We start from the raw sequence: 137,529 nt of genomic DNA on the forward strand, positions 1-137,529 counted from the left end.
TATATATATAAAAAAAATCTCCTATGAAGTGGAGGGGAATAATTTCATGGCTTCTATGTTTGAATAGTGAGAAAAAAAAAAGGAAGTCCGACCGACTCGATTTGATCCGAATCGACCGACTTACACCCGTAATTCCAAGTAAATAATGCCTTAATGTAAAGACAGATGCTCGCGAGTAAAACAATTTCTTTTAGAATGAGATTCCATCATTTGTTATTGGGATGCTTTGGAATCTTCAAAATAAATGTTGGAATCTAACATTATCACATGATATATATATTTATTTGAGTATGATTATTTACGTTATTTACCTGCAATTTTGTTAAAATAGTGAAAATATTATATATATAATCTATAAAAATTTAATTTATTTGAATTTACATCAATCTAATTTAAAACCGAATAAATTTATGATCAATTAGAGTTTTCTTGAACGCCCCGGATAAAATCTTAAATAAATGAATTATATTGAAATTCAAAAAGAAGATATGGCAAAACACAATAGATTAAATTTTATTTTATTTTTTTTGAGTTAGGAAAAAGAGATAAATAATTCATAGATATTTTTTTTTTTGTTTCGGATAATTAATAGATATTTCTTATTGAAAAAGAAAGAAGAGATTATTATTAGCTATAAAGTGGATAAGAGAAAAATACCGACGGAGAAAAAAAAAGAAAACAAAGAAATAGGGAGCGAAAATGTCGTGTTGTCGGAGGTGCACGCCATATCAGGAGAGTCGAAAAAAAGAAAATAAAAAATAAAAAATAAAAAAGGGAAAAAAAGAGAGAAAAAAATAGCAAAAAAGAAATTAAGGGAGAAGAAACGCACATCAAAAGCCTCGCCAAAGGAGAATGAAAGCGAAAGGGAAGAGGAGGTCGTAAGGTAACTCGAATGGCGGATGTGAAGGCCGGCGATTCCACCACCCTCAACGGTTCTCTAAACCATTCGAATTCCGATCAGCCGACGGACCGTCCAATTCGAGTCTATGCCGATGGGATCTACGATCTCTTCCATTTTGGTCACGCTCGCTCTCTTGAGCAAGCCAAGAAATCGTCCGTTTCATCTCCCATTTTCTTCTGCTTCTGCTTCTGCTTAATTTTCTTCCCTTTTGTTTGTTATTCATGCGCTGGTACGTTTGTGGCTGACTGTTCGCGGGATAATCTGTATCTCTGCTTCTGGTTTCTAACTCTCTGCGATTTAAGTAATTTAGTTCCTATGTTTCGCCTGTTCGTTGATTTTTGAGTTTTCTTCTCATGGGTTAGACTACTTGGTTGTTCGTAATTTCTATGTTTGTTAACTTGCTTTTACTTGTCCGTGATCTTCTATTGTGTCACTTTTTAGTGTTCGGGCTGTCTGTGTATGTTCCATCATCTTTGGGAGAATTCATTTGTTTAATTGACGAGCTGTGCTTATTCTTTTTCCCTGTTATTTCAGGTTCCCAAATACCTATCTGCTAGTTGGGTGTTGCAACGATGAGATTACCCACAAGTTTAAAGGGAAAACTGTCATGACTGAAGCTGAACGATATGAATCTCTTCGCCATTGCAAGTATGAGTTTTCGTCATTACTTGAATTACTTTACTGGGGCTTTTGGATCTGGAAACTTTGCTACAAGTAGATGTGCTTTTGATACATACAATCACTTCTAGTAGGCGTGTTTTTGACTCCTTTAAATTCAACTGTAGTTATGATGCATGAAATTTGAACTCGTGATTTATCAACATCTGCATGAACTTTATATACTTTCTCTAAATGTGGAATTAATTTTATCCGCATGGATTCTTGAACATGGTTTTATTATTTTTTTTCTTTTCCGCAGGTGGGTGGATGAAGTGATTCCTGATGCACCGTGGGTGATCTCTCAAGAATTTATTGACAAGCACAATATTGAATTTGTAGCCCATGATTCTCTCCCGTAAGGACTAAGGATATCATATACTTTATCTAATAAGTGAATGAAGAGGGTTAAGCCATGACTGAAAAATCTAATGTTTGTTACTTTGTACATAAGTAAAACATTCAAAATTGTACTGGTGTACCGTGAATTTATCTGTCATATTGGATTTATTTTATTTTTATTCTGATTTAAATGATTTATGTCAGCATGTCACTATATCTTCATTATTTTTCCTTTTTCCGTCTTTATACAGTTATGCTGATGCTTCGGGAGCAGGGAAGGATGTTTATGAATTTGTAAGTTCAGAAGATGGGTATATCCATTCGATCAGCTTTGTGCTTAGACATCAGCCGTTGTATATAGTCTCATCGGTGGTAACTTTTCCTTTGTAGGTTAAGAAAATTGGAAAGTTCAAGGAAACAAAAAGGACAGAAGGAATATCAACGTCGGACATTATCATGAGGATTGTCAAAGATTATAACCAGTATGTGCTGCGTAATTTGGATCGTGGTTATTCAAGGAAAGAGCTTGGAGTCAGCTATGTGAAGGCATGATGTTACATCTAGATTGACCCGTTTTACTAGATTAATACTTATTTTGCTAGTCAGCAAGGCTAGATTATATTGGTTTTGTTTCTTAAAAAACAACTCAATCTTGTTGTGTATGATTGCCAGGAAAAGCGGCTAAGAGTAAATATGAGATTGAAGAAATTACAGGAGAAAGTGAAGGAACATCAAGAAAAGGTGGGAGAAAAGGTACGCATATATCATATCTTAACAATAGGCCTGTGGATGCAGTAGTAGGGGAGTCAAGATTATATTGCCCACCACGTGATTCCTCATTCCAAATGATTGGGATAATTGTACCTTAGGTGTTGCATTAAACTATTTCTTAATGGGAACACAGGTCACTTGCATTATTGAGTATTTGTCACTAGGTCTCGTCTAAAGGTGTCTTACATTTTGTGCATTTCTGCTATGACTTGTTAGTTAAGCATAAGTGTCAGGAAAAATGCTAGTGATCTTAACATTGGAGAAACTGAATCTATTGTGTTTTAGTTTGTGCGTCTCTGCTGATTATTGAGTAAACTCCATATCTCGGGGATTTTGTTTTATATATACTTAGGTGCATACTTGTGCTCCTGGGCATAACTTTGGCTCCATGCCTAGCACTACTCACTCTCATGTACATATTAGTGAGGTTATGATTATCATTATTATTCTGAACGTCCAGATACTTTTCTGTCCTTGCACATCAGATCCTGTCTCTAAGCTTTTTCTTTCTAATTAAATTTTTGTCTCCTTCAATGACCACGTATTAACCTTTTAGTTTTGTTTGATTGAGTATAAACTTTACTTTTATTTTTTGATGAGACTCGGAAAAAGAAAAAACCATGTCCTCTCTTCAGAGCCTCACGGTTCTCTGTGTCCGTTACGCCATTTCATTATTTTATCTGTTTCACTGGAGCTATCTATCATTGAGGAAGAACATAGTAACATTACAATATGTTTGTTGACCAATAGAAAATTTTAAATAAGCTTAAGGTGTGCGTCATTTTATCTTAGCCTAAAATTACCTGAATTAAGACACCAAAAGAGCAAAACAGAGAAGAACAAGTTGCAGGTAAATGTACCTTTGGGTTTCTTTCTTCTTCTGGATTTATTTTATTTTGGAACTTATTCCAAAATTAATGTAATTTTGAAACTTATTCTTAAAACATGGGGGGTTCAAGATATTTTTGGTCTATATTCATTTATTGAAGAGATGATTCTCATATACATTAATTTAAAATGAAGTTTTCGAAAGTGAAAACATAACAGAAAAAAGCTTTGTGAAGACCATCTTTGTTTTTGGCAGAGGAGGGAAGCAAGCTGTTGATAGATCTTGAACAACTAGAAACATATTGGAGTATAAAATATAGAACAACTACAATGATTTACATGTAATTCGAGGTGTTGGACCCTCCCTTCTCTTGAATATTCTTACTCAAGTCTAAGTCACTCTAACAATTGCCTATCTCAATCCTTCTCACTCACTCTATTTATAAAAAAAACCCCAAGACCCTAACAACTTCCCTATCTATTTACTAATATACCTTTAATACCCTAATAGTATCCTCAATTCTATCCTAATAGCATTCATAACTGCTTGTGTGGCTTTCATTTCTTTCTATTTTATTTTATAATATCATTTTTTTAGAAAAGGATTTTAATTGTACATTTATGAAGTCGTCTTTTGAAGTGTCAATTTTTGTAGGAAAAGTTGAATTTCGTGTCAGTTTACTGCCATGCAAATATTATTACCCTATTTTTTAAATTTAATGTAGTATTAAACATTATATTCTTAAATTAACTTGAAGAACTTTAATGTTACTTTCAATGACTGTCCTACCTTTCGTGGTTTGTTTTTGATATGAGGACATTGGAAACTGGGTAATTAATACTTAACCCACCTAACATACCAAGTTGATTACCTCTTGATTTAAATTTTTTTTTCTGTATTTTACATTTTATGCAGCATGTTTTTCTTTCGTTTAAAGAGTTTTCCAAGCCTTTTACTGGGTAAAGTTTTTCTTGCATATTTTCCAATTTGTTTTCCTAGCGGTTCTTCTTGCTCTGTCTGGGGAGCTTTTGTTGTGTTCAGTATTGAGCACTGCATTTAGTTTGTACTCGATGGTTCTGATTAAATGACGTTGCAATAGAAAAAGCTGAGTCATGCAATTTGTTTTTTTCCGTTGCACTGCGTCATATTTTTTTAATCATGGTTATGCCCTTTTGAATCTTGTTTTCATTAGTGTTCCTGGATGATCCTCCTAATTATCCTCATTGAAGTGAAAAAAGTTCTTTCTGTACTTCTGTGAAAGTGAGGACTTTATGTGGTTTTGTTGGACCTACAATTATATTCTAGGCATTATTTACTTTGACATGATTATAGCAGGATATTTTATTATCTTTTTATAGTTGAAAATTTTTGTCCTGGATATTGCAGATACAAACAGTTGCAAAGACTGCCGGCATGCACCGGAATGAGTGGGTGGAAAATGCTGATCGCTGGGTAGCTGGATTTCTAGAGATGTTTGAAGAAGGCTGTCATAAGATGGTAAGTCTTTTCGCGAATTATCCCTTTTGCATTAATGCAGTAAGCTTTGAAGTAGATAAGAAGAAGAACGTACACAGACATACATGGTTTTGGTGAATCTTGAACTAAAATTAATGGGGTTGCATCTGAAAAATCATGGATCTGTTTAGGGCACGGCCATCAGAGATCGAATTCAAGAGCGGTTGATGGGGGCGCAACAGCAGTATCTACGAAATGGTGAAGGCAGTGACTCAGACCTTGAAGAAGAATATTATGATGACGACGACGATGGCGAAGAATATTACGACGATGATGAGGACTTCTATGAGGAATTCGAGAAAGATGAGAAGAAAAGGTAGACATGGCTTTACGTCGTGTTTGAATATATATGTTACGTGCATAATTTGGTGGATTCTACCGTATATTGCTGCTATATGTTTAGGTGCAGATGGTAAAACATGACTGCTAGTTGCCAAAGCCAAAAAAGAAAAGGGCACTTGGTGGTGGTGAGTTGGGTTTTCTAAGATATGTTGTGCATATGGTGGATGAAAATTTTCCTTGAAGCTTGTAAAACAGATAGACATGAAGGGCTTTTTCTTTTGTTTTTGTTTTCTTGAATCATTGTAATTGAAGTTTGCTTTTGGGTTTCCTGTTTGTAGGTAATGAATGTATGAGTGATAAATATGGTTTTGATATTATATATTTCTCTTTCCCTCTTTTTGAGTCTAAAATCTAAACAATTGCCAAATACCTTTTTTCTTTGAAAAGGAGGCTTACTTGGCTTCACCTGCCCCATTTTGTAGTCATATGTTGTTGGTTTGCAAAGGAATTTGGAATGTTATAAACAGGACAATTTGATACTTCCATCCCAACAATGCCACCTCAACACTTTTTATCTATGTTATGATGCCAAAGCCACAAGTCACACGACTTTAAAATTTCAAGTTTAAAATGCTACTACTTACCGCTTTTGTTCATTTTAGTCATTTTTCTTTCAAAATGTCTTTTTCGATTTCTGTATTTTTAAAAAATGACAATTTTGGTCTTTTAATTTTATTTTAGTCTTATTTTTTTCTATCACAATTTTAACACGACACTGAAATTAATATATTTTTTAAAATGTAAACATTATTTTATACTAAAGAGTTTTCATCAGGTGTAAAGTTTATGATAAAAATTTGTAAATATGAACTAAGATGATCACTTTTCAAAAAGTATAGGGACCAAAATGAACATTTTGAAAGTCTAGGGATTAAAATAAACAAAAGTTTAAAATACGGATGACTAGAATGAACATTTTCAAAATATGACGATTAAAATAAACTAAGACTAAAAGTACAAGGACCAAAATGAATATTTTAAAGTCTAGGGACTGAAATGAACGAAAGTTTAGAATACGAGAGACAAAAATGAACATTTTTAAAATATGAAGACTAAAATAAACCAAGGTTAAAAGTATAATGATCAAAATGAACATTTTGAAAATCGATATGAAAATGAACCAAAATTTAAAATATGAGAGACAAAAATGAACATCATCAAAATATGAAAACTAAAATAAACCAAAACTAAAAATATAGGTATCAAAATAATAATACATGATAAGATTTGACTAGAATTTAGATGAAAAATAGAAAAAAAATAAAAAGAAGGTATAGAATAAATGATGTGTAGGCCAGTTGGGATGGGCATGAGAGTGAATGAAGTTGAAGTGACAAACGATGTTTGTTGTGGAAAAAGGATGAAAGACTTTTCAAAGTCTTTGCAAAGTTCCAAACTCAAAAGTGCAAAAAGCTTTATGCCTTATTCCAATTCCTTCTCACTCACTCCCCTCTCCCAAGTAAAAAATAACATAACATCGACAAGGCGATACTTCATTTTTTTTTTTAATTTAGAATAAGGACACAATAAGTTTTATTAAAATATAAGAAAAAATACATTTTGGTTCCTGAGATTTGTAATAAGTGTCTATTTGGTCCCTAAAATTTTAAAATGAAAATTTTTAGTCCTCAAGGTTTGGAATAAGTATCTATTTGGTCAATAAGTTTCAAAATATACATTTTTGATTCTTAAGATTTGATAAATAATTCTAAATGATTCCTAAACTCTTTTGATCGTTAGTGGGTTTTCTCTCTTTCCTCTTCCCTTCCTCCCTCGTTCTCTCTCTCATCTCCGGCCAACCTTCCCCAGCACCGTCAGCCGTTTCCATCCTTGTCACTGCTCGCCTTTGCCTCATTGTCTCCCACACATTCATAGTCTCTCCAAACCTCGAATTGAAAAACTGAAACCAAAACTCTGAAAGATAGGCCACAAACCGAAAGAACAGATCCAAATAATCAACTACGGAGAAACCCAAAAGAGTTTATATATAGGGCTATATTAACTGTGACTAGTTATTTGAATTCATGATTTTTTGGTCGATAATATATCTCAACCATCAATATTTTTTCATCAATAAACCATTAAGGGAATATTTTTTGCTTGTAGTTATAAATTATAATGAAAACTAATTTTTTAGCCTAAATTTCACTTCAAATAACTTTTAATAATTTAATAAACCCCCGAAACCTCTAATTTGCTTACTCCACCAAATACCTAAACTTATAAAAAAAAAAGTGTGTTAGGAGTGATAGTATACTGAGTGATTTTGAAAAAAGATATTTAAATATAATTAATTTTTCAAAATCACCATCCAAGTAATACCTTAAAAATCAATTTAAAGTGATTTTAAACTTTTCTAAAATCAATTTTTTTAATTTGTCAAATATGATCAACATAAAGGGGAGTGATTTTGAAAATTTCAAAAATGATTTTAAAATAAAACACACCTTTAGTTAGCCACATAACTGAAATACCGTGAGTAAGTACTTAACCAATAAAATTAACAGCAAAAACTTTATTAGATACAAATTTAACAAATTCGAAGACCTATTAAAATTTTCTAAATTATTGGAACAAAAGAAACATAATCCTTACAATTTTGAAGCCAAAACTATAATTTAACCTTTAAAAAAAAGGGAAAAAAAGTGTAGAGTGGAAGTATGGAAGATGTGTAGTGTTTCCATGGAGTTATGACGGGGGGCCCACTTTGACTGTCGGGTTTTGTTGACTTTATCCGACCCGAATGTGAACTCCATCCGCTTGCAAACCTTATCTGTTGGCTTATATTTACGACTTTGACTTTGACCCGATGGGTGGGTGAGACTTCAAAATCTCGAGAAAATTATTCGGTAGGATTAACGACGTGTTTGGGAGTAATTTTGACATGATAAAATCACTTCAATTTCTGTTAATCATAATTGATAAATTAAAAACTTGATTGTAGATAAACATAAAATCACTTAAGTGTGTTTGAGAGTGACAGATTTTTAGAAATAGAAATTTAATTATAATTGATTTTTCAAACCCAAGGATACCTTAAAAGTCAATTTATTTTAAACTTTCAAAAAATCAATTTTTTACTTTATCAGATTTATAGAAAATAAGTGATTTTGATGGTGGTAAAAGTGATTTTGGTATGCCAAAATCACTCTCAAATACACCCTAATACCATATAAAGTTTTTAATTTTTTACATGTGTAGATAGAAGATCAAATTCACAACTTCAATATGATTTAATTATTTTCACTTTTGAAAATACAATGATTATATTGGAAATTTAAGTTCCAAGAACTTGACCACTACAAAGTAAAGCGATTTTTGGAATAAATGGTCCAAAAAAAAAATTCAATGATAAGATATTAAAATTTTATAAATTTACAAACAACAAAATATTAATTGAATGATTAGTTAATTGTTATGTAAAATTAGTCAAAAAATATATCTTAATCGCCAATATTCACGTGCATAAAAAAAAGCTCAATAGAAAAAGAAAATTGATTGATTCAAAATTTTCTCGAATCTTTCACCCAATGACAAAAATGGTTGTTTGCATGTCACAATTACACCTCATAATGGTTACGTAATAAGGTAACTTTTCATAACTTTTCAAAAAAAAAAAAAAAAAAAAGGTAACTTTTCATAAAATGTTCACCCCTTCATACTCTTTCCAAGCTGAAATTATTAGATTCGAATCTTGATTTAATAATATGAATCGTTATACTAATCTACTAAATTAATAGGAATTGGAAGAATTAACTCACTTTTTTTGTATGGGAATCACACTGCAAAAGAACTATCACAATCATTTCAAAGATATTTTCAAGATTTCCACGAACAGTGAGATTTGGGCATTTCTTATGGATTAAACAATAATAAGTTTCAACTTTTTTATTTAAAGGATTTTTTAGTTCAATATATGAAGGAAGAGATTTGTCTGATTTAGTTGCATAAGTAGCCTCGTTTTGTAACGGTTTTGTTTTTTTATTTTTAATAAAGAAAAATGAATTTCTCGGTCACAATATTAATGAATTCAAGTAAGATAAAACAATTTTGGAATAATTTGAAAATGAGAATATAAAAAATCTTTTTTTTGTTGTTTCCAAAATTTCTATACAATTTTGATAATGTTCTAAAAAAGGAGAAACAACGAACACAATTAGTTGTAAAATACTTAGATTTCTTAAGAAAATTAGAAACGAGAAACAATAATTCGAAACGTTAGCCTTAGGGCCCGTTTGGTAACATTCCCCTTTCTTATTCTCGTTTCCAAATTTTATTAAGAAATTTAAAAATTTTACAACTAAATATGAAAACATTCTCAAAATTATATAGAAATTTTGGAAACAATGAAAACAAGTTTATTGTTTCTGTTTCTAATTTGTTACAATGTATAAATATAAATATTATTGGATCATTCTTGAATTCACGAGTGTTGGGCTATACAATTCTATTTTTCTTTGTTAAAAATTAAGAAACATAAACAAGAAACGGGAACGTTAAGGCTCGTTTGGTAACGTTATCGTTTCTTGTGGCTGTTTTTTAATTTTTAACAAAGAAAAATAGAATTGTATAGTCCAACACTCGTGAATTCAAAGATGATTAAATAATATTTATATTTATATATTGTAACACATTGGAAACGGAAACAAGAAACAAGAAACTTGTTTTGAAACAACACTTCAATATTAAATAGTTGTTTCTTAAAAAGTCAAAATTAGCATAGTTCAACGTCAATTGACATCTACTCATTTTTTTGAAATTGCAAGTTCAAACTTCCATACCGTCCTGCTTTTGTTAGGAACACAAAGAAGAATTATATATACACACATAATTAATATGTTGGAGCTAAATAAACAAATAAAGTTGTGAGCTAGCATCTTACGACTTTACAATATTTTAATAGATTAATATATAGAACATCAAAATGATTAGTTGAAATCGATAATATAATAGAGAGATTAATAATTTTTTTTAGATCCCCTTATAATAACAATTAAATACATCACATTGTAAAACAATAAAAATGGTTGAAAATAATGTCTACATTATCTTATTCATTTTCAGATATCTCTCATCCAATTAGAATATACATTCATCTAATGATTTGCACAACTTTATTGTGTTAGAATATTAATCAATAATCATATTCAGTTAGGTTACTAATTTGGTCTATCAGAAATATTTATTGTCATAAGATTATGTTCCAAATAGATTTATTTTAGAATTAATTGGGTAAGAAATGGGTTAACACTATAAAAAACGATTATCAAATGTCATTTTAAATTATTAGTCTAATTTTCTTTTTGTTTTAATTTAAATGTATCATGCGTTATTAATTCATATTTTAGTATGTTTTTCTTTTATTTTATTTTAAGAATTTACTTGTTATTTATTCATTAAAACAATGATAGAAAAATGAAATTTTGTTTTCTTTTATTTCTTTATTTAAATTTCATTTCTTTTCTTTTTAACTTTTATTGTATGATTATTAGGGTGAATTATTTTTTGAGATTTTGATGCACTTGGACGGGAGCCATAGTAGAAGCTTGGCTTCATGCACGAGTGAGCATTTTACCCGGCCCTCTTTTATTATTATTATTATTTTTTTTTGAAAATATAATATCACAGCATAAACTATTTAAAATCCAATGATTATTTTTATGAATTATAATCAATGAATTTCAAAACCTTGAATATCCATAAAATACAGACTTGAATAGTCACAACATTTAATAATTCCAAACTTCAAAACTAAAATAAATTTCTAAGTAAAAAAATTATTTTCCAATTCTCTACCTTTTTTCTTCGTCAAGTAGTGCCTTCCATGCGTGTGAACCCCTCGAAGCTAAAGGAATCCTTCGAAATTTAGAAAATCGAATTCAAATTCAATTTTTTTAATCTTCAATTCAAATTTGGCTTTTTTGTCAAAAAAAAAAAAAATCAAATTTCGCTTTAATTGAATGTCAAAAATAATTGATCTTTAAAGTTTTAAATTTATCATATTTTAAATTTGAAATTCTTAGAGCCTTGACAGAAAATTGTTATAAAATTTAAAATCCATTTTTTATTTTTTCTATTTCTTTTAAGAAACTAAAGGTCCGCACAATATATTGAATTAAAATAAAACCTAAACCATGGAATTAAAAAACTAACACTTGTCAAAAAAAGATAAACTAACCCAAAAAAGAAAAATGACGATCCAATTTGTAATTTGATTGACCCAACAAAAAAAAAAAAAAAGAAGTTAAAAGAAAAAGTCTTTAATCCAAAGAAAATTCGAAATAACTCGGAGGGTAAAATTGGGAAAATATTGAAAAATTACAGAATGTGTCGACATTTGAAGTTGACTTCAACGACTTCCCTTACGACACTCTCTCCGAATTTCGCTTCTGCAGTGTTTTCATGTCGACATGGTTTCGCCAATCCATACAGATATTTTTTTTTTAATTTTTTTTTTCCAAATCAATCAAGATTTTATTTATTTATTCGATTCCAATGAATAATTACAATAATATATATTTTGTATTTTCGGCCGCTGTTAATCTGTAGCTGTACGTGAAATTCACACGTCAATTCTGTTTTCCCTGACAAACTCCTTAAAATCCCTATCCATAGACTGCCATTTTTGCCCCATCTTCTTCTTCTTCTTTGAAAGTTCCCAAATCGAAAACTGGCCTCGCCATGGCAATGGCAATGGCGGACGCGAAGCTTCATCGCCTTCTTCTTGCTTTCTTCTGTCTATTTCTTCTACTTCTTCCTGCCGTGATGGCGGCAGATTGCCCTTGCGCCGAAGACGAAGGAGAACCAGTAGGCCACCGCGATAAAACCCTAGCTCTGAGATACAAATTAATTGCCATAGCTACGATTCTCCTCGCCGGAATCATTGGAGTGTTCATCCCTATGCTCGGGAAGGCCTTTCCCGCTTTAAGTCCGGAGAAGGAGATTTTCTTCGTGATTAAAGCCTTCGCCGCCGGTGTTATTCTGTCGACCGGATTCATCCATGTTCTTCCCGATGCTTACGAGAGACTGACCTCGTCGAAACTGAAAGAGAATCCGTGGGGGAAGTTTCCGTTCACTGGCTTGGTGGCTATGGTGGCGGCGATCGGAACTCTGATGGTGGACGCTGGTGCCAGTTCTTATTACACTCGGCTCCATCTGAGGAAGGCTCAGCCTGCAGTGACCGGCGACGAAGAGATGCGCGATGTGGCTCAGGACGGCCATGTTCATGTTCGCACTCACGGCACTCATGGTCACGCTCATGGCTCCGTCGAAGTCGCCGGAACATCAACGGAGATTCTCCGGCACCGGGTGATCTCTCAGGTAACGTTGGAACAGTTCATCTTTCTTTTTGAATTTTTTTTTGGGTGAAACTGAATCTGGTTTCTGTTCATCATAATTGTCCTGAATCCGAAAAGGGGAACAGAGGACCTACACACTTTGGTTTTGTTGTTGTTCTGGTTCAGCGACATGTGTTAATTAATTGCTGAATATTTTAATCAAATCAAACCCAATATGATGAAAAATTAGAAAGAAAATAAACAGATGATGAATAATTGAAATGGGTGATGGAGATTTTTGATGCAGAATTTCAATTTTGATGGTAGGTATTGGAACTGGGAATAGTGGTACATTCTGTAATTATTGGGATTGGTTTGGGCGTTTCTGATAATCCAAAAACGATAAGACCTCTTGTGGCGGCCATCACTTTTCATCAGTTATTTGAAGGAATGGGCCTTGGAGGTTGCATTGCTCAGGTAATTTTTTTTTTAACCTTAATTAGTATAATTAATTACATATTTCTTTCTTTTGTTTGTAAAATTTATGCCTTTGTAAATAATAATACGATTATGTTAAACTTTTATGGTTATTTTTGGTGTATTTGACCTTCTTTTTTTTGATAGAGGTAAATTCAAATTGTCTTTTTGATGCATTCATCTGTTTGTATTTTGTAGGAACTTATAAATATTCAAAACTGTTTTTATAAAATTGGCAAAATGTTTATAACTATTTTGATAAAGTAAATTGTATGTTATTTTTAAATAATTGAGGCATTACTACTTCTAAGTATTATCTATATTTTCTTTTTCTTTTCTATATTTAAAATCTTGGGAAAATTTTAAAAACAAAATATACTTTTTGAAAACTACTACTTATTTTCATTAGTGTTCGGAAAAAAAAATCAAATTATCTCACAAAAACAATGAAAATTATTGATGTATGAGTATGATTTATTGAAAGTCTAAAGGAAAAGAAAAAAAAAACAATGGTTAAAAAAATATTATGATTCTTTTGGGTATCAATTAATTTTTGTGAAACCCGTGTGGATGGTCATGGTGGTGGGTCAGAGTGGTGTAATATCTAACTCAATTTATGGGACCTATTTGTCAGCATGCTTGTGTGCATTGGTTGACTTTGATTCCCACAAAAATTGACCTATGAATTTTCAAAGCATATCTTTTCAAACAAATTATTAAGCAATAAAACATGCTATGTTCTATGTTTGGATCCAAAATTAAAGCTTATTAAATTCAGTTCATTTAGTGCTTCATCCTCTTTTTGCACCTCGTATCTCTTATATTATTGTTATTTTATATACTTCAAATGAAGCTATTAAATAAATAAACATATTTTTTTAACCATTTTACTGATCTGTCCTTCAAAACCTTCTTCGAGTTATTTTAAGAAAAAAATTAGGTTAAAAAACACATTTAGACCTTGAACATTAGTTTGTAACGATTTAGTCAATGTACTTTCACTAAAATAACAATTTAGTCTTTGAATTTTAGCTTGTAATGATTTAGTGCCTGTAGTTTAAAATTTGTGACAATTTAGTCCCTATCGTAACAAAATTTATTAAAATTAAGTGTTAAATTTTATCATATAATAATTTAATCTTTCTAATTTATAAACATATTTTGTCCCTCTTTAATTTATCAATCTATATATATAAAGAAACTTAACAAAAAAGGTTTACGATTTGTAACCCACTTTAAATTACAATATATTAAAGTTCAAAGGATTAAATTGTTATAAATTTAAAAATACAGGGACTAAATCGTTACAAGCTAAAGTTCAGAGACTAAATTGTTATTTTAACAAAAGTAAGGGACCAAAAGTATTTTTGACCATTTGGGATGTTTGAATTTTGTTAAGTTTACTCATTACGATCTAAAGAGAAAAAACCTTGATTATAGACAGGAGGGTTAGAGTTAGACTAATGATGTGAAACGTGCAGGCGAAGTTCAAGAACAAGGCAGTAATAATAATGGCGCTTTTCTTCTGCCTCACAACGCCCGTCGGGATAGCAATAGGCATTGGAGTAACGAATACTTACGACGAAGAAAGCCCGAAAGCGTTGATAGTTGAGGGAATTTTGAATGCAGCCTCAGCTGGAATCTTGATCTATATGGCTCTAGTAGATCTTTTGGCTGCAGATTTTATGAACCCTAGAATGCAGAGCAATGGAAAGCTTCAAATTTTGGCTAATCTTTCCCTTTTTCTTGGAGCAGCCTTCATGTCTTTACTCGCCATATGGGCTTGAAATTCAAGCCACACCCCTAAACAACCCTTTGTGTGTATATTTTTTTATATACTATAGTTACTTTAATTAAGTCAATTTTAGTATTAGTTTTATTGTTAAATAGCAATCCAATAATAATTACATAGCACTTTTTTTTACTGGTTATTCCTGTAACTCTGGAATATTTGACCAATTTTGTAGGAGAAAGTGAAAATAGACATGATTATTCCTCTCATGACCAATTGGTTTTGAGATGGACCAATATTAATAAATAAAAGTGTCAAATTTCTTTCTTGAACAAATGAACTAATTTGTTCATCAATAGATAATTTTATACCTTTTTTAGATTTTACTGAAAAAAAAGTTTACATAATTAAAAAAAGATTAATACGTAATAATTTTTAGAATTGGTTAAAAAATATATTTGGTTCTTATATTTTTACGTTTTTACTAAAATAATTATTTAGTTCGTAAATTTTCAAAAATTACGATTTAGTCCTTCAACTTTCCAAAGTAAGGATTTAGTTCTAACAATTTAGTTGGTACAATTACATATTTAGTTAAATTTAATAGAATTATGACATTGCTGCCAACAAAATTTACCTGATCAATGCATCCTTCGAGGCCCGTGATGAAATGTCATAGCCATTAGCGAGTGTCCCCAGTTCCATTACCTACCATCAAAATTAAGCATAAAAGATCTCCTTCACTCACTCGTTTCAATTCTTCATCATCATTATTTTCATTTCTAATTTTCGTTCTCATTAGGTTTTGATTGGATACATATGGCTGAACAAAACAAAAACAATACAAAATGTGTAAAAATCTCTCTTCACCTTCCGATTCAAGAAATTACGATGAACAGAAACCAGATTCAGCTTTGTGAATAGATAAAAAGTACTGATTCAACGTTACCTGAAAGATTACTCGGCGTCGGAGAGTTTTCGTAGATTTTATGCACGTCCTGCCCTTACTATAAAATAGGTAAAATCAATTAATAATCATAACAATAATGTAGAAGCCTAACTTTAAGGTCATGTATTTGTGGCGCATTTTCGATGGTTGATCTCCAAAAACTGAATCGGTCTATCCAAGTATTCTCCGGCACCGAGTAATCTCTCAGGTAATCTTTTTTCTTCTTTTTTATAGAACTGAATCTGGCTTCTGTTCATGGATCCAAAAGGAAACAGAGATTTACACAATGTTGTTGATCTCTAATTTTGCGATTTCAGACCTCTTTCGCTTTCGGATTCAACTTCGCTTTTTGGGAGAATGATCGAAAAATTAAAATAAATTATGATGAACAGAAACCAAAATCAGATTCAGTTTTATAAAAACAAAGGTTTACCTGAGAGATCACTGGTGCCAGAGAATGTCCGTGGAACTCAGTCGTCGGAGATCGGTTTTAATGTAGAGATATGGATGAAGAAGATGAGAGTCAGAGAGGAGAGATTAAATAAACATGTAAAAGAAAAAAAAAAGGAAAAAAAAATTAAGTGGGGAATCAGGCCGTTCACGTGAATCACCTAAATGGCTTTCACGTGAAACTTTTTTTTTTTAAATGTTTTATTTAATTTTGCCAATTTCATTCTTTTTCAAATTTCAAATTACTTTAGCTTTCTACATAAGTTTTGGTATTGACTTAAGTTCTACTTAAGTTATATTATAGATTGAAAGTAATTGGTTGAGACACTACTGTTTTCTGTCGAGTTCACAAATCGTTCACATGCTAACGAGGACGAGTTGTCGAAGTGTTCACAAGTGAACCTGCATAAAGAACAAACACTTCTACGCTCAAGTTAGTTGAGAGCTTGAGCTATTTTTCTCAGAGGAAATAACGTACCTGATCAATGAGACAGAGTGCCCCTTTTATAGGCAGGTGGGGGAGACAAAGTCGTTGAACTGTTACGACTGGTGATTACGACTGTTGGGCTCCAGGTCGATGGTTGGTGGATGTATTTTCCTTCATATCAGTTCGGTATGAATAAGATTGACAGGTACTAATCCGTTTTGTAATATGGTTACTTTGCACTGAATTGATGCTTACACGTGTCGAGTCTGATTTTGACCACCAACAACACTAATCTCAAAATCCTTACTTTTACAATTTATCTTTTGTTTTTTTTCGTTTGCTTTAGTTTGGTCTATATAAATTAAAATAAAACTTTATTTATTATTTCAAAACGTAGATACTATAGAGTTTGAAAAGAAGATTCAAAATTCTAAAGGAGAAAGTTAAAACAAAAACGATGGCAAAGAAAAAAAAAGGTACACATGACTTGATGACATGGACAAGCGGACCTGCGGGATGTAGAAGACACGTGGCAACCCAATATTGCATCCTACATTTGTTAAAAAAGGAAAAAAAGAAGCCATATCAACTAAAAATTATCTACAGTAAAATAGTTTCTACTGCCCAATCAAAAGAAAATATTTTTACTATAAAAATTTCAAATAGTGATATTTTTAGGATAGTCTACAGTTGGTCTGTACCTGTGTTAGAGCAACATAAATATTTTTCTTTTTAATTTAAAAACAGATCTAAAATTATCTATGGATCGAACAAAAGTCAGATAAACAAATTTGACACTACACTATTCATAAAACCATGATCATTATTTTACAATCTCAAATTAAATTACAACATCAGACTCACATAAAACCCTAATTGGTGGATGTGGGGAAACTCAAAAAAAAAAAAAAAAAAAAAAAGAAAAAAGGTATATAATCAATCTAGCATCTCTGGTACCCTTCTTCACTATACCAAAAACCCAATATACACAATTAAAACTTCGAAGTGCAGAAAAGAAGAAGAAGAAGAAAAAAAAAGCAAAACTGGTTGTTCAGGGTTGTGGCTTTATGGTGTGAATTTCAAGCCCATATGGCAAGTAAAGACATCAATGCAGCTCCAAGAATAAGGGAAATATTAGCCAAAATTTGAAGCTTTGCATTGCTCTGCATTCTGGGATTCATGAAATCAGCCGCCAGAAGATCCACCAAAGACATATAGATTAAGATTCCAGATGATGCTGCATTCAAAATTCCCTCAACTACTAGAGCTTTTGGGCTGTCTTCGTTATAACTGTTCGTTACTCCTATGCCTATTGCTATCCCGACTGGTGTCGTGAGGCAGAAGAAAAGCGCCATTATTATTACTGCCTTGTGCTTGAACTTCGCCTGCACGAAAAGGTATGAGGAATGGTTTTTTTATCAGTAATTTCAAAAGTCTAGAAATGAGAACGATTTAAAAAGAAGGTAATTCAGGACTCTGTTGGGTAATGTTCTTGTTTCTTGTTCATGTTTTCTCATTGCTAACCACAACATGGAAATAGAAATAAGACGTAGTTAGTTGCAAAATGCTTAAATTTCTTAAAAAAATTAAAAACAAAAGAGCCTCAAAAGTCTTTTTAAGTATCCATCCTAATAAGTAAACTTTCTAAATTTCAGAGTTCAGACAATTTTGTGTGAAACTTTTTAATGATTTTCCATTAAATTTGAAAATAACTCAAAATTTAACCAACAAAAACAGAGTAATATGTCAAAAAGATATATTTATTTATTTAAAAGCTTCATCTGAAGCATATAAAATAACAAAATTTGAGAGATACGAGGGGCAAAAAGAGGATGAAGCACTAAAGTGAACTGAATTTAATAAGGTTCAATTTAGGATCCAAATATAGTATGTTTTATTGCTTAATGATTTGTTTAAAAGATATATATGCTTATTGGGTGAGATTTGGGCAGAAATACTTGAAAATTCATAGGTCAATTTTTGTGGGAATCAAAGTCAACCAATGTACACAAGCCTACTGACAATAGGTCCATAAATTGAGTTAGATATTACACCACTTTGACCCACCACCATGACAATCCACATGGGTTTCTAAAAAATTAATTGATTTAATTGATACCAATAATAATAATAATAATTTTGTTACTACAAATTCTAATATATTAATTACATAATACTACCGATTATAGGGGCATAAAAAGAGAATAAAGACTTTTTATTTTTAAGTTAAAAAAAAGCTATAAAAAATTTAGTGACGCCCAAGAAAAGAAGGAAGGAGAGAATAAAGATTTTTCCTTATTAAACAAAAAGAATACCCCTAAAAAGTTTATTGACTACCAGAGAAGTATGGTTCAATATTCGTATTAGGACGTGTTTTGGAATGATTTTCTATGGACGTGTTTCGGAATGATTTTCTATGGTGAAAGTCAAAATCACTTCAACGGTGATTTTCAAAATCAATTATACTTAATTTTGAACTATTTTTGGTTTTTCCTTTCATTCATATTTTCAGCCAATCATATTCATACACTAATAATTTTATTTGCTTTGAATTTACCTCAATAAAAAGTAACGATAAAGCTTTCTAACATAAACACGTTATTTACAAATTCACAAACTTTAGCAAGTGTACACAAAAAAAAAAGAATGTTAATATGTAATTGATTTTAGTAATTAAAGGTTAAAAAAAATTACCTGAGCAATGCATCCTCCAAGGCCCATTCCTTCAAATAACTGATGAAAGGTGATGGCCGCCACAAGAGGTCTAATCGTTTTCGGGCTTTGAGTAACGCCCAAACCAATCCCTATAATTACAGAATGTACCACTATCCCGAGTTCCAATACCTACCATCAAAATCAAAATTCCGCATAAAAAATCCCCATCACTCGTTTCAGTTCATCATCATCGTTAATTTTATTTCTAATTTTTCATCTGATTGGGTTTTGATTTGATTAAAATCTTCAGCCATTAAGAAACAACTGTGTAAATCTCTGTTCCGCTTTCGGAATCAACTACACTTTCCAGGAAAATTATGATGAACAGAAACAGAAACATAATTGAACAGATTCAAACGTTACCTGAGAGATTACTCGGTGCCTGAGAATCTCCGTTGTCGTTCCGGCGACTTCGACGGAGCCATGAGCGTGACCGTGAGTGCCGTGAGTGTGAACATGAACGTGGCCCTCGTGAGCATCGCCGTGCATTTCTTCATCGCCGCTCACCGTAGGCTGAGCCTTCCTCAGATGGAGCCGCGTGTAATAAGAACTGGCGCCAGCGTCCACCATTAGAGTCCCGATCGCCGCCACCATAGCCACCAAGCCAGTGAACGGAAAATTCCCCCACGGACCGTCTTTCAGTTTCGGCGACGTCAGGCTCTCGTAAGCATCGGGAAGAACATGGATGAATCCGGTCGACAGAATAACGCCGGCGGCAAAGGCTTTAATCACAAAGAAAATCTCCTTCTCCGGACTTAAAGCCGGAAACGCCTTCCCGAGCATAGGTATAAATACTCCGATGACTCCGGCGAGAAGAATCGTAGCTATGGCAACGATTTTGTATTTCAGAGCTGCGGATTTATCGTGGTGCCCTATTTCTTCTTCTCCTTCTTCTTCAGGGCACTGACACTCTGCCGAAATCGCCACAGGGAGGAGCAGAAGAAAGAGGCAGAGGAAAGCGAGAAGCAGAGGATGAAGCTTAGCGTTCGCCATTGCCATGGCGAATCCGATCAATTTCAGATTTGAGAATTTTCAGAGATCGGGAAAGAAGAAGATGATGGGGAGAAAGGACATTCTATCAGTAGGGATTTTAAAGAGTTTTTTCGGCGAAACAGTATCGAATTCGACGTGCAGATTTCCCGTACTGAGCAGCAGCCGCTGATAATTAAAAAAATATTTATATAATTAATTAGAATTAGAATTGAAATGAATAAATAAATAAAATCTTTATTTGGAAAAAGTTCTCTAATGGCGAAACCATGTCGACATGAAAACACTGCAGAAGCGAAATTCGGAGTAAGTGTCGTAACGGAATTCGTTGAAGTCAACTTCAAATGTCGACACATTCTGTAATCTTTCTAATTTTTCCAATTTTACCCTCCATGTTACTTGGAATTCCCGCCTTTCTCCCCTTTTCTTTTTCCAAGTTTGGATTAGAGACTTTTTCTTTTTTTTTTTTTCATTTTTTTATTTCTTAATTTGTTTAAAGCATCCATACTTATTCAAATGGATTATATTTGGAATTCTGATGCAGTATTCTTTAGAAAGATATTTAAAATATTAAAGTTGAGTAAAAATTAGAAAAAGAATGTGAATTTTTGAAGAATGGGTGAAAATTAATTTTAAGATTAGCTGTGGGTTTAACGCGAAATTAAAATTATATTGACCAATTTGAAATTAAACTATTAATGATTTAATCACCTAGAATATTTATTAAAATTCTAAAATAATAAAGTTCTAAATGACAGATAGTGAGATGAATGTATATTAGTTTTATTGGATGAGACATATTTGAAAATGAATAAAATAATGTTGACATTATTTTCAAGGATTTTTATTGTTTTGTAATGTGATATATTTAATTGTTATTATAAAGTAAAAGGATCTAAAAAAATTAATGATATAAATCTGTATTATATTATCCATCTCAACTAATCATTTTGATGCTCTATATATTAATTCATTAAGATCTTGTAAAGTCATAAGTTGCTAGGTCTCAATTTTTTATTTTTCTATTTAGCGCCAACATATTAATTATTATCTCTCTCAAGATTTATATTTGGCCAATTTCATTCTAGTTCAAATTTCAAATTACTTTCAATTGGATTAATAAAAGAAATTGTATGTCAATTATTATCTTTTGTAAAAAAAAGACGTTTCATTTTCCAATATGGCTTCCTTAAAACCGGTGGTAACTTATCTTTAAGAGAGATTTAAATATTAGATAGTTTAACGACTAAAACATTAATAATCTATCTTATAAATCGAATGTTCAAATCTTTATTATAATGTTTATAATTTTTACTCTTTTTTGTTATTCTTTATTATAATGTTTATAATTTTTACTCTTTTTTGTTTGTTTAAGTTTGGTTGATATACTTTTAATTTTTAAAATTAGTTTTAATTTTATTTTTATGGTTTTAAAAGTTTTAGGGTAAAATACATTTATCTTTGATGTTTGGGCTTGATTTTTATTTCGTCTTTTAAGTTTAAAAGACCATTACTTTTGCTATCTAAGATTTAAATTTTACTTCTATTTGGTCCTTAAGTTTCAAAAGTGACATGCCAAAGCGAGCATAGCTCAACGGTAATTGACATGTAGAATAAGGTATATTATTGGGTAAACTAACTATTAACTTAACTTAGGATCCATTAAAATAATAAGCAAGAAACATTGGGTCTAGCTAAGTTTCAATTATCATCGTTGCTTGACCCCGATGCATATATTCTCGACCAAAAATTCAAGCTGAAATCTCCTCCAACGTTGGAGTAAAAACATAAATAAATATCAATGATGTATAGGATATATACCAAGGTTTTAAATATCGATGTAGATGGAAATGCCGAGGTCTCAATTTTATGGAAATACCGATAAAATATTGATGTCGATGGATATTCTTAAAAATTAGAAAAATTAAACAATCGTAAAAAATATTTAAATTAACAAATAAACATTTTCTTATTTCTAAATTAGTTAAAAATAATTAGTATTAATATTATATATATATATATATATATATATATATATATTTTAGTGACATTTTGTTTATATTTTTTTATATTTTATCGATTTTTTTACTATAAGGAGAAATGTCGATTCACCTTTCATATCAATGTCAAATTTATGGAAACATGAATATGTCGATGGAAATATCGATGAATATTTAGAACCATGGTATATAAATAGGGGTGAAATTACGACATGGATATGTGTGTGGCTATATATATATAGTTGAATTTGACAATATAATGTTACGATGAACAGAAGGCAGATTTAAGGTTACCAGAGAGATTAGTGGGTGCCATCTGCATGGATATATTTGGGAGGCATGATGGTCGCCGTTCACTATGCAGTATCACCCTCCTTTCCAAATTTCAATTTTAATTTAATTAACACACCCCACATTTCTTTTAGAAATTAAAGGATAATTAGATGAAAAATGATCGTTGCGTCTTCGATACGATTATGGTGCTATATCATATGCTCGTCTGTTGCTTCCTAAAGTTAACACAACTTCGAACTCATGTACTTGCTGGAATCGAATAACACATTCAAAAATTTTGTCAAAGTTTAGGATCTTTCTATATCAAAAGGAAAAATCGATTTTGATTCGTTACAAAAATAAAATTAATTAATTAATTAAAACATTAAATAATTAAAACTGAAATAAAATATTTTTTTTTGTTAAAATTTATAAAAATAAGCGATAATAAAAATATTACTCTTGTAAACACACAGTTAATTTTTTCTTTTTCAATTAACACATTATTATATAAATACATCAAAAAATTTTAGAAGATTTATTGTTGTTTTTAGTTAACATGGCTTTCACTCTTTTAATCCAACACATTCAAATATAATTATGCTTTTTCAAAATAAGTATTTTCCTCTCTTTATTTTTATTTTGATCCTAATTCTTTCTATCATAATTTTGATATTACATAATTTTCTTTTATTATCACATTTGGTATTACATACTTAATTCACTCATTGCGTAATTAATATGTCATCACTTATGATCGATCTAAGACACCTATCTACGACAGTCAGTTCGGATTTCTACCCCACATATTGTTATGGTAAAAGAAAGTTAAATATGTTATGCTAAAATTATGATAAAAAAATTAAGATAAAAACAAAAAGAAAAAACATATATAGAATAATATTAAACTAGTACGTTTGATTGGTGATCTGAAAATAAATATTTGAAAACAAGAAATTCAATGAAAATCATAGTTATATTTCATGTTTTTGAATATGTGATTGGTGGCAGATTTTTGGAAATTAAATCTCAATTTAAAATTGTTAGTAATATGTTTGTAAAATAACTACCAACTAAATATCTACTCCAACCTAAAAAATTATTAATTTATTTATTAACGTATATACTATAAATTTTGTATAATTATAATTTCACAATATTATATAATTTATAATATATTATATTTTACATTATTTTGATTTTAACAAAAATAAAATAAATTTATAATATGAAATAATATATTTATCACCTTATTTATTTTTAAAAATAAATTATACATTTTAAAAAAACACTACAAACCTAAAAAATTGGTTAATTTTCGGATTCCAATAATAATTTTTCGAAACAAATATGTCAATTAAATTTATTTGACTCAATGAATTTGCAGACAAGAAACCGAATTTGAAATTTCTGCCTTACAAAAATGGAAAACGGGAGTGTGGATTTAGGAGGAGACCGGCGAGATTGAGGGCGGAGGAGAGGTGGCCGACGAGCGGCGCGGCTCTACCTTCTCCTTCTTCTTCATCGGGTATGAGCTCTGTGAGTTTCCATTTCTGAAACAATGGATTCTACTTCAGAAGAACTGCAATCGTCCGTGAGTGGTTCCTCCATCACCTTTTTTTCCACTGGTGTGCAACTTCGTAACATTTTCCCTGCTCTAGCTCTGGTGATTTCTCCTCTAGCATTTCGAATGATCCATCCTAACTCCTCTATCTTCATTCCAGGCAGCATCAGAGTTCAATCTCCAGCGCGAAGACGGTTGATCTGCGTGATTTCGCATCTGGTACGAATTTTCTCTTCCAGTATTCTCCATGGTTCTTTAGGATGTTTCTGATTGATCTGGCAATGCCGAAAAATGCCTCTCGATATCTGCATTGAATCTTGTAATGTCTGGATTGTCTCCTTTGAATATTGTTTTGTTCTCATCTCCCAAATTTTCCACGCTAAAATCGTACTCTTCTCAATCTCCTTCTCTGAAGATTTGTCTAAAACCCAATCCCAATGATCCTGAGTTGTCCATTGTTCCCTATCAAAGCCACAAGCATGATATTATGATTATTTCTGCTATAAGCTCATTCTATAAAGGCAAGGCATATAACTCATTCCCTCATATTTATTGTTCAAAAAGAAGTTTAATTAGATACTAAGACCACGAAAACTATATATCTAATGGGCTTGTTATCTGCCCTCATTCTATAAAGGCATATAGCATTTTTACTTGTCTTTCTTTTCCTCTTCATTTGGATCTCTCAATATTTAGTTTGCTTTACTATTTTTCCTCTGCATTACTTGGTAATTGCCCTGCAAGATCAATTTTATGCTACTTTTTAGATTCGATGTGCTGTATGTGTATGGTATGGTTTGTTCATCACCAACTTGTAATTTGGTTTGTTCAACACCAACTTGTAATTTGATTTAATGTTTTTGGTGCAAGTTTTCACATATTTCTTCTCTAGGCAATTATGTCATTTTCCTTGAATTTTATTATTCTAAAATAAGTCTGTTCATTATTGCACCCACATGGACACCTCACTCTGTTTCGTTTTTGAACAACTGCAAACTCTGCACCTGTTAAAATGTTCCACAATCAGACTGATTCATCTCTTTTACACAAATTAAGTAAGCTGTTATGCTTAATTTCCAAGGAAAACTTTGAATTAGACTGCACAAAGTCTATCATTGACTTTCTATGAATACATTAGAAGAATCCACTTCAATCTCAATAATCCATGACACAATGAGATGAAATGGCTTTTGTTGTAGAAGTGGATCAGCTAGAACGCATGAAGCTATGCTGTTTAGTCTTTTCCTTATGATGTGTTGGCTATAACATCATCAATGAATTGGCTCAATGAGATGAAGGAAGATCCACCCTCCATCACACTTTTCCGACTTTCTTCGCTTTTTGTTTTGACCCTCTTCCTAATCTCGTCGCTGTGGTCCATCAACTTTTCTATCCCACTTTCTATCTCTTCTGCACTCAACACTCTTGACCTTTCCGCATGGAAATCCTTTCGATAATCTAACGTGATCTCCACTGCCAAGCCCAATTCCACGACCATTTCAAAGGCGTTGAATTGTTGCTCTGCGTACATCGGCCATGTTGCCATTGGCACGCCATGCCACACGCTTTCCAGTGTCGAGTTCCAACCACAATGCGATATGAATCCTCCAGTCGCTGGATGTGCCAAGATCTCCACTTGCGGTGCCCACCCAATGACCTTTCCGATACCCATTGTTCGCTCAAGAAATCCCTCTGGAAAGACATCTTTGATGTTGTCGCCATAGTCGCTCGGAGCTTCCAACTTACCCTTTGGTGGAGGCCGCCGAAGGGACCACAAGAAGCGAACCCCACTTCGCTCCAGCGCTTGTGCGATCTCCTTCACCTGATCCTCGTCGAAGCTTCCCTTGCTCCCAAAGCACAGGAACACCACTGATGCTGGAGGCTGATCATCAAGCCATTTTAGTAAGCCAAGAGTCCCATTGGATCCAGTTGCCCCAGTATCTTTTGAGTGCAAAACTGGTCCGACGAAATACAACTGCGGGATTTGCGAGGAGGAGCCACTTGACATCCACTTCATCACATGTGATTCCATGTCCACAAATGTATTGATCAAAATACCTTTGACTTCCGATCTGAATCTCTTTGCATTATCATGAAACCAAACGGCAGCATCTTTATCAAAGAAGATACCAGGGATGACTTTACTTGGAATTGGGTTGACAAAACTTGGCAGAACTAACTCAACATCTGAGTTCTTTAACTGTTCCGCTATGTTATTATTTTGTTGGTGAAGCTCTTGGAGATGAAACCTGATAGCAAGAGAGCTAGCACTGGACGTGTAAAACAAATAACAAGGAACCCCAAATTCTTTAGCCACATCTATCATGGTGGTGCAGAACATGTCTATGACAAATCCGGTAAGTCGGGGCGAGGCAGCACCTGCTTGAGAGATCTTGGTCACAGCTTCTTTCACATGGGGCTTGTAGTTTTCAAGAATTGCTTTCAGCAAAAGCCGCTTTCTAATTTCTTCTGGAAGTGGCAGTTCGGGGAGAACAATAAAGCGTATAGATTTACCATCAAAAGACATTGAAAGTGAGTGGATATATTCAGCCGTTTTTGCATCGTATGGAATCTTGATGGCGAGCACCGTTACGGAGAGTCGATCATCTCGACTAACAAGAATGTTGGCCATCTCAACTGTGGATGCGAGATGGCCCATCCCAGGCCCTGGTATGAAAACAAGCTCAAATTTCTTCATTTAATACAGATCGGAGCTGGGAAGCGTGAAGGTCCCATGGAGCTGGTTAATTATATAACAATTGTTTTGTTGTTGATTTGGAGGATAAGAGGAAGTGGCGTCATGGCTTAGCTGTGTGAATGGCCTGCACCATATACAATATAGTTTTGTTCTCTTGGACATGAAGAAGAAGAAAATGAGGTGAAGTCATGCCTTTGCTGTCGGCTGGTTCTTTGGGTATTTGTATAAAGAAAGATCAGTGACTCAACTCATTCCCATTTGATTTCTCAAGTTGCCACACATGTTTGGTATGGTTCTACTGGAACTCAAAGGAAATAGTACATTAGAAGAAAGGCAACATGATGAAGTGGTTTCCGAGTCTTGAGGACATGGAACTAAGTTGTTCGGCGAGTTTGGTAATCTTTCCATTTTTTGTTTCTAGTTTCCAATTTTTATTAAAGAATCTAAGTATCTGAAAATTGCTTGCATTTCTTGTTTCTCATTTTTCTTTGAGATGTTCTCGTTTCGAAATCTTGGAAACAACATGTTTCTTGTTTCTTGTTTCATTTTGTTTCAACATAAATAAAAATCTTGTTTTATTATTTTCGAATCTATAGGTGTTGGGATCATTCAATTATTTTATTTTATTATTATTATTATTAAAAATGAGCAAATAGAAACATTACCAAACAAACTCTTAATCTCTTCCTCCTAGCGAATTGGCTATAACGTCGTCTATGAAATGACCCAACGAAACGAAGGAGGATCCACCCTCCAGCACACTTTTTCTACTCTCTTCACTCTTTGCTTTGACTTTTTCTTTGATCTCATTGTTGTCTTCCATCAATCTTCTAATCCCACTCTCTATCTCTTCGGCACTGACAATTCTTGACCTCTCCCCACGAAATTCTTTTCGAAAATCTACCGTTATCTCCACCGCCAATCCCAATTCCACCACCAGTTCATAGGCGTTAAATTGCTGCTCAGCATACATTGGCCATGTTGCCATTGGCACGCCATGCCACACACTCTCCAGCGTTGAGTTCCAACCACAATGCGATACAAATCCTCCAGTAGCTGGGTGCGCCAAGATCTCCACCTGCGGCGCCCACCCGATCACCCTTCCAACATCTGCCGTTCTATCCAGAAATCCCTCTGGTAGAACATCTTTGATGTCAGCATAATCGCTCGGCGCTTCCAACTTCCCCTTTGGCGGCGGCCGCCTGAGCGACCACAAGAACCGAACTCCACTCTGCTCGAGAGCTCGAGCAATCTCCTCCACCTGATCCTGGTCAAAGCTTCCCATGCTTCCAAAGCACAGGAACACAACTGACGATGGGGGCTGATCATCAAGCCACTTTAGTGTATCTGCAGCATCATGAACTTTATTGGATCCATCAGCGCTAGTATCTCTCAAGTGCAAAACAGGTCCAACAGAATACAGAGGTGGAATTTGCGAGGAGCCATTCATGACATGTGGTTCCATCTCCGCAAATGTATTGATCAAAATCCCTTTGACTTCCGATCTAAATCTTCTAGCATTATCATGAAACCAAGCAGCAATTTCGCTCTCAAAAAAGACACTGGGGATTACTTTCCCAGGAATCGAATTCACAAATCCTGGCACAGCTAATTCATCATTCGAATCCTTCAAGTGTTCCACCGCGTGGTTGCTGCTGTCATTTTGATGGTAAAGTTGTTGAAGATGAAAACTAAGAGCAAGAAAGCTAGCACTGGACGTGTAAAACACATAACAAGGAACCTCAAATTCCTTAGCCACATCAATCATGGCAGTGCAGAACATGTCTATGACGAATCCCACAAGTGGGGGTGATTCAGGGGTGTTGGTGAGGTTGGTCACAGCTTCCCTCACATGAGGCTTGTAACTTTGGAGGACTTGTTTAAGCCTGAAGCCATTTTTAGTCTCTTCTGGAAGGGGCGGTTCAGGAAGGGCAATGAAGCGGATGGATTTGGCAGCAAAAGATGCAGAAAAGGACTGAATTTGTTGAGCTATTTTGGGATCGGAGGAGGGGTTGATGGTGAGGACTGTGACGGAGAGACGGTGGTCTCGGGCGACAATAACATTTGCCATCTCCACCGTGGATGCCAGGTGGCCCATCCCTGGGCCGGGTATGAAAACCAACTCAAATTTCTTCATTTTTGCTGTTGCTTGGAGTGGAGCTGAGGTAGCAGTCTTATGGAGCTTGGTTATATAACCATTTTTATTGCTTGGGGAGGAAGAAGGAGAAGAAGAAGAAGTAGTAGTAGTGACGTCATGCCTTTGCTGTACAAAATAATATTAGTCTCCCAACTTGCCAAACTTTGCAGTTACCCAAGCGGACAAAAGAAAAACTTTTCTTTTCTCCTTTTTGGAATTGATGAAAAGCTAGACTTTGCTACCTACGATGAAATATTTGGTATATATAACTTTTTGATATCATTGACATTAAAGTATCGAGCAGATTTCATTTTAAAATGTGGGATTTAGCAATTGATGTCTCCTGTCATTATTATTTATTACCCTAGGTGGGAACTTTTATCTATATTTTAAAATTTAAATATATTTTAGTATATCTACTTCTAGTTTTATTTGCACTATTTATTTTCGTCCTTTTATTTTTAACTTTTATTTATTTTAGTATTTATAGCTTTGAAGTATTATTTTATTTATATTTTAAAAAAGTGATTATTTTGATCTCATTTATTTTAATTATTAAAATTTTTATTAAAAGGTTTCCTGTGTATATTAAATTTGTATCAAAATTTTGTAAATAAAAATAAAAATAATTATTTTTTAAAATTACAGGGATTAAAATATATAAATTAAATATAAAATTAAAATAGACATTTTAATAGGACAGAAACTAAGAGTTAAAAGTAAACCAAAAAGTATATTTAAAAAGTATATAAATCGTATATGTTTTTGAAGATACGAGAAGACAAAACAAAAGGCAACAAAGGCCATTAAGCTTTTTGATTTGTCCCACTATACAGCTAATTCTTTTGATTTCTTCTTCAAAAAGGTTGCAAATTATACAATAATTATATTATATTTAATTTTGAAATTGAGGCAGTGGGGTTAGTTTGATCATTGATTATACTCAAAAGGTATGAACCATTTAGAAAATCTTTTACTATATAGACCTTTATTTGTATATGTATAACAGATGGATTTTTTTTAGTGAAACGATAATGCATTAGGAAGAACCAACTTACATTTCAATAATTTGTAAGCCAATATGAAACAAAATGGCTTCTTGGAATATCTAGTTTTACTTTAAATATATGAAACTAGGACCGACTCAATGAGATGAAGGAAGATCCACCCTCTGATATAACTTTTCGACTTTCTTTTGATCTTGTTCGTTAATTCAAATGGGATAACTTGGGAGCTGTTCACTTGTCTATCAATTTGCTATTTTTCATCTTCCTCTGCTAAACAAGTTTTGAACCTTTGTCTGCTAAGTCCTTTCTTCCAATCTGTTCCAAGCTTAATGTCTTTCATTCTACTGCCATGGGTTTGAGGGGGAATGTTAAGGTAGCTCACTGAGTGGGATGTTTTCAGTTTTATTCTTTTATATTAGCTGGGCTAATTGTAACAACTAAATGTGATTAGTTGGAAATAATTTGCTTTATCATTTACGTTACTGATGTATTACTCTTTTCTTTGTACATAAACTCTTCTATATAAAGAGAGTTAGTAGCCTTTGATACCTCCAATTGCTATTTCTTTCTCACTCTCTCTCGATCAGCTGGTGAGCTCAGCCCATGATTGACACATAAAGCAATCAAATACATTCACAGCTGGTATATATTTCTTTTATTCCAATCATGTTCATATAACAATTAAAAACTTTGCTAAATCTCCGAATCCTCCTTTTTGTAGTCTTTCTCTTTACCAATATGGACACACTAATGGTCACATGAGCTTAGTTCAACGGTAATTAATACATGTCTATGACCAATAGATCATGAAATTGAATCCCTCACCCGATGATGTATTAGACACACTAGCTATATGTAAAGTCTACTACTTTTAGTAGAGACTAAACTAGACGAGGGATCTTTACAACAAAATTAATGAAACGACTTACCTAGTTTTAAGCACATGAAACTCTACATTTTTTAGTCTTCTCCTCCCGTCAAGTTGGCCAAAACGTTATCCATAAAATGACCCAACGAAACGAAGGAGGATCCACCTTCCGCTATGCATCTCCTACTTTCTTCACTTTTTGCTCTCACTTTCTTCCTCATCTCATCGCTCTCTTCTCCCATCAATTTTCTGATTCCACTCTCTATCTCCTCTGCACTCACTATTCTTGCTTTCTCTTCGCTAAAACTCATTCGATAATCTAACGTGATCTCCACTGCCAATCCCAATTCCACCACCATCTCAAAGGCGTTCAATTGTTGCTCGGCGTGCATTGGCCATGTCGCCATTGGCACACCGTGCCACAAACTCTCTAGCACCGAGTTCCAACCACAATGTGATACGAATCCTCCAATGGCTGGATGACCCAATATCTCCACTTGTGTCGTCCAACCGATAATCCTCCCAATACCTGTCAAGGATCTCACACACATCAATAGAGGACCAATAAAGTTTATAAGATACCTGGACTACTTCTCTCCTAATCAATTAGTTGTATTAGAGTTTTGATAGAAAGTGAGACATTGGTTATTGATTGCTTCCTCCACCACCCCTCTGTGGGATCCTTAACATGTTATTCTTAAGATTGTAGTTCTCTTCAGCTCACTAATCTTAGTCATATAATATTTTTATACCAGATGCTCGTTTGAACGTTCTTTTTTAGCTTCGATACCAAATGAAAAATCGCAACATTTCAGACAGAGTTGTCAATATATCTCAGCAATATACCTGCCGTTCGGTCGAGAAACCCCTCTGACAACACATCTTTGACGTCGGCATAGTTGCACGGTGCTTCAAACTTACCCTTGGGCGGGGGCTGTCGAATGGACCACACGAAGCGAACCCCGCTTTGCTCAAGCCCATGCGCGATGGCCTCCATCTGATTCTCATCAAAGCTCACCATGGTCCCAAAGCACACAAACACCACAGACGACAGAGGCTGATCATCGAGCCACTTCAACACATCCGATCCAACACCATCAGTGTCTTCTTTGAAGTGCAAAATGGGTCCAACGCAATACAACGGCGGGACTTGGGAGAATGAGCCACTCAACATGGACTCCATCACACGCGATTCCATCTCCACAAATGTATTAACCAAAATCCCTTTGACTTCGGATCTAAATCTTCGAACATGATTATGAAACCAAACAGCCTTATTTTCATCGAAAAAGATACTGGGAATGACTCTACTAGGAACAACCGGGTTGACAAAACAAGGCAAACCCAACTCAGCATCAGAATTCAACAACTTTTCCACAGCCTCATTGCTGCCATTCCCACTACTACTGTACAGCTCCTGAAGATAAAAACTGAAAGCAAGAAACCCAGCGCTGCATGTGAAGAACACATAACAAGGGATCCCAAATTCTTTAGCCACATCAATCATGGTGGTGCAGAACATGTCTACGACGAGTCCGGCGAGGCGGGGCGAGGCGTCGGCGAGTTTTGCGACGGCGTCGGCGACGAAAGGCTTGTAGCTTTCGACGAGTAGAATGAAGTCGTTTTTAGAATGTTGTGGGAGGGGCGGTTCGGGGAGGACGAGGAATTGGATGGGTTTGTCGGCGAAAGAAGTGGAAAGTGAGTGAATGGATTCGGCGACTTTTTGGTCGTAGGGGAGCTTCATGGCGAGGATTGTGGCCGAGAAACGGCGGTCTCGTGTGACGAGAGTGTTGGCCATTTCGACGGTGGAGGCGATGTGGCCCATCCCCGGCGCCGGTATGAAAATTAGCTCGAATTTGTCCATTTTCTGCCGGAGTTGCAGAGAATAAGGGATCAGAGAGGTGAAGAAGAAGATGATGAAGCTGATGAAGATGCAGAAGATTAATAACTCCAACTTGTGGCCATTGGTACAAAATGAAACCCAAGGATTAGTGGCTTGAATGGACCTACAAAGAAGATAAGATGAGACTCCCGTGAGTTCATAATGGTTCTAAATATTTAACGTATCGACATTTCCCTTGACATATTCATGTTTCTATGGGTTAGACGTCGATACGAATGATAAATCGACATTTATATCATAGTACAAGAAAATAGACAAAATATGAAAAATATCAACAAAGTATCACTACTATATACACCATATTAATTTTAATTATTTTTAACTAGGAAAAATGTTTATTTGTTAATTTAATTTTTTTAAATAAAAATATTCATCGATATTGACATTTTATCGATATTTCATGAAATTGAGACCTTGATATTACTATCGACATTGACATTTAAAACCTTGGAGATGATACCTCATTTTTTGTTATTAAAAAATTCATAATTCATTAATTATTATAAAAGAATTCATGTCAAATATTTAATGGTGATAATATCTAGATTTCTCTCTGATAAGGAGATAAATATTATCTATTTCTAAAAGAATAAAAATATTACCGTTTTTCTTATATATAGAAAGATGTTTGATGATAATTTCTTATTTCTTGTTCTCTGAAACATATTAAAGGAAAAGTAAATTTTGTATATGAGAATTAATTTTTAAATTAAGTATCCAAAATTTGTTGTAACATTTATGTTTTAATATTTTTATGCACTTTAAAAATAATAAGAATGGCAAAAAAATATTTGTATTTATGTTCTGGGAAAAACTAGAAACGAGAATAAAAAAAATCAGAAACTTCATTTTGTTGCTTCCAAAATTTCTATACAATTTTTGAAAATATTTTTAAAAAACAAAAAATAAAAAATAATAATAGAGGTCAAACATTTACATTTTTCAAAAAACGAAAAACAAAGAAATGAAAATGTTAACTAATAGAATAACAAAACTTTGTTAATAGCGAAATGAGTTTCTCTCATTTTAAGTACACGAAGCTACATAATTTACTCTCCTCTCGTGGAATTAGCTAAAACGTTGTCTATAAAATGGCCCAACGAGATGAAGGAAGATCCACCTTCCATTACACTTTTCCTACTTTCTTCACTTTTTGCTTTCACTTTCTTCGTTAGCTCCTTGCTGCCTTCCATCAATTTTCTAATCCCATTCTCTATTTCCTTCGCACTTACTATTCTCTGGTCCTCTATTTGATAATCCATTGCGATCTCTACTGCCAACCCCAATTCCACCACCATTTCAAAGGCGTTGAGTTGTTGCTCGGCTGATATTGGCCACGTCGCTATTGGCACGCCGTGCCACAGACTCTCCAATGTCGAGTTCCAACCACAATGCGATAGAAATCCCCCCATGGCTGGGTGGGCTAATATCTCCACTTGCGGTGCCCAACCAATGACCTTCCCAATACTTGCCGTTCGGTCTATAAATCCCTCTGGTAGGACATCTTCGATGTCGTCGTAGTTGCTCTGCAATTCAAACTTACCCTTCGATGGGGGCCGTCGAAGGGACCACACGAAGCGAACTCCACCCCGCTCCAAAGCATGTGCAATCTCCCCCACTTGAATCTTATCAAAGCTTCCCATGCTCCCAAAGCACAACAACACCACAGATGATACATGCTGGTTGTCTAGCTACTTCAATACGCCATCTACACGATCGAGAGTACCAATGTTTTTCAACTGCAAAATGGGCCCAACGTCAGTTCTTGACGACCAGTTCATCACATGTGGTTCCATCTCAACAAACATATTGACCAGAATCCCTTTAATGTTTGATCTAAGCCTTTCAAAATTCTTAAAAAACCAAACTGCAATTTCATAATCCGAAAAAGAACGAGGAACAACCTTACTAGGAATTGGATTGACAAAGCTGGGCACAACCAACTCAACATTCGAGTACTTGTGCAACCGTTCCACCAATTGTTCTGCCGCCTTGTCGCTATTGCTATCCCGATTGTAAAGCTCTTGAACATCAAAACTCATAGCAAGAGAGGCAGCACTGGATGTGCAAAACGCATAACAAGGAACCCCAAATTCTTCAGCCACGTCCATCATGATAGAGCAGAACATGTCTACCACGAATCCAACCAGTTGAGCTGTGCTAGAGTTGCCGAGTTTGGCCACAGCTTCTCTGACAATGGACTTGTAGCTTTCGATGAAGTGGAGTATGTTTAACAAAAAGCTTCTTTTAGTGTCTTGGAGGAGGCCATGGGGGGTTCGGGGAGGACGATGAAGCGTATAGATTTACCAGCAAACGAAGCAGAAAATGACTGGATATAGTGTGCCATTTCGGTATCCCAAGGTAGCTTGTAGATGAGTATGGTGATGGAGAGACGGTGGTCTCGAGCGAGGAGACTGTTGGCCATCTTAACCATGGGGTCGAGGTGACCGAGCGCCGATGCGGGCACGAAAACAAGCTCAAACTTGTTCATTTCTTGTAGAAAGAAGGTCCGATGGATGGAGTTTTATTTGCTTTGCTCTGTCGGTAGAGAGAAAGTTGCATTATAGAGAGCTTGTGGTGGTGGTAAGAGGGCAAATGGAGACCGTAAGATATGAATATGGGACTTAATTTGGACCATATATAAGACACATCATTTGAAATGTGGAAATTATCTTTTCTTCCAAAAAGAAAAAAAATACAATTTTATTTTTCAGGCCATATTTACTGAATGAGAAGCAAATGGAAATCAATGATTTCATTCTCTTTCGTACTTTTTACCAAAGTGTAAGAAAGAATAACTTTATAATTCTCCTACTCCCCTCAATCTCATTTTTATTCCTTATGCCGTGAATCTCATATATTTATTGTAATTACTTTATTATTTTTATCCTTTTGATTAGACCCATAATTTTTTTAATTAGTTGTTTTATATTTTTATTATTTATTTTTCATTTATACTACTAATTATTTTTTTAATAAAAATTTATACAACTTTTATTATTTGATGTGATTTTATTATAAAATAATTTTAATTTTTTTTAATTTTACTTTGTTCTTATTAATTAATATCAATAATTTTTTTAAATATAATTCATTATTATTAAATATTAGAATAAATAAAACTTAATGATATTTTATATTAAATGATGATTGTTGTAATAAAAAATATTTTAGTTGATGAAATTTTATTTAGATTATTCATTATTTGTTAATATTAAATAAGTTGTTGTAGTAAAAAAATATTTAGTATAAATAATATTGTAATAAAAATTTTAAAGTTTATTATTATTTTAATTAAGGAAAGATAAGCACAATTGTGTATTTGTAATTAGTTAGAAATAAGGTGTATACTACTAATTTTCATTCTGATTCTTGGTAAGTAAATAATGCCTAAATTTAAGGTATTTGAGTAAACCTAATAATAGTGTTTATATACATATACATATATATATAAATGAATTTCTTTTTTCGATTCATTTTCATTCTGATTCTTGGTAAGTAAACAATGTCTAAATTCAAGGTGTTTGAGTAAACCTGATAGTAGCTTATATATAGAAAACAAAATGTTTAAAGATTGAAGCATAATAGTTAAAAATCTAAAGATCGATACGCTACATATCATCATTGAGATAAAGTAACCCAAATCTCCAAATTCTCCTTTTCTATTTGTATTGTAATCTAATTTCTTCCCTCATTTACTCTCCTCTTGGAGAGTTGGCCAAAACATCATCTATAAAATGTCCCAACGAGACGAAGGAGGATCCACCTTCCAATATGGCTTTCCTACATTCTTCACTTTTTGCTTTTACTTTCTTCCTAATCTCATTATCTTCATCCATCAATCTCTTTATTCCACTCTCAATCTCCTCTGCGCTCACAATTCTGGCCTTCTCTTTGCAAAAATCATTATGATAATCAATTGTGATCTCCACTGCCAATCCCAATTCCACCACCAGTTCAAAGGCATTGAACATTTGCTCTGCATACATTGGCCATGTCGCCATTGGCACGCCGTACCACATACTCTCCAGCGTCGAGTTCCAACCACAATGCGACACGAATCCTCCTGTGGCCGGGTGGGCCAATATCTCCACCTGCGGTGCCCAACCGATGACCCTCCCAACCTCTGACGTTCGGTCGAGAAACCCCTTCGGCAGCACATCTTCAAAGGTAGCGTAGTCGCTTGGCGCCTCGATCGTACCCTCCGGTGGGGGTCGTCGAAGGGACCACACAAAGCGAAGCCCGCTCCGCTCCAGCGCGAGTGCAATCTCCTCCACCTGATCCTTCCCAAAACTTCCCCTGCTCCCAAAGCAGAGGAAGACGACCGAGGACCGAGGTTGATCATCGAGCCACTTCAATACATCCGCACTTGATCCATCAGAATCAACTTTTTTCAACTGTAGAATAGGTCCAACAGGATACAACAGCGGGATCGGTTGCGACGCGGAGCGACTCGACATGGAGTTGAGCACATGTGGTTCCATCTCCACAAATGTATTGACAAGAACGCCTTTGATCTCTGATCTAAGTCTCTTGGCCTGTTCATGAAGCCAAACGGCAGCCTTCTCAAATGAAAAGATACCAGGAATGAGTTTACTAGGAACTGGATTCACAAAGCTCAACAAACCCAACTCAACATCAGAATTCTGCAACTGTTGCACCACCTCATTGCTGTTGTTCTGACTGTAAAGCTCTTGAAGATGCAAGCTGAAATCAAGATAGCCCGCCCCAGAAGTGTAAAAAGCATAACAAGGAACCTCAAATTCCTTAGCCACATCAATCATGGCCATACAGAACATGTCCAAGACGAATCCAACAAGCTGGGTCTGAGAAGATTCAGTGAGCTTGGCGACAGCTTCTCTGACCTGCAGCTTGTAGCTTACAAGTGCTTCCTTCAGCACAAAATCTTCACTCTGTTCTTGTCGAGGGGGTGGTTCAGGAAGGACAATAAAACGTAGAGAATTGGTGGAAACGGAAGCAGAGAGTGATTGGATGTAGTGAGAAGCTTTGGAATCGAAGGGGCTTTTAATGGCGAGTAGTGTGATGGCGAGACGAGGATTACGAGTGAGGAGAATGTTGGCCATCTCAACAGTGGATACCAGGTGGCCCATCCCCGGCATGGGTATGAAGACCAGCTCGAACTTCTTCATTTTGGTGCACAGAAAAAGCAAAGAAGAAGAAGAAGAAGAGAGGCTACACTATGAAGATGAAGCACAGAAATGAAGAGGCAGGCCAAAAAATGAATGGCTTTGAAGGGATAAGCCTAAGAGAAGTCAATGGACATTATCTTTTCAATTATCAAAAGAAAAGAAAGAGGAAAATGAGAAAATAGGAATGTAGATTTAGTCAAACGTAAGAGTTTTTGTTTGTTTATTTCTAGGAAATAGGGATGTTTGTTTGTTTCTAGGAAATTGTTTTAGGTCGAGCCAAGAATTGTTGTAGATTGAGTCGAGAAAGGTTTTTCGAAAGTTTGTGACAATTATCCTCATTTTAAATTATACTGAGATTGAGACAGAAGATTTTTGTCAGGTGAGACTAGGCTCTGTTGATTAGGTACCGACTATTATCAGTTAGGATAGAGTCTTTCAGGAAACTCACTTATACACCAAAAATAGAGTTGGCAAAAAATGTAAAGGAAAAGAATTTGACTAATAAAAAGTGAGGTCCCATGTGTATGCATGTCGGACTCTGTTAGCAAGGCTACAAATTGAGTATTTTTACGGGGTAAGTGACGAGAACGTTTCTTGCTGGTTGTGCCATGAATTTTGCTGCCACATTTATTTTCATTATTCAGTTATTTGTTAAAAGTTATTTATTTTATCATTATATTTTATGAAAATTTCTACGGATTTCGAATAAAGTTTTTAAACATCCCTAAGCAGGTTAAGTCCCGAAAAAGATTGGATCGTTACTATACCACTCTTGACAACTAAATGAGTCTGGGTCCTCCCCTACGTAACAACTTTCTTTTCTTTTCTTTCCTTGTTTTAAGTACATGAGTCTCCTACTACTTGCAAATTTGAGTTTTCCAAAACGTCATCTATAAAATGGCCCAGCGAGACAAAGGAAGATCCACCTTCCATTACACTTCTCTTACTTTCTTCACTTTTCTCGTTCACTTTCTTCCTTATCTCACCACCCTCTTCCATCAACTTTCAACACCATTTCAAAGGTCAACATTGGCACGCCTCGCCACACGCTCTCCAGCGTCAAGTTCCAACCACAATGCGATAGAAATCTTCCCATGGCTGGGTGGGCTAATATCTCCACGGCTCCACCTGTGGCACCCATCCAATGACCTTCCTAATACTCGCCATTCGTTTAAGACCTTCTAGTAGGACATCCGCATACTCGCTCGGCACTTCAAACTTACTCTCTGATGGGGGCTGCCAAAGCGACCACACGAAGCAAGCCTGTTGATGTACTTATTGAGAGAGAAATAAGAAAGTGGGGGAAGTGATAATTTCATTCATTAGTGCTCCATATAAATACATACTATGATGCTAAAAATAAACATAACTATCTCCACATAATTAGCTACTCAACTAACCCATAAGAATAGCAACTTAGACTTGACTACAACCAAAAGAGGAATATCAACAACTTCCTAAAAACTAGGTCTTTGACCAAACGAATTCAAAACTAACATTCAAACTTTGTATTTGTAGCTTTGAGTTAACTAACATTCTCCTTCTGACTCAAATGCTACAAACATCTTCAAATTGGCCAGCTTTGGTTTAGTATCAAACCAAACTTCATAGGGTGTCTTCTTCTCCAAGACCCTTGTAGGTTGTCTACTCAATAGAGAGACGATTGTGTTTGCTGTTTCAGCCCAAAACTCCTTTGGCAAATTCTTCTCATGCAACAAGCATCTTGTCATCTCCATAATACTCCTATTCTTCCTCTCACTAACTCCATTTTGCTGTGGAGAATATGGAGCGGTGAGTTGATGCTTTATCCCATCTTCGTCACAGAAAGAATTGAATCTTTGCGACGTATATTCTGTCCCATTATCAATCCTCACCACCTGGACATTACAACCATTTTGATTTTCAATCTATCGGCTACTATTCAGTGAGAGAGTTGGTTGAGGTCTACATAATTCAGTGTGGCTGAGCTGCAGTTTCTCAGCTTCTTTCCAGATTGACTTCTGCAAACAAACTCCGCAGTTTGTTTTAAGCTCCTCCAGAATTGGTACTCCTATTGTCATCTCATTTTCCTGCCGATACTGCAACCCTTTTTGATGAAAATGCCTCAATCTTTTGTGCCTTAACTCAGTGTCATTCACTTGACACTTGAAAGCTATCTGCTCCTTCTCTAGTGGATCTAATGAGAAGCTCTTGTGTCGCATCTTTATTTTGAACCACTCATTCCCATTAGAATCAGAAATGAGACACTTCTCCTATTCAAACAACACTTTAAATCCCTTCTCTACTAGTTGACCAACACTTAACAAGTTTTGAGCAATCCCAGGGACAAACAATACTTCAGTAATCAACTTGGTTCCAACACAGCTTTCTATTGACACTGTGCCCTTCCTCTTTACTTCAAGATACTCACCATTCCTTATCTTCACCCTTGACTTAAATGACCTGTCAAGGTCCTTAAACAACTCTTTGTCACTTGTCATGTGATTGGTACACCCACTATCAACCAACCAACTGTCACATTGAGTGACTGATGAGAAACAAGTAGCCACAAAGAGTTGATCTTCCTCTTGTTGTACTGCAGCATGCGCTCCTCCTTGCTGTTGAGTTTTTGCTTCTTTACAGAACCTCTCAATGTGCCCCAATAAATGACACCTTCTACACTTCACATCTGGCCTTCTCCAGCATCTAAAGTGTGGATGATTATGCTTTCCACAGTGCTTGCATGCACTAATAGCATCCTTTACAACAGACTCTGAGCTATTGCTGCCACTTCCCTTCTTCCACTTCTTCTCTCTTTCATATTCTCCCTGCTGCATTCTAGCTTTCAGTGCCCCTTCAATGCTTCCTTCTTGTCGCATCAACCTCCTCTGCTCCTGTGCTTGTAAAGCACTCACTACTTCTATCACTTTAAGCTTAGTGAGGTCTTTAGAATTTTCTAAGGAAGCAATGGTTGTTCCATATCTCTCAGGTACTGAAACCAAAATCTTCTGAACCAATCTATTGTCAGATAGATCAGTTCCTAATGCTCTTGCCTTGTTAGCAATCCCGATCAACTTGTCTGAGTACTCTTTGATGGACTCAGAATCCTTCATCTGCATTCTTTCGAATTCCCTTACCAAGTTCAACACCTTCATGCCTTTAATCCTCTCATCACCTTCATACTCACTTTTGAGGAACTCCCAGATCTCCTTTGCTGACTTCAATGCCATAATTCTGTTGAATATGGCGGGAGACACAGCTGCATATAGGCAAGCTCGAGCCTTTGCCTTCCTGGTGACCCTCTCCTTGTGAGTCTTGATCTGATGCATTGTTGGATTATCAGGAAGTGGAGCAATTTCATAATCTTGCTCAATTGCTTCCCAATAATCACAACCCTCCATGTAGGCTTGTATTTTGATTGCCCATGCTTGATAGTTTTCACCATCAAACACAGGTGGAGCCAGTGAAGAAAGATTGTTTGATCCTAACTTCATTGGACAAAACTCTCACAGGTGTATCACTTAGTTTCTCTCGAAAAAATCTCACTAGTCCTTACTCACAGATCCCTTAAGAATTTAAGGCTCTGATACCACTGTTGATGTACTTATTGAGAGAGAAATAAGAAAGTGGGGGAAGTAATAATTTCATTCATTAGTGCTCCATATAAATACATACTATGATGCTAAAAATAAACGTAACTATCTCCACATAATTAGCAACTCAACTAATCCATAAGAATAACAACTTAGACTTGACTACAACCAAAAGAGGAATATCAACAACTTCCTAAAAACTAGGTCTTTGACCAAACGAATTCAAAACTAACATTCAAACTTTGTATTTGTAGCTTTGAGTTAACTAACAAAGCCCCATTTCGCTCTAACCCACGTGCAATCTCCTCCACCTGACTCCTACCAAAGCTTCCCATGCTCACAAAACACAACACCACCACTGATGACAGAGGCTGATTGTCTAGCCACTTTAATATATCCGCACAATCAAATGCAAAATTGATTCATGAGGAGCCACTCCACATTGACTTCATTACATGCGATTCCATCTCCACAAATGTATTGATAAGAATTCCTTTGATTTCCGATCTATACCGTCCAGCATTATCATGAAACCAAATGGCAGTTTCATAATCCAAAAAAGAACGGGGTATCACCTTCCTGGGAATCGGATTGACAAAACTTGGCATCATCCGAGTTCTGTAACCGTTCCACTTCCACTGCCTTGCTGCTGTTATTCTGATCATAAAGCTCTTGAAGATCAAAAGTAATGGCTAGAGAGGGAGCACTGGATGTGTAGAACACATAACTGGGAACCTCAAATTCTTCAGCCACATCAACCATGGTACATGTCTAGCACAAATCCAACAAGATTTTGAGGGCCGGTGAGTTTGCTCACGGCCTCTCTAACGTGGGGTTTGTAGCTTTTGATGATGCGGAGTGTGTTCAACAAAAAATTGTTTGTAGTTTCCTTGGGAAAGGGCGTTTCAGGGAGGACGATGAAGCGGATAGATTTATTGGCAAAAGCCACAGGGAGTGATTGGATATGTTGGAGTAATTTGGTGTCAAAGGGCAGTTTTTGGATGAGCAGTGTGATGGAGAGACGATGATCTCGAGTGACGAGAATATTAGCCATTTCAATGGTGGATGGGAGGTCGCCCCGCCCCGGGCCGGGTATGAAAACCAGCTCAAACTTGTTCATTTCAAACAGCAGAGGATTGGGAGATGTGGAAGTGTGAAATGTGAAGAAACAGGGGATGTAGTTTTATTTGCTTTGAGGAAGAAGAAGAAGAAGAAGAAGAAAAGGTGACGTCATGCGCTGTGGGTAGAATGGACAAGGTAGGTTGGGTAGAAACTTAAATGTATATTTAATTAGGGTAAAAAGTTTCAACCAAAACAAATTTTTTTAATTTTGCATAAACAAATAATTAGTCATTGCCATAAAGTACATAATAGATAGAGGTCACAATTCACATATTTCTCCCAAAGCACAAGAAAACCAATGATGATGATGGAGGTTGTTTTTACCATCATGGGTTAGCTTGGATCAAGGTAAATCAAAATAATTTAGAGAAAATGGGTTCAAATCTCATGATGACACCGACCTAGGAATTAATTTCCTATGTATTTCCTTGATAACTAAATGTAATAGAGTAAAAAAATGATGGAGCTCGATCATACTACATTTAGTTGCAAAGAAAGGTGACTCATGCCTTTGTCGTCGATAAGAAGAAAGATCGGTAAAAATGAATGGCTCGAATGAATCTTACGATATGGATATGATATGGTTAAGAAGACACATGGGAATTATCAATAATGCACATCTTTTCTTCTGAATACAATGAAACAAGAGTAGACGCCTTTAAGGTACTTATTTGTTCCATTTCCTCTTTGGAGATTCAACGAGGTGGAATCTTGAAGTTTTATATATATTTATTCAGAAGTTTGAAAAATCGTGACAAACTATGAAATAACTTCATAAGATTATCAATAATAGAGATTTGTGCAAAAACTGACTCTTTTTATCTTTGTTTTGGGTTAGATCAGATAAAATTCATTTCTATATTTTAAAATAATTTCACAGTTGTACACGTAAACTCAAAAATGATAATGAAGATCTTACTCATGCAAACAGTTGAAGCACCTGAGGAGACCAATTTCACTGAAAGGACAGTAATATTAACTTGCAGGAAGAACGAAACATCAAACGACATCTGTACCAAACATGTTCCTCAACGTCTTGGTCCTGTCAATGAAAAGAACACAGTGAAAAACCAAGGAGCTTGGTCCTCAAAAGTCCCTTGTTATGGAATTTTAACTTACGAATCATAATCACATCCAGTGCAACTTCCCATGAGCTATTGCTGGAGCTTTCCTTGGACCCTCTCGACGCCAGCAAGGGAAAGCTAGTCCTTGTTTGTGTCCGCTAGCCATCAGGGATCGAGGGGCAGAGGATCATGGTTAAATGCAACATTCATCCAAACCACACATCTCTGCATAGCTTTTCAATAGACATTGAGATGTTTTGATTAATAAAATGATGATATAGCTTCAAAACGGCATACTAGAAATCAGGACAGATCTTAGCCAGCAAAGTAGAGGCTGAAAGACATGATAACTTTATGGAAGAGGGCCATCCGACATCGAGCACTACAGTTCACTTTAACCGACTAGTGGCAGCTGCTTCAAAAGCGTTATCCTGTTACAACGAATCCAATCGAATATAGCAGCATATTGCAAATTAAGCTTTGGATTGCACATAATGGAACTAGCAATGGCAATACAACAATGAAAATTTGAAGCCAAGTAGTGCTTGCCTCTCACAAACCTTTTTCATCATAGCCGTGTTTGTGAGGCTAAAGCATCGAGAGCTTGGTTGCTGCTTCTTCTTCTTCTCATGAGTATGGCAAGTGCATCATTCATCAGGTTCCAAAGGAAGTGGAGTCTGGTCTATAACCAGCATGTTTCATCTCCATCAGTAATTCCTCCAACATGCCATATATTCGGTCGGATTGTGGATGCTTCCTATCCTTGGATACAAAATGGTTCATATAACCAGCAATCTCAATCCAACTGCTTCCAGTTTCCTTCTTCAAACCTTTTTCCCTCATCTGTTTTCTAACGATGTCGACATTTTCCCAGTTTCTTTCCTCTGCGTATATATTTGAAAGCAAAACATGGTAACCCGTTTTTCCATTTCTTTTCTCCATTTCTAGCAACTTCTCAGCAACAACCTTTCCCAATTCGAATTGTTTATGAATCCTGCATGCAGCCAGAAGTGACCCCCAAATTTCCATCGAATTACCTTGTTCCCCTAAACCTGTGACAAACTCATAGGTTTCGTCCACTCTCCCGACCCTCCCCAACATATCAGCTACACAACATAAGTGTTCAGTGGACGGCTGAATGTTATATTCAGTTCTCATTGACTTGAAGATTTGAAGACCTTCGTCGACCAAACCAGAATAACTACAGGCAGATAAAACTGCTACAAAGGTAACTGCATCAGGCCTAATGCCAGATTTTTGCATTCTGTGAAACATCGAGAGAGCACTCTCACCCATCCCATGTTGACCATACCCCAATATCATGGTGGAATAAGTCACTACACTTTTCTCATTGGCTTTACTAAAAACATACTCAGCATGGGTGATTGACCCAGATTTGGAGTACATGTCAACAAGAGCAGTTGCAACAAAAACATTTTGGTCTAAGTCGTTACGGATAGAGAATCCATGGAGTTGTTTGCCCCAATCTATGTACCCTGATGGATTACAAGCAGGAAGAATTGAAGCTAAGGTCACAACATTAGGCATTACCTTTTGGTCAAGCATCTGTCTAAGGACGAGGAAAGCCTGATCGACTAGTCCATTTTGTGTGTAGCCGGACATCATAGCATTCCAAGTGGCCTGGTCTCTTTCGTGATTATAGCTTTTATCAAATATATTTTGAGCAGCCTCAATAAAACCAGATTTGGCATACATGTCTATAAGATAGCTATTCATTCCCTCAAATTGAATCCCATTCCTAAGTAGATAGGCATGAGTTTGCCTTCCAATATCGGGATTTCTAAGATCCGAAGCTGCTGAAAGCAGAGCAGTAACAGTCACAGAATCAACCATCATGCCCTGCTTCTGCATCTCATAAAAAAGCATTAATGCTTCATCATCCAGTCCATTTTGTACAAAGGCAGAGATCATTGTATTCCATGAAACAACATCCTTCTCAGGCATGTTATCAAAAATTTTAAACGATATATCAATCGAATTGCACCTAGAATACAAGGCAACGAGGGCATTCAGTACACAAACTTGCAACACGGCTACGTTCTTGATGACAAATGCATGCAACTGTTCAGCTAATTCAAACATCTGCAAGTGTGAAGCTGCAGCTAAAGCTGAAAGCAGAGTTACTTCATCAAGAGCAGCATCTTCAGATTCGACAGCTTGAAGGAATAGTTTAATTCCTTCAAGGGGACAACTATTTTGAACAAAAGCACTGATCATTGTATTCCAAACCTCCGTGTTTCTCCCCAAACAATTGTCAAACACCTTCTTAGCAAATTCAAGCGAACCAAGCTCAGCATACATGAAAATTGCAGAGCTCACAACATACAAGTCGTTAACATATTCACTACCTAACTTAACAAGCATTCCATATACAACATTCGCCTTCTTAAAGTACCCCAAACTAGAAAAGGCAGGAAACACATTGACGAAACTAACAGGACTCGGTTTTATCCCAATTTTCATCATCATCCTAAATTGTCTCACTGCTTCATCATATCTCTCCGTTCTAACATACCAAGCAATAAGAGTATTCCAAGCAATGACAGTTCTCTTACGCATAGAATCAAACACCTTGCGTACCAAATCCCGCCCTGAATAACCAGACCCCCTGCCATCTGGGGTGGTGCTCAAACACATAGAGTACATATTCAAAAGCGAATTGTACACAATTCGACTAGGATTCACAAGGCAGCGAAGAAAGTGGCCATGAACGGCCTTGCCAACCTCTAAATTTCGGGTATCGGCGCAGGCCTTGAGAACTGAAGAGTAAGTATAGGAATCGCACCTGACGTGTGGAGAGGACGATTTCATTTTGCCGTAGAAGAAGAGGGCTTCATCGGGGAAGTTGTTGCAGACCAATCCGATGATGATGGTGTTCCAGAGGACGGTGGTTGGGCGAGGAAGAGCGTCGAAGAGTTGGCGGGCGAGATGGGGCTGCCCTTCTTGGCATAGTTTGCTGAGGCGGAAGCGAATGGTGGGGATTTGGGGCTTCGTCGTGTGGGCATGAAGGGGAAGATGAGACGGTAGTGGGAGAGGGGTCGCAGAGGAAGCCATTGATGAGCTTCTGAGCTTCTATGGCGATGGCCTTTCACTCACACTGGACAGTGAGTGGATAGACCGCTCTGCAAACTGCCTAATTGAACTCTACCGTTTATGTTTATCCAACAGTTTTCTTTTTCCCCCAATTTTTATATTTCTGCCCAATTTATGTTTTGTAAGCCTATATATAATAATGATAATCCATCTCCCTAATTCGAAGTACAAAATTATTGTTAGTTAATTTTAAAAAAAAAAAAGTTTAAAATATAGTTTAACGACAAAATAAATATCACTTGCTCCGCTCTGCTCATGTGGTCGAATTTTTTTTAATTCAATTGTCAACTCATTGTAAGCATAATATTTATTTTAATTTTTTTTATTACCAAAATGAATATACTTCAACTAATTAAGATACTAAGATATTATCTCTTAAGAAGGTTTGAATTTCTCATCTTTTATTAAACTCAAAAAATAAAAAATAATAAAATAAAAATTACTTGAGACTTTTTTTTTTTTGATATCTTAACAACTTTGTGTGATAGTTTAATTAAACTTGCCTCTTAATTTTCAAGTAATTTATTGGTTTAAATACCATTTTGATTCTCGTACTTTTAGTTTTTGTTCATTTTGATCCTTAAAGTTTTAAAATATTCACTTTGAACTTTGACTTTTATACTTTCGATTTATAATCTTTTGAACCCATCTACCTTCAAAACGGCTACTTTAATTTTTGTATTTCTAAAAAATTACCATTTTAACCCTGATAGAAATCTTAACACAATAAAAACCCAGGGTAAAGTTATGCTACATTTCAATACATTTATTCTAGATGATGATATAGCATTAAAATTGCGATAAAATGTTAGATAAAAACAAAAATTGAAGGACAGACCAAATAAACATACAAAAAAATTTATTTAATTAATAGCACAAATGAATAATTACTGCCCCTTTTTCTATTACACAATAATTCACTGAAACATCAAATGCAATGAAACGCAAGACGTATAAACAAAGAAGATTTCTCATACTCGGTCCCAACTCACAGGATCAAAATCTTAAGCATTGATATATTCACAAAAATACAGACCTATTTCCGAAAGAAAGAGAATTGTTCTTCTTCTAAGTTGCTAATTTGGTATTATTACGTAAAAGAATATTGGGATTACATATTGGCATTACAACAATGAATTGAATCAAATAACACAATCAATCTTCTCTTCCCCTCACATTAAGAGCATCAAACAGCTGAAAGACTTGCCCATTTTCCAAGTTCATAAGGATCTGCATAGTAATACGGTTTAATTCTATTGGCCAAAGACAACCCTGCTGCTAAAATCCTAAATCCAGAATCATCTTGTTCCGCTGGGTCGTCGGAGTACCCTGCAACGTCTCCAAGAAGTTTAAATATAATCCTCCTCGTTTGTACAAGTCTTGGAAAATCGAAGTAAAATCCTGTTCCAGCCTTCGCTTCGGGTAGTCGGTACTCAGCAATAGTTACTACACTATTGTTGGACTCCTGTACAAAGTCATGCTAACCATTTTCAATGAAATGAAACCTCCATGATTGCAATCAAACTGAAATGACTTTATAATCACCATGATTAGAACTACCAGCAATTGCCCAGGTTTAATCATTTGAGAGATTCTAGAAGAGCTAAATATACTCAACATCAGAATGAAAACTATCATTCGTGATAACTTAGAAGACACAAACCAAGCTTTGAAATGAGAAAATAGAATCCTCCTATGCATAATTGCTGTCCATGAAAAAACGGCTGATTGTATTTTGGCTACATTTGTTTCCAAGTTAAAGCTGTATGATAAAAAAAGACCATTAATTACCTGAACAGTGCAAACTTGTAGATACAATACAGCAGGATAGATGTGTCTATCTTCTAAAAATGTGACTGAAGCATCCCAGATTTGTACATCTGAAGATGGTGAATGTGTAACTCGAGGTTTTATTGCACCGAAAGCCTCCAGACGAAAGCCAGCAATCATTGGGGAACCGAGAGAGAGATACTGTTCCAAGACAAGATCAGTGTCCATAACCCTTTCGGCTTCAATTGGAATCTAAAGACAACAAAAGACAGTTAACAGGAAGTTAGCATTATAGAAATTTTGACAGATGCCCCAGAAAATTAGACATTATAGACCACAGCAGGATTTCTACCTTGAATCTCTTTACTTGAGGGGCTCTCTCCAACAAGGCTCTGTAAGTCATTTGATCAGAGCCTGATGATGATTCAAGGCCCGTCTCTTTTCTCACTGGGATTCCAACTACAATAATTCTTTTAGCATGAAGACAAGGAATACCTTCACTTGATCCTCCAAAGGAGGCACGTCGATTAATTTGTGGATGAACTGGTGCAAAAGGATTGTCATCTAGAGACAGGAGGTTGAAATCTTTCTCACAACTAACAGAACTCGAACCAGGGCGTTGAAGGCGTAGCGTCATCCAAATGATGCGGCATCTAACAGGATTTTTAAAGGTAAATCGGACATGCCTAGGTGTTGTATCCTTGCTATATTCTTTTTCTGGCCCATAAAAATCAAATGAAGATGGCATCAATGATTGGACATCCCACTTCCCCACATACGACCTTTCTTCCTTGTGAATTAAATTACTTGCCCAAATTTGCACCTGCAATGAGAGAAGAGTACATGTCATTTCTGACGAGTTCAATCCCTGCCAAGATTTCAAAGTATAATATATTCCAAATTCATGGTTCAAATCCGTCCCCATAAAAAAAAAAAATAAATGAATTGTCACCTTAATATGATAAAAGATAGAAACCAAAATTTTCATCTCATTTTTTCAAATTAGCAAACTTGTAATGATGTGTGTGAGAAAAATCTAACCGACGAAACTATTTGTATACTTGGATTTTGCATTTCTCAAACATTTCATCAAACGCTGAGGATATACTGCCATGTTGGTAACAGAAATATAAACAATTACATTTTAGGCACTATCAGTGGCATAGTACCTATAATCACACAAGCGAGTGCATAAATTCACACTTTCATAATAGAGACGCATCCTGGTTCTAAACAGTTGTAACAGAAACATAACACCAGATGCCAAATTACATTAAAGCGCAGAGCGATTTCTAGTAAAACAAGTAGACCCGTCAAAAAAAAAAAATTAACGCATTGCAAAGGTTATATTTGTCATGAAATAATAATTAATATTATCAGTTGAATTATTCTTTGTCCTGGATCACCATCCATGATGATCCTGCAGTGACATCCCTGTTAGATCCTTGGAAGATGCACCTCTGGAATACTTTCACTCTCATGTAAATGGCTAAATAGGCTCCAATAGTAAACCCATTGACCACTAACACAATAACAAAGAAGAAGGATAATAACCAAGCAAATGTCAGTACTTACAATGGGAGTGTCTCCTGCAGAATACCCACAAGGGCTCACAAGCAAGATGACTCCACTAACATCAGAGATGGAACCAAGAATAATAACAAATTCAGCAGAGGTAGCATTTGGAGGAGCTTTCCAATATGAACAAAATGAACCAGAATCTAAGGGAGCAAGCAATGACAAGGCTGGTGCTGAATCTGCTGCTGTTTCAACCTACAATTACATAAGACATTGCAACTTATCAACCAAATTGGAGATTTTTGCAATCAGATGATGACATAATTCTTTTAATAATATCAGACAATTTCGAAGAAATTAAAACTAAGAGTATCTTGAAGTATCTTTTCTAGAAAAAAAAAATCACATTCCCCTTCATGTCTTCCAGAATGTAAGGTAGTGGCAAAATGAAACCAAGAACAATAACGAATTCAGCAGCAAGTGTACAAACTTTGTTATGAACGCAAGGCTAAGCTACCAAGCTTTCTGGAACAATATCAATGGCAATGAAATCCAAAAATTGTAAGCAATTTATGCTTGAAATCCAATACGTTCGATGGAAGTCATTTCATTCCAAATATTTTCAGCAATCTTCATTTTGAGATTTGGGAGGCTAAGAAGTCTAGCAGAAAGATCTTTGGGTAACTTTTCTCAAAAAAAGAAAAAAAAAAAGATCTTTGGGTGAGTTGTCACCAACCAAGACATCCTCCCAAAGTTTGATTCTCTTTCCATTGCCAAGTTTAAAAGCAAAAATCATGTCCACCAAGCTTTTGTAAGAGGCCATCGCTTTGCAATGGGTTCTAGCATTATACCTTTTGGATCAGTGAATTCTTTCTTGGCATTTTTCTTTTCTAATTATGAGCACTTTTCCAAGTTTAAGCTTGGTTCTGGTATTCGAATTCTTTTTTAGCATCATATTTGGTTAGGTGAAAGTACTCTCAAAATCAGTTTTCCTAAAGTATTTCACGTGTCTTCCCATTCTGATGGAACAATAGATGATTTTTGGGATTCTTCTACTTTGTCATGGAAAATTCAAACAAGGAAGCTGCTTAAAGATGATAAGCTGCAGACTATTGTGAGTGTTAGAGTTTTTTTAATTTATCTTAGAAAATAAAAATATAAAACATAACCTCATAATTATATTCTTAGATTAGAAATATTGGAGATAAAAAAATGTGCAACGCACATGATAAAAATTAATGTGTGTGTGTGTGTAAGAATTAAAACATTACCGAGTGCAAAAGGCTGGCATATGGAAATTCAGCAACTGACTCTTCTCCATTAATCAATTTTCTTAGAACCTTATTTACTCGTTGGCCAGCAAAATGCAGATTCTTTCCAGAGAGCCAATCCCCTACTGATGATCCAATCACCTGGTTCAAAGCTCTATATGCAGCATCGTCCGCACGGGCATTCCTTCGTGAGCTAATCAATCCCCTTACATAGTCCAAGATCAATGCGTCAAGCACAACATTGTTGCAGCATTTCTTACAGACAACACCATGTGAACCGTTCGAGGAGGCATCAATGTGGCTCCCACCGTGTGAACCACTGTAGCTTGAGGCTTCCCTTGAGCTATAGCTTGTCAAAAGTTGAGCCCCTCTCCCCGCACAGCATACTTTACAAACCTTTCTTCGGCATTGTAAACATAACAAGACAGGCTTGGGAGCTCCAGCTGAGGACACTTTAGAGGGAATTTGAACTAGTGTTTTAGTTTCTGCACGCACCTCACAGGTTCCACCAGAACAGATCTCTCCAATTTCTCTGATGTTCCAGAAGTCCACAAGATCATCAACTTTATCAAGACCTATAGCAGCAGTAATTTTGTCTTCCAGATAAGTATGCCCAACTAATGCAAGATGATTTGCCAGTCTGCATAACCTTCCAACATAAATCTCATCAAGCAACAGATTCGGATTTATAGTAGCAGGATCAGTTCCAGTTGATAATAATGCTCTATCCCTCTCGGCAGCTGAAAGATTTAGCCGGAGGCGCTCAATTTCAAGTTTCATGGCTTCTTGAAAGCTGAGCTTCTTTTCCTGCATGGTTGCATAATATTATGTGTCTAAATATGTTACATCAAGATCCGATTCAGAATACTTAATGATTAAATCATCTTCATTTTTCTATTAGAAAAGAACTCCAGATCTTAAATCCATCTTTTACACACATACCACTCAAATAATGTCATGCCCAACCATTCCATTTTTGGTAGATTGTGTTCATAAGATGACCTTGAAACTACGTGGAACTATGAAACTTGTACGAGAACAGAAACTTCAAAGCAAGCTACATTTTTTTTCTTACTTAAAAGCTATTGCCACTAATTTGCTAATTCTTCCCGACTTCAAAAACCACCAATTCAATAATCAGCGTGCAAAAAGAGTTTTAATTTGACAGTTTGGAAAGCTAATAAAAATAATGTCAGGTTATCTGATAGGATCAGGACCTAACTAAAGGAAAGTGATCATTGCGGATGTGCTGACTCCTTGTACAAGATTAATAAAAAGCTTCCAAGAAAGCTCCTGTCTGCTGATTCCTTGCTCAAAATTTCATCCTAATTTCTTCCCCACTATCCATTCCCTCTTGTAGTCAACTCAAAATCCTCTCCAAACAAATTGACTGTCTTAGCAAGATTGCCTGGATTTTCCTTTTTAGCCCTCCTATAGTATGTATGCATTATGGGAGGCCGGTTATCCTGCTCCATATCTGCTTCCTATTATCTACTTTAAGGTTACTCAGTTCCAAAGTTAAGCTATTGTTACTTAATCTGTAGGTTAGCCCATGATCGGTAAGTGAGACAAGGCTGCTATCTCTGATGCAACTTAAAAATATTATATACATACATACATATATATTGCATCATTCTCATTCAGAATGATAACATGATAACCAAACAAAACATAAAAGTAGAAATTAACATACCATGTGAGGTCCTGCAAGGGATTTGAGACAATTTATGTACAGTTGGGAACAACTATCGGTAACCTTTGGATCTTCTGGTGAAGAAACTTTGTGGTCAGCTTCAGCACTATGATGTTCAACATGCTGGTCCAAAAAATCAAGTACGTCACCCCCCTGATGTACAACAGTTCCACTGTCTGCTTGAGAAATTGTATCTGAAAATGCAACTTCTCCAGTCAAAAGGTCAACCAATGGGTCCACGGAAGCACTTGTTTTCACTGGCTTTGGAAGGTCTTCATTTAATGAAGGGGCAAAAAATGGATTGGTTCCTGAACCAGATGAAAAATGGTTGATTTCCTTATGGAACTTCTTAGTGAGATGGGCTAATCTTGCACCAGGTCCTTCGTCATAAAACACTCCCCTCCAAGGAAGAGAAACTCCAAGGATCTCTATCTATAATATATGTCAACAAAGTAAAAGTAAGAATGAATCTCAACCTAATAGTAATATATGACAAGGAAATAACAAAACTAAAAAAAATGATGCTAGAGAGAGAGAGAATCATTAAAGATGTAAATTAGCATACCTAACCAATTACAAACACAAATAAAGAAAATCAACTTCCTCAAAATATGTCAACATAACATTATGCTGGTGAAAAAAAAAACTTTGATCTTAAAAAGAGACAATGTGTTGTTTCAAAAAAGAGAGAGAGAGAGAGAGAGAGAGAGACAAGGTGTAGAGAAAACGTGACAAGGAAAAAAAATATATAGATATATAACAAACCAAATGAAATGATGAATTTAAATTTTGACATCTATGCTTCTATCCAAAAGAAAAGGAGAGGGGGGTATTAACATCTACTGCCAGAATGTAGAAAACTACATGTCAAATATTACAGGTCAAAATGATTTTTTAACTCAGTCAAATATCACTTCTCACCTCGCCAAGAGTCATTAAACTTTTCCCAGAAACAGCAGGATAAAATGTAACAGCAACAACCCGGGTAAGGAAGTCCAGTTCACCCTCTAGTTCTTCAAAATCATATAACAATGGAAGTGTTGATGCCTCATGGGAGTGGAGGCGAGCACCAGCCCCTGTGATAGCCATATCCTCAGCACTAATTGGCCCTGGTAAGGTTATAAGAAGGTTTGTCCCATTTTCACACTGAGGTATGCAAGCACCCTGCCAAGAGCCAACAAAGTTACTTATGAACAGAACAACAATAACCACACCTTCATATTAACCATTTGCATGCATACAAACTATCCGTGCATGCAGGAACACGTAGATGGCAGAACATGCAGTCACTTCCTGTATCTTTATTTTGTGTGAAATTGGGTAACTCCGGATACAAGTATAAATAAGTGGTGTAGATAACTTGTTGTGTATTTAAATTAATTAATTTTAAAAAAATAAAAAAGCTAGAAGCAATATGCAGAGAATATATTGCGACATGGTTCCATTTATCAGTGTAATAATGAGTAGCTGATCATGTGAAAGCTCTATTTAGTGTTTCATGTAACTGCATCAACAAGTAATATGTGGTCAAAGAGGAAAACACCCGGATGATCCAATGTGAAAAACAACTGTTGAGGATATGTAACAGCTTGGAATCAATGTATTTTTTCCGAAGAACATGTCACGTGAATAAGCAGCCGCACTAACAAAAGAGCTCTGCCTTCTACATTTCTAGACATTGAGCAAAAGAAGCCCTATGAATGAAGCAAGAAGGGGAAATTTTAGGAAAGAATGCAAACCTCAAGAATTAGTTTTAGCCCATCTAGATTACGGCCAGTCCTTACATCAACGGTGGCTGGATAAGTTGAGTCATCTGCACCATGAGATACAGTAAGAAGAAGCTGACAGACATGGCAAGGCTCAGTTAGGTAAATGAACAGTTCAACAACATCTGCACCCTGCGGGAATACCTATAAGAGAAAGGACAAAATTAACACAGGAAACGGAAGCAAGCAAGACCAATCAACTTATAAAGTTTCTAAAGCAGCATGGTTAATAATAAATTTGACCATTTATCATGTTTCCAAAGAACATTTGAATCAGAATGAAGAAAGGAATTTCCAGTACCCAGATCTCGCCTTTCTTCTTAAAACTCAGAAGACCAGATCCACCATTAGAACTTGGAAACATGTTGGTAACAGGTTTAAGTAAAAAACTGGATGCTCGCGAGAGTACCTACACCAATCGATATTGTCACTGAACACAATGAAACAGAAAAGTGGATAACAATTAACACGTGATAACCATATGTGCAGTACAAAGGCAACCGAAGGAAATAATGCAATACTTCAGCCTGGATATGGAAAATCAAACAGGAAAAGAAGTTCACGTGGTAGACTAGGAAGAGCTACTAGACAAAACTCCTCTTTAAAGATATAGTCCCAAGGCGAGGCTTCTATTTTTGTAAAGCCAATGACATTTGGATAACCAGTGCCGTCATCATCACTAAACATGCGGTGAAAATCATCTCATTCTTCTACGTCCCTTAGCCTCAACTTTTAGCAGCGATAGTAATGTATGACTTTTCTATGTTCAACAGGTTCAAAACCAGTACACTGTTTGAGCCTACAAAAACTGGCATCCAAGAATTTGTTGATATTTAATCCACGATGGAGCTCCCACACAACTTGAACTCATGGTGTCTCCATTGAACCCAAATGCCCCTTAATTCTTCAACATCATGTCGGTAAGACATAATATGTAGACTATACTGCCTGGTTACCAACTGCCTCTAAGATACCTATCCATTTATATTAAAATAACCATCTGTAAAGAGTTTTGTTCGGTTTACACTATAATGTTAATAAATAAAATTCTACAGGATATTAATTATTTCATCTCACCTTTTCACAAAAAATGGAATCGATCATAACAAATACCCTAGCAAATAAAATAATGTTCTATTAATAGGAAAATAATAATGTAATAATACTGCATTCAGCAATACAAAATTCATGGAAGGCACAATAAGACCATGCCACTTCCATACCCTCCACCCCCAAATAAGAAAAATAGATAAATAAATAACAAATATGAATCCTAAATCTCCAATTGCTAGGTATTAAAGACCAAATTGTACAGAAAATTCTCGAAAACATACATTAAGAGGCTGAATAGGTATTGATGGAAGATGTTTAAAAAGCCTCATTCCAAGAAACATCTCCAACTGCTTTTGCCGAGAGCTGTCAACAACTGCATTTTTATATCTTCTCTGCAGTGTAATCTTCATATTTTGTGCTGCAGAAAATTGTTTAAACTTTCCCGCTTCTTCATTGAATATGTTAAGGATTTGGCTATGCATAGCTTTGGAACCAGTATAAAGGGTGGCATGAATATCCCCAGCAAGCAAAAACAGATCGGCTAGCTGAGAAATTGGAAATAAAATTGTTGATCTCTTGAATTCTTCAAATGTCATATCAAATCTTTTCCAAGGTTTATCTGGACAAGGATGAGTCCATGTTGTGGTCCTAGTATTATGATCAATATAATATGTTTTCCCTGTCACAGCATCAGTCTTTTTTTCCCAACCGGGTGGCAGTGGAGCTATATATCCACTTTGTGTATCCATTGAACGATAACCCATTGCCCAGTCATTATCTAAAGATATCCCTAGCCGCCTGCATTGCTCCATGAAGACTTGGAGAGCACCAAAATAACTAGCAGCATTGGTTCTATCCAAAGAATCGGCACAGTTAAATCGTATCACTCCGTTTTGACGCGTTCTTATGCAGAAATCACCTTCAAAGTCATCATTATGTATGATTTCACCCCTATAATCCTTGGTCTGTAATCGGGAAGGTAAATAATCCCCTTCAGAAACACTTATTGTTACAGTAGGTCCCTTTAGAAGCTTCCACAGCCCTTCAATTGTTTGTTGTTCACCCTTTAACCTTGTACTTGCATGCCAATCATAATTTATTAAATGGATTCGAGTATTTGGAAGTTTACCAGTTGATTTAACATAATTCAGAGATTCCTCAAAGTGCTGAACTAAAATAGATTCTGATTTTCCTTCTCCATTCCTAAGCAAATTTACGCAAACTATAGGAACCAAAGATTTTTTGTTCTGATTTCCTCCACCAACAACATCTATATTTCCAGCATCATACCTCTTATTCAACCTTTGATAGTACTGAGCGCTTCCTTTATAAGGATCAGATTCAGATACATATATTTCTGCTTCTGCAGCAGTGATCTTCAGCTCTGCACCCCACCAAATTGGAATGGTGCCCCTTCGCCAAATGTACGTGTTAAAAGGAGTGCTCTGACCAGCCCTTTTAGGTATCCATACCAGTTGTTCACACTCAACCTCGTTTCCTGTCAAAATTGGAGTATTTGTAACTTGGTCCTTCAAAATATTTCTTCAAAAAGAGAAAATTGATTGACAGACAATATAAATGAATTACAACAATGCGAAATAAATTCTTTTCCAGTAATGATCAAACGTCAAATTACCTGTGCTGTAGCAGGAATTTATGCCCCTGGCCAAATATCGAGTTCCAGGGTGTAGCCTGCTTCGACGAGCAATAAGTGACACAATCCCTTCCATCTGACCAGAACTCCCAAAACTTCGACACTCTGCAAACCCCTACACAATATTACCCATTAAGACAACACTCCAAATACTTCCTCAATTTATGAAGATGACACAATTAAGTTCGAAGCAAAACCTGGAGAAGCGTAACGCAATGGTGTGGCAACCCAATGTTCTTGAAGGCCATCGAGAACCACTTGTTCCAAACGAACTCCTCATCGGGCTTGTTAATCGGCATTCGGCTCGGGAACGGTCTCGTTACGTCCCTCGATTCACAAAAGTAGTGTTTCCCATCAATATCAAGCTCAACTAATTCTTGCACGTTCTTGAGCTCCCCCTTCCCCTGAACCTGCGGAGTCTGCAGCGGAATCTTGATGCACTGGCTCTCCAGAACCGTGAAAATGCATCCTCCGCCGGGCAAATTGGGAACGCTGGCGGAAAGCTTAGTGGCGACAAAAAGTAAACCAGTCCCGCCCAAGGCCGCGTATCCCAAGATGGCTCTGGCTTGGACGGAGGACTTGCAGAGCCATCGCGATCCATTGGTGATGAAGTCGATGGCCTGGGACTCGGACTTGAAGAGGTCAAGGCCGGGCTTGCCATGGTAGCGGAGAGCGCCGGTGGTGGGATCGATGTAGATCAGCTGAGTGTCGTTCCTCGAAGACAAGCTCGCAACTACGTAGACTTCGCCGGATTCGAGTGTGAGAACGGCTATGGATGTGTCCCTCGGACCGCTGCCGCCGGCTGCGGGTGAAAAGGCCATCGGCGCCGATGAATCTCGCCGGTCCGATGCGAAGAATTCTGCTGAGAATTAGATTCAGTTGGAGTTGGCCAGATCGGGCACATATGAATGAAAAAACTCAGTCAGAACTCACACAGATGGATTTTCCATTTCTTTCTTTCTGTATTTCTTTCTTCTTCTCTTTCTTTCTTTTATTTTTTTTTTCTTTTTGCTTTGTTTGACAATAAATTAAATATTATATATACTCTAAGAAAAATATTGTTCATGGACTTTTGTTTTTTATGTTAAAAATTATTTTTTCCTAATAATTTTTTAGTAGAACACGGATCGAACTCCTAACTTATTTGTTGGAAAATATACTGAGTTTACTTTGGTCCTAACAGTTAAATGTACTTTTAATTTTAATTTTTGTAGTATATAAAATTTCAAAAATTTTATTTTGTTTCATGCTTTAAAATCAATTTGATCATTATTTATAATATTTTAACACAAATTATGTATACAACGAATATCATTTACTATAAAATTATGACTACAACCTAAAAATAAGTTGGTATTTTCTATTTGGACTAAGCATGTATGTTGACCATAATAAGGTTCGAAATTGAGTATAAAATAGGTGGATTTTAATATGATTTATAATTTTTTTTTAAGATAATATAGTTTAGAAATGAGGCATAAAGTTTAACTAAATTATAAGTATTAAATTGAAAGCTGTACTTATATATATCAAATTGAAAACTTTAAAGATGATAAAATCCAATTGAAATTGAAATTCTCTCTAAATTCAAACACAAAATACATAATTTAACCCATATTTATTCATTTGAATCTATTTATGTTACGAAATAAATAAAGTAATATGGACATGGACACATTGAATGTTCCACCAATGTTCTCAAAAAAATAATAAATATTTAATTCACCTAAGAAATCCACTTTTTAACATGTATGTATAATGGGTCAAGTTTAACATTAAATTTTTTTTTATAAGAATAATACGTAGCTCCTTCCTTAATCTTAGATCGCTACTGTATTTTAAAATATATATTTGTTAAAATAAATGCAAAGGGGAGAGAAAAAAGTAATCTTCAAAAAAAATTAGCTATCAGGGTCCCAACTTCAAATTTCAAGGTTTTAATTATTGAAATTTAAATACTATTTTTATCGGTGTACTTTTAGTTTAATTTTTATTTTGATTTATATATAATTTTTGTTCATTTAGTAGGTGTGGTCCGTTTTAATCCCTATATTTTTAATAAAATACTAATTTAGTATTTATTTATAATTTTAACATAAATTTATATAATATATATATATATATATATGTTTGTATGTATGTATCTATATATATATAATGAAAACCTATGAATAAAGTGAAAGTTCATTTTGGTTATCCCAAAACGTACGAGTTTAAAGATCTATTTAGGTGCGTTTGAAAGAGCTGCTTCCTCTACTGATATAATAGGTGAATTACAAAATTTCCTGAAATTTTTAAGAAAAGAAATTGGGAACTATCAAAATACTGGCATATTGGAACCAACAACGTTATATGTACCATAATACTATAAAAAATATGAATACGAGTTAGACTACGAGATGCATACACCCGCAAATGGTACTTTAAAGGTGTTTTTACTTCGAAAGTCACGAGCCCCATTTATGAAAGCCTAAGTCTAGTACTCGGGAGCGTAAGCATAAGCAAGTTTGGTGGTTTCAACTTCGGTGGAAATTTAAGAATATAGTGGACCATGGATAGGTAGGTAGAGGAGGCCCAGCAATTGAAATGGGCTGGAATTAAACTTGCAGGCCCATTTCACCACAAGGTGGAGATGGTGAAGGATTTGAATCTGTCTGCGGATCTGGAGTTGGGGAAGCCCTGCTTCGTGACCAAGCAGCTCGCGCCGGTGCTCGGCGACAGCGTCGTCCCCTCCAATCCAACGGCGCCGTTTCGGCGCAGCAGCGCACATCGCGCCGGAGTTTTTCATGGACCGGGTCCGGGCCATGGCGGACGCGGCGGAGCCGCTGCTCGAGAGGTGAGAGGGGAGGATCCGTGGCGGCGGCGGCGATTGACGTCGACGAGGATCTGAGGGGCTTATCGGTGGACGTGATTTCTAGGGCTTGCTTTGGGAGCTTCTACGCGAAGGGGTAGGAGATATTCTCCAAGCTTAGAGATCTCCAAAAGTTGGTCAGCGAAGGAAATTTCTCCTCTGGTCACATTTCCTTGAGGTTCCTTTCTCTCTTCAAAATTTTAATACAAAACTTAGTTTAATTAAAAGTTTTAATACCCTTATCCTTTACCTAAACGGTTCAAAAATACCTTATGAGCAACTTTATGGATATAATCGGGACAGTAATCCCTCTTTGAGTAGAAGGCAAGCAAACATAAAAAAAGAAGGTACCCAAATCTCCATTTCTTCATCTTTCTCCTCTGCCAAGCAAGAATCTATTCTGATTATGTTAGAATTACGAACCAGCAAAGGGTTACACTTTCATATCATCTGCATATCATCTTACTCACTGTCACTCCACTGTAGAACAAGTGATAAACGAATCATCTTTATTCTTTCATGGGCAATTATACTTTCCGCCCAATTGTCCACTTTTGCCCACCAAGTGTTTGTATAAATGCTGCTTAGAGCAGAAAACACTTGGAGTCTGGTTTTGACGTGATTATAATTTCTTAGCAATGGAGAGACTGTGTATTGCCATAATTTATATCTCTATTGCACTTGCATCCACTACCCTGGCTATTCCAAGTGGTAAATTATGTTTTTGTCATTTCCAAATTGTGTCTACTTTAGTGTTCGTTTTTGTAATTTGTCATGAGACTATTCTCTCGCAGATGCTGGGATTTACTCCAGAAGATTGAAACTAGAAGAACTTAGATACAGACTCAGCAGAAGCTCAACCAGTGTGTCCCTGAAGAAGCTGAAACCACAAATTCAAGAGGGTTCAAATTTAAAACCTCAACTGAAATTCTCGACTGTTGAACCAAATGCTGTAACTGTGAACTCCCCATTCTCTCTGCCACCGTTTGATTCACTTGCACCAACCCCATTGCCTGTAAACTCGCCTCCTTTCTGTGAAGATGCACCACCCCGAACTCCGCAGCCACCTCCACCATCACCACCACCTGCAATTCCAGCCCCAGGGAATGGGATAATCTATTCCCACACGCCCCCTCCACCAGCTCTTCAGCCCCATGTCCCTGCCCGAAGTCTGAGCCCTCCCCCAAGCTCACCCAGCACAATCCCCATGACCCCCTTAGCCCCTTTAGCCCCATATCCTCCTGACATGTCCAGCCCCGCCCCACCATCTGGGCCTCCAAGCCCACTTCACCATTATGGGCCTAGCCCACCCAAACATGCTCCTGGGCCACCCTCACCAAGTCATGGGCCGAGCCCACCAGTGTTTCTGCCACCGATGGTGCTTCCTCCGCCGTCTGGTCCACCTCCAGCACATGCGGGGAAGCCACCAAGGTCGTCTGGCGCAGCATGGTGCGTGGCGAAGCCCACTGTGCCTGACCCAATAATTCAAGACGCGATGGATTATGCCTGTGGGTCAGGAGCGGACTGTAAGTCCATTCAGCCAAATGGGCATTGCTTTGAGCCTGACACTATTCTGTCACACGCCTCCTATGCTTTCAACAGCTACTGGCAGAACACCAAGGTGACTGGTGGTACCTGCGACTTTGGAGGGACTGCCATGCTTGTAACAGTGGATCCAAGTAAGTTCGCCACTCGCCACCTGTTTTCCAATTCCTTACTTGTTTTCTTTCTTCAAAATAGAACTAACTCAAGACACCAACGTAAGCTTTTCTTGCACACAATAACTAAAAAGGGTTAAATTATAACTTAATTTTTATGATTTGTTCTGGATCTGAAATATAGTTTTTAAAATGTCTTTCACAATAACTAAAAATGTGTTAACTATCATGGGGTCAACAAGGGCCATGGTAAATAACAAAGGGCTTAGAGGGGAATGGGTTCAAACCGTGGTGGCCACGTACCTAGGATTTTATATTTAGCCAACCTAGAGTTGTTTAAAGAGATTAGATTGAACTATACAAATCAAATTTGAACTTTTAAAACCAATAGAATTAAATTAAGAACTAAGGTACGATTTCTATACTTTTTAGAACTTGTGTTATTGTTTATGTCTTTTAATTAAAGTTTAGCATACTGCCTTTATTAATTCATCATTATTGGTGCTCCCTCTTATCCAAAAACTTAGATTGATCACTACAACTCATAAAATAGATCATGCCAGTAAATTAAAGACCAAACAGCTCTTGTTCTCTCTCTTTTTTTACTGGGAGAATTTGTCACTCTCAAAGGGGTTTCCTTATTGGTCATTTTCATAAAAACATGTAGACTTTCTTCTAGCAATAGAAGCATGAGAGTGGCTTGATTGTGGCAGGTTTTGAAGGGTGTAAGTTCGTCCTCAACTGAGATTAGAAATGGAGTGGAGACACACACTTGGTTCCTCATTTTTGACATATTGAATAAGAACAAGGCAGCTGCATCTCTCTCTCTCTCTCTCTACCGACTGAATTTTATACATTAGAGATTTATGATACTCTGTATTTCTCCATCAATGAACCATCAAGATTTTTTCTTTGCGAGCAACATCTTTTGTTCTGAATCTGTTCCTTTTCTAACTTTCCAAATTCCTTTTTCATTAGACTCATTTTGACAGTGCAGGAATACAAAAAGCTACTGTGTTATAATTACAATTAAACATGATTTAAAAATTAAAAATAATAAAACGAAAACTCCCATGCATTTACATTTTTTTAAAGTGAGGATTTGAAGTCACTACTTTTTTATCGTAAATAAATGTCTTAATCGGTTGAGTTATACTCATGTTAGCTATATACATTTACCTTCATTCATATTACCATTTTATTAAAATTTTGAAACTATTAAGCATCTTAACACTATTTTATGTTTTAACCACCATAAGTTTGGTTCGAGGAATACTTAGGTATGTGATAATTATAAATTTACCTTCATTCATATTACCGTTTCATAATAAAACTTTTAAATATTAAAAGAGATCAGTGGTGATCCCCAATTTTGACATAAATGAATAAAGCAAACAGTCGCACTCACTTTTCCCCCCATTGAAATTTCATAAGAAAACATTAAACAAGTGGAGATTAAAATATGGTCATTTTAATTCAATGAAATTAATCACTTTTTGGCCTTAATTTCAGATCTTAGGGGTGTCACCGTTTTTTAATTTAGTGTCCATTTTTGTTTCCTTTCCCCTTTGGAATATTTTTATTTTTTGATTTCATTGGTTCATCTTTTGTGGGTCTCACTTCAATGTGATATTTGCAAAGCAAAAAACAACAGCCCCATTCAACATTTGATAAACTCAAAGAAATTATGGGTTTTTTCTTTGTCTTTTCACCCAAAACAAGTTGCCTTGTGAATTGTTGATCTGGAAAAGTTGTTTTCAATTTGGAAATCATCATTTATGACATTGAAAATGTAGTAATATGAAAGTGTATAATGGTGACTAATTTTGATCTTGCCATTTTAAGGTGGTCATATTTCCACTTCAATTGTTCTTCACAAGAAAACAAAAGTCAGAATAAGAGAAGAGAGAGACAAAAAAAAAAAAAAAAAAATTAAAAGCAAAAAGAATTTGAAGATACGAAAGTCGTAAAAGTGCTTCTGTGAGCCACAGTTTGGCCTCTCATTGGCTTTCTGAAACATGGAGATTGCAGAGGTTGTTTTCGTCCCGTCGCCGGGAGTCGGCCACCTCGTCTCCACCGTCGAATTCGCAACTCAGTTGCTGGATCGTGACCGTCGATTCTCCGCCACCATTCTCGTCATGAAATACCCATTTTCGCCGACGGTTACCGACGGAGTTTCATCGCCTCCCTCCGCCGCCGTCTCCGCCACTCCGCGCATTCGCTACCTCCATCTCCCTCCTCCGGCCAATCCTCCTCCTCTGCAAATCTTATCCCAGTCCTTCGAGAAGTACTACTCTCTCTGGATCGAGAGCTACAAAACCCTAGTAAAAAACGCCATTGTCGACCACGTCCTCTCTGCGACTAACGCGGCTCCCCCCCTTGTTGGGCTGGTTCTCGATTTATTCTGCACTTCCATGATCGATGTCGGTGATGAACTTGGAGTGAATTCTTACATCTTCTTCACTTCTGGCGCGGGATTTCTCGGATTTATGTTCCACGTCGAATCACGCTACCGACGGATCTGCGCCGCGTTCGAGGAATCGGACGCTGAGTCAATCGTTCCGTGTTTCATCCACCCTGTTCCGATGGGGGTTTTGCCTCGGTTTTCGTTTTACACAGACGGCGGATTCAGTTCCATGGCGATTCTCGCTCAAAGGTTCAAGGAAGCCAGAGGAATCATCATCAACACATTCGCGGAACTACAACCTCATGCTTTGAGCTCACTTTATGAAGACGGAATCCCTCCGATCTACACGGTGGGGCCTATTCTCGATCTTTTAAGCGAGAAGCGGCCGTCCCCGGATGAAAATCGAAGCAGGGAAATTAGGGTTTGGCTCGACGATCAGCCGCCGTCGTCGGTGGTGTTCTTGTGCTTTGGTAGCCGGGGAAGCTTCAGCCCTGCCCAAGTCATGGAGATTGCAAAAGGGCTCGAGAGTAGCGGAAAGAGATTCCTCTGGTCCCTGCGCCGGCCACCGCCGCCGCACAATAAGTTCGAAGTCCCGACGGATTACGCCGATCCCGGCGATGTCTTGCCGGAGGGTTTCCAGGAGAGGGTTAAAGGGAGAGGTAGAGTCTACGGGTGGGTTCGACAGATGGATGTTTTGGCCCACAGAGCAATCGGAGGGTTCGTGTCGCACTGTGGATGGAACTCTGTTTTGGAAAGCATATGGCACGCCGTGCCGATCGTGGCGTGGCCGCTGTACGCAGAGCAGCAGCTAAACGCCTTTGAACTGGTTAGAGATTTGGGATTGGCGGTGGAGATGAAGATCGATTACCGGAAGGACGGTGGAGATCTGGTTTGTGCAGATAAGATCGAGAGAGCCGTTCGATGTGTGATGGACGCCGATGCAGAGGTGAGGAAGAGGGCTAAAGAAATGAGCGAGAAGAGCAGAAAAGCCATCATCCATGGCGGTTCCTCTTACATTTCATTTGGGAATTTGATAGACGACATGTTGGCTGAGTTTCTTTAACATCTGATCTTGATTCCATGTGCTTTTTCGTTTTGGGTTCTTTAGTTTTCATGAGAGAATTTATGGAACGGATCATGGCAAAAGGGAAACAGTTTAGAGAATGATAATTACATATATCTTGTTCTTACAAAACAAGAAAAACGAAATAAAAAAGAATACAGAGTATGAATCAGTGATTAGAAATGGAGTTTCATTTGAGATGCGGGATCCTTCTTCTTCTTCTTCTTGAAATGCTTGGTGGCAGCTTTCAGTAACTTGCTCCATCCCTATACATTCATGGGAATCGAAATCAAAAAGCAGGAAAGAACAAGAACAAGTACAGAACAGATCTTGAAAATTCCAGGTGAAAAGCAGAGTCATGGTTCAGAACTGACCTTTTTATTATTGGGATAGCAAGAACCTTGCAGTTGCAGGGGCGTGGGGGAGAAATCAGACGCCATTTTCTTGTTCTTCATCCTCTTAACCTTCCTGCCGCTTTTCGAGAGGCCGAAATTGACAGTGAAGCCATTGAAGAGGAGCTTCTTCTTGAGGTTGGAGGTGGCTTTCTTCAAACTGCTCTTCTGGGTCTGCTCCAACGCCATTTCAGAATCAGAAGGAAGCTTGATGGGGGTGATTGCATCCAAATCCATGGAGTTGTAATGGCGCGGGACCAACGGGGACCAGATGGTGCTCTGTGAGTAATCGAAATCGAAAGCGGAATTGTCAGGGAATTTGCAGAGAAGCTCTTTGGCCATCACTGGCTCCAAATACTCCACAACTTTGATCAGCCTCTGCTTCTCCTCCTCGTCATCTTCCCAAGACTGCATATTCATTTCTCCTGAGTTCTGAATCTGATACAGCTCGAAAGCTTGAATCTTTCTTTGCTTTCGTTCCTTTTCTTCTTCTGATTTGAAGGTATGGGGGAAGGGACAAGGAAGGAAGAAGACAGTGAAAAGTTACCGTTGGAATAGCAGAGTGGTTGTGGGCTATTGGTCATGTGGTGGTTCCCAGAAAGTGGGCTTCAAATGGGTTGGTCTAGTGTTGGCCCCAAATGTGATGTGAATTACCAGATTTATCCCTACTGCACTTTTTTTTTAATAATTAAATAAGTTATCCCTGTTAAAAAAAAAAAAGTCACATATATTTGATTGAATCCACAAGATTCTCATTGTTGGAAAAATTAATGCTAATTTATGTATAATTGTAAATGTTTAAACGTGGCCCACCTAATTTTAATTTAATCAAATTTTTTACAAATGGTACATTAAATGATCTATATTTATTTTCTTAAGGTAAGATTAAATCTTCATATTCCTTTCTCCCACAAAAAAAAAAGGAAGAAGAAGAAAGAAACTTCATGCTCGCAAATTTTTCTTTTAAACTCACAATTTTTCTTTGTTATTAATGCAGTGAAATGTGATATACTGTAATTTATGTAAAAATAAGTTGGTATTTTTTATTTGGACTAAGCATGTAAATTGACTATGATAAGGTTCAGGTTTTAAGATGTAAATTCATAATTTAACCCATATTTATTTATTATAATCTATTTATTGTTCAAATAAAAGAGGAATATGGACATGGACACTAGGAATGTTTCACCAAGATTCTCAAAGAAAGAAGAAATTCACCCAAAAGTCGGGTCAAATTTAGTTTTAATTTTTTTAGATTAATTTAGTTCAATAATAATTAATATATATTTTATGTATTTATAAATTTAAATCTTTCACCCTACTAAAAATATGTAGCTATCCATCGCTACTAAAAAAACATGGGATAAAAAGGAATCAAGGGACGGATAAATCTTTTTAAGTAGAGGGCCAAAATAGAGTCGGGCATTTTGGCGGAGAACCAAAATAAAGAAAGCGAAAGTTCATGGACCACGAAGTATTTAATTTTAAACCTTAATTAAAATTGTTTTCCTCGAACGACTAGGAGAGAAACAACGGACCATTCTATCATAAGTGATTCAAGGAACTGGAAGAGCTGCATTATCGGAGAGATGGGAAGATTCCTTTCCAATAATGCGAACTTTGTAAAAGCGTAATCGCAGATCCAGATAGGGACAGTGATCCCTCTTTGAGTAGAAATCAAGCAAACATAAAAAAAGAAGGTACCCAAATCTCCATTTCTTCATCTCTCTCCTCTGCCAAGCTAGAATCTATTCTGATTATGTTAGAATTACGAACCAGCAAAGGGTTACACTTTCATGTCATCTGCATATCACTCACTGTCACTCCACTGTAGAACAAGTGATAAACGAATCATCTTTATTCTTTCATGGGCAATTATACTTTTCGCCCAATTGTCCACTTTTGCCCGCCAAGTGTTTGTATAAATGCTGCTTAGAGCAAAAATCACTTGGAGTCTGGTTTTGACATGATTATAATTTCTGAGCAATGGAGAGACTGTGTATTGCCGTAATTTATATCTCTATTGCACTTGCATCCACTACCCTGGCTATTCCAAGTGGTAAATTATGTTTTTGTCATTTCCAAATTGTGTCTACTTTAGTGTTCGTTTTTGTAATTTGTCATGAGACTATTCTCTCGCAGATGCTGGGATTTACTCCAGAAGATTGAAACTAGAAGAACATAGACACAGACTCAGCAGAAGCTCAACCAGTGAGCCCCTAAGGAAGCTGAAACTACAAATTCAAGAGGGTTCAAATTTAAAACCCCAACTGAAATTCTTGACTGTTGAACCAAATGCTGTGACTGTGAACTCCCCATTATCTCTGCCACCTTTTGATTCACTTGCACCAACCATATTGCCTGTAAACTCGCCTCCTTTCTGTGAAGATGCACCACCCCGAACTCCTCAGCCACCTCCACCATCACCACCACCTACCATTCCAGCCCCAGGGAATGGGATGATCTATTCCCACGCGCCCCCTCCACCAGCTCTTCAGCCCCATGTCCCTGCCCGAAGTCTGAGCCCTCCCCCAAGCTCACCCAGCATAATCCCAATGACCCCCTTAGCCCCTTTAGCCCCATATCCTCCTGAGAACATGTCCAGCCCCGCCCCACCATCTGGGCCTCCAAGCCCACCTCACCATTATGGGTCTAGTTCACCCAAACATGCTCTTGGGCCACCCTCACCCAGTCATGGGCCGAGCCCACCAGTGTTTCTACCACCGGTGGTGCTTCCTCCGCCGTCTGGTCCACCTCCAGCACATGGGGGGGAAGCCGCCACGGTCGTCTGGCGCAGCATGGTGCGTGGCGAAACCCACTGTGCCTGACGCAATAATTCAAGACGCGATGGATTATGCCTGTGGGACAGGAGCGGACTGTAAGTCTATTCAGCCAAATTGGCATTGCTTTGAGCCTGACACTATTCTGTCACACGCCTCCTATGCTTTCAACAGCTACTGGCAGAACACCAAGGTGACTGGTGGTACCTGCTGCTTTGGAGGGACTGCCATGCTTGTAACAGTGGATCCAAGTAAGTTTACCACTCGCCACCTGTCTTCAATTCCTTTCTTCTTCTCGAAATAGAATTAACTCAAGACACCAACGTATGTTTTTCTCGCACACAATAACTAAAAAGGGTTAAATTATAACTTATTTTTTATGATTTGTTCTGGATCTGAAATATAGCTTTTAAAATGTCTTTAGTGTTAATATTGATAGGTTTCCTATGTTTAGCATGTTTCTTTGAAAAAACGAGTCACATAGGAAAACGGTTTGTATTTAGTCAGCCTAGAAATGTTTAAGAGATTAAATTGAACTATACAAATCAAATTTGAACTTTAAAAACCAATAGAATTAAATCAAGACTAAGCTCAAATCATAAGAACTACAGGTACGATTTCTATACTTTTTAAAACTTGTGTCATTGTTCATGTCTTTTAATTAAAGTTTATCATACAGTCTTTATTGATTCATCATTATTGGTGCTCCCTCTTATCCAAAAACTAAGATTGATCACTACAACTCATAAAAGAGATCATGCTAGTAAATCAAAGACCAAAGAGCTCTCGTTTTCTCTCTTCTTTTACTGGGAGAATTTGTCACCCTCAAAGGGGTTTCCTTATTGGTCATTTTCATAAAAACATGTATACTTTCTTCTAAGCATGAGAGTGACTTGATTGTGGCAGGTTTTGAAAGGTGTAAGTTCGTCCTCAATCGAGATTAGAAATGGAGTGGAGCCACACACTTGGTTGTGGTTCCTCATTTTTGACATATTGAATAAAAACAAGGCAGCTGCATCTCTCTCTCTCTCTACCGACCGAATTTTAAAGATTAGAGATTTATGATACTCTGTATTATTTCTCCATCAATGAACCATCAAGATTTTTTCTTTGAGAGCAACATCTTTTGTTCTGGATCTGATCCTTTTCCAACTTTCCAAATTCCTTTCTGATTAGTGCAAGAATACAAAAAGCTACTGTGCAGTCTCAGCAAACTAATGGATAGTACAATCTCTCATTTCATCAACCCTCAGTTTTCTTAGTCTTGTAGGACAACTGAACTAGTAAAGTACGAATTCTTTTTATTGGATATCTCGAGCAAGTGGCAACTCTGAATGGACACACGTCTAAGATCGATTTATTATTGACCAAAACTATTAGCTCTGTTTTTCCTCTATGGATCACTTTAATATGCAAGTCTTCATTCCTAAGCTTTAGAAAATATATAACAAGTCTCTAAACTTCTAACTTTGCGAATAGGTTTTTAAACTTTAAAAAGTGTCTACCCGGCACTAAACTTGTAATTTTATGTCTAGTACATAGCCTAATCAATTTAGGTGTTTACCAATCTATAGGTTTCTCCTACTTACTACCATTAAAAAAATTAACAGCTATTAATTTATTTTATTCATCTTCCTTAGTTGTGAATTTTCTTAATGGTGAGCAGTAAGAGATATCTACTCATGACTGATAAACACCTAAGTATTATTCCTAGTCAATTAGAAATATTGTAAAATCCGATGACCCTTATGAGACATGTCAAAGACTACACAAAACCTACCAAAAGCTATACATACCTTCAAAGTTCAAGTACCAAACTTTTAATTAAAAACAAAAAGTATTCCAAGGAATCTACTTTTCAATAACATATATTTTTGGGAAGAATTTTAGCACTTAATTCGGCCACCCTAGTCAAATATTACATTCTTTCTCATGCTTTATTCCACACTATAAGCCAAAAATAACCCACGGCTTAAAAATCAAACTCAACAGTTCAAGTTTTTAAGTAGTCAAAAAAAAAAAAAAATTTACTGTACCACAAGAGACCAAGTGAGACTTGAAGAACTCATAGTACCATACTCTGGAAGTAATTATATGTTACTGTCATTATGTTCAATTACATTCTTTTATATTTATGAAAGTGAGTATAATTTGGAGATACCTAATTAAAGTAATTATATGTTACTGTCATTATGTTCAATCACGTTCTTTACCTTTGTCAAAGTGAGTAAAGTTTAGCGATAACTGACATTATCTCCAACCAAAAAGTTGTGAGTCCGATTCTCAACCTCATGTGTTGTACTTAAAAAAAAAAATCACATTCTTTACATTTAATAGTAACACAAGATCTACTCAATAAAACAATAAATCACACACTGAGATTTTGTCAACCATAAAGGTAAAATGATCCTTAAACCTAAAAATTTAATTAATCATTAGCTAATGATTATTATTTTTAAATATAATATACTCATAACAATAAAGTGTAGGACGAAAGCTCAATTTTACAAACTTACAAGTTTAATAAATTTTTATCATAAACTTTCACTTTCATCAAATTTTGAACCTTAGATGTGATAATTATTACAATTTTTTTTTTTTTCAATTTTCACTACATTCATCCACTAATTTCACGTAAATCGGTATACTAAATCGACTCTTTAAACAAGACTCGCTAATTTTAACAATAATAATAAAAAAATCCTAGTGTCATCTTTCCGTAAATCTCATCAATTTCATGTAGGATATTTATTGTATGTGAGATTATTTTGAACCGATTGGTATAATAGAAGTAAACATTGCAACTTTTATTTTAGATCTAAGGTAAAAGTTGTAATACTTATTTTAGTGTAAGATTAAATGAAGATGAAAGTCCATGGTAAGTTCCCAGGTAAAAGTTGAAAATTTTTCGAAAAAAGTATATTGCAATAATTAGAAAAAAAAAAAGTTTTGCAAATCTGGGAAATGAAAAACCTTGAATAGATTGAGAAGAATGGAGAGAGATGATTTGAAGCAATCTAGAAATCTTGTGGTCAGCCCTACGTCTCTATATCATGGCTGTCTCTTATTTTGTCTTATACTTTTCTCGTCAATACACTCTAATTATGATATTAAATTTTTGTTGATAGGTTGATATTTCCATCGATATTTTTATAGTATTGCAAAAAAATTGATAGAACATAAAATATATCAACATAATATCACTAATATGAACATAATTGTTAAGATCGAGACCTCAACATTTTTATCGACGACTTCGACGTTTAAAACATTAACTATAATTACAATTAAACATTATTTAAAAATTAAAAATTAACAAATATCAATAATAAAATGAAAACGCCTTTTTATGTATTATGCATTTGCATTTTTCTTAATATAACACGTGGAAATGAGAATTTAAACTCACGACTTTTCGTCATAGATAGGTGTCTTAACCAATTGAGATATACTCAAATCGACTATTATACACTTACATTCATTCATATTACCATTTTACTAAAATTTAGAAACTATATATTAACCTATCTTCATAACTATTTTATGTTTTAACCGCCATAGGTTGGTTTGAGGAATACTTACCTCACGCCTTAGAATTTTCCTGCTGCCCAAGACGATATGGTCCAATAGTAAATTGATATCACACACTTTACTCTTTCAATAATAATAAATAAAAAAAAAAAGTTATACACATGTGAATTTGTGTCCGAGACGGTAAGACTCTCCCATGTCCCGAATGTGAAGATGAGTATTACTCGGTTGTCTTAATAGGCATTGTGATTAATAGAAAATATAAAAACTTAAAAAGATTGAGCTTAAATCATTTATAGTCGCTTATTTAAAATTTAATATCTGAGTTTAAATCATTTATAATTACTTATTTAAAATTTAATATCTTACGAACTTTTATAGTAACTATATAATAACCGTATACAGTAGGATTATTTGCCCGAATACCATATATGATATATATTTTTCGTTATAATTTTTTTGGATTGTTTTGAAAACAAAATTATTTTTGAAAATTTTAAGCTATTTAGTAACTATTTCATTCCGTTTGGTATCTTTATTCAACTTTTTGAGGGATTCTTCACCACAAAACCAAACAGTTGGAGTGGAATAAGTTTTTTTTTATTTTTTGTTCAAGGTTCATGAATGAGTTGATTTGTAGTGGGACTTTTTTTGGATGGATGACAAAAAAATAAAAATAGATAAATAAATATTAAAAAAAAAAATCAGTGGTGATCCCCAATTTTGACATAAATGAATAAAGCCAACAGTCTCTCTTTTCCCCATTGAAATTTCATAAGAATCCATTAAACAAGTGGAGATTCAATGAAATTAATCACTTTTTGGCCCTAATTTCAGATCTTATAGGTGTCACTGTTTTTAATTTAATGTCCATTTTTGTTTCCTTTCCCTTTGGGAATATTTTTATTATTATTTTGATTTCATTGGTTCATCTTCTTTAATTTGGGTCCCACTTTAATGTGATATTTGCTTGCAAGCAAAGGACAAAAGACCCATTCAAAATTTGTATTTTTTTTCCTTTCATCTTTCTTCTTATATTTGATAATAAACTCAAAGAAATGATGGGTTTTTTCTTTTTCTTTTCACCCAAAACAAGTTGCCTTATAAATTGGGGAAATGGATTGTTGTCTGCTGATCTGGTAAAGTTCTTTCAATTTGGGAAATCATTTATGCAATTGAAAACGTAGTAATATGAAAGCATAGAGTGATGTCTAATTTTGATCTTGCCATTTCAACAAGAAGGGAAGATATATATAAATTTAAGTTGGAACATATATCATATACCATTTTGAAATCTTATCATCAATAATCAAACTTTTTAGATCGATTTGGATAATATGGAACGGTGATTTGATATTTAAAGAATATTATATAATTTATGAGTTGTAAGTACCCGTTTAGGGTGTTTTTGGAAGTGATTTTTGCATGTTAGATTCGAATATTGATTTAGGAAGCTTAAAATACTTAAAATTGATTTTGAATATACCATTTGGACGGTGATCTTGGAAAATGAATTATACTAAAATCTCTTTTTTCTAAAATCACTAATTTTACCATAATTCCAAACACATATCTTAATAAGTTAAAAGATGAAGTTTGAAAGTAAATTTTTTTATCTTATTTGGAATGAGAATGATTTGAAATTAATATAATTAACATCCATTTGTTTGCATGTTGGTTAGGAAGGAAAATAAAATAAAAAATTTATTAAGTTTAATCTAAATTTATTAATTAAAAGTTAAAATATGACAATATTAAATCAATAATTTACACTGAAATTCTACGAAATCTTGTCAATTAGTTCAGAAAATATTTTTACAACAAAATATGATTTAAAATCAGGCAAGATTTCAAATCATTACATTTAATCACCCGATAACAAACAACGAATTCATTTAAAATCCATCAAGATTTAAAATCACCCAAAACGTTAAAATTCCAAACAATTATATATAATGAGAAGTTAAAATATAAAATTTTACTCTTCTATATAAAAATTGTCGATACTTTAATTTATATTTTGATGATCCGTGGTGAAGTTAATATGCATTACATATACGTTTTGAACTCTTTTCTGGCACAACAAATATATAAATGTGAAAATTTAGACCTTAAAATTTTAAAAATGATGTTGACATACACATATGATTGATTGATTGAGTTTTAACTTTTAAGCAAATTCTTTGACTCACATTTTATTTGATTAAAATTAAAATTATAGAAACTCGAACCCGTGACAGGAATGTTAATAAAAATTTATTTCTATTCACAGAGAAATTGAGGATCATGGGTTGGGAATGGCCGACATCACGGATTCATTTGTAATTTGCATGGCTGGATGCTGTCTATTCTTTTTTTTTTTTTAATTTTATATAAAGTTCCAAACGCATGGTCATGATGATTTATAATTTAATTCCATACAACTTTTTCCATGCAAATTGATTATTTATTTATTTATTTACCAAAAAAAAACTAGTTGTAAAATGTGATGTTTTTATTTTGAATTTTGAATTTAGTTCCATTTAATTCTTTGTTTCAAAATATTAATATTTTTACTTAGTGTTCATTATTTTTACTCTTTTGACGTAACATAATCGTCAGTAATCTTGATGAAAAAATTGACTCAGATGTTGCCATGTGAGGTGTAATGTTAATTCATATTATTTATATCCCCGTATTTATTGAAATTGGTGCCAATTAGCGTCACTTATTGAAATATAATAAAAACAAATATTTTCATCGTATCTGAATAATCTCATCAGCATTTTAGTTAGCATATTGTGTCATCTAGGAACCAAAAGTGAGTATGAGTAGAAATTCAATAGTAAAAGTTTGAACGATTTGAAATCGAGGAACCAAATAGAAACTAAACTCAAAACTCCAACGGTGCGAGTGTAATCTTTTTAAAATTTAGAAAACAAATGAATTATAATTAAACTCGAAATTTAAGGAAAAAAGCATGAACGAAAACTAAACTCAAAATTACTGTTTAAAAAAATATTTTAACTAAAAGTCGAGAATGTGACATCACATGTGTCATCATTGAGATGGATATACAATGCTACAAAATCTCCAAATTTAATTTTTAATTAACAAAAAAGAATTATATATATATATATATATAATTATTTAAATCAGGTCACGGGCTCAATCTTTTTCATAATGTCTCCTCCACTATCATTGATTTCACACCTTAGCACACGTATCATTTTCCATCCCAAAAATTTCATACCAATCCAATTAAATATTCATCTTCATCAAACATAAATATAAATATAAATATATCCCATGTGTCAATTTTATTAACGTTTTTATAAATTTCGTCCATTTCATTGGTCTGATAGATCGCCATCAAACCATTTTATACGACACGCTTGGCATGGTTAGGGACAAGCATTGTTTCACTGCTATCTATTCGACATCTTTTATCCTTAATTATTCCGTATGAATTTTATGTGGACTCTATTCTTCTATCACGTGTAACTTTTTTTAATATGAAATGTCTTATATGTTAAGAATTCCACGTTAAAAAAAGTAAAAGACTTAACAAAGATTTACGATAGATATGAGCTATACTTCTTATTGTCAATTGATTTTAGGATGAAACCTCGTAATATTGATATGATATTGGAGCTCAGAACACTCAAACCAGCATTCAAGCCAAAAATAGGATTCGACCAAGATCGATAAACCAAAAGAGTTACCATGTTAAGGAACTCACATTGAAAAGGTGATGGATCCAACAAAAGTTTATAATAGACATGAGCTACTATTCCTCTCATTGTCATTTGGTTTTGAGATGGAACCTCATGAATATTATATTGATATTATCAACCTAAAGATTCAACTATCAACATGTAATTTAAGTGTCAAAGCGAGCATATCTCAGCGGTAATCGACATACACCTCCAACCAAGAAATTGTGAGTTCGAATCCTCTCCCCAACATGTTGTACTAAAAAAACATGTAATTTAAGTGTTGATGTTTATACTTTATCTAAAGTGGGGAATCACGGGTTAAACTTAGATTTTAAGATAAGGGAATTCAGTATTATGTACTACGGGGTTAAATATGAGGGGTGTATCCTCAATCGTACCTTGCCGGCTTGGAGTATATCTTTTTCATTTACTATGGCTCTGCAATAATATGAATATAGTTTACTTTAGACCTAAACTTACTTATTTTGTATTTAACTGCTATCCAAAATAGTTCATATTAGTGAATTAGCGTTGTACTTGCATACAAATCCAAACGCTTCAAATATTTTGATCGAGAATCAAACAAAACAAAATTATTAAACATTTCGGATATTCGTGCACATGTTATGCATGAAAAGTTTTAATCATCTAAGAAAAATGATTTTTAAAAAATTAACTTCATATCAAAAGTTGAATCGCAAAATTTCAAAATAGAAGATAACAAATAAATAAAACAATTTAATTAGTGCGTGAAACTTTTTTTCCCCCTAATATTTGCAAGATAAAGGTAAAATATTAATTCTCTTTTTTATATAAACTAATTTCCAATCGGGATTTTTTTTCTTTTTTAAATCATTTATCTAGGAAAGTTCCACGTTACTTTCCCGATTTAATTGCGATTTTTGCGCTTACTCTCCCACATGCCGTCTTATTCCCTTCATTGCAAGTCAACCTCGAATATATATATATATATATATATAATTTTTTATTTTTATATATTATTTATAAAATTGAATCTACTAAGATCATTTATTAGATAGTTTAAATTATAAATATTAAAGCAGAGAGATGGAGAAATAAAAAAATTTTCTCTTTCCCACGTGTAAATATAGTTCAAAAGAAAAAGTTAGATGTTCGAATATCTACTCATACATGCTGTTGAATTAAAAAAATTATTTTTCTCTTACCAATTTTAAACCACCATGCATGTTTTATAATAAATTGCAGCATAAATATATCTATGTGTATATTTTGAAGTTCATTTTTCCCTTTGTGTAACTATTTATTAAAATTAGGAAGGTGAAACAGTAGCAGACATTAGCGATCAAATTTTTGTCTCTTGTCGTGTTTGTGAGGATTCAAACAACTTGAAGGGCAATCTGATTATGCTATGAGTTCGTTTGTAGGTACCAATTTCATTGTTCCTAATCTTTCACAAATCGTCATGACCTATACAAGTGAGTTACTTTTCTCATTGCTAATTCATTTTAACATGAAACTTCATAAATATTGGATATGATATCGAAGTCCCAGATTATCTTATTGTAAATCAATTTTGAGGATGAAAGATCGAATCTTCAACCTTAAAGAAAAATAAGATGTATCTTATCTGTTGAGTCATGCTTAGATGTACGATAGTTTTTAAATCTATTAAGTTTTGGTATAACTATATAATTAAAAATAATTGTATAGTGTAGGAACTAACAGAAAATACAAATTTTCTCTGCATATATATATATATTATATATATATATATATTTTTTTTTTTTAGAAGAAAATATATGTCACATAGAATATAAAAACATTAAATAAAGCCAAGGAAAACGAGAGTTTGAGAATTTCATCCAAATCTAGAAATTTGAGGGGCATAAAAACTAAGCCACATATAATGATATTTTGTGCCCCACTGTCCCAACGTGGGTCCATATCGAAATGATAATATTTTAAAATATAGGGTTATTTGGGTAAATGACTAAATACTGTTTTCCATCCCTCAATTTAAAAGTTTTTTTTATGGAATAATGAGTGGTAATTAGTTGGTAACTGAAGGAGCAAAATTATTTTTCAAATTTACAATTATTCCATATTCTAAATGCATGCTTTCTAGATGTATAAATTTAACTTATCAACTTGAACATAATTTAATGGAGGAAAATATCTATTTGCGACTATAAGATTGTCAGAAATCTGGAAGCATTTTAGAAATTTCAAAATTAAAACATTTTAACATGCACCTAAATAGGTATATATATATATATATATATATGAACGAGTTTAATTTATATGTTTTGTAATTGCAAGAGTTTATTTATCATTAATCTTATATTTAAATTCAAATTATATACCTATGGAATTTTATTTGAAGCTCAAAAATATTTTCGAACCAATTTAACGTTGAAATCTCTTATTTATTGAACCCTAAATTTATTATATTTTAGTTGTTGGACTTTTAAAATGTCGGTTTAAGTATCAGAGATAATAATCATCTTGATCCCTACCAAGTTTACTTTAGTATTTGAATTTTTAACAAAAATTTAAATCTTATTTCAATCCATGTATTTTGTACTTTTCATTACAATTTCAAAATAATACTACACTCAATAAATTTATTAAAACATTATCATCAAAATAAACAAAAGTTAAAACCATCCAACATAGAATCACAATTTTTACTCAATCTTATGTTAGCCAACCGAATCACAGAATATGACTAACATATCCCTGCCAACAACAGGTTATATGTAATAATCTGAGCAGCGCAACCAAAACAATCAAGAAATGATTCCAAAAATCAACCGAGAGAAATATTAATCATGGGGATTTAAAATTCTAAATCTTTTCCCCACGTCATGTCTGTGCCTATAAAAAGGCCAACTCTTGACAATGAACTCCACTCTCTTCCCACAGTCTCTAACAATGGGTAAGCTCGCCGGCGCCGCCGCCTTCATCCTCCTCTTCAATCTCTCCTTCCTCCTCCACGCTCTCGCATCCGTCGACGACGTCGCATGCGACTGCGATCACCACCCAAAACCCAAGCCTCCGCCGCACAAACCGCCGCATTACCCCCCAAAACCACCCAAATCTCCACCCTACAAACCCCCCAAACCGTCTCCTCCGCCGTACGTCCCAAAACCCCCCGTCGTAAAACCCTCTCCTCCGCCGTACGTCCCAAAACCCCCCGCCGTAAAACCCTCTCCTCCGCCGTACATCCCAAAACCGCCCGTCGTAAAACCCTCTCCTCCGCCGTACGTCCAACCGCCGGTGTTCAAGCCCCCGCCGCCGCCGCCGTACGTGCCGACTCCGACTCCGAGCCCACCGGTGAAGCCGGCACCGGTGGTTCCGACGCCGGCGCCACCGACGGAGACCCCGTGCCCGCCGCCGCCGAAGCCGGAAACGTGCCCGATCGACACGCTGAAGCTGGGAGCGTGTGTGGACTTGCTGGGGGGGCTGATCCACATTGGAATCGGAGATCACGCGAAAGACACGTGCTGCCCGGTGCTGCAGGGGCTGGTGGATTTGGACGCCGCCGTCTGCCTCTGCACCACCATTAAAGCTAAGCTTCTCAACATCAATCTCATCATCCCCATTGCCCTCCAAGTCCTCATTGACTGCGGCAAACACCCTCCCAACGGCTTCCAATGCCCCGCCCATTGAAATTGGTAACATTCTAATCAATCCCGACCAGTGAATACCTATTTCTATGCTCTCGAACCAAAAATAAAATTAACCCCTTCATTGTTTTTGTAAAAAGAAAATTCTTATTTTATGGTCCAACACATCTATTAATTAAATTTACTAAAAGTTTAATCTCTTGAATTTAACAATGATTTATTCATTTTTAATTTGGTATTTTGAGACATCTAAATCCATCCACTTAAAACTTTTGATTCGAGTAATTATTTATTCATCTTTGATATTATATCAAAGTGAGAGGTTTGTGTTTGAAGGAATGAGGTTTCATCTCCATTTAAAATGAATTTTTCGAAATATCATATCTACATATGAATTAAATTAATTTCATTCTTAACATGGTATCATTTCCATGCCCGGGGTTTTATTGCAATTTTCCAGCAATCCATACACTCAAGGCAGTTTATTCGTCTATAATAATTAGTTTTAACACTTAAGCATCAAGTATTTTCATTTCTAGAATTACCAACAAATCTCAAGAGTTTATAAGTTTATAACAACACATGTTTAATTAATCCCTTATCAGTGCTCACTTTCTTTACATAAGATTCAAATCATATTTTACTTCCCATTATTCTATGTTTCTATTTTCGGCTTAAATCTATCTGGGTCTTTCTTCCAGACTCGCGAAAATGGGGTGCCAATAATTGAGTGGTGAAAAATTTTTAACATAGATTTTTTGTTTTGTTCTATTTTTGAGTGCAGGAGTTCACGGGCGGAATTTGTAGACACAGAAGAAGATGATAATATTGAAATGCCAAAGTGACAGACAGACATGTGGAGATAAAGACAAGACAAGATAATGACAAGTGATATTAGTTTTGTTTTTCTTTTTGGGTTTATATTTTGGTTCAGAGAATGTGAAATGTTCTCTCTTTTTAGTGTGTTTGTGTTGTGGGAGTTTGATGAGTTTCACGTCGTGTTGTGTTATCATTTATCAAACATCAAATATCAAATCTATGTACTGTGCTACCAGAACTACTGCTACTGTTCATTCAATCGTTTCCAACAATATATATGCAAACCCCCGTCTGGTTTTAATTAGTTTCATGTGTTTTTCTTTTCATTTTCCTTATTTTCTTACCGTTGTTTGTTGGTTTTTTTTTGTTATTCAAAATTTGTCATTTGTTATTGATATCTTCATATTAAAGTATATGTCACTAGTATAATTGAGGTACACAATTACTTAATATATAAATGATATAATTTTTATTAAGTGTATCATTCATAAATCTTCTTCGAATTATTGATATTAATGAAAAATTATTGATATTCATATATTTCATTGTACACATATCATATATACCTTATATATTTGATATAGATATATTAAAATCAGAGATATAATTGACTTTTCCATCTTTTATTTTGGGTTGGGCAACGATTTTTGCAATATGTGCAACCATTAAAAGGGGGAAAAAACATAGACTAAGTTACATAATGGTTAATGCAGGTAGGAACCTAATTTATTATTATTTTTTTTATCAGATGATAACGTATTAACGTGTCTTGGATAGAGATTCTAGGTTTTTTTTTTTTTGCCAAAGTAGATCCTAAGATGCTACATTTGTGGGTATAATCGTGTGATTTATTTACTTGTTGAATATGATCAAATAGAAATGTGAAAATGAAAGTGATTTATTTGTTTATTGAATATGATATAATTCAAATGTCTAGTAAGTTATTGAGTTAAAATTGACGTTATTGCCAACTTTAACATAACTCAACTAGCTAGTTAATACACTCATTTCCGTTATTGCCAATTTTAACATAACTCAACTAGCTAGTTAATACACTCATTTCCGATTAAAAAGTTGTGAGTTCGAATTTCCACCCCACATGTTGTACTAAAAAAATTAATTGACGCTTACTTTACATTAATTGAATTATTTAAAAATTACATGAGGAGCTAGTTTTAGACCAATTCAAATTTTTATTGATGTAATTGATAAACTTAAGTTAACCATTCATAACTATTAGACACAAAATTAGAAGTTGAAATATTTATTATTATTGTTTAAAAATATAAATAAACACAGGTTGAAAATTCAAGAACTTATTGAATATTTCTAAAAGCACGTGAGTTAAATAGACACGATTTCTTATATGTCAACCAAGATTCAAATCTCCGCCCACGCTCTTAGTTGTATTTAAAGGAAAACATTGTTGCTTACACATCCAATATTGCACCAATCCAAATTTATTTAACAAAAAAAAAAGTAATAAATAAATCTTATGATGTGGATTATCCATTGATACATAATATTAAAGAGTAGTAGCAAAATAGTTTAAATAAAAAATTAACATTTTTACGTTTTAACTACTCATACAATAACTTTGATAAATTTAAAGTATCCTAAAATTTTTTGTTTCTACTTCAATAACATGTAGGATGTGAATTCAAACTTCAAACTTTTTGTTTCTACTCATACATTTCTGTTTGCTCTAAGATGGAAAGTCCAACTCTCATCTCTTAATCATTAAACTACATAAACTAATTTTTTTTTTAAATATTTATTGAAATGGCTACAAAATATAGTAATTATTATATAAATATATACATAATTTTTTTCTTGAAAAAAAAAGTGACCATTATAATTGTAACAAATATCAAAATTGTGGCCATTTTATTTTTTCGAAAATATTTGTTATCTTAATTGGGCCGGTCAGTATTTGGACCAGAAGCCCAACTCTTGTGGGCCATTTTAAGCCCATTTACGACGAGATAGGCCATCTAAAGCCCACTTGTAAGCCGAAGTTTTCTTGAGGAAGAAGCCGGTGCCTCGTCACTGGAACTTGCAGAAAAACACCTCTTCTGCTCTGAAGTCTGAACTAACATCGGCGATTTGATCGAGCGAGCGCGGGAGCTGGCCGGCGAGCTTTTCTGCAAATTTGTTGCTGTTTGTGAATTTCGTTTCAAGGTGACGTTCTACTTTTCTATACAGCGTTTGAATCTGAAATAAGCTTGAATGTTTTAGCTTCAGATGCAGCTTCGTTCTTTGCATTTCGGATATTGTTGTTAGGGTTAAGTGTTTGATTTAGTTGCCAAGTCCTATTGAATTTAGAGTGCGATTCTCTTATGTGCCTTTAATGTTTTACCTCCAGCCTCTCTGCTTCTCGCATGAAATTTCGCGAGCCTACCTCTTCGATTCTGCAGTTCCTCTCGTCTCCGCTCTCTTTCTCTTTATTATTCTCTCTAGCAGTCCTTCTTCGGCTTTCTAGGGCTTCAACGACAGATTTAGTAACTTCACATCAATAACCATTTTCTTTCGGCATAATTCAGATTCATCCCCTTCGCTTTTTCATGAAACTCATGGAAACAGGGGATAAAATTCTAAGAAAATAATCAATTCCAGAGAAAATAAAGAAGATTGAAAAGGTAATTTCAAACTTATCATTAATGACTTGTCTGTTGAAAACTTGCTGCTTTCTCTGAAAAATGGCTTTCAAAATGAACTGTAAAGTTGGAGCCCAACTATTCCAGTTTATGGAAGGGGTAAAACACCCAAGTAAAGAGAACAAAATGCCTGATATTGCAGTTTTTCATCATTGGTGACCCAGATCAGAGAGAGCGAGAGAGAGAGATGGATCCACAATGCTTTGGCCAAGAAGTAAATGTTATTGTGTACTTAGGCTAGTTGAAACTGAAAAGTGGAAAATTATCTATTAAAATTTTTCTTGATTTTTTGGAATATGTAATTTGAGCCCACATTTTTCTAAAACTGAAAATTTGAAGCTGAGAAATTGGGCCAAACGATAGGCCCAATTCCTGACCGGTATATAATTGGTTTCTAATTTCTCTACCATTGTCTCCCTTGTGTATTGTTATCAACTGAGATTACCAACTTGGCCGATAATCGACCAAACCGAACCAACATTCATCCCTAGTGGATATACTGAAAAGAGAAACCTAGTTATGCATAACTATTTCAACTTACACATATATTATAGTGCTCGTGTGATACTTCAAGTGTCTTATTCATGGTCTTGAAATTGGAAGTTAGTTTTCCCCTATTCACCTAACACAAGGGTGGCTAACAATGATAGTTTTAAGAGTCTAGACTTTTGCAAGGATGCTTAGTGATCGAATGTTGCATAGTTATCAAGTTGGGAAATGGAGGAGATCAGAAGGAAATACAGGCAAATTTTGTTATTTGAAGTTGGACAGATCTTACCAAATACCACTTTTGAGACTTTTTAGCGTAGATAGAGGGCAAGCAAAAAGGTGGCATATGAGAAGAGTTATGAGTTAAACATAGCAGTGGAAATTTGGAATTGAGAAAATGCATTTTTGTTTTAGGGAGACGGGGGATTCTATGATCCGTTTCATTATTTATTTAGCATTTTGGTAATAGACTTGTAGGTTTGTATGCAAACTATGGGGGAGCAGCAGCTCGTTGCTCTGTATTATATTCTGTTTCCTCTAAAAATTTATTATGTCCCCATCTTTCTGTCACAACTTTTTGTCAGATGTCTCTGAAGAGATATGGCTTTTTGAGAAATGAGGTGTCGTCATGTTTCTGCATTTCCATGTTGTCTCCCATCTCTGTATCTGCGCTACTTGGATTGGGATCTTCCCACCCTGCCGGATTGATTATCTATTCTTTCTCACTGTGCTGTTTTTTTTCCCTCCCTCTGCATAACAGGATAACAAAAAATGTCTAGAAGATATGATAGCCGAACAACAATCTTCTCTCCAGAAGGTCGTCTTTACCAAGTTGAATATGCAATGGAAGCAATTGGAAATGCAGGTTCTGCAATTGGGATATTATCTAAAGATGGGGTTGTCTTGGTAGGTGAAAAGAAGGTCACTTCCAAACTCCTGCAGACCTCAACTTCCACAGAGAAGATGTACAAAATTGATGATCACGTTGCATGTGCTGTGGCTGGAATAATGTCTGATGCAAACATATTAATCAACACTGCAAGGGTTCAAGCCCGGCGCTACACTTATGCTTACCAAGAGCCAATGCCCGTTGAGCAACTGGTTCAATCCCTCTGTGATACAAAGCAAGGCTACACTCAGTTTGGTGGTCTACGTCCCTTTGGTGTTTCTTTTCTGTTTGCAGGGTGGGATAAGAATTATGGCTTTCAACTGTACATGAGTGATCCAAGTGGAAACTATGGTGGTTGGAAGGCTGCTGCAATTGGTGCAAACAACCAGGCAGCACAGTCGATGCTTAAACAGGATTACAAGGATGACATCACTAGGGAAGAGGCCATCCAGCTTGCACTTAAGGTGCTTAGAAAAACCATGGACAGCACAAGTCTTACTTCAGATAAGCTTGAATTGGCTGAGGTTTTCCTTTCACCTTCTGGAAACGTCAAGTATCAAGTATGCTCACCTGAGTCCCTAAGTAAGTTGTTAGTGAAGTCTGGTTTGACTCAACCGGCTGCTGAGGCTTCCTAAACATCTCTTAGATGTTCGTCTACTTCATCGTGCTTGGTCTGGCATATCTCATGATCTTCATGGCTTCAAGAGAACAGTGGTGTTTGGATATGTTGTTGGAATGTTGAGCTTATCTGTAATGTGCACCTTATTAAGTTTATATTTAATAATGTTAGAAAACGCTGTTCATCATCTTTACATTGTGCAACTATAAAGTCAAGTCCTTTCATTGCGATTATTTGTGCCTTTTTGTTGATGAACACTGAAAATTGTTCTTATCTGGTACTTCTATTATCCTCATCTTTAATTCACCATCAATTAAATTATTAATTCACTATTAGCGTGTCGTTACTGCCATCCCGTCCACTCTTTCTCCCGAGGTGGTCCCTCGTTTCATGGAAGGAGCCTCCTTTCCTCTTGCGAGTTTGAGAGGGGGAATCAGTCCCTCGAGCTGGAAAAAGGCAACGCCAGAAGAAAGAGATAAAGGCCGTAAGAAGGAATTTTGTGAACAGCAATATTATAACGAAAGTGAATGACGGTGGCAGGAAGTTTGGCGTGTTTGAAAGAGAGTTTTTGCACGAGGAAGCCGTAGTATGTACCAAAACCTCAGGTAATTCTCGGTCCTTGTATATTTTTGTTTCATTTTCATTCTCAAAATCTCAGTTGCTAGGGTATAATCCGTTCAAACTTTTCTGGTGATCCTTGTTACATTAGTTTACATCAAAAGACAGCAAAGTTCTCTTTTCCGGCCTTTGGGGGGTTTTTTTTTTTTTTTTGGTTGTTGTTGTTGTCGTACGATTCAGGATGGGCTTGTATCGATATTATGAGCTGCTTTGTTTAATATTGGGTGGTAGAAGCTCATTTTAAACTAATGGCATTAGATGTATTTGTAATTTGATCCATATGACTTCATTCAGAAGCTTAAACGTGATGTTGATTCCACACGCATGGTGGGTAATAAAGGCCCTTTGCATCCATTCGACTAACTGGTTGTGGATTGAAAGCCTCTTGGACCACCTGCTTCCTACATGCAGCAGCTCATAAGTTTTAGGCAGCAAAATGTCGATAGTCAATATCAAAACCTAATAAATTTTGAGTTCTCGAGTGATTTTAAATCATTTTTCTGTAGGCACTTACTATTGCTTTATCTGGCTCATGGCTGTTATGGTCTTCCTTTTGGATTCTTGATCTCATATAATAGTAGCTACCCCGCCAGTGATTGTATTTGGATTACTTGGTTTTGTTTTTAATACTTTTTTTTATCTTTTGTTCCACATAGCGGCAACAATCATTACAGAGATGTTTAGGTCATATCTGAGTTTGAGGATGTGTAGTGTTTGCGTAGTCTTGATCCAGATTTTGTAGATAAGTGTTTATAAAAGTTTACATTTATGTAATCTATATATTTCGTCTATAGATTTGTAATTTGTAAAATTAACTTAATATAACCTCCAAGTTAGATTTTGGGAGTTTAGATTTATGTAGTCTATGAGAATGATAAATTCATAGCTTGAGACAAACAAATCCACATGTCAAACACTCTACTTCACAATCAAATTATTCAAATCAGGTAAATACCTTGTGAATGGGAAGCAATCATGCTTTCATCTTCATTGCATCCTAAAAGGGTAAATTTCCTCAGACTCATCTCCCCATATGCCACAGAGAATGGCAATTCAAGGGATGAGAGAGGAAGGTTTATTTCCTTTCTTTTCATTTTCAGTAAATAATATGATTGAAAACATGTCTCTAGGATTGCTATTTTTACACTCTGTTCTATAATTAAATAACTGAGATTTCATGATGTCATTTCATTTTGCAGTTTCAGATAGCAAAACCTCAGAAGTTCTACACATGGATGTCTGCCCATATGCATTTCAGAGCATGACGTACGATTATTAGACATCTGCAAAAGTATTTTGGACTTTACCATTATCAAACCATGGCGGATGTGGCCAACTGTGGGCACTACACTACCCATCCATTACAGTGGCCCTCTCTCTATCATATGGTGCTCTGATCTCAGGTTAGAAAAAAAAAATGTTGGTCTTGAACAAATGTTAATAATTGTTTACTTTGGATATGAGGCCATTGGACTCTACCTAAAATATCCCATATTAGTGAAAATATTGTTCTTATCTATGAATTTATAGATCTGAGTAACATTTTGCTCATGCATGAACATCTTAACACATTATATTGTGTTTGTCTGCATTCTAGGTATTCGTTTATTTTTTAATTTCACCCAAAAAGTTTCATACTAATACAAATGTAATCCAAATCAACGTGGGAATTTGGTTACAAGTTTGTAACCTCTATTTCAGTGCTGGGATCCTTATGAAAAGGGTAACTAAATTTAGATTAAAAAAGAGAGAGAAAATCACGGACATCATATGAAATTGTAGATGATGTGTGCCCATGCTAGCAGCCATGTGCTCAAGCCTATTGCACTGTGCTGTCAAGTTTTAGACCTGCTGTCTTTTTTTCCTCTTTTGATTTGCCAATGTTTATATATATTGACTTGTCTGACAACTTTGTTTTGATTAACATATTTGCAAATATCAGCTTCCCCTCAACAAATCTTCCTTTTCTATTGCAGATCCACTCAGATCTTTGTCATACATTCATACAATTCTGTATCACTATGCTTTATTTAATTAGTAACATGCTTTTTAAATATTAATAAAAATGGGAAACCATTTTCCTATTTGGAGTCATAAGTGAATTAATATATGTTAGTGTCTAGTACACAAGTGGTTGATTTAATAAGTCTACTGTTGATTGAAAACCAACAGTATGTTTGCAAATAAACAAAGGGGAAAAGGATGATGTTTTTTACCACCACTACATTTCTAGTTTGAATGTGTTTCCTTTTCTCTTTATGTAGTTAGATATCATCATTGAAAACCCTTTGGGGGACAGACTATCTGTTGAATTAAAGATGGGTTTAGGAAATGAATTCTTGAAAAAGAAGCCTGTCTGAAAATTGTTTACAATGAGATCTTAGATAGTGTAATATTGATCTCAAGGAAAGTCCAAACATGATTGCTAATTTTCCTTAACATTTTACATTTTCTAAATATAAATGGGGTGATTTCTCCTTCTTATGAATAACATGTAATTTTATACACATGATTTATTACAATGTACAGGTGCAGAGTCTCTCTCATCAGACAGAGAGAGAAGCAGAGAGTTTGGGACAAATATATAAATGTACAAAGCTTTCCCCCCAACTGGTAAGTGGTATCTCTTTCACAACTTTAGTTTGTGTGTTTTATTTGTATGGGACAACTTCATAGAGTGGACCTGAGATTCATATAAACTACTCATTTTTGGATCAAATACCACACATTACATTACAGACATTTCAAACTTCACCTATCTCTCTCTCTCTCTCTCTCTCTCTCTCTCCTCTTCCTCTCTCATATCATTCTGGAAAAAAATCCAAACTTTCTCTGTTTATACCCTAAATCTCTCCATTCCCACATCCTGGCTGTGTTCTACCACAGCCTCTCCTCCATTTTTGACCTATCTCTTCAAAATGCTGCTAATGGCCGACGATGGAAGCTGTTTCTCTTTCATCTTTCTTCTTCTACTCTGTTTCTCTCCTCTGTCTCTTCAATTTCAGGGGAAGATCAGCGCCGGCGATCTCGAAGCTCTGCGAGCCATAAAAAACAGTCTCACTGATCTCCCCGTCCGCCGGAGCCGGAGCTCCGACGGATTTTTCTCCACTTGGGACTTCACCTCGCCGGATCCCTGCTCCTCCTTCTCCGGCGTGGTCTGCAATTCCGGCCGAGTCACCGTTCTCTCCCTCGGCACCGGCCTTTCCGACTCGCCGGGCCTCGCCGGTTCTCTCCCGGCTGCCATCTCCGACCTCACCGAGCTTACCCAACTCATCCTCTTCCCCGGCATTGTCACCGGTCCGATCCCGGTTCAACTTGGCCGTCTCGAAAATCTCAGAGTCCTCTCCCTGACCAACAACCGCCTGACCGGCCCCATTCCGGCCACCCTCTCCGCCCTCCTCCGCCTTCACACGCTCGACCTCAGCCACAACCAGCTCGCCGGGATTATTCCGCCGAGCCTCACCAAGCTCCCGGAGCTGAAGATCCTAATTCTGTCGTCGAACCAGTTATCCGGCGAAATCCCGGCCGACATGTCGTCCCCTCTGTTCCACCTGGACTTGAAATCCAACGGATTAAACGGCACACTGCCGGCGGAGATGCCGTCGACGCTCCGTTACCTGTCGCTTTCGGAGAATTCACTGTGGGGCCCACTGGGCAACGGATCACTTGTTTCTCTATCAGAGTTAGTGTATCTCGACTTGAGCGTGAACCGTTTCAGTGGGCCCATCCCTCTCTCTCTCTTCCGCCCTTCTCTCTCCTCACTCCTCCTCCAACGGAACTCTCTCTCCGGCGACCTCCCGCCGCGGCCGCCGCCTGCCCACCCACTACCCTACGCCGCCGGATCCGTCGTCGATTTGAGCCACAACAATCTCACCGGCCAAGTGTCGGCCATGTTCGCCGGCGTCGAGACGCTGTTCTTGAACAACAACCGACTCACCGGATCCGTGCCGCCGGAGTTCGTGAAGAGCGTCAGCAGCGGGAGCACCACCACCCTGTATTTACAGCACAACTACATATCCGGGTTCCCACTCAGACCCGGCGCCGTTTTGCCCGATACGGCGTCGCTTTGTTTGTCGTACAATTGCATGGAGCCGCCGGCCGCCGTGCAAACGTGTCCGGCCAGCGCCGGCGCGCCGCTGTCCCGGCCGCCGTGGCAGTGTCCTATACTGAAAGGCAGCAGCTCCTCCACCCCATGAACGTACTATAATTAATAGATCATATAGAATTACAGATCTTTTTCCTCTTTCTGGTTTCTGGGTGATTGTGGAAATTTTTACATTTAGTTTTTTCAAGTGGGAATATAGTGTAATTCGTTTGCAATGCTTATCAATTGAACAGTTCATAAGTTTATAGTTGGTTGGATCAGAATCAGAAGAAGTAGAAGTTTGAGATTGATGAATGTTCATGAGATTGATTTAGTTTCAGAAAATAAGAGAGAAATTAGGATGATGAATAAATTGAGATGAGGAGAGAGGTGTGAGAGAGGAGGCAAATTGTAATAAATGAAGAGGGGAAATTTTGTCACGCATACAACCGACGCTGCCGTCGCCACGTCAGCTCTTTTGTACCGTTGCCTCTCTCTACACTCTACACTCTAGAGAGAGATTGTTAAGTATTTACTCAAGTTTATTTTTAGACTATGGTTTCTAATTTGTAACACACAACACGACACCCAATAGGGCATAAATTGAAGTTTTAGGGTACTTCTCAATGGATGCCAAGTTTTGAGAAAAATGCAAGTTTTAAGATATTTAATTTAAGGGGAAGAATATACTCGATCTAGCGTGTGAACTGTGGTTGTTGAACCAATTTATACAATCAAGTCAAATGTGTGATGACAACATTGAGGAATGAATTCAAGCATTTGCACTGTTTCATGTGATCATAAAAGTTGATATTTTGGAGAAGTTTATGACTATTTCTAAAACTCTTGCGGAGATAAATTTCTTTATCAAACGGGATAGAAGAATATAATCTTACGAGAGAGTTTATAAGAAAGCAGAACTCTTCACTTGTGTTGTAAAGTTGTGATACTAATAAGTGGCAGAACATGCCACTGTAAGTCGAGTTGCGGGTTACCACAAGTGGACATGATTAGTTGTTATGCTAAATGAAAGGACTTAACTTTTTTATTTTTGGGATGAAAATTCTGGTAGCATATATATAAACTTGTATTAACTTGTTCATACATAGTACACCATTTTCAGCCAATCCTCTCTCTACCTTCCATCATGTCTCCATAAATTAACCAATAAGCAAACTAAATAATTTTTGTCGCATTGAATAATTTCATGGGGTGAAAATGCAGTATCCAAGGATGCAAGGAACATTATTGACGAGAGAGAGACAGAATAAATGAAAAAAAATACTATCACTAGAATCCAAAGGAAGCAAATATTTCACTTACCAAATTAATAATCTCATCATCTAAAATAAACTGCATTACCATTACACATTACCCATAACACAAGGATCAAAAGAACAAAACCAGCCTTCCTCAGCTAGCTAGCCAAACCAACTAGAAACATACTGAGTTTGGCAATGCACCACAGATTACTAACAGTACCCAAAAAGAAAATAAGAAAAAAGATGATAGAATTCTATGGTGGGGTCAAGGAACAGAAAGAGAAAAGACACTGCAACATAGAATTTTCAAGTAATATTTGCAGCACACAATATCATAGTCTGAAAAGAAAAAAGGGCAGGAAATGCAGATACCTTCACACTTAGCTTTACACGCATGACTCCCATAACACACAGAGGAGGAGAAGGCCGTGGCCTTGGCCTTGACCTTGAGTGCGCACTCACTGACATACCAATCTTAAAAGCTGTTTCTTTAAGCATAATCTTGTTCCTCTTTCTGCTTCTGCTGCCAGGTTTGGTCTACATCTTTGAACCTACGAAACATTTGCACTTTTTTGAACCCCTTTTTTGGTTGCTGAATAAATAATCAAGAGGACCACACTGACCTGTCTGCCTTAACCACAGCCCATCATGCAGTTGGGTTGCATATAGCCATCCATGGTACCACATGTTGGAACCCTGTAAAATTCATCAGTGCAATCTTGACCAAATAATTGAAAGAGGCCTAAAGAGAACATCATTGACACGTTTCAGAAAAGCCTCCTTGAAGATAAATGTGCTGTGTTTAACTTCAAGTGTGTGACATACAGTGATGCCAATAATGTAGAATGCACATTATTCAACGAGAGTTAAGCATGTCCTCCTTTGGTTAGGTGAAGATTTGGATTTGGTTGGTGGGTTGTTTCTTAAAGACTGAATCTCTCATGTTGAGCAATAAGGTACGGAGAGAGATCTCGAATATCATGAGGAGAAATCACAATTGATACTTAATAGCGTGATCTAACAAATGACTACTTTATAAATCTTTTTTAAAGAAAAGTGACATATGTGAAGACTAAAACTAAAGATGGTCTGTCTATGGTGTTTTCTGAATGTTCTGTCATCTGTGTGTGTAACAGATTATCTGGTCCGATGGGAATACAGGTGATTGTTTTATTCAAAAGTGATCATCCAACTTGAAAGATGCTGAGCGGCAGCAGTTCTTGCAGTTCAAGCTCCAAGGCGACCTTGTAAGTTGTAACAGTACATAGCCATATGTTTCTACTTATTTGCAAAATTTTCTCAGATTCACAACCGCATCAAAATTTTACATCCTGTTTTCTCCTGCATGTATAAAAGGAAATTAAAAAAAAAAAAAGATATTGAAGAAGTTTTATTAGAACGACTAATGGCTGCAGAACCATCTATGGGAATATTACCTTAGAACTAAGCACATTGCATGAGATGCGCCAACTGCAACTGATAAAACATGGTAGGAACCCAATCCATCATCTTCGTCTAGAAATTTGACTTCCACAGGACATGGTTGTGCCTCTGGCAGCCCAGGAACACCCAATTGAGAATCCTTGGCATTTCCCCACATGTACAATTTTCCCTCAGCTTTCACAATCCAAAAGCAGAAACTTGTCAGTGTCTTTCAGAGATATGTTTAAAGAAACGATCCGAATGATACGTAAAAGTAAGAGTGTGACTTTTATGCAAAAGCAAGTATTTACCCAAACAAGTTAATAATCAATCTAAATTCTAAAGACTGACTAAACTGTGATGATGACTTCGACTACCTGCCTAACTGCCAGAAGAAAACGACATTGAAATTTAGGAGAGCACCCAAATAATTCATTATTCAATTGTACATGCATAATTGAAGTAGATCACAGTTGGCTTACCTGTTATAGCTGCTGAAGAGGAACCACCACAGGAAATATAGATCACTCGCTGGTCAGCTAGAGCATCAATAACTCTTGGTATTTTTTCATTTTGTATTGAAGAATGGCCCAATTGACCATGCCCACCATAACCCCAGGAAAGTACTTTCCCATCACCTGAGTTAGAATAACAAGAAACATTAACAAACACGAGATGTGAATACAATATCCTCTAAAAGCAAAAACAGTGAGGAACATGTGGTTGCTTCTGCAGTCAATTTACCAGTTAATGCAAGCGAGTGGTATCCGCCACTAGCTATCTGAATGATGGGAGTATCTTCAAGACAAGGAATGGGTTTTGGTTCCCAGCCACCAATCTTATTCCCTCTACCAAGCTCAAAGTTCGTGTTTGCTGCATAAGTTACCAACAGCAAGATATGCAATATTAGTAATGTCGATTAGAAAAGTTTATTCTTCTGCCTAGGGAGAAACTAAGCTCAAACGCTTATTTATACTGGCCAAACCTACACCCCATGGCCTAAGGCCCAGCAACATGGAAGTTGCAACAAAATTCTAAAATTTTAAGCCCAAATGTAGAACACAAGTAAAAAGAGCTAACAAGCTCAGTTTTGTCAACATTATAAGATCCTACACATAGATGTAAGTTCTAATATCCAAGTCACTGCCATAAAAAGAACCCAGGTTTATTAATCACTCTGATAATATCTGTCACTAATTCCACCGAACCAATTTGTGCACTATATCAAAAACAGCCCTAGCAACAGTTCTTTTGCAACAAAAATCAGGCAGCACAATACAGTCATCCGTTGATAGTGACAAGGTGTCACTACCCAAAGAGAAAGACCTATTATTTTAATGCATTCAGTCACATATCTTCCTATATCTATAATGCTTTTTTCTGGCATTTTGGCTCATTCCCTGAAAGGCCTTTTCATCATTATGTTATTGCAGCCTTTGAAATGTTGGTACGGCATAATGTGCTTCTTATTTTACAAACAAAATGAGAAAGCATGAAACTTCTACAGCAGCATTATAATCTGTTGAACTTTTTTAAGACCCAAATATATTAGTATAGCAGTAATAATTTGTTTCTGAATACTTCGATTATGGGGAAGAAAAATCATGGCCAAGCATCATCATTTCCAGACTGTTATTTCATTTCTAAACTAGTGTCATAATCTTAATTCAGATTCCATCAGTTTCCAGGGAACAACTTTATCCTATCGCCTCTTATGTTGGCCTACATTAAACTGAAATTCTTACCTCCCCAATTCCAAAGCTTCCCATTCACTCCTAGAGCCATTGTGAAGAAACCACCACAAGTCACTGCAGCTACAGGTCCAGGCAATGCTTTCACTCTGAAAGGAATACTCAGTCCCCCTCCCTCATTTGGGCCTCGACCAGGACCCAGACCCAATCTACCATCACCTTCATCTCGGCCCCAAGTATAGAGTTCACCTATGTCAGTGAACAAAAAAAAGAAAACAACTTTAATATGCAAAACCTGAAAATTCTTAACAATTTTTAAGAAAGAATAGGTGATACAAGTGTGAAAGTAAAGGTCAGGAGATCATGTAATTCACATTATACAATTTTATAAAAATCATCCCGTAAAATCTACAGGTACAGTAATATCATTAATTCACGATAACCATCTAGTCTATTTCAATTTGGTGTTATTCACAAATTACACATCAACCCCTTCATACAATTATCACTTATCAGCAGAGATCCTCACAGCATAGTTTTGTTTCCCGATGAGTGCGTAGCTATCTCAGATAGCAACAATTATTTATTACGAAGAGGATAACATATCTAGTTCTCATTTATATTTACATTAATCAAAATGCCCTCGAATCAATAAATATGGAAGCTTACACTTCAGTGCCTAAACGTTTTCAGATGAGTGAAATATTATGCCACTTCAGTGCCTAACTGTTCTTCAAAGTTCAACCTAACTTCTCAAGTAAAGATAATTTTGCTGTCTAAGATAGCATCAATACAGTGAGGGGGATAAACAACCTGATTCCGTGATAGCTGCAGTATGCGCCCCACTAGTTGCAATGTGCGTTATTCTACCTCTCCACGAGCCTTCTACCAGTCTAGGGGTCAGTTCTCTGTGATAAACAGAGTGACCAAGCGCACCAAAACCACCGTAACCCCTGGTAGCTTCATTTTTTAATGACCAAAGATCAAGTTGGGCAGTTCCAGAAAAAAAATCATGAAACAGGGAGTAAAGGAGCATCATTTCTAATTATAAACTGTCTTTCAATTGAAAGCATGAATTGTAGTTGACAATTGAAAAGGTATTATACAGCCTTTGCCAGGTAAACTCATGGACATGGGCAGCTATGAGTAAAACATTTAAATAGATTTTCTTCTGCAAACTGTATACACAATGATGTTTATAAAACAGTAATCTTAAAATTAGCACAGTTTAGTCCTCAATAACCGGATTCCAAAAAGACAGGGAGCTTCATATGATAAAAAGTTTCTATTTGTTCAACTTGTACACTCCTAGAATCGTGCCATTAAGAGCTAAGAATAAACATGAAACAGAATCACCCTTCGAGCTATTACAAGTGAACTCAGTTTGGCACAGATGGCTTCAACAGTAAAATGTACAACTAACACGAAAATGATAGAAAAACTGAAAACACATATATCACGTCGAGATACTGACCAAGTTAAAACCTGCCCAAGGGAGTTGAGCGCAACGGAATGCAGACCCCCAAGAGCAATGCAACGAAAACCATCAAAGTGAGGATTCAACGTCGGGACAAAGACAGGATTTTCATGGCCGAAACCGAGCCGGCCGCCGTCGCCTTTACCCCAAATCCAGCCATTTCCATTGACAAGTAAAGAAGAATGAAACAACCCACAAGAAATACCGACCTCGAACGAACCAATACCCCTTCGATCTTCATGGTCGCCGGAGAGTGACGGAAGCTGACCCGGGGTTAGGGCGAGTGTATGGAGATTGGGAAGAATTAAATTAGCCACAGGGGAAGGATAGAGACGGATTTCTTCAATGCCGCCACCGAGCTGGCCGGAGGAACCTCTGCCCCAGGACAGCAGCTGGAGAGTAGCGGTGGATTCGGCATTGTTTGGATGATTGTCTTCGGCCGACTCGTGTTTGTAGAGGAAGGGAATTCCGGTGGAACCGGACGCCGACGGAGGCGCTGAAACCAGAGAAGAAAAATGTCGGCAACGAGTGAAATTGGTGGCCAAAGAGCGCTGTGGCCGAAAGAAGAACATCTCAGAAGCGCGATCGGTCGCCGCTGCCGTTTACTTCGACTCGTCTCTCGGACTACACAGGCCGGTAGGGCGGCGGGAAATATCCCCTACTACATCGGAATCCGCTCTCTTTCTTCCAAATTTATTGTAATTTTCACTCAGTTTTTTTTTTTCTATTTTCCCAAATTGATGTCGTCGCTTATAATAGAGTGCAATATTCGAGCACAACACTTCATGATAGAACAATGATACGATGGTGTATGGTAAATTTGATCCTATTTATAATTTTAATTAGAATGAAACTAAGAATAAAATAATACCCATATATTTTTTCAACGACTTTTGAAAAAATTATTTTAAAATTTTCAATTTAGTTAATTTGTTCTATTTATTTACTATGATTTAAAAGATTTTCAATTAGATTCTAATGTTTTGGTGAAATTCATAAATCGGCTATGCTACCATATATTGACACTTCTTTTTTTTTTTTTTTTTGGTAAAGATATGTTGACACTTTTTTCAGCGTGGCAATGAATTCAATATTTTTTTAGGTTTTTTCATATATATATTGAATTTTCAGGTAGATAAAAAATAATTTAAAGGTAAATTTCTGGTAAGTCAAAGTGTTATTTATGGTAAATTTTAGGTTATTCAATTTCAAACTCAACCCCACCTAACAGACTATGATTTTTTTTTAATAATCTCAACCATCTATGTTCTTTTTTTATAATTCTGAATTATTATTTATTAATTTAATTATTAATATTATAAATAATCATGCAAATTCGAATTCATGTCTCTTGAATAAAATAAAGATGTTTTAACTTTTTTTAGTCCACCATCGAACTACGTTTCATTTATATTTGTTGTAAACTAAATTATGAGATATTTTCTCAATCACCCTGTAAATTTACAAAAATTGATATAAACACATTTTAATTTTTTTTTCGTAATTAAATAATTGACATTATGTTTATTTGATTTTTAGAAAATTGATTTTCACACCAAATTTTTGTTAGTTTCTAAGGATGGTTCAAATTGAAAATTAATCAACTGCCTCATAGTTCAAAGGTTAATATATGTATTTTCCGAAGACAAAACATGTACAAGTTTTGAATAAGAATTTAGATAACTTACTCGAACTGGAATCCAACTTGAGAATGGAGGTCCGATGCCAATTGAGTGCTGCAAAATCCGAGCCCCCATGAAAATTGAGCTGCAAGGGGGCTGGGTTGTGGAGGGAGATGGAGAGAGATAGAAAAGAGAAGGGGTGCTGTTGAGAACCCTAATTTATTTTACTACTCTTGACCTTTTATAAAGGTTTCAAAACTATTATTGAGTAAACCTTCATTAATATTTTAACAAAAAATCGACGTGAGAAAATTTGAAGTTTTTTTAGATTAAATTTGGAATGAGAGGAAATATAGAGGAAGATATTATTTTTAAAATGGTAAAATTTAGTTGACAATGGAGAACCAAATTTGATTAACAATGTAGGAAAACTTTTAGAACAAAATTAACGATATAAATTTTTATTGCCAATAAACAGCCACATTAATTGTCACGTCATTAATTCTTTATGTTCAAAATACTATTCAAATTGTATTTTGAAACCTTTACGAAAGATGAAGATTGGTATAGAAACATTAGAAATGAGTAGTAATTTTTGTAATCTAACTTAAATTATATATAGTTTTTGTTAAGCTCAACGATAATTGACACCTATCTCTAACTAAGAGATCGTGAATTTGAATTCCCTACCCCACTTATTGTACTAAAAAAAACATATGTATAGTTTCGGTTACCTGCCTAGAACCCAAAAATTCCATAGGAACGAAGAGAGCACTCAACGATTAAAGAAATTCCATGAATAATATCAATATGAGAATCTCCTTTAAGATGCTCATCTCAAACGCTTTTAGATGCAATCTCCAAGTGAGATCCCTTGTTCGATACGGGCATACCATTAAGCCAGTTTCGTCATTCACAAAATTTCTCCGTCTATCAATCATACAAGCACGGGTAGTAAGGAAAGTCAAAGATGTTATGCTCTTTATCCCTCAAAGTTCGGATATTGCAGGCAGCTAAACCACGACAGAATTCTTGTTTTCACATCGCCTAATAGTGTCAAGGAAAGCAACATAAGCTTAACTCAACGATAATTGACACCTATCTTCGACTAAGAGGTCGTAAGTTCGAATTCCACCCATGTTTTGTATTAAAAAAATAGGGTCAAGAAGAAAGTGCATGCCATTCTACCACTTCATTATAAGATCATTCAAAAAGTACAAACAAATGGTACCTAGCAATCAGAAAGCTGCGTGAGACTTTGGTTGGCTATTGTTATTAGATGGCTCCATATTTGTTCCACATTCAATCTCTGCTATGTCATCGTGCATTTGCTTTCAATTCTGAATCTGGAACTCGTCATAAGTGATAACATCATCGCCTGCATCTGATTATATTGTAAATTGCAATTGTGAAATCGCACATCTTCTAAAACAATAACGAAATTTTAGGGTTTGCGACTGTGGAATGGAAATACTATTGAGACCTTCACATTCTTTTTTTCTAATCAGACCAACAAATATACTTTACAGAAGTAAAAGTGTAAAGAATATACGAAAAGAAGTTATGAAGATAAACTTGGACACAGGAGTCCTTCAGAATCATTAATCAACTTCAATGCATAATGCAAACATGCATACATAGTTCTTAATCGGTCATTAATTTCGAAAAGATAGAAAAAAGGATCCGAATCTATTCCATTAATTACCGATTCATATCTCGTAATCGCAGCTAGATAATAAAATCGAACTTGCCTTTAAATCGTCCTCCTTCGCTCATCTCTTCGCCATTCCATCTTCGAAGCCCTAATTTCTTCAACAGAAATGTCTCAATCCGTGAACGAGAACGAGGACTCGAGTTCCATCAAGAGCACAGACGACTTAAAAGCCTTCATAGAGTCTATCATGGATAATAATCTGAAGGAAGAATGCTCCGATCCGGAGAGACTCACCAGCAAGACCAAATCACTCGAAGCAGAAATAATCTCAGTCGACGGCCTTGATCCGCTCGCAAATAGCGAAGCATCATCCTCATCGGTCGAAGATTACAGTAGATTGCGATTCTACGATTTCGAGATGGACATGGATGATCAAGGCGCAAAGGATCTTCGCACTCCCATGGCGGGTGCTGTGGAAGAGAAACGCGGAGGAGATGGTACTGTACTGGACTTGGAGAAAGACCGCGGGAGTAAATCGTGAAGCAGGCGCGCGATATTTGACTATATATATGTGTGTAACGAAAATAAAAAATGGCCCCGATATTAGATTAAAAAAGAAAATTATTTTTAAAACCTGGAAATTCTAGCAGGCCAAGCCCATGTCTTATATGGGCTCCAATGGGCCTGTTAACAACTCGAGAATATTCCGATTCTTTTTTAATTCTGAATCTTTCCTGTAATTAGTATCTCCAAGTCTACTAAATACTAATGTACAAATCCCTTTAAATATTCATATTTATATAAGTGACAAATTCTTATAAAAATGTGAGAGATTCACCCACCGATTCAGAAAAATTCAACCAAATTTCTTATGTAATAGTGGTATATTAAAATATTTTTTTAACCGTCTAGCATTTTCTTTTAATAATTAAGGTGCTTATTCCATTTTTTACTTTATTTTCTCCTAAATTAGACTTGTATTTAACGATTTCATTGGTAATTTTTTCGTATTTGAAAATTTAAATATTTGAAAACATATTTGAAATTTTAGTCGGAAACAATTTTTCTGTTTTTTTTTTTGCCTAAAATGTTCTTAAAGGCTAACACAAAGTAACGTTTTTAAGCTTAATTTTCAAATACCAACAATCAAAAACCAAAAAATTATTAAATGACACCCACTCCTATTAGAATTTTAAAAATTTATTTACCCCATCCAAACAAAAAAGTCAAATAAAAATATTCACCCTTGAAAAACCACTTTAAATCATAAACTATCTAATAAACGTGTACATTCTTCTTCGTACTACTCTCACTCCTCTATTTTATTATTATTCTCATTTCTTCAATGATGTATTCAATTTTTCTTTTTTAACGTATTCATCTATAAAATATTCCTTATAGGTTTTTCAAATTGCTTGGTCCTACTTATATCTCTAGAAAATAAATGATGGGGTTTGGTCTTCTTAGGAAAGGAAACTAAAAGAAAAGGTTACGATAAGAAAATAAGTGTTTTTTTTTTTTTGAGAAAAAGATAAAGAAAATAAGTTGTGCATGGAAAAAGTATTGTTTTAATTTCATATTTGTAAAGTTGGGGGCCCATATAAAATTCTTAGCGTGGAAGAAAATGCTAAAATACAGAGGGAAAAAAAAGGTAACTTTTTTATTAGGAATTGGATATTCAAGTCTATGATTGTCCCAATTATATGGCATTTTGGTGGCCTTTTAAAAGTAATGTTTAAAGTAATGCGCACTAAGAGTGGTAAAAAGAACAAAGGCACGTGCCATTGCCAGCCAATCATCTTTTATATTTTATATTTTATTTTTCTTTATTATTATTATTTTAATTCCACCTAACAATATTGCGTAAACCTGACCATAATTCTGGTTAAAGTACTTTATCTCCGATCAAAAGTTGTGAATTCGAATGTTCATCATGTTGTATTAAAAATAACAATTCTATCTCTAAAATTACCTATGATAAAATTGAAAATAAAGAAACTAAAATTAACCTTCTAAGTTAAAATGAACAAAAATAAAAAGGATAAAAGAATATTAATTTTAACTTTAAAATTTTTAAATGTTTATTTTAGTCGCGGAATAAAATTGTAGCTCTACTATCCTCTTAGCCAATCTATGTTGCCTCACTATGCATATTTAAAGTATCATTAATTGTATGTTAAATAATTGATGACATTGGAATAAGATAAATTTTATTTTTTTCAAGTGTATAATCTAAATACTTCGAAAGTATAGAGATGAAATAAGTCTAAAAACTCCCCGACTAAAATAGATATCTTGAAAGTTTAGAGATCAAAGTAAAATAATCCCGATAATTCTAATAGTCAAAAAATCAAAACAAGATTAAATCTGATGTAGAAATATTACGAATATTATTTTTAGAAGTAATTTTAACGGGTGGGGGATCGAATCCATAACCTCTTGCTTGAGATATATGTCTGTTGAGTTATGCTCCATTTGGCCTATAGCAATATTTTAAAGCAACAAATGAAGATTACCTACAATATTGTGGTTGAGGACATAGTGCCAACGAATTTACTATTTGTCTCCATTAATCGTTTGAACATCCACCTGAGAAGAATCAATTCCAAGTTGATTGACAATCCATGATCAACTTATTTTGATAATATTCCACTCCAAGAAAAGTCGTAAATACTCTGTTTTAAAGGAACCAAAAAAGCTTTACTGTTATTATTACTATTTGGGGTGGATATTTAAATGTAATCTGAAATATATATCTTGAGGTTAACAATGGTAAATTTTGTTTTTTCTTCACGGGAGGTGGGAGTTAATAAACTGTCTTTTATTTGTGTTGTGCATAAAAAAAAAAAAAAAAAATCTTTTTGGACGGTGAAATTGATTGATTTTTGGGCACTGCGAAAGGTAAAAACAGGGAATTTTAGCCCAACCACCAAAAGTTTGGGAACTCGAGAGGGGAAAACAAAACCGAAATTGCAAAAACTACACATTTCTTTAGTACGGTACGACAATGCTATAGAGATCTAAATTTCATACAAACTTAAAAAATTGTTGCAATTAAAATTTTAGATATTGCAAAATATACACACAATTCCAACCTTAAACCATAATGACTATTATAATCAAATTATTGAAATAAAAGATTGTTATAATTTCATGGATAGTTTTGCAATTTTTTTAATTAATAGGCATAAGGTAAAAGATGAATATTCAATATTAAAAAAAAGTAATATGTATTTTATTTCTCGAATGAGTATTATTTATAAAATAATTAATAATTAAAGTGAAATTATAAGTAAAAGATTTTTTAACCAAATAAGTGAAAGGTTAGAGATTAATCCACAATAATTAAAAATTTTCACGATGATAATGTATTTGGGAGAGAATTACAAAAATTATATATAAATCAAAAACTACTTTTGATGACATTAAAAAAAAAGTAATGGTATTTTTATAAACATATTTATTTGATGCAATTATATTATCAAAGGCAAATGAAATAGTTACCAAATAAACTATATTTTTATTTATTTACTTTCTATGTTAAAGCCACATAATTTCCAACCAAGATGCTACGAGTTCGATTTCCCATCCTTACCTATGGTACTAAAAAAACTATATTTTTATTTACTAAAAAACTAAAAAAAAAAGGAAAAAACAACAGTAACGTTACCCAAAAATACCAATAGAAAGTTTGGGATTGAAAGTTCGTTGAAGTTGAGGGACTAATTTGCAATATGCTCGTCCCACTAAATTGTTTAATAGCAGTAAAAAGCCCGCGCATAACCGCTTTCCAAACGCGCTGAAGAACCTGTACTCTACAGTCCCGAGCTCAGAGACGACGCAGAGAAAAAGAGAGAAGAAATCAAAGTTGAATCCCACAGAAAACTCTCTCCAAAAGCAAAAGCGAAAAAGTTTCAGACCCAACTTTTTCTTTTCTTTCTTTCTTTTTTTTTTTTGTTTGTTCGTCACAGACACCCAGTAAAGCGCCATTTCCAAAAAGCAAACCAAGACTTCCAATGTTCACCTCATTAAGCAAAATGGGGAAGAACAACAAGAAGAAGATTGTGCAACATATATACTCTGTTTCCGCGTCTTGCAGCACTCTTCCATTCCTGACCCATCTCGCTTCGCAACCATGGCTGGAGAGATCGTGGTCTCCGAGCCCATTATTGAAGCTGAACCAGCGCATGCCACCTCCATCACTAGGTCAATTGCAAGCGGAAGCGGAAGTGGAAGCAACACTCGTGGGATGGATTATAATCCTGAGCCATTCGAGAGTGAGAGATTGCCCGTCTCCCTGGCTTCTGAGATTCAGAGGTTTCTTCGAGTGGCGAATTCGATTGAGAGAGAGGAGCCTCGGATTGCTTATCTTTGTAAGTCGTTGCGTTTTCTCTTTTCTTTTGTATTGGCGGTGAGTGGGTTTTCCACTGAAAGAAAATATTCGGTCTAATTACTAGCTATCAGGATTCAGGAATTCTTGTCTTGTACAAAAAGTTATGTCCTGGAAAATGCCGATCATTCATTTTTCCAATAAGAACATGGAGGAATATTCCCCGCCCTTTTTCGTTTCCGAATTAGTTTTTCCTTTTCGAGATTCTTGGTTGAATTTTGCGCCAGGTTCCAGGGATTCGTTGTTACGAAAGATTCAGAATGAAGGAATATTCTGACATTTTTTTTAATACTCGAATTAAGGGCGTTTAGTGAATTATATGTTACATTACACGGAGTGATGAGTTTCAATCAAGAAGTTGAAGTGGATTTTAACTCAGGCACCGTGAATTGTGTAGTATCTTCTTTCATTACTTTAAATTATTGTTCCACGAGCACTCTTCACGTTTGACTTACACTATTGTTCGTAGTTCAGCACATCTCTTTGACAAAGGGTTTCTTTTTTTCATTAGGTCGCTTTCATGCATTTGTGATAGCTCATAACCTCGATCGAAATTCAAATGGGCGGGGAGTTCGGCAACTTAAAACCGCTCTTCTACAACGACTTGAGCAGGTAGTTAATGACACCAAAGTCACATGTACAGACATTTAAGCTCTGTAGGTTGCAGTTTCCGTGCTACTTTGGTTGCACTCTTAACATATTGTATTTAGCTATTGCCAATTTAGCACAAGATGACCGAAGCTGAAATAATTTCGCTGTCTTCGATAGAAGTTACATTCTGTTGAGATATATTGACGTTGTTATGAATTGTAAGCAAAGAGCCAGAGAGGAACAGAGCCATTGACCGCAGGACTACCTATACTGGACATTATTTGTTGAGTTTTCTCATGACAGAAACTGGCTAAAACTTGTAGGGAAGAGAAGTCCATTTCTTCTTATGTTTATCTTGCATTACATGTTTCAGTAGATGTATTTTATATGGTTATTTATCTGTCAATTTTTTTTCATAACAGAAACATACAATCAGGTGTGGTAAACAGAAGTCCATTTGAGTTTCGATTCAAATATCCCTAAATCTGAACTTACTTATCTTGTTTTAACATTTGCACTTTGTAGGACGAAGAAGTTACAATTCAGAAAAGGAAGGAAAAAAGTGATGCTCGCGAACTTAGGCGAGTTTATCATACATACAAGGATTTCATAATAAAACATGGTGGGGCGTTTGATTTTGATAACAGGTAAAGAAGTTTGTATCTCAGGAATATACGCCTACAAGGTCAAGTTAACACCGCTAATTTTATGTGAACCAGTCATAGAGAGAAGTTGATAAATGCACGCAGAACCGCCTCTGTATTGTATGAAGTCTTGAAGACCCTCACAACTGCAGCTGCTCCTCAGGTGATACATCGTTTCCTCGCACGTAATTTGAGTGATTAAAAAGTCCTTTTTTATTCGTTCCAATTTCATTGTGTTTCTCACACTGCAGGCACTTTCTGAAAGAGACGATGCCCATTTGAAGACATTCTATGTACCCTACAACATTCTACCACTTGACCATAGGAGCATTCAGCAACCCATTATGCAGCTACCCGAGGTGTGTTTTTGCATGAATAAGTTTATTTATTATTGTTTCCATCTAAAGATCGATCGTTCAGCCCAGTTAATGAGACAAGATCTTGAAATTGCATGACGTGGTGCTGCTACATCCTTGATATGCAATAAAGTTTATGATAACTAACGAATATATTATTACACAGATTAAAGCTGCAGTTGCGGCAATTTCCAATGTTCGTGGTTTACCTTCAGCCCAAGATTTTCAAAAAAATGGGCCCTTTACAGATTTGTTTGATTTTCTTCAGTGGAGCTTTGGCTTTCAGGTCATCAACTCCTAATCCATCTCTCTCTCTCTCTCTCTCTCTCTGTGGGCGGTTTTCTTAAATATGTTGCCGAGTGATATATACAACTACATTCTTTTAACTTAACTTTTGGCAAACATGAGAAGCAAAACTGGTAATTCTAGTTGTCTCACAGTCTCTGTTTCTACTTTCAACTATTCATAAATTTCTTGATAATATATTGATGCTGGTTTTTCCATCAGAGAGATAATGTGGCCAACCAGAGGGAGCATTTGCTTCTACTCCTTGCTAACATGCAAGCTCGACTTACAAATAAGCAGACATCTAGCTCAAAGGTACTTTTCACTTTAGTTTAAAAAATATTAGGAAGTACTTTGTTCAATTTAGTTTATCTTTTGATCACTCTGCTTGTTACTTTTCTTCATAAAGTTAGGAGATAACCCATTGGATGAATTAATGAGAAAGTTCTTCAAGAACTATACACATTGGTGCAAATTTTTGGGGAGGAAAAGCAATATAAGGTAATAAATAGATCTGGTATGCTTCTTTCTCTCACCTGAGAAGCTGTGCCTCCGGTTCTTGAATTTACGAGCTTGAAAGTACGATTTTTACTAATTTACATTAATGGATATTGACATGTCATCAAGTGTATCCTTTTACTCAGTGTTTATCCTCCTTTTTTATTGACGCAGTGTTAATTGCTTCTTTTTGTAAATCACTTTTATTTATGTAAACCACTTTTATTTTACTATTGATTTGTTGGTTAGAGTGCTTGGATTTTTTATACGCTAAAAAGAATCTTACTTGTCCATGAAGGTTGCCTTATGTGAAACAGGAAGGTCAGCAGTACAAACTTCTGTACATTGGGCTTTACCTGCTTATATGGGGCGAGGCTGCAAACTTGAGATTCATGCCGGAATGTCTCTGTTATATTTTTCACCATGTAAGTTAAATAACTGATCCTCTCCTGTTTGGAGTTTAAGGTATCATTTTACTTGTTTTTGAGTTACATTCTATCCAACTAATTATATTTAGAGTACTCTGGTGACTACTTGTGCATGTATCAGTTTTGTTATATGGGTTAACCTAGTGATGTTTATTCCATCAGAAGTTTACTTTCTACTTCCTAGTAGTTTGCGAGAACTGTCATGCTAGCAATCAAATAAGTCTCTTACAATTTTCTACCCTGTATTCCTTCAGATGGCATATGAGTTGCACGGCATGTTGACCGGTGCCGTAAGCTTGACGACATGGGAGAAGGTCATGCCAGCATATGGTGGAGGAACAGAGTCTTTCCTTAAAAATGTAGTTACCCCTATTTACACGGTCATAAAAGAGGTACTTCTTCATTGCACTCTACGTTTGAGTGATTATGTTTCCTAGCAAACTAATACCGTTAAAATTTGAAGGAAGCTGAGAAAAGCAAAAATGGGTCAGCCAACTACTCTACATGGAGAAACTACGATGATTTGAATGAATATTTCTGGTCAGTAATAAATTCAATTATGTTTCTGTTTACTACTTTTGTTGCCTTTAATTTTTACTCTTGTATTTCTTCAGGTCACCTGATTGCTTTGAATTAGGCTGGCCCCTGCGTTTGGACCACGATTTCTTTTGTGTAAAAGATTTAAATAAAAAAAATCCGAAGTTTCCCTTTTTCTATCATAAAAAAGTGGAAGAAAGAAAGACGGAAGGAAATGAAGATGCTGAACCAGTGGTAAGCTAAATAATTTTCTGCAATTACTTATAGGCCGCAGTGCATTTATATATTTTCAGCATTTCCTGGATTCAATTGCTAGCATAACCTTTAATAAGAGGATCAAAGTTGCTTTAGAATCATCTGTTTCATATTAAAGGATGGTATTATTCTGGCTTTGCCATCAACCTTTTCCGGATTTCTGTCTGGAAATTTGAGGTTTAACATCTGAAATAGTTGCTCATACTTTTGTTAGTAGACTTTCCCTACATTGAGCTTTTAACTTGGAAGATGCCTAACTAGATATTTAGCATATATGAGATATGGATTACTCGGACTGGAGTGGAAGGGTTTACCAGGCGAGTACTGTTTGTTAGAACACTACCTCCATTCATGTCTACATGTTTCTTTTGCAGGCTTCAAAGGGTGAAGTTGGTGAGCGGAAGTGGTTAGGAAAAAGCAATTTTGTAGAGGTTCGTTCATTTTTACAGATCTTTAGGAGTTTCAGAAGAATGTGGAGCTTCTATATTCTGTCCCTGCAGGTGGGTTGAAAACCTTGTGTGAGTAATTGGCTAATTTTCTGTCTTTTACTGTGGTTCTTCTCTGTTCATGCTCACCTTTTGCATCGCAGGCAATGATAATTATGGCATTCAATGAATTGGAAACTCCACTTCAATTATTTGATGCAGTCATATTTGAGGATGTCTCTAGCGTTTTTGTTACATCTTCAGTACTTAAATTGCTGCAAGGTATTTGTCATTTCTCATCTGTTGCTTCTGATTTTGATTCAAAGTCACTATGTTCTCTATACAGTATCCAGTGGCAAGGAAAATAAAGAAGTGGACAAATGAATTAGTTTCTGAAGGTGGAAGTTTAACTGAGAATGAGATTGTTAATCATGCGACTTCCTTTTTCCAATCACTATTTCATAATGAAAAGAGGGCAAATTTAAAAATTTTAAATAGAGGGGAATCTGTTTTGGAGTCACGAGGAACTTCTTAAGAAAGAAGACCTTTTGACTTACGAAGAAACTAGGCAGTCTTGATTGTGGTGGTGTTAAATATCTTGGTCTAGATGTGTACTCCATGGCCACTTTTCAGTTTTCAATAATGTTTTAAAAAATATTTAACGGTCTCTTGTGACTCGAATCCCCTCAACACTTTATTAATGTAAATTTCGCTCTGTCTCTTTCTGTATATCTTTTTTTTTTACCACAAATTTTTCTGTATCTGTTATGGAAAAATATTAATAAGAGTTACGTGAAAAAGAAATCTCTTAATTGTTGCTGTAAATTTTCACGTAGAAATAAAGTGAATCCATTTGTCTGGTAATAAATCTAAATGAGATCTGGCTTGCAGCAATTCTTGAGATTACATTTACGTGGAAGGCCAGGCGGACTATGGGGTTGTCTCAGAAAAGGAAATATCTGATGAAGCTTGGTGTAGCAGTAATATGGACCATTGTTCTTCCAGTTTGCTATTCATATTATAGGAGTAAATATACATGTTACACAACGAAGAAAGGGAGTTGGGTTGGAGAATGGTGTTTCTCTTCCTACATGGTTGCTGTTGCAATTTACCTAGTCAGCAATGCAGTTGATCTGGTTTTATTTCTTGTTCCGGCAGTTGGCAGGTATATTGAGACTTCAAATGGCCGTATATGCACTGTTTTGTCCTATTGGACAGAGGTAAGTTCTAAATGGTTGAAATAAACCACTTACAAAGTTTCTTGCTATTAAAGATCCTGTTTATGGTAATATATTCTCCTTATTGTGCGCTTCACGTTGTTTGGATTTAAAGCCTGATCCTGACAATCTCTTTTATATATACACAACACAATTATAAAAGTAAGAAAATACCAAATAATTTGGTGTGCAAGTTGGAAATTGTTTACCCTCTGGCTTCATACCCACTAAACTAGGAATGATATATCAAGATTTCTCACATGGTCACCATTCATCAAGATTACTCGGATGAAGTTTAGAGTTGGAGAGGAGATAGCATTTGATGGTTTCCTTATGGGCTTCAAAACATTAATATTTAATCCTTTTAAATAAAATTCCTACTGGTATTACTAAAATATCGGATTTTGTGCTGCATGGTGTAAATGTGCTTCTGAATTTTAGTTTTGGAGGGCGTCTATTCCTTTGTTAGGTTTGTAAGAAGTGCAACAAAGTCCCACATTGACTGGGGAAACATATGTGAGAGATAACGTCTCCATTGGTATGAGGCTTTTTGGGTGAAACTAAAATCAAAGCCGTGAGAGTTATGCCCAAAGCGGATATTGACAATATCATACCATTGTGGGAAGGGCTCCCAACATCCGTTACTCCTCAGATTGTTAAAGAAACTTTCACCTTCTTTTTTTTTGTGCATTTTGGCATAATATTGTTTCCTTTCAGTTTGGGGATCCCTTTAATCTTATACTAGTTTATCCAAAATGGAAGAAATTTTTGGTAAGTTGAAAAATGTGAGCAGTTCAAAGAGTAAAAATCTAAGTGGTGATGTTCCATGTACGTCCCATTGACAATCTCAACCTGACATCCTTAATTGATCTCTTTCCCCCCAATTTAAAAATATTATTTCCCCTCTCGTAAAGCATCTTAAAAACTGGAAACCTGTAACTGGTCTTCTCCTCTATGGAACCAGACATGTTATCAATGATTTATAGAAATATTTTGTTCCAATGACATCTTCTGTCATGGTTTCTTGCAATATTCATGTTATGGTTCATTTCCTGTGTTCATTTAATACAAAAGTTTTGTGGGTTTTGTTGTTCCATCCAACGTTCGTTTTCACTTTTCAGCCTCAATTATATGTTGGGCGTGGAATGCAGGAAAGCCAAGTATCGATGCTGAAGTATATTCTAAATCTTTTACTTTCATTTTAATTGCTGTATTTTTCCTAGTTACATTTGTCCTAAGGTTTATTTCTCTTATTATGTAGGTATACACTATTTTGGGTACTTGTACTATTAAGCAAATTTTCCTTCAGTTACTATTTTGAGGTAAGTAGTACCATGCTGCGCTTTTCTTTGCATTTGGTAACTAAACATAGAATAACTAATTCTTACTCCCTGAAGTCTCTCTCTACATTTAAGCAGCGTCTGGAGTGAACTCATGTAATGAGTGAGAATAATGTGAGATTTTGATGTAAGTTTGATGGAGTAAACTAGAATATAACATATATTCCCATACAGGTGAAGATATCTAGTGCATCATGTAAATAATACTTTTATTAGTTTTTAATGTATTAACTGTAATTTTGTTTTAAGTTCGAATCTATATCATAACTGTTGCATGCTTGAAGTAAAGAACAATCTTACTTGCCATGAACTTTACTAAAGGATCAGAATATGGTTTTTATTTTATGCACTGTGCATATGCAGATTAAACCACTCGTAGAGCCAACAAAGAGAATAATGAAAATTGGTGTGAAGAAATATGACTGGCATGAGCTTTTCCCAAAAGGTATTCACGATTTTTTTTTAGGTGTTAGAGTTCAAATTGAACTGCTATTATTTTCTTGATATCCATTGGGAAACGTGTTCCATTTTGAGGTAGATTTTGGACCTCTTAAACGGGCCTTTTCAATAATGGACTATCTCTGGTATTTTGTATTTGATTCTAGGTTAATTATTTCATTAGTGTTTGATATTAGTTTCAACTTCAAGTAAATTCAAGAATTGTTTCTTGAGAATGGATATTTAAAAAATTTTAGTAAAACTTTTATTGATGTAACAAACCAAATATTTATGCTTTTATCAAGGAGGTTATAATCACCATGGGTTGGCCTAGTGATCATTGGTGTTAGTGGTGGCCACCTATCTTAGATTTAATATCCTACAAGTTTTCTTTGCATCCAAATATAATAGAGTCATGTAGTTGTCCAATGAGAGTAATCGTAAGCTAGTCCACAAACTCATGGATATCAAAAAGAAAAAAAAAGGTATGTTATACAAATGTTAATTTCTTCTAGAACATAGTTAACTCTGTTTTATTATTATTATTTTTTAATTTGCAACAATAAACTGATCTTTTGGTGATGCTCATGGGGGTTTCATTCCTAGACTGGTACCAATATTGAAATGACTGTTATCAATCACAATTATTTTCCCCTTCAGGTAATGTGTTCGTTGTTTCACTTATCTGCTAAATTATTGTCTTGCAGTTAGGAGTAATGCGGGTGCGATTGTGGCTATATGGGCTCCTATAATAGTTGTGAGTTTTGCTTAAAATATCTGCTGTTGTCTCTTACGCAAATTTACGAGCGTTGTAGTTGTTTCTATTTTTACGTAACAGAGTACTTGGACATAATAAGTATTTAATGGAGGGAGGAGGGAGAGGGAGGAGGGAGAGAGGGAGGGAGAATGATTTACTGTATGGATAGTTGTATGTTTAGTAACTAATATTTTTACTCTTTCATACTCTGCTCAGGTATATTTTATGGATTCTCAAATATGGTATTCTGTGTTCTGTACGATCTTTGGTGGTCTATATGGGATTTTGCATCATCTTGGTGAGGTAAGATATTTCTTGATCCATTATGAAGGAAAATTATGGTGGTCTCATACAGTGATTTGCAGATTCGAACATTAGGAATGCTGAGAAGTAGATTCCATACCTTGCCTTATGCATTCAATGCTTGCCTTTGCCCACCTTTGTTGAGAAGTGATCAAAAGAAAAGAAAAGGTTTCTTCTTCAATAGGTTTCAGGTCTGCAGCCTTGATATTCACCTTGCTAAGATCAATGTTCTATGACTATTTTTTCCCCCAAATTTTACCTTTCAATTGTTTGTCTCAGGCTTCTGAAAACAAACATCATGGTCTTTCCAAGTTTGTTGTTGTATGGAACCAAATCATCAAGAGTTTTCGACATGAAGACTTAGTAAGCAACAGGTGATCCTACTTAATTTATTAATTTTTTGGTAATTGGCTAAAGTGCTAGTGATATGGTCACTGAATTAAATCGTCCATGTCCACTTCAAACATAGTGCAAGGTTTTCAGAATGGGCCAAAAATCAATAGAAAAACTTGCAGAAGTTCAATACAGATGACTGAACACAATGGTGATCTAAAATATGCAATCAATGTACTATGAAACCCTCCGCATGTGATGGACCAGATTAGGATGAAAAATGCATTTCTTTCCACAACATAGAAGTAAAAATCTAGTTTTGGTGCAAAAACCAACATACGGATTTTGATGTATAGCGTAACCATGGATATTTCTACTGAGGAACACGTGAATCAAACACATTAACTCCAATAAATGTAACCATCCCCTCATAGGAAAACCATTTTCATTAAGAGGAAAAAAAGTAGAAGAGGAAACAAGGAGCATCCAAACATAAATTTAATTTCAAAGGAACACAGGTTAAATCAGTAGAACTGTTTTCTGGAAAAGAAGTATATTAAAACACAGGTCAAACCTAACAAAGGAGCTTACAAACATAAATTTCTATAGCTTGGATTATTTGTGATAAAAAGCAAAGTAAAAAGTTTTTGATGCATCAGTTCAAAAGAAGCTTGGATAATTTCTATAGCTTTTTAGTATCACTGAAATTTTTATCTTCAGGGAGTTGGATTTGATGACAATGCCAGTGTCGTCAGAATTGTTTTCTGGTATAGTTCGCTGGCCCGTTTTTCTCCTAGCAAACAAGGTAATTGATTGATGTTCAATTTTTATTTCCATGTTTATATGTTGTTTTTCAAGACTAAGCATAAAAACAAGGTAATTGATCGATGTTCAATTTTTATTTCATGTTTATATGTTGTTTTTCAAGACTAAGCATGTTATACTGTTCATGTAGTTTGTAACAGCTTTGAGCATTGCAAAAGAATTTGTTGGGAAGGATGCCAATCTGATTAAAAAGATTAAAAAAGATGAGTACATGTATTCAGCTGTAAAAGAATGCTACGAGTCTTTGAAGTACATCCTTGAAATCCTTATCGTGGGAGATCTGGAGAAGAGGTGGAGAAGAAAGCTTTCTTTTTACCTTTGTTTTCAAAAAAGAGAAGAAATCATTCATTTATAGCTCTTTCATTGGTGTGACTTCTGGTGTTTATCTTATTAATATTCTAGGGTCATATCTGCTCTGATAAATGAAATTGAAGAAAGCATCAAAAGATCTAGTCTTCTTGAAGACTTCAAGATGAGTGAGCTTCCAGCTCTACATGATAAATGTATCGAGTTACTAGAACTTCTGGTAATTCTACCATGAAAACAAAATTACGATGTTCTTGTAGAACTTTTTGAATAAAAAACCCCCACTGATGCAGTTAACTGTTTTCTAGATTCAAGGGAATAAGATGACTCGGGAAAGAGTTATAAGAGTTCTCCAAGATATATTTGAGCTTGTAACCAGTGAAATGATGACCGATGGCTGCAGGTTTGTTTCCTCATCAAAATTTCTCTTCAGATTCTACCAAATGTTCTACTGTCGTCCAATCTTCCATATTTGGTGAACGCAGAGTACTAGATCTGGTCTATGCTTCTGAGCAAATAGAGCACGACTTCATTGATTTTTCTAGACATATAGAACCACAACTATTTGAATCCTCGCCTAGCAAGGAATCTATTCATTTCCCATTGCCAGAAGATGATGACTCTCTCATAGAACAGGTGAAGTTTATAAACTTTCCTTGGTCAGTCCTAAAAATCATGCTATAAATTGATCAGCAACATGAATGATTTTTTTTTTATAAAGTTTCATGGGTCAACTTCCATGTAAATGCTATTTTGATATGAAGTTGTCTTGTTGCAGATCAAGCGTTTTCAATTGTTGCTCACTGTCAAAGACAGTGCATTGGACATCCCTGTAAACTTGGACGCTCGAAAGCGCATTTCATTCTTTGCAACGTCAATGTTTATGAATGTACCCAAAGCCCCTAAAGTAAGCAATATGATGTCATTCAGGTTAGTTCTCTCCTATTTATATGTTAGTCCATGAAACCCAAGTAATATTGTTTGTTTAGAGAAAAAAGGATATTCTATTTACTGCATCAATGTATTAGTTGCTATTAGTTTTTTAACTTGCACATGATATGTCGTTATTCATTTTATCTTATATTAAAATGGTTTTTTAAAAGAATGGGTATATTTCAAATATTTAATCATGTTACAGGCCTACAAATTTTTATAAAGTAAATTGTGCATGCATTTGAAGTTGAACTTTCTATACCAAATTTTTTAATAAAAAATATTTAATATCAAGTTTCCTATTAGTTTATTTTAGAAAATCAATACATGAATGTTGAAATGGCTGTTGGGCCACATGTATTGGCAGTAGGAATTCTTGCTGCCAAGGCATGAGCGAAATAATGCTCAGGGAAATATTGAAGTTTATCAGTAGAAAGTAATTTTTCCTCTCTTATAAATTGTAATTGACATTGACGTTCGTTCTAGGTTAGATAGTTTGAAGAAAGAATCTCACTCTGATCACCCTAGTTTTATGGGAATTATTTCTGTACTGTCTTTTAATTTTCACACACCTTCTAATATTTCTTGTAACATTGAAAGTATGTTGATTGGTTTATTGTGGGGAGGGAGGGCGAGGATGATGAGATAACTTTGTCAATTGAAAAACAGTTCCAAAACCTGAACTAGAGGACGCTGAGATACTTGCATAGTAAAGCATTTTCCGGTACATAGTTGGGAACTTCACACTTTACCTTTTCGTTATTGATGGATTGTTCTTTAAGACGTGTGCAATTGATCAAAAGCAATCTCTTATATAAGAGAGTTGATATCTTATTTGTTTCTCAGAAAATGAACTTTGGTACAGCATTTTAACTCCATACTTCACGGAGGATATAAATTTTTCATTGGAAGAGCTTCACTCAAGCCACCAGGAAGTCTCCATCATATTTTACATGCAAAAGATATTTCCAGGTTACCATGGCATATGCTTTTTTTTTTTTTTTTCCTTTTTTGGCATGTGATTTTGGCCATGCCATGTGATTTTGGCCTTTATGCCATGTGATTCTTGTGATGAAACGATATATAAAGCTTCTTTAAATTTTTTCCTTTTCAGACGAGTGTAAAAACTTTTTGGAGCGACTTGGTTATGAAGATATGGAAAAACTTAAAGATGATGGGAAAGAGGAAGAACTTAGAAATTGGGCCTCTTTTCGGGGACAAACACTGAGTAGAACAGGTAAGAAGATATTTACCATTGGATATGAATGATAAACTTGCCGGTCAAACTTTTATCACTATATTTTCTGTGGTTACAGTAAGAGGAATGATGTACTATAGGGAGGCATTAAAACTTCAAGCTTTTCTTGACATCGCAGAAGATGAAGGTCAGGAACATTGAATTTTAGTTATAGTGTCAACAGTTATTTTCTTAGGAGTAGGACTAGCTTTTGAATAGAAAATATAGTGATTTCTGATGTCTCATACTTCCACTTGTTTCAAAGTCTTACTGTGCGACTTTATTACTGCATTCAGATATTCTTGAAGGTTATGATACTATTGGGAGAGGAAATCGTGCATTGTCTGCTCAAATAGATGCTTTAACCGATATGAAATTCACGTATGTGTTGTCCTGTCAATCTTTTGGAGCACAAAAAGCTGCCGGTGATCCCCGTGCAAAAGATATTATTGACTTGATGATAAGGTAACTTTCTTCTCGGAAAAAAAAAGCTATTGCAAACTTTGAAGGACTAGGAACCATGACTCTCATCCTGCCTAAATCTTCCTTGAAGGTATCCATCTCTTCGCGTTGCTTATGTTGAGGAGAAAGAAATGATGCCAGACAATCCGAAAGTTTATTCATCTAAGTTGATTAAAGCTGTAAATGGTTTTGATCAGGTGAGTATCATCCAAATATTGTAAAATTAACATATCATTGAATAATCCATGAATCATTTCATATGAAAATATTTGTTCATCCCTCTTTTAAGTTGGAGATGATAAAAAGACATTTGAACCCAGCTAGCATGATGCATAATGACTCTGTTGAGTTTAAATGATCCTAAAAACATGATTAATATATTGTTCCTTGTTCCAAAAAAAAAAAAAGATTAATATAGGTTTCGAAAGGCACTTTTCACTGTTATAAGAACTTAAGCACGTGTACTGGATAATGAAGCTTTAAGGTTAAATGTACTTTATGTAGTCTTGTTCAAAGATATCATTACTTATTTTTGTGTCAACAGGCTAATGTACACAATCCTAATTTAAATGAGTACTTGATTCTTGCAAAATAATATCTTACATTCTTTTTATCTTTCTGATATTGTTGCATCCTAACATTGTAAACAATCCAAAATTACGATACAATTTGAAAGAGTTACAGGAAACATAGTTGCAATGCTTAGATACATCATACAAGGTTCTGCTCTCTTTTCTGATAAGAGGACTTCATGCTTGGAAGGCTTAGATAAAAAGAGGAAGGCTGATAAATCTTATGTGATTGCAAGCTTGTAACAATTTGTATCATCATTAATTAAACTATAATTGAACTAATTTTTATCATATAAATTATAATCATTCATTACGAGTAAGGATCATACATCCTTGTTCCTAAATGATCGAAACCATGGTTTTCGGTCTGCCTTATGGCATATAGATTCACAAATTCATTAAAGGACACTACTATGATATGTCTTCTAGAAAATTAGTTGGTAGCTTTGTTACCTACTTAAGTTGTAAGCCGCAGGATATGTGCAATTGAATTTTATTTCACTTCCTTGTAGTTCGTCCAGTCATTATGTTATAAATCTTGCCACGGTAAATTCCCTTTTATAGGAAATATACAGCATAAAACTTCCTGGTCCGCCACACATTGGAGAAGGGAAGCCTGAAAATCAAAATCATGCCATAATTTTCACACGTGGTGAAGCTCTTCAAACAGTTGATATGAACCAGGTAGGTTTCCCTCGATTAACGCGTCTGATAGTTCCCATGCTTGTTCTTATGGTGTGTGCGCGCTTCACCAGGATAACTATTTGGAAGAGGCGCTGAAGATGAGAAATCTTCTTCAAGAATTTTTTCAACCCAAAGTACGGAAGCCTCCTGCAATACTGGGTTTAAGGGAGCACATATTCACTGGAAGGTCAGATTAACTGCATTGATCAAATCATGACACAGCAACACTCGTCAGAAAGTAAAAACTGGTGTGATCAATAAAATTTGAAATATATGAGGGGATTGCTAAAAATAGAACTTACTTTAAATGTTAATAATTTCAGTGCTGGTCTCAACCATTGATGACACCAGCATGCATATAAAAGCCAATAATTCTCAACAAATTTTTCAAATAGTTGACTTATTGTAATTCGTATTTGAATTCATTTTGATGTGAGTGTGAGTATTTGAAACAGTATACAGATTTGCTTTTGTTACTTTCCATTTATCTGATACTTAATGATTATAGTAATGAGTGATAACCAGATAGATATTATTCTGTACATAATTTGTTTTATCTTCTAAAGATGGAAGATCTTTTCCATGAAGGAAATGCATACCATGGTTGTGATAATTATACATCGTTAAATAAGCTGTGTTTCTGTTTATCCTGAATTGCAGCGTTTCTTCCTTAGCATGGTTCATGTCATATCAAGAGACGAGCTTTGTCACAATTGGTCAGAGAATTCTTGCCAATCCTCTCAGGTAAATGCATGTTGGTCCTGTGTTCTTATTAGCCAAGATAGGGCAATAAACGGGGGTTGAGCTTCATGTAGTGGCCCCTCCCTCCTCTCTCCTGGCACTAATCATTCAGATTGGTGATTAACAATAAATGCAAAACAGCGAATCGGAAAGCAATAGTCATGTTTTTGTCTTTTCATGTGCTAACAGTGCATGGCTCTTGCTTTTATTACCTCTTTTCCAGTCAAGTTCTTTGACACTATTTTTTTTTTCCTTGAATGAAGTTCTTCGACACTATTGAATGACTAGTCCAGCCTTTTCCTATTATTTCCTGATTTTTTCAAAACTATTTTTGAATGTTTTCTTCAGGGTACGATTTCACTACGGACACCCAGATGTATTTGACAGGGTGTTTCACATTACGAGAGGTGGCATCAGCAAAGCATCAAAAACCATTAACTTGAGCGAAGATGTTTATGCTGGTAAGAATAAGTGGCTCGATTCTGTCCATACTGTTGAACATTGCTGATATGTGAACACTTCTTATGGATAGGATTTAACTCTACATTACGTCGGGGATATATTACATACCATGAGTACATGCAAATAGGAAAAGGCCGTGACGTAGGGCTGAATCAGATCTCCAAGTTTGAAGCTAAGATAGCAAATGGAAATAGTGAACAAACTCTAAGCCGAGACATTTATCGCCTTGGGCAACGATTTGATTTCTTCAGGATGCTATCTTGTTATTACACTACAATTGGATATTATTTCAGTAGCTTGGTAATGTAACTCTCTTTATTGCATATTTACTGTATTAGTACCATGTCATGTCACTGATTAGTTTCGTAAACTGTCTGCCAATTCACTGCGCACAGATATCAGTACTTGGAATTTATGTTTTCCTCTACGGACAACTATATCTTGTTCTTAGTGGGTTGGAAAAAGCTCTTCTCCTTGAAGCTAGAATGCAGAACGTCCGATCTCTGGAAACAGCTCTTGCTTCACAGTCATTTATACAGCTTGGGCTCCTTACAGGCTTACCTATGGTCATGGAAATTGGACTTGAAAGAGGATTTCTTACAGCGCTCAAAGATTTTGTCCTCATGCAGTTGCAGTTGGCGGTTGTTTTCTTTACTTTTTCACTTGGAACAAAAACTCATTACTTTGGCCGCACAATACTTCATGGGGGTGCAAAGTACAGACCTACTGGGCGTAAGGTAGTGGTCTTTTATGCCAGTTTCACTGAAAACTACAGATTGTATTCAAGAAGCCACTTCGTTAAAGGATTCGAGCTACTGCTTCTGTTGACTGTCTACGATTTGTTCAGAAGATCTTACCAGAGCAGCATGGCATATATGCTGATCACTTACTCCATTTGGTTCATGTCAATCACTTGGTTATTTGCACCATTTTTATTCAATCCCTCTGGATTCAGTTGGGGCAAGATAGTAGATGACTGGAAAGAATGGAATAAGTGGATTAAGCAGCAAGGTGGTATAGGAGTTCAGCAGGACAAAAGTTGGCAGTCTTGGTGGGATGAAGAACAAGCCCACCTTCGTCATTCAGGACTTGTTTCCAGGTTGATTGAAGTATTTCTCTCATTAAGGTTCTTCATGTATCAGTACGGGCTCGTTTATCACCTTGACATTTCCCAGCATAGCAGAAATTTACTGGTTTATGTGCTTTCTTGGGCTGTGATTGCTGCAATTTTCTTACTGGTCAAGGTAAGTTCTCCAACTTTCTTAAATTTTAAATTATCTTTGCAGCCTCCATCCTTTCCTTCAGCATCTGAAGTTAAATATTTTCAGAAAAATGGTAGGAGCGTTCATGACCCATTACTGTATCATAGAAACGGAAAAGTACAACAGATGCTTTCATCTTGTGACCTTTCAGGAATAGTTAATATCTTTTTTTCAGCATTTCAAAACCTATAGCTTTAAGTGATTTGCCCTCTAATGCAGCTTTATGATCGATGCAAAAATCTGGACAAGGATTGTGTGGATCCTATGGCCTATGGGATATAGCATTAGTAAAAAATAGTTCTTTTTTTAGCATCTATTCAAGAAAAAAGTTGTCTGTTTGGGTCAATGACATTGACATGATATAAATGCTGCAAATACAGGCAGTAAACCTGGGGAGGCAGCAGTTCAGTGCCAACTATCATTTTTTATTCAGACTATTCAAAGCATTTCTCTTCCTCGGCGTTCTATCCGTAATTATTTCTCTATCCGTCGTCTGTGAATTATCTCTGAAGGACATGGTCATCTGCTCTCTGGCCTTCCTACCAACTGGATGGGGATTGATTTTGGTAAGGTTGAACGTTCCTTTTCCCCTTCCCTTCCATTCTCTCTCTGGTTTCTTCTGAGTTTTGACCGTTACTCTTGTTGTTTTAGTTTGCACAAACTGTGAGGCCAAAAATAGAGCACACTTGGCTGTGGGACTTCACCAGGGTTCTTGCCAAATCATACGACTACGGTATGGGCGTCGTTCTCTTTGCACCTGTGGCTACTCTGGCATGGCTTCCAAATATATCAGACTTCCAGACTCGTTTCCTCTTCAACGAGGCGTTCAACAGGCACTTGCATATCCAACCAATTATTGCTGGCAAACAGAAGCACAAGTGATGATCATTTGAGTGACTGATTGTGTTTAAGTACATATTGTATAGTCATAATGGTGATAAATCCTCCCACACAGAAATTTTAACACTTTAGAAATTTATGTAGTTGGTAGTGAGTCAAGATGGGATATAGGAATACAAAGTTTAGATGTCAATGATTTGAATAGAGGATCAGTATATTAAATTGTACCATAAAGCATAGATTCATGTTTCATAAAATTCCATAATAATGTTCTTTAAAGTGGCTTCAAACAATTCTTTGTTGTGCTCCATCATCTCATGGATGAGATGTCAAATATTTGCTCAATCCTCTTCAATACTCTTTGGTGATGTAGTCAATTGATACCATGGAGTACCAATATAGGCAAACATAAATTTTTGACATTCAAAACACCCTACTTTTAATTTCAATGACGTTTTTTCTTAATAGTAGAAAAAGCACATTATTGAAAGGAAAAGGTAAAACATAAATTTGGTTTTTTTTAATAAATACTAGAAAAGAATTAAATGAATACTATACTCACTCGAGTAGACATATTAGGGTAACGTATGTAATCAAATGGTCATTAGAGCTCGAAACAAAACAAATAAAGGTTCTTTAAAAGTTTTTTTTATTCACAACCTCTTTGTTGGTAATATATTTAATATAGCGGTTACGATCTCTTTCCAAAAAAAATGATGATTACTATGATTGATCACCATCAGATTTGAACTTAATATCCCAAAAAAAAATTTTCATCAGGATTAAGGGTGTGTGTTTCCAAAATCACTTTTATTATTGTCAAAATCACTTATCTTCCCATGTTTGACAAATTAAAAAACTGATTTTAGGAGAGTTGAAAATGATTGATTTTTAAAATATCACTTATGTGATTTTGAAAAATCAATTATATTTATTATTTTTTTTTTCAAAATAACTCATCTTATCATTACTCCCTGACACACTCTAACTCAAACAAATTATTATATGTGGTTCAAGAATTTTAATAAGCCAGCTTATTTACTAAATGCAAAAGAAATATACCAATACAAATAAACCACGTAAGAAATTCAATACAAACTTATACAAACAAACTTAAACATAATTCGTGAAAACGAGCCTAATTTAACGATAATTGACGTTACCTTCCATGATGAAGTCGTGAGTCCGAAAGTAAAGAAATGGTTCCTTTTTATTATATTCAGCAAACAACTTGCTTTTGGTTGGAAGCAATTGTGAGCAGTTGTGTGCGTCTCCTCCTTCTGTGTTCTCCAATGATCCCACGGCGCCCTCGCATTTCTCTGCTAAGCTCCATTTTCTCTCCAACTCGTTCGATTCCTCTTCGTCTTCATTCTTCTTCTTCTTCTTCTTCTTTCTCCACTTCTCCTTCCCCAGATAGACTCAGCCTCAGAGACTGGTTGTCTCCCAATGAAGTCATTACAATCATCCAACGCATCACTGATCCCCCCTCTGTGCTTGAATTCCTCCACCGCTGGTCCAATCGCAAGGACTATAAACCCAACGAAGCAATCTACATTCTCATTGTGTCCAAACTTGCCGAGGGGCGCTTGTTTGATGCCATAGACAACCTGATGCTGAGAATCAAAGCCCAGAAGAATTGCCGCTTGTCCGATGCTTTCTTCTTCCACGTTATCAAGATTTATGGCAATGTTGCTGGCCGAATCAGCAAGGCGATCGAAACCCTTTTCGATATGCCCAATTATAACTGCTGGCCCAGCGTCAAAACCTTCAATTATGTGCTCAATTTGCTCGTTTCGGCCAAGCTGTTTGACGTTGTCCATGAGGTTTATATGGGTGCTCCCAAGTTGGGGATTGAGATTGATGCTTGTTGTCTTAATATACTCGTTAAAGGGTTGTGCGAGAGTGGGAATGTGGATGCTGCACTCAAGGTGCTCGACGAATTTCCCCAACAGAGGTGTAGGCCGAATGTGAGGACATTTTCAACTCTCATACATGGATTGTGCGAGAATGGGGAACTGGAGAGAGCAGCTCAGCTTTTCTCCAAAATGGAAAACGAGGGTGTTTGCCCAGATACCATAACGTTTAACATATTGATCTCGGGTCTTAGAAAGCACAAGAGGATTGAAGAGGCAATAGAACTTTTGGAGAGGATGAAGCTTAAAGGTTGCTACCCAAATGCGGGGACTTATCAAGAGGTTTTGTATGGCCTGCTAGATACGAGTAAGTTTGTGGAGGCAAGGGATTGTATGCGTCGGATGATTTTGGATGGAATGGACCCAAGTTTTGTTTCTTACAAGAAGTTGATATCTGGGTTGTGTAAGAAGAATCTAACTGAGGATGTGGATTGGGTTCTAAGGCAGATGGTTATGCAAGGTTTCGCCCCAAAAATGGGGATGTGGAAACTGATTTTACGTTGTATGTTATCAGGAAATGAAGATTACATCGGTATCACTGGCAAAGCATTTGAAGATATTTTGTTGCTTACAATGGAAGATGGTGTGATGCAATGACGTTCCTCAACTTCCTCTGGCCATATCTGTAGCAGCCACGGTGCAGTTCCGACTGGTATCCGCCTGAGACTCGTTTGATAACTAATGAACTGAAATGGCTGATTAACACTTCCCAACTTAGCTTAAGCTAAAACTGGATAGAAAAAAGCAGTTCTCTTCTGCTGCGGGCTACAGAATTGAAGATTATTAATAATTCTTTCCCAAAAGACTTGCTTTGCAAGGTTGGAGGCCTGCGCTTCAGGAAGAGATTCTCACTTCGCTGTGAGGTGTGAAAAGTGACAGTTCAGTGACCAGAATAAGGAGGAAGGAAGAGGGGAGCAGCCCAATGACTCAATTTCAAGACAGATTTGAGTTATTTTCTGATAGCAGACAAATTTCGACGGTTTAACTAGGAAAATTTATTATTTTATTTATTGTAGAAATCTTCACAAGTAACTTCTTAGTTTATATAAACTTTGAATGTTTACAAACGAAACCCCCTATCTATACAGGAATTCAGTTCACAAATTCTCAAACTTCTACACGTTTTTCATATCCGTTTTACCTACACACAACCATCTTTCAAACCAAAGAAATTGCAACTTTCTTCCATCTTCCAAATTTGATTCAACAAGTACAGGTTTTTTAAGCTTCGATCATTTGGTGTCATTGTTGATTGCAGGTTTATCATCTTCGTCATCTTCAATCCTCTCCAAGCGTGCAGTGGTAATCTTATCTGCTGAGTTACCATTGTCACTTGAAGCAGTGGGCAGCACATTTTCTTGCTTCACATTTTCTTTAAAGGAATTGCTGCGAGAAGCTCGGGCTGTGGCTTCAGAGACAACTGGAACTCCCACAATTGTAGTTGGGCTGCTAGCAACTGGTGTATCAGGTTCTTCAGAAGATTCTGATTCCACTGAAGCATCTCTCTCATTTATTCCTAATGAATCACTTTGGAATTTCCTCGACCCTTTGCGGGAAAAAGCATATTTAATACTGCGTGCAGATTTCTCGGCCTGTCTGAAAAGACTTTTCGCCATGTCTTTCACATTACCACCCTTTCCCGGACTTTCTGAATCGCTACCATCGTTGTTCACTTTCCCTTCCTTCAGTACCTTCTCAGAAGTAGTCCCGGAAATGCTATCTACAAGAATAACCCTCACACCTCCCTCCTTGGCATTTGCAGCCCTAACATTGGCATATTGGGGGGATTTAACAGGCTCCTCTAAGCTTCCTGATCGATCCTCGTCCCGAGGACTCCGGTGGAAAACTGAACTCAGCTTTCTTAGTCCCTTACGAACTGATAACTTTCGATGTTTTTCCTCAGGATTGTCATCAGTGCTGCTCGAATCATTATTTAAGGATCCATGTCCTGAGGTATTGCCACTGCATATGGATTCGTTAGGCTCCCCGTGGATTTCAGTATCAAGTCGACGACTCCTCCCCTTCCGAGGCTCCCAAGTTTTTGAAACTTCGGTTCCTGGACGGTGGACCCATATTCCTGTCTCCTTTTGCCCTTCAACGTCGATGGCTTCATAATCATCAGTCGCTTTTTGAGACTTCACTGATACAGTTGAGGACGAATCCTTATCATCCTTAAACTCACTTCCAGTTCCAGTGGAATCCTTCCTTGGCTCATCCACATTCAAGGCTTCTTTGGGAGAAGGATACTCCTCCACCTTAAGCAATGTAACATATCAAAAAACAACCTTTCTCAGTTGAAGTGTTTCCTAGGAAATCATTTTATAGAACACCAACAGGGCAAAACAAAAACAAAAAAAGAAAAAAAGGAAACATGGAAGGGAAGGGGAAGAACAGAACCTTCTTTTTGTCTTCAAAAACAGTGATTACAAGGTGCAATCGCCCTGTTTTAATGTTTTCGAGAGGCAACCATATATCATGTCGATTGCCATCCCTCATGTCTGAGATGCTGAGGGAACAGTTTCTGCAAATAGAATAGTAGAATAGATCACACACAGAGAGGGAGATAGATGAAACTGAAGACATAAGAACTATGTCAAACTAAGAGCGTGTGATGCCGATCAAAACTTAGCAACAAACCCGAGAATGTCGTCAATAAACGTGTCCTTGTCGCGGACTTCAATATTGAGCACATTCTCTGATTCCCATGTAACAATGGGGATCTTGAATTCCTCGCGCCATTGTGGAGACAGTGTTTTCTTTTGAATCTTGGTTCTGAATCTGTAAGGACCCAGTTGACCTTTTACATACGGATCAGCCAGACCTGAAAGAAAAGGTTGAATTTGTAAGCCAAATTCACAAGTCAAGTCATGTAACATAATCATGAGAATTATGATCAACAATAATTGGAAAAATCTCGGAAGAACCATTTAGATCAGATGGTTTCATGTCTGATCCTTCAACAACTTCGACTACGACAAAGCCAATGGGTTCCTTCACGTTTACGGAGAACCAATTTTCTGGAAACACGGAAATATAAGTAGTCACTTGACGAAATTCTGGAAGCCCAATAAATAACATGCTACATGATAAGGTTGTTTCATATTCAGGAACTCAAAATAAAGCAGGCAATGGAATAACATGCCAACCGTTTTGCTTTTGTATATCAAAAAATCTTCATAAAATTCAATACAGCGCCTCGTTTTGCATACAGGAATTTTCAAAAACCAGCAAACCTTGGCACTTCTAGACATCTTCACTATAATATGTGAAACTATATTCGCACATTTTCTGCCATAACTACGATAGTTCACTGAAGATTAGCGTTTAATATATCAAACTACCATATATTGTAAATATTAATTGTTTCTAGTAACTGCAAGATTACTATATAAACTGTCAAATTCGCAGCCAAGCCCGTTTAAACCCTTCCGGGGAAGGAGAATTATTGTGAAGCATGTGCAATGATGGAATTCTTTCAATTCGCTACAACTTTTCATTGACCAGAGTTGTAAGTTGTATGGTGTTTAGAATTAAGTACCTGGCTGTGGTGAAATGAACTTCTCCATGTCCACAACCAGCATATTGGGCTGCAAAGATTAAGATGATTCAGAACTTGGTAAATGTTGCTAAAGAAAAAATCAGTAATGACATGAAATCTGAACACGGTTCGCGTCTTGAAAGAAGTTTAATACAAAACTAAGAATGAAGACATGATCAGGTATCAAATTCTTGAACTTAACCTCAACAAGTGTCTGCTCAAAGGCTATGGACAAAAGCTTATCCTGAAAAAAAGAAACCGGAAAAGAATTAAGATGGTACTTAGCCTGAGAACGAGAAGGTAAGCAATCAAGCACAGTTTTTCCAGCACGAAATAAAACTGGGGGAAAAGAAAGGGGAGATAATAAAGGTAAAAGAGTTTAAATAAGAGATGTACAATACCAGCCATCCAGCAATTCCTGGAAGTTCTGTAACATCAAGACCATGTGTAAAGATAGGCTTGACAGTCATCTGAAAATATGGAGGCTCAGCAAAACATAACCGGACGCGGCCGAGATATGGCCAATCTCGGAGGAACTTAACACCAACCAGGACCTTGAGAGGTAAAATGAACAGTTATGGAAATCAAAAGAAAATACAAAGCTTGTTCAAGCACTCCCCCAACCCCCACCAATGACACAAAAGATACAATGTCTAGTCAGTACATTCATTTGTGTTGATCTGTATCGGGAAAGAACACGACTAAAGACGAGGAAACTGAAAAGGATATAAGAAAAGTCTTCAGACATTACCAAAATTCTTCTTGCTCTAATTAGAGGTCAGTTCGATGCATTTCCCATCCGATAATAGAATAATATTCGAAAACCAAATAGAAAGTTCGTGGAACAGAGTGCAACTAATGATTGAACTGTACAGAGTTAAATGGAAATCTAATTACTTCTAAGACAGTAGAATCAGAATTTCTCTCAATATCAAAGATCCCACAAGCAGAATTAGGAATTACTTCTACTTTTCAACTTATGGCTACACACACTAATAATTATCCCAAACTACTTGGTTACAGCGACGAAAAAATTCCTGTACCTTCCCTTCCACATGCATGCCTGTTAGATGCAACTTTGCCCACATTCCAAATCCTAGTCTTTTCCTTAGCTTCACTCCAAGTATTGCACTCATATCATCAGCTGTAAGAAAGTTCATTCCTAACTCCAGAACCTGAAATTATTTCCTTCAATGCAATTAAAATCGAATGCAAAAGATGGTGTCTATATATAAGGGTCGAAGTCAAACGGGCACAATAAACAAAGCGTACCAAGTGATCATCCTCACTAGGCTGATGAAGAACCCTCATTTCAGTAAACATAGGTGGGTTTCTTCCCAAATATAGATGTTGAACCACAGCCTTCTTCTGCAATTATACACTGGTCATCAAAAATCTGTTCGGATATAACATTATGATCACCAAACAACAAGAGTCGAGAAGAAATCATGTCCTGTCAATATCCCTGCAACTCTCGAGTTCGCTGAACACAACGATGGGAAGTATGATATCGTAAAGACAGTATATTGCTTGAATTCAATTCATTGTATCGATCAAAGAAATGGGTATATAAAATATCAGATTGGGAACATACAGCAGTCCATGGTTTGTACTTCTCCAAGAACCAAGGTATGATGGGGAGGAGAATCTTCTGAGAAGCAATGTGCTCCATGCATATAGGCCATATCTTTTCAACAGCATGGTTTAACCATCTAACTGTTTCAGAATCTGTAAGTACCTGAAATTCACATTTGATTCAAACCAAAAATAAGGGGAAAAAATGGCGTTACCCTCTCAATTTCTTAGTATTCAAGAATTCATGATCAGAAAGGAAAAGAAATTATAATACCCTTCTCTGATTAGCTTGCTTTCTCTCCTCAAATTGAAATTTCCTCCTTAGTTTTAGAACATACCGCTCATGCACCTTTCAAAAAGAAGAGTAGAAGTTCAAAGAAGAAGCACATTCTGTTAATGACGATGAGAACTATCCAGATTCCCTAAATATCTCAAATGGAGAAACCGCGATTAATTAAAACGATTATCTGACGATTCATAACTTCTCAAAATCAATTCAAAGTTACAGATTAAGGATTATGAAAATCAAACAGTGAACAGACGTGGAAGAATTACCAGGTAGAGATAGATGAGAGAGATGAAATACGCAGCAAGATGAGAGCAATCGAAGGCGGAAAGTAGCCAGAGAAGAAAAAGGACGAATCCCACATGAAGCATTATTGAAACCTCCATTAGAATCAATCTTCAATTCAACTCCCACTTTAGAGAATCAAAAGGAAAGATGGCCTTCCTATACACTTCCTGTACCAACACACGACTTTCTAAAGAATCAGGTTACTATATCTGCTATTTCCTTTTTTCCAAATGGGCTCCACCAGATTCATAAGATTCTTACTCCAAACCCCATTAATGAAACAACTTCCAACGTCCGACCCACCAGATTAAAATCAAAATAATCGAATCTCTAATCCGATCATAGACCTAAAAGGAAAACCCAAATCAATACTTCCCTAAAATCATCAATAAGAACCAAATCTCAGCATAGCAACTTCTTCAAGAAGAAAAAATCGAACCCCATCAAGAGAAGGTACAGATTCCGAAATGCTCTAATCAACATTCTCCAGGACAATGAAACGGTGGCGTAGGAGTGAAGAAACCGTCGATGTGAGAGAAGGAATTTGAGCAGTTGAAACTTAAAAGTAAGTTACTAAGAGGAACTCCAAGCACGTGTCGGATACGTGTCGAAATCGGAAGAGAAGACAAAGGAGTTCTTGTTGCTGCCATGGCTGACCTCGATCATCTTTTTCCCAAATGGGTCTCTCTGATCGGCAGACCCAGTAGTCATTTCATGTCGAAACAAGCAAATTCTAATTCAAAAATAAAAACCCACAAAGGGATCAAGAAATTCCCACAGTGGCTCCGTTTTTCTGGGTCTGGAACAAGCACTTAAATGAAGAACATCCACTCGGCAATTCAATAAAAGATAATTGAAGACGTATCACATATAATATCCAAATATCTCTGTTGGGTGAGAAGGAATTAATCTGAAACTCACGTTAATGTCTAAAATAATCCAAGACAATTAATCAAATTGAAAACTTTGACTCCCTAAAATGGGGGTTTAAGGGACTGATAAGACTCAATGAGGTGTCGTGGGGACGAAACGCTGTATCACGAAAGGGACGGCTGCCGACTCAATTCTTCGAATAGAAAATTATTGCAGTTCAAATTCAAACAGTTCATTAGAAAGAAGTTTGGACTTACAGATTTATTACAAAAATAGGATAGTGTTATTTGGATCTTGTCTCTTTCACAGGCTGTGATGGCGAACCTATATCAAATAAAAAAGAGGGGTTTTTAAATTGTTTACTAGTTTCTTGGATGATATTTCTTATGTTATGTTATAGCATTAGTAGAATTTAGACTATAGTTTTAAAATGTCATAAGTATATTTTAATGATGGCTAGGAAGCATAGTCTATGCGTGTCATATTTTCTTGCTTTCTTTGACAATTTAAAACTTGTGAAGGTAGGTGTTGGGTAGCATGAGTGAGACAAGAAGTTAGTCGCTTGCATGTCAATATTGGGTAATAGTATTGATGATATGGAGATGTGGGGTTCAAACTCATGATCTTTTAGTCAGAGATATGTGTCTTAATCACTTGAATTATGTTTGATTTGACTATATCTTTTTTAGTTTAACAATATGTGAAGGGATGGAGATTCGAATATGTGACCATTTTGTGGATGAGATATATAGGTGAAGTGTCTTTTCATTTTGAATAACATGAATCTTAAAATTAATTATAAAATAATTGAAAGTTGGGGTCCTATTTGATTCAATTATTGGCATGGTTGAATAATTGGAATTATTAAAACAATAAATGACTTTTGATCTTGAACTTTTTTTCTTTTGTAGCAAGAGATTGAACATTTAACTTCAAAAAAATATAACTGGTACTTTATCCACTAAATTATTGTATTCAAATCGAAATCGATTATGATTTCTTTTTTTAATATAACAAATGGGGAGATTCAAATTCGCAACTTCATGATTGAGATAAGTGTCAATATCACTTAACTACATCCAAAATGATTGTTTGTAACTTGTTTTTTTTTTCTTTTCTCCCTCATTTGTATTTTACTTGACTAGTTAAATAATTTGACACCTTCCTAAACTCATTTTAATTTCATTATTTATATTTAGTCAAATAACTAATGTTAATAGTACTAAAAAATAATTAATGTTGATAGCGTTTAAAAGCTAATATAATATAAAATTCACAAAATAAAACCAAATAAAAATAATATAGCTAAATTAAATGTAAGTACATTTTGGATGTGGTACATGGTACTGTGAGAGTATTAAAATTACGGTTGGGTATCTTAAAGCTAAATAGTTTTTTAAAAAGAAAAAATATATAAAAAAGAATAGTATTAGATCTAGTCTCGAGCAATAATTGAAACCTACTTCTTCTTTTGAGGTCAAGGTTTAAACTCAAGTGTAAATTAAGGATCTATTTGATAGAGAATTTCCAATACAATTTATTGTATTGTTTTCCGATTCAGTGAATTAAATGGATTTTGTTTGGCCAGATTTGTTTTAAAAAATTCTTTCCGGATTCTGTAATCCAAATAGTGGAAATTCTTAAAATAACTTTTTTTTCAGTGTTTTCATATTCGAAATCCAAAACTTTTAAATGCATAACTATATTTAAAAAGATAAAATTTTTTTTTTGATAAATACACTATTTCATGTTATAAATTTATTTTATTTTTGTTAAAATTAAAACGTGTAAAATACAATATATTATAAGTTATATAATATTGTAAAATACTCATTCTAACCAAATTTATAACATTTACGTTAATAAATAAATTAATAATATTTTAGATTAAATCAATATTTAGTAGGTAACTAAGGAAGATTTTTTTTTTTAATAATGCTCCCTTTGAAACTTATTCCAAATATATATCAACTCCAAAATTATTTCTAAAAATAATGTTTTGGAAATTGTAGGTTGTCTCTTGAAGAGACGACCTATGTCACCTCACGCTTCCCTAGTTGTATGACGCCTCGACGCCATGTGTTGTTTTTTTAATTCTGGCATGTCGTATCTTCAAAAAACGGCAAATGCAAAATGATAATAGATTTAATATTTTGTTATAGTGGTTGTTCCCTTACCTTATAATCTAGATGTCTTAGAAGATAAGGGAACAACCACTGTAGCAGAGTATTAGAATTGTTATTATTTTGCATATGTCGTCTTTTGAAGAGATGACATGCCATAATTAAAAAAACTACATGGCTCCAGCGAGACGCCATACATCTAGAGAAGCGTGAGGTGACATAAGTCGTCTCTCCAATTTTCAAAACATTATTTTTGGAAATAGTTTGGGACTTGATATACATTTAGAATAAGTTTCAAATGAAGCATTATTAAAAAAAAAAATCCTAACTAATAACCTACAAATATATTACAAAACAACTTAATTTTTTTTAAAAAATTCAGATTCGAGTTTCATATCTATTACCAAAACACACGTTTGAAAACGTGAATACAATAAATATTTTGTTTTCAGATTTCTGTTTTCATGTCACCAGCCAAACGAATCCTAACTCACTCTAAAATATAGTGCCAGATAAATTCTCTTGATCTATTTATATATAACAAATTGACCATTGAACATCTATGAATACATAATCGAATCAAACCCAAGACCATATATTTTTTTACAGATTCGTTTGATAATAATTTATTTTTTTAGTTTTTTATTTTTCAATTTTTCAATTTTCAAATTTTAGAAAACAAAACCAATATATATGTTTGGTAATTGTTTTTTTAACCATGTTTGATAACTGTTTTTTTTTTCATTTTAGAGAGTTAGATAAGTTGAAGAGATAAAATCCCCTCCCATTTCGACCTTGTGGGAATTTTTAGTCCTCATTCTCTATTTTGGGTGTCGATGATCATCGTTTGGGGATGAGAATCTTCCTGGGAAAGGTTACCAGTTTAATAATTAATTTTAATTTTTAAGAATTTAAAAATTTAAAAATTTAATATTTACCAGCATAAATAACTAATTTTAAAAAACATTAAATATTTTGTTCTTAATTTAGTAAAATAGTTAATATATATTTATAATTTAAAAAATGAAATTGGGGATGAGGTTGGGCATGGTGGTAAATACATTCCCTGTTCTTAGAGTGAGTCCCCGACCCTATGAGGATTTTTGTCACCTAATGTAGAGATACCAAAAAAAAAAAGTTTAGAGAGATAAAAAAAACTTTTTGAAGCGAAATTTAGGGAGATAAAAAAGGATGTGGAGAAAAAATTTCTAGTGAGATAAAAGTTTGGGACAAAAAGGGAATTTTAGAGAAAGAGAGTAAAGTTAAAAGAGAAAAAACATGTTAGAGAAATAAAGAAAAAGAGAGAAAATTTATTAGTGAGAAAAAATTCAAGATATATTTATTAGAGAAAAATGAATAAATAAAAAGAGAAAGAAAAATTACAGTGAAAGAAAATTGAAAGAGAAAAAAAATTTAGATAGAGAAAAGTTTATGATATATCTCCTACTGGACTAGAAAGATAAATAAAAATTACACAAAGCAAAAATTGAGGGAGAAAAAAGTTTGGGACAACATTAATTTTTTTGAAGAAAAAAAATTTGAGTCATATGTTAGATAGACATGAGAAAAATTAAATATGAATTTAAGTGTGAGAAAAATTTAAGACATGAGGAGTAAATTTTTAGAGAGAGAAATTGAAGTATGAGAAAAATTTAGAATGAAAAAGAATTTTGTTAAAGAAAAATATTTCAAAAGAAAAAAAATAAATATGAATTGAAATTTACTGACTGTTTTATAGATAGGTGCTTAATCAGTTGAATATAATTGATCTCCGTAATTTGCAATAAGTAATATATAATATGTTAAACTTTAATGTATATATATATTTTTATAAATAACTTTAATGTATAATACTTCATCTTTGTCGTTTATAATTTATAAAAGCTTAGTTTAGTTAGTTAACTATCTTGGTAAAAAAAATTACAAGTTGGGATTCGACCAACTATGTACTAAAAGACGAAAAAAGAGTAATAATTAAATATCTTCAATGAAAAATTTAAAGAACGAAGCGATTATCAAAAGGGTGCTCAAAGGCCAAAGCCAACTACTTTTTTAAGAATGGAATACCTAAGTTGATCACAGGTTACAAATTCACCTTGAATTTTTTTAAGTTTTGTGGACAAAAATTATGGCGTTCACCATGTTTTTCTTGGGCAAGAGGCAAAACCAGGAGCGCGGGATGGAAATGGAGAGGAGAGAGATGACGGATGAGGCGAGGCGAGGCGAAGCTTGCGAAATCTGACACATCTTCCATTGATGACGATTCCGCCATTGTCCCATTTGCCATAAACAAATCCGCTAAATCACTATCATCCTTCGCCACGTTCCAATCCAGTTTGAGTCAATAACAAAGCGCGATGCAAAGGTTTCGATTCTTACGAACTCCTCTGTTTCCTCTCAATCCTCCCTTCTTCGTCTCCCAAACTTCTCATCTTCTTCCGCTGAAACCCATTTCCAAAATTCCCACCAAGAGTATGGCGTCCTCATCATCTTCTTCCTCTTCTTCTAACCTCTTGTTCCGTCAACTCTTCGAGAAGGAATCCTCCACTTTCACCTACCTCCTCGCTGATGTTTCCCATCCGGACAAACCCGCGCTTGTAATTTCCCTTTCTATGTTTTGTTACGGTGTTTGGACTTTGAATTAAATTTGAAATTTGGCTGTTCTTTGCCGAAACGTGTGATGGATTTGGTTTCATTTCATCACAGTTCTTAGTTGGGTGGGGAACTTTGGTCAAAAGCATTAATGGGGTTCTTCGATTTTCTCGTAATTTGTTGAATTTTCTCTGTTCTCAGTTGATTGACCCGGTTGACAAGACTGTAGATAGGGATCTAAACCTTGTTCGAGAACTGGGGCTGAAGCTTGTTTATGCTATGAACACTCATGTGCATGCTGATCATGTCACTGGCACTGGACTTATCAAGGTTATTCTTCTCCATCGTTGTTTTTGTTGGTGATTTTGCATTCCCAATTATCGTTTCTTCTGTGTCGGACTTCATAGTTAATCTTTGATGCGATCATTTCATTTAGAGTAGAGTTCCAGGAGTGGAATCTGTAATCTCGAGGGCAAGTGGTTCAAAAGCTGATGTGTTGATTCAGCCTGGCGATAGAATTCCTTTTGGTGATCTATTCCTGGAGGTAGGCCAATACTTATATTTAACACTACAAAGATACAGTATTGATTTCTGTTTGCTTTCTTAAAGACTAAACAGATATTATCACAATCTGCTATGAATATTTACTTTTGTGGGTCTTGAGAACACAAATGCAATACAGAGACGGAGTCAATTGTTGCACCAGGAGTTGTTCTATATTATTCCACACTGGATCTGGCTCCTTTGTCTCCTATTTTCTTCTTGGGGTGTGGCTCCACATCATTACTTCTTATTGTTGTTTGTTCATTATTCTTATATTACTATCAACAATAATATGCCTTTCTCTGGAAATAAAAAAGTTGTACTGCAAAGATATGTCTTCTAGTTCCCTCTTGATGATCATAACAATCACAATCCTGGAATAGGATTATTTCCCTAGTATAGGTGACCACATTAAGGAAGGAGGAAATAGTTGAACATTTTAGAAACTTTGTGTTATTGCCACCTCCATCTTTCATCTCTTAATGCTGAAATGAAGAAACATATGGATAACATAGGGAGTGTTAGCTAGGAAGCTACCACTTACCATTAGATGTGCCATCATTTTGGTAAAGATTCTGGAGATGCGACTTGGTTTTCTGCTATTATAGAGTTAGAGATCTCTTATGCTTTAATTTGTTTGGAGTGAGAGGGAAATATGTAATTTAACTGTGATTTTACCAAGCCTTGAATGGAAAACTGATGTGTCGTATGGTTTGACGATTTTGATCAACTATGATCCCCACTGTTGTATACTTTCTGGTGTCGGTTCTTTTCCTGAACCCGAGTGACAGCAGAATATTCTTTGTATGCTTTCAAAGGGTTCGTCATCAAGTAAAGCAGTGTTAAGAAAATGATAAATTTTGGGGACAATCCTAGAGTTGACTCTTGACTCGACTGTATCTTGCATTTGATTTCAGGTTCGTGCTACTCCTGGCCATACGTCAGGATGTGTCACCTATGTAACAGGGGAGGAACCTGATCAGCCTCATCCTAGGATGGCATTCACTGGGGATGCTCTGTTGATACGTGGATGTGGCAGGACAGATTTTCAGGTGGCTTTCACACCTTTTGACTTATTGTTCAATTGTTACTGGTAGTACTCGAGTTGTTCTCAAAAGCACTGGTCTTTCAGATAAAGTGATTTTAGTATAATAATTTGGCGGTCTTTTCCCCTCTAGCTTGTGACTCGATGTATATTTAAAAAAATTTCCAAACTTCTTTGGTATCTACTGGGTGGTACACAATTTTCTGTTCTGTTGTATAAACCTCGAGTGATACTGGTAACTGGTGTCGTTTTCATTACACTGGAAACATTATGAATGATCGACTGATCACTTAGGCGTAAATGTTTTCTTAATTAATCACAACCATTCTGCATGATTCTGACCTTTATGTTTAGCACAAACTGCCTTTATCTACAATTTCAACATTTCCAATATAACGTATCGATAAGAAACTTTTCGATATTACTGGATTTCCCGTGCTTGGATAGGTATTATCCTCTTTCACATTTGAAGAATTGACCTTTATTGCTACAAGGCTGAATATCATTGTATTTTCTGCAGGGTGGAAGTTCAAAGCAGCTCTATGAATCTGTACACTCGCAGGTAAGGACCTGATACTTGGTATATTTGCAACTAAAACAGGAAGGAGAGATTATAGGAAAAGCTAAGAACATAATCACTATTAATGGAGTTTCTTTGCTTTAGCTTTCTGTAACATAAACTCATCTTATTATTAACTCTCTGTGCCAGATCTTCACCCTGCCAAAGGACACATTGATCTATCCTGCTCACGATTACAAGGGATTCAATGTAAGGAAAATTTCTACAGTTCATTCTTTCTTCGAAACACGGTTTGGTTACTTATATCCAACTCGGGATTTCAGGTTAGTACTGTAGGCGAAGAGATGGTACACAATCCCCGGCTCACCAAGGATCTGGTAATTTCTTAACTAACCAAAAACACTTATCTGGAAATTTCATTATGAAGCAGAATTAGTTACTAAAACCTGCGTCTAAACTTTGTAACACTTTACCTGGGTTTGCTTTTGTTTTGCAGGAAGAATTCAAGAAAATAATGGAAAGTGAGTACATAAACAAAAATTTTATTCTGGTGTGTACCGATCGCCTCTGCTATAATAAATGTCTGGTTTATCTTTGTTACAGATTTGAACCTGGCGTATCCAAAGATGATTGACATTGCAGTTCCAGCAAATTTGGTTTGTGGTTTGCAAGATCCAGCTTCTTAACTCTGTCAACTCTACGAGTCATTGTGTATAATTGGCCTTCAAATTCAAAATATATAAAATAAAAAAAGAAGAAGAAGAAGAAGAAGAAGAAGAAAGATCAATCAAAATCAATAGGCCAATGGTGTGATCTCCACTAACAAAAATAAAAATACATGTAGAAATGACATTATCTGCTAGCCTTCTGCTATGCCTGTCTTGTGGGTTACAAAATGGTTTGCTTGATGAGTTGTCTCTCTCTTTTCATTTCACTGAAGTTTTTGTTTGCCACCACCCTCAATAAGAATGATTTCTAGTTCATTGATAGATCAAATGACTTGCAAAAATAGTTCTGCAATCTCAATACTGTTCGTAGACTGTAAAATCGAGTTAAATTATACTTCTCGTTCATGAACAGCATCACATCGTAGGTGTCTCGATGTAATGATTAAAAATAAAGACCAAAATAAAAAACATATTATATACTTTGAAGAACATGTCAATGGTAGTGATTGTAAGAACATGAGAATAGTATTTTCAAGTAAACAAGTTTGGTCTGTGCAACTGGATTTTATTTTCCATAATAGTGAGCCAGCCATTCATGATGCTGTGAACAAAGAAAATCGCGCTGTTAGTAGGGGCCTTGAAGCAAATTCTATTCGTCGATTCTTTTCGATTTGTAAGTTTGATTCTTTGTTTGGAAGGCCTTCAATGAGCCAGTATTCATAACGTGTTGGACACTTCTGTTTAACATATTCTGTTCAGCTAAAGTTCATTGGATCCAACAGCAATCAAAGCATGAATATAAAGAAAAGAGATGAAGAAGAAGTATCAGGCTTCATATTTCCCATTTCTCAACTGAAAAACAAATATATAGATATAGTTCATGTAAACAATATATACACAATCAGTTATATGTAATGAAAAAAGAGCTTCAACTAAACATGTAAATCCCCTAATTGAACATCCTGGGCCTTCAATGGAACGTATTCCCCAAGATAAACTTCGAGATGATCAGACAATGAGGACTTGTCGATGTTTTGATGGTGATATGATTTGCAGACGAAGTAGATAATGGTTTGGGCAACGAGACCAAAGAGGAACACTTTGAACAGCAAGAGGAAGCAAAGAATTCCAAGAGCAATTCTTAGTCCATTGTACTTAGAACTGCCAAGCACAACCAGAGTCTGGAAAACCAACTGACTCCCCAGAAAGAGCAGAGCGAAAGTCAAGAAAACAGCACAAGAAAGCTTCATCTTCCCCTTTATCAGTTCCCTACTCTTCACCATAGCTTGAATCCCATAAACATCCTCCAAAACCGACACAACACTCGCCAGATGCCAGACTACGCTTATGTACACAAAGCCTACAAGATACGACGCCGCAAGTCCACCCAAGATCACAATCCCAACCCCACCGAACCCCAAAATTGCTGCCCACAGGAAAAGCAAAACCCCAAAAGCAATGTTGTAAACCAGAACAATAACAGAATTCCAAACGAAAGTAAGCATCAGCCTTCTCCAAACCTTAGGGACGACGCTGATAACCTTCCTGAAGGTGACTTCCTTGGCCGTGTAAATGCAGG

At 35.6% G+C, this 137,529-nt stretch overlaps 21 protein-coding genes, 3 long non-coding RNA genes and 3 pseudogenes across 32 annotated transcripts in view; 12 read left to right on the forward strand and 15 right to left on the reverse strand.

Moving 5' to 3' along the window:
* Nucleotides 1–799: 799 nt before the first annotated feature.
* LOC111006849 (choline-phosphate cytidylyltransferase 2) lies at nt 800–5,692 on the forward strand. Of its 2 annotated transcripts, XM_022278937.2 has the most exons (9): nt 800–1,053; nt 1,436–1,549; nt 1,821–1,916; nt 2,152–2,194; nt 2,291–2,446; nt 2,573–2,653; nt 4,887–4,997; nt 5,147–5,331; nt 5,419–5,692. In XM_022278937.2, the coding sequence occupies exons 1-9, from the start codon at nt 893–895 to the stop codon at nt 5,429–5,431; spliced, it is 960 nt and encodes a 319-aa protein (XP_022134629.1). In that variant the 5' UTR covers nt 800–892; the 3' UTR covers nt 5,432–5,692. The 2 variants fall into 2 exon arrangements, with proteins under 2 accessions (XP_022134629.1, XP_087976009.1); XM_088119883.1 differs by having other exon boundaries at nt 801–1,053; nt 5,147–5,692.
* A 6,172-nt stretch (nt 5,693–11,864) lies between these two features.
* Nucleotides 11,865–15,035, forward strand: LOC111012530 (zinc transporter 5). The gene is made up of 3 exons (XM_022286696.2): nt 11,865–12,677; nt 12,962–13,111; nt 14,593–15,035. The coding sequence occupies exons 1-3, from the start codon at nt 12,039–12,041 to the stop codon at nt 14,896–14,898; spliced, it is 1,095 nt and encodes a 364-aa protein (XP_022142388.1). The 5' UTR covers nt 11,865–12,038; the 3' UTR covers nt 14,899–15,035.
* On the reverse strand, nt 14,692–16,384 carry LOC111012537 (uncharacterized). Its single transcript, XR_002601597.2, has 4 exons — nt 16,226–16,384; nt 15,793–16,137; nt 15,481–15,551; nt 14,692–14,803 (listed from the first exon to the last, which is right to left on the reverse strand). It is a non-coding gene; the product is annotated as an uncharacterized LOC111012537 (long non-coding RNA).
* Nucleotides 16,385–17,451: 1,067 nt separating this feature from the next.
* Nucleotides 17,452–20,534, reverse strand: LOC111014796 (zinc transporter 3). The gene is made up of 3 exons (XM_022289657.2): nt 19,748–20,534; nt 19,364–19,513; nt 17,452–18,054 (listed from the first exon to the last, which is right to left on the reverse strand). Exons 1-3 carry the CDS (start codon nt 20,381–20,383, stop codon nt 17,749–17,751), a joined length of 1,092 nt encoding a protein of 363 aa, XP_022145349.1. The 5' UTR covers nt 20,384–20,534; the 3' UTR covers nt 17,452–17,748.
* A 3,498-nt stretch (nt 20,535–24,032) lies between these two features.
* LOC148208050 (uncharacterized) lies at nt 24,033–31,816 on the forward strand. The gene is made up of 3 exons (XR_015788910.1): nt 24,033–24,275; nt 24,372–24,430; nt 31,677–31,816. It is a non-coding gene; the product is annotated as an uncharacterized LOC148208050 (long non-coding RNA).
* On the reverse strand, nt 25,227–27,370 carry LOC111012136 (anthocyanidin 3-O-glucosyltransferase 2-like). Its single transcript, XM_022286191.2, has one exon. It carries the CDS (start codon nt 26,907–26,909, stop codon nt 25,458–25,460), a length of 1,452 nt encoding a protein of 483 aa, XP_022141883.1. The 5' UTR covers nt 26,910–27,370; the 3' UTR covers nt 25,227–25,457.
* LOC111012128 (anthocyanidin 3-O-glucosyltransferase 2) lies at nt 27,515–29,163 on the reverse strand. The gene has a single exon (XM_022286181.2). It carries the CDS (start codon nt 29,044–29,046, stop codon nt 27,586–27,588), a length of 1,461 nt encoding a protein of 486 aa, XP_022141873.1. The 5' UTR covers nt 29,047–29,163; the 3' UTR covers nt 27,515–27,585.
* On the reverse strand, nt 30,675–32,943 carry LOC111019468 (anthocyanidin 3-O-glucosyltransferase 2). The gene is made up of 2 exons (XM_022295904.2): nt 31,768–32,943; nt 30,675–31,450 (listed from the first exon to the last, which is right to left on the reverse strand). Exons 1-2 carry the CDS (start codon nt 32,783–32,785, stop codon nt 31,014–31,016), a joined length of 1,455 nt encoding a protein of 484 aa, XP_022151596.1. The 5' UTR covers nt 32,786–32,943; the 3' UTR covers nt 30,675–31,013.
* An 859-nt stretch (nt 32,944–33,802) lies between these two features.
* On the reverse strand, nt 33,803–43,710 carry LOC111020170 (anthocyanidin 3-O-glucosyltransferase 2 pseudogene; annotated as a pseudogene). Its single transcript, XR_015788911.1, has 2 exons — nt 43,588–43,710; nt 33,803–35,362 (listed from the first exon to the last, which is right to left on the reverse strand). The product of XR_015788911.1 is annotated as an anthocyanidin 3-O-glucosyltransferase 2 pseudogene (transcript).
* LOC111021099 (anthocyanidin 3-O-glucosyltransferase 2) lies at nt 36,391–38,129 on the reverse strand. The gene has a single exon (XM_022297985.2). It carries the CDS (start codon nt 37,972–37,974, stop codon nt 36,520–36,522), a length of 1,455 nt encoding a protein of 484 aa, XP_022153677.1. The 5' UTR covers nt 37,975–38,129; the 3' UTR covers nt 36,391–36,519.
* On the reverse strand, nt 38,328–43,356 carry LOC111007224 (UDP-glycosyltransferase 71A16-like; annotated as a pseudogene).
* On the reverse strand, nt 43,558–46,932 carry LOC111010146 (pentatricopeptide repeat-containing protein At3g22150, chloroplastic). The gene is given in 3 exon segments (XM_088119884.1): nt 43,558–43,710; nt 43,788–44,398; nt 44,400–46,932. Coding segments are annotated over 2 exon segments (2,427 nt in total). The 5' UTR covers nt 46,808–46,932; the 3' UTR covers nt 43,558–43,710; nt 43,788–44,379.
* An 868-nt stretch (nt 46,933–47,800) lies between these two features.
* On the reverse strand, nt 47,801–58,571 carry SAC9 (sacI homology domain-containing protein / WW domain-containing protein). 2 transcript variants are annotated; one of them, XM_022285133.2, is made up of 12 exons: nt 57,769–58,571; nt 57,554–57,686; nt 56,199–57,415; nt 55,166–55,273; nt 54,838–55,008; nt 54,020–54,262; nt 53,099–53,530; nt 51,406–52,212; nt 50,192–50,389; nt 48,969–49,439; nt 48,638–48,868; nt 47,801–48,311 (listed from the first exon to the last, which is right to left on the reverse strand). In XM_022285133.2, the coding sequence occupies exons 1-12, from the start codon at nt 58,390–58,392 to the stop codon at nt 48,033–48,035; spliced, it is 4,914 nt and encodes a 1,637-aa protein (XP_022140825.1). In that variant the 5' UTR covers nt 58,393–58,571; the 3' UTR covers nt 47,801–48,032. The 2 variants fall into 2 exon arrangements, with proteins under 2 accessions (XP_022140825.1, XP_022140904.1); XM_022285212.2 differs by having other exon boundaries at nt 57,554–57,676; nt 57,769–57,910.
* Nucleotides 58,572–59,844: 1,273 nt separating this feature from the next.
* LOC111012187 (uncharacterized) lies at nt 59,845–63,002 on the forward strand. 2 transcript variants are annotated; one of them, XM_088119647.1, is made up of 3 exons: nt 60,628–61,133; nt 61,217–62,101; nt 62,794–63,002. In XM_088119647.1, the coding sequence occupies exons 1-3, from the start codon at nt 61,061–61,063 to the stop codon at nt 62,823–62,825; spliced, it is 990 nt and encodes a 329-aa protein (XP_087975773.1). In that variant the 5' UTR covers nt 60,628–61,060; the 3' UTR covers nt 62,826–63,002. The 2 variants fall into 2 exon arrangements, 1 of the variants encoding a protein (XP_087975773.1); XR_015788816.1 differs by lacking the exons at nt 60,628–61,133; nt 62,794–63,002 and adding an exon at nt 59,845–60,600 and having other exon boundaries at nt 61,217–61,356.
* Nucleotides 63,003–63,956: 954 nt separating this feature from the next.
* Nucleotides 63,957–65,748, forward strand: LOC148208051 (anthocyanidin 3-O-glucosyltransferase 2 pseudogene; annotated as a pseudogene).
* LOC111012179 (uncharacterized) lies at nt 65,626–66,362 on the reverse strand. The gene is made up of 2 exons (XM_022286235.2): nt 65,925–66,362; nt 65,626–65,816 (listed from the first exon to the last, which is right to left on the reverse strand). The coding sequence occupies exons 1-2, from the start codon at nt 66,360–66,362 to the stop codon at nt 65,727–65,729; spliced, it is 528 nt and encodes a 175-aa protein (XP_022141927.1). The 3' UTR covers nt 65,626–65,726.
* Nucleotides 66,363–67,651: 1,289 nt separating this feature from the next.
* LOC111012172 (uncharacterized) lies at nt 67,652–69,968 on the forward strand. The gene is given in 4 exon segments (XM_022286228.2): nt 67,652–68,001; nt 68,085–68,716; nt 68,718–68,973; nt 69,629–69,968. Coding segments are annotated over 4 exon segments (999 nt in total). The 5' UTR covers nt 67,652–67,928; the 3' UTR covers nt 69,667–69,968.
* An 8,861-nt stretch (nt 69,969–78,829) lies between these two features.
* Nucleotides 78,830–80,685, forward strand: LOC111005518 (uncharacterized). Its single transcript, XM_022277070.2, has 2 exons — nt 78,830–79,610; nt 80,347–80,685. The coding sequence occupies exon 1, from the start codon at nt 78,835–78,837 to the stop codon at nt 79,603–79,605; it is 771 nt and encodes a 256-aa protein (XP_022132762.2). The 5' UTR covers nt 78,830–78,834; the 3' UTR covers nt 79,606–79,610; nt 80,347–80,685.
* Nucleotides 80,686–82,404: 1,719 nt separating this feature from the next.
* Nucleotides 82,405–85,268, forward strand: LOC111006368 (proteasome subunit alpha type-4). The gene is made up of 2 exons (XM_022278269.2): nt 82,405–82,562; nt 84,288–85,268. Exon 2 carries the CDS (start codon nt 84,299–84,301, stop codon nt 85,049–85,051), a length of 753 nt encoding a protein of 250 aa, XP_022133961.1. The 5' UTR covers nt 82,405–82,562; nt 84,288–84,298; the 3' UTR covers nt 85,052–85,268.
* A 129-nt stretch (nt 85,269–85,397) lies between these two features.
* Nucleotides 85,398–90,052, forward strand: LOC148208052 (Leucine-rich repeat (LRR) family protein). The gene is made up of 3 exons (XM_088119519.1): nt 85,398–85,640; nt 86,853–87,056; nt 88,183–90,052. The coding sequence occupies exon 3, from the start codon at nt 88,572–88,574 to the stop codon at nt 89,847–89,849; it is 1,278 nt and encodes a 425-aa protein (XP_087975645.1). The 5' UTR covers nt 85,398–85,640; nt 86,853–87,056; nt 88,183–88,571; the 3' UTR covers nt 89,850–90,052.
* A 1,923-nt stretch (nt 90,053–91,975) lies between these two features.
* RUG3 (Regulator of chromosome condensation (RCC1) family protein) lies at nt 91,976–96,418 on the reverse strand. Of its 2 annotated transcripts, XM_022278253.2 has the most exons (7): nt 95,587–96,398; nt 94,926–95,065; nt 94,167–94,361; nt 93,166–93,294; nt 92,904–93,059; nt 92,436–92,616; nt 91,976–92,340 (listed from the first exon to the last, which is right to left on the reverse strand). In XM_022278253.2, the coding sequence occupies exons 1-7, from the start codon at nt 96,159–96,161 to the stop codon at nt 92,316–92,318; spliced, it is 1,401 nt and encodes a 466-aa protein (XP_022133945.1). In that variant the 5' UTR covers nt 96,162–96,398; the 3' UTR covers nt 91,976–92,315. The 2 variants fall into 2 exon arrangements, with proteins under 2 accessions (XP_022133945.1, XP_087975644.1); XM_088119518.1 differs by lacking the exons at nt 91,976–92,340; nt 92,436–92,616 and adding an exon at nt 92,670–92,806 and having other exon boundaries at nt 95,587–96,418.
* Nucleotides 96,419–98,330: 1,912 nt separating this feature from the next.
* On the reverse strand, nt 98,331–99,595 carry LOC111006375 (uncharacterized). Its single transcript, XR_002600867.2, has 2 exons — nt 98,963–99,595; nt 98,331–98,595 (listed from the first exon to the last, which is right to left on the reverse strand). It is a non-coding gene; the product is annotated as an uncharacterized LOC111006375 (long non-coding RNA).
* A 3,296-nt stretch (nt 99,596–102,891) lies between these two features.
* On the forward strand, nt 102,892–120,279 carry GSL04 (glucan synthase-like 4). 2 transcript variants are annotated; one of them, XM_088119580.1, is made up of 41 exons: nt 102,892–103,238; nt 103,767–103,867; nt 104,372–104,493; nt 104,566–104,653; nt 104,742–104,849; nt 105,013–105,132; nt 105,354–105,446; nt 105,541–105,632; nt 105,928–106,054; nt 106,312–106,449; nt 106,521–106,597; nt 106,672–106,828; nt 107,224–107,349; nt 107,439–107,556; nt 108,166–108,494; nt 109,613–109,665; nt 109,753–109,813; nt 110,195–110,276; nt 110,977–111,026; nt 111,243–111,329; nt 111,392–111,520; nt 111,609–111,703; nt 112,383–112,467; nt 112,618–112,778; nt 112,890–113,013; nt 113,102–113,196; nt 113,279–113,429; nt 113,572–113,723; nt 114,592–114,698; nt 114,841–114,963; nt 115,043–115,111; nt 115,260–115,428; nt 115,517–115,622; nt 116,562–116,681; nt 116,753–116,868; nt 117,342–117,425; nt 117,771–117,883; nt 117,955–118,184; nt 118,280–119,128; nt 119,527–119,712; nt 119,798–120,279. In XM_088119580.1, the coding sequence occupies exons 1-41, from the start codon at nt 103,001–103,003 to the stop codon at nt 120,026–120,028; spliced, it is 5,862 nt and encodes a 1,953-aa protein (XP_087975706.1). In that variant the 5' UTR covers nt 102,892–103,000; the 3' UTR covers nt 120,029–120,279. The 2 variants fall into 2 exon arrangements, with proteins under 2 accessions (XP_087975706.1, XP_087975707.1); XM_088119581.1 differs by lacking the exons at nt 102,892–103,238; nt 103,767–103,867; nt 104,372–104,493; ... (2 more) ...; nt 105,013–105,132; nt 105,354–105,446 and having other exon boundaries at nt 105,548–105,632; nt 105,947–106,054.
* A 772-nt stretch (nt 120,280–121,051) lies between these two features.
* On the forward strand, nt 121,052–123,003 carry LOC111006351 (Pentatricopeptide repeat (PPR) superfamily protein). The gene has a single exon (XM_022278238.2). It carries the CDS (start codon nt 121,186–121,188, stop codon nt 122,494–122,496), a length of 1,311 nt encoding a protein of 436 aa, XP_022133930.1. The 5' UTR covers nt 121,052–121,185; the 3' UTR covers nt 122,497–123,003.
* Nucleotides 122,880–128,505, reverse strand: LOC111006337 (C2 domain-containing protein At1g53590). Of its 3 annotated transcripts, XM_022278225.2 has the most exons (13): nt 128,026–128,505; nt 127,568–127,933; nt 127,287–127,361; nt 127,032–127,175; nt 126,710–126,805; nt 126,481–126,612; nt 125,839–125,991; nt 125,640–125,681; nt 125,438–125,486; nt 124,824–124,916; nt 124,537–124,720; nt 124,297–124,420; nt 122,880–124,154 (listed from the first exon to the last, which is right to left on the reverse strand). In XM_022278225.2, the coding sequence occupies exons 2-13, from the start codon at nt 127,682–127,684 to the stop codon at nt 123,132–123,134; spliced, it is 2,232 nt and encodes a 743-aa protein (XP_022133917.1). In that variant the 5' UTR covers nt 127,685–127,933; nt 128,026–128,505; the 3' UTR covers nt 122,880–123,131. The 3 variants fall into 3 exon arrangements, with proteins under 3 accessions (XP_022133917.1, XP_022133910.1, XP_087975708.1); XM_022278218.2 differs by having other exon boundaries at nt 127,568–128,505; XM_088119582.1 differs by lacking the exons at nt 127,287–127,361; nt 127,568–127,933; nt 128,026–128,505 and having other exon boundaries at nt 126,710–126,920; nt 127,032–127,172.
* A 4,114-nt stretch (nt 128,506–132,619) lies between these two features.
* Nucleotides 132,620–136,271, forward strand: GLY3 (glyoxalase II 3). The gene is made up of 9 exons (XM_022286338.2): nt 132,620–133,179; nt 133,376–133,504; nt 133,611–133,718; nt 134,635–134,769; nt 135,283–135,324; nt 135,472–135,531; nt 135,606–135,659; nt 135,779–135,803; nt 135,886–136,271. The coding sequence occupies exons 1-9, from the start codon at nt 132,940–132,942 to the stop codon at nt 135,966–135,968; spliced, it is 876 nt and encodes a 291-aa protein (XP_022142030.1). The 5' UTR covers nt 132,620–132,939; the 3' UTR covers nt 135,969–136,271.
* A 491-nt stretch (nt 136,272–136,762) lies between these two features.
* Nucleotides 136,763–137,529, reverse strand: part of LOC111013415 (uncharacterized) — a 1,218-nt gene continuing 451 nt past the window's right edge. The window contains exon 1 of the mRNA XM_022287878.2: nt 136,763–137,529. This exon is cut by the window's right edge and continues 451 nt beyond it. Coding sequence (XP_022143570.1) covers nt 136,883–137,529 — 647 coding nt within the window. The 3' untranslated portion in view covers nt 136,763–136,882.

This window comes from Momordica charantia (genome assembly GCF_013281855.1).
Source record: "Momordica charantia cultivar OHB3-1 chromosome 11 unlocalized genomic scaffold, Mcharantia_2.0 BLBB01000011.1, whole genome shotgun sequence".
Classification (NCBI taxonomy): Eukaryota; Viridiplantae; Streptophyta; class Magnoliopsida; order Cucurbitales; family Cucurbitaceae; genus Momordica; species Momordica charantia.

Bases quoted from the DNA above. Each gene is read 5' to 3' on its own strand.
- LOC111006849 (XM_022278937.2), top strand. From the start codon at position 893: ATGGCGGATGTGAAGGCCGGCGATTCCACCACCCTCAACGGTTCTCTA. The intron at 1,054-1,435 runs GTCCGTTTCATC...CTGTTATTTCAG, and splicing joins CTTGAGCAAGCCAAGAAATC to GTTCCCAAATACCTATCTGC. The intron at 1,917-2,151 runs GTAAGGACTAAG...GTCTTTATACAG, and splicing joins GTAGCCCATGATTCTCTCCC to TTATGCTGATGCTTCGGGAG.
- LOC111012530 (XM_022286696.2), top strand. From the start codon at position 12,039: ATGGCAATGGCAATGGCGGACGCGAAGCTTCATCGCCTTCTTCTTGCT. The intron at 12,678-12,961 runs GTAACGTTGGAA...TTTTGATGGTAG, and splicing joins GGCACCGGGTGATCTCTCAG to GTATTGGAACTGGGAATAGT. The intron at 13,112-14,592 runs GTAATTTTTTTT...TGAAACGTGCAG, and splicing joins TTGGAGGTTGCATTGCTCAG to GCGAAGTTCAAGAACAAGGC.
- LOC111014796 (XM_022289657.2), bottom strand. From the start codon at position 20,383: ATGGCAATGGCGAACGCTAAGCTTCATCCTCTGCTTCTCGCTTTCCTC. The intron at 19,514-19,747 runs GTAACGTTTGAA...TTTTGATGGTAG, and splicing joins GGCACCGAGTAATCTCTCAG to GTATTGGAACTCGGGATAGT. The intron at 18,055-19,363 runs GTAATTTTTTTT...CTTTTCGTGCAG, and splicing joins TTGGAGGATGCATTGCTCAG to GCGAAGTTCAAGCACAAGGC.
- LOC111012136 (XM_022286191.2), bottom strand. From the start codon at position 26,909: ATGAAGAAATTTGAGCTTGTTTTCATACCAGGGCCTGGGATGGGCCAT.
- LOC111012128 (XM_022286181.2), bottom strand. From the start codon at position 29,046: ATGAAGAAATTTGAGTTGGTTTTCATACCCGGCCCAGGGATGGGCCAC.
- LOC111019468 (XM_022295904.2), bottom strand. From the start codon at position 32,785: ATGGACAAATTCGAGCTAATTTTCATACCGGCGCCGGGGATGGGCCAC. The intron at 31,451-31,767 runs GTATATTGCTGA...GATCCTTGACAG, and splicing joins GTTTCTCGACCGAACGGCAG to GTATTGGGAGGATTATCGGT.
- LOC111021099 (XM_022297985.2), bottom strand. From the start codon at position 37,974: ATGAAGAAGTTCGAGCTGGTCTTCATACCCATGCCGGGGATGGGCCAC.
- SAC9 (XM_022285133.2), bottom strand. From the start codon at position 58,392: ATGGCCTTTTCACCCGCAGCCGGCGGCAGCGGTCCGAGGGACACATCC. The intron at 53,531-54,019 runs GTGAGAAGTGAT...CATATATTATAG, and splicing joins GTTTAATGACTCTTGGCGAG to ATAGAGATCCTTGGAGTTTC. The intron at 50,390-51,405 runs GTAATGTTTTAA...ATGTAATTGTAG, and splicing joins ATGCCAGCCTTTTGCACTCG to GTTGAAACAGCAGCAGATTC.
- LOC111012187 (XM_088119647.1), top strand. From the start codon at position 61,061: ATGGAGAGACTGTGTATTGCCATAATTTATATCTCTATTGCACTTGCA. The intron at 61,134-61,216 runs GTAAATTATGTT...ATTCTCTCGCAG, and splicing joins TACCCTGGCTATTCCAAGTG to ATGCTGGGATTTACTCCAGA. The intron at 62,102-62,793 runs GTAAGTTCGCCA...TGATTGTGGCAG, and splicing joins GCTTGTAACAGTGGATCCAA to GTTTTGAAGGGTGTAAGTTC.
- LOC111012179 (XM_022286235.2), bottom strand. From the start codon at position 66,362: ATGAATATGCAGTCTTGGGAAGATGACGAGGAGGAGAAGCAGAGGCTG. The intron at 65,817-65,924 runs GTCAGTTCTGAA...ATGAATGTATAG, and splicing joins GCTATCCCAATAATAAAAAG to GGATGGAGCAAGTTACTGAA.
- LOC111005518 (XM_022277070.2), top strand. From the start codon at position 78,835: ATGAACTCCACTCTCTTCCCACAGTCTCTAACAATGGGTAAGCTCGCC.
- LOC111006368 (XM_022278269.2), top strand. From the start codon at position 84,299: ATGTCTAGAAGATATGATAGCCGAACAACAATCTTCTCTCCAGAAGGT.
- LOC148208052 (XM_088119519.1), top strand. From the start codon at position 88,572: ATGCTGCTAATGGCCGACGATGGAAGCTGTTTCTCTTTCATCTTTCTT.
- RUG3 (XM_022278253.2), bottom strand. From the start codon at position 96,161: ATGTTCTTCTTTCGGCCACAGCGCTCTTTGGCCACCAATTTCACTCGT. The intron at 94,362-94,925 runs GTTGTTTATCCC...TCACTGACATAG, and splicing joins TGCAGCTATCACGGAATCAG to GTGAACTCTATACTTGGGGC. The intron at 93,295-94,166 runs GTAAGAATTTCA...TAACTTATGCAG, and splicing joins GAAGCTTTGGAATTGGGGAG to CAAACACGAACTTTGAGCTT.
- GSL04 (XM_088119580.1), top strand. From the start codon at position 103,001: ATGGCTGGAGAGATCGTGGTCTCCGAGCCCATTATTGAAGCTGAACCA. The intron at 108,495-109,612 runs GTAAGTTCTAAA...TTCACTTTTCAG, and splicing joins TTTTGTCCTATTGGACAGAG to CCTCAATTATATGTTGGGCG. The intron at 111,027-111,242 runs GTGAGTTTTGCT...TACTCTGCTCAG, and splicing joins TATGGGCTCCTATAATAGTT to GTATATTTTATGGATTCTCA.
- LOC111006351 (XM_022278238.2), top strand. From the start codon at position 121,186: ATGGTTCCTTTTTATTATATTCAGCAAACAACTTGCTTTTGGTTGGAA.
- LOC111006337 (XM_022278225.2), bottom strand. From the start codon at position 127,684: ATGGAGGTTTCAATAATGCTTCATGTGGGATTCGTCCTTTTTCTTCTC. The intron at 127,176-127,286 runs GTATTATAATTT...TGTGAATTTCAG, and splicing joins AGCAAGCTAATCAGAGAAGG to GTACTTACAGATTCTGAAAC. The intron at 124,721-124,823 runs GTTCTTCCGAGA...CTTTTCTTTCAG, and splicing joins GAAACCATCTGATCTAAATG to GTCTGGCTGATCCGTATGTA.
- GLY3 (XM_022286338.2), top strand. From the start codon at position 132,940: ATGCAAAGGTTTCGATTCTTACGAACTCCTCTGTTTCCTCTCAATCCT. The intron at 133,719-134,634 runs GTAGGCCAATAC...ATTTGATTTCAG, and splicing joins TTGGTGATCTATTCCTGGAG to GTTCGTGCTACTCCTGGCCA. The intron at 135,804-135,885 runs GTGAGTACATAA...TCTTTGTTACAG, and splicing joins ATTCAAGAAAATAATGGAAA to ATTTGAACCTGGCGTATCCA.